Source organism: Myotis myotis, unplaced genomic scaffold (assembly GCF_014108235.1).
Source record: "Myotis myotis isolate mMyoMyo1 unplaced genomic scaffold, mMyoMyo1.p scaffold_m19_p_1, whole genome shotgun sequence".
In the NCBI taxonomy this organism is placed as follows: domain Eukaryota; kingdom Metazoa; phylum Chordata; class Mammalia; order Chiroptera; family Vespertilionidae; genus Myotis; species Myotis myotis.
This window is the reverse complement of record NW_023416313.1, coordinates 123,649,512-123,793,690: the sequence shown is the minus strand read 5'-3', so window position 1 is coordinate 123,793,690 and position 144,179 is coordinate 123,649,512. Positions and strand designations below refer to the sequence as shown.

General features: G+C 40.2%; 1 protein-coding gene across 10 annotated transcripts; it reads right to left on the bottom strand.

Moving 5' to 3' along the window:
- Positions 1-32,251: 32,251 nt before the first annotated feature.
- Positions 32,252-94,109, bottom strand: ITGB1 (integrin subunit beta 1). Of its 10 annotated transcripts, XM_036350833.1 has the most exons (17): positions 80,044-80,064; positions 62,178-62,244; positions 59,407-59,492; positions 56,318-56,540; positions 54,170-54,340; positions 52,199-52,437; positions 48,861-49,016; positions 47,366-47,461; positions 47,137-47,226; positions 45,390-45,530; positions 45,020-45,219; positions 43,096-43,334; positions 42,651-42,873; positions 41,766-41,998; positions 39,312-39,478; positions 38,283-38,363; positions 32,252-33,473 (listed from the first exon to the last, which is right to left on the bottom strand). In XM_036350833.1, exons 1-16 carry the CDS (start codon positions 80,056-80,058, stop codon positions 38,289-38,291), a joined length of 2,421 nt encoding a protein of 806 aa, XP_036206726.1. In that variant the 5' UTR covers positions 80,059-80,064; the 3' UTR covers positions 32,252-33,473; positions 38,283-38,288. The 10 variants fall into 10 exon arrangements, with proteins under 10 accessions (XP_036206726.1, XP_036206761.1, XP_036206769.1 ...); XM_036350868.1 differs by lacking the exon at positions 47,137-47,226 and having other exon boundaries at positions 80,044-80,065; XM_036350876.1 differs by lacking the exon at positions 48,861-49,016 and having other exon boundaries at positions 80,044-80,065.
- Between the last annotated feature and the right edge of the window lie 50,070 nt (positions 94,110-144,179).

Genomic DNA, 144,179 nt, shown 5'->3' with positions numbered 1-144,179 from the left:
AGGCCTCTATTCTATATAGTAAAAGGGTAATATGCCTCCCAGCACCAGGATCAGCGGAGCCGCGAGGCCTCCTGGCACCGGGATCAGCGTGACAGGGGGCAGCGCCCAAACCCCCTGATCGCCCTGTGGCTCTGTGTGTGACAGGGTGGGGCGCTCCAACCACCCCCCCCCCCACGGGCCCTGCTCTGTGTGTGATGGGGTAGAGCCATAACCTCCCCATTGGCCCTGCCCTGAGTGTGAGAGTGGCGGCACCCCAACCCCCTGATCGGCCCTGCTCTGTGGGTGATAGAGGGTGGCGCCCCGACCCCCTGATGGGCCCTGCTCTGTGCGTGACAGGGGGCTGTGCCCCAAACCCCTGATTGGCCCTGCTCTGTGCATGAAAGGGGGTGGCGCTGCAACCTCCCCATTGACCCTGCCTTGAGTGTGACAGGGGACGGTGCCCCAACCACCCAATCAGCCCTACCCTGAGCATGACTGAGGGTGGAATCACAACCTCCCGATCGCCCTGCTCTGTGTATGACAGGGGGCGGCACCCCAACTCCCCAATCAGCCCTGCTCTGAGCCCGACCAGGGGCTGCACCTTGGGGATTGGGCCTGCCCTCTGCCACCCGGGAGCAGGCCTAAGCCAGCAGGTCGTTATCTCCTGAGGGGTCCCAGACTGTGAGAGGGCACAGGCCGGGCTGAGGGACACCCCCTCCCCCCCGAGTGCACAAATTTTTGTGCACCGGGCCTCTAGTTATTTTATAACTGGAAGTTTGTACATCATAAATGCCTTTACCTAAATTACCTGCATCTACTCCCACCATCTCCCTTCTCAGTTAACCACAAGTTTCCTGTATCTATGAGTGCATTACTGTTTAATTTTGTTTGTTTGCTTGTTGTTAGAGTACTCATTCCTTAATCCTGCTCCACTCTGCCAACTGTTGGGTCCGAGCCCCTCTGCCAGGGACTGGACCCCCTTGGATGCCTGGTATTTGACAGAGAAGACATGAGAAGTCATGGGCATATAAGACAGTCTTTATTGTAGCCCAAGTAGCCATTGCTATGACAGGAGCTATTAGACAAAGCAGTTCTTCAAAGTAAAGTCCCAGTACAGTAGCCGTATACTGGCTAGGTAACGATATATCTTTGCTACAAAGTAGCGCTAACCTCCAACATAGGCTCTATACAGGAGCCATCCTTAGAGCTACAGCCTCACTAAGCAGCCACATACTGCCAGCTGGTCAGTGGCAACTTTAATACCAACTTAGACATAACAGGCTTCTTTCCAAATAGTGACCTCACTATTTGGGTTACAGAAGGGCACACTTGCGAAAGTGTGTTCAGTCAGATTACTGTGTCCTTGCTTCTTGCACCTGCATATAGCAAAGTAACCTTGAACACCCTGATTAAAATTCCCATGCTAAGTGGCCTTGAACATCAGCGTACTCTGAACAGGGTTCCTACACTCTAATTCAGCAGTCGCCAACTGGTGGTCCGTGGACCACTGGTGGTCCGGGAGGTCCGAAAGGTTGGCGACTGCTGCTCCAATTGGCCTTGAGCATCCAGTGTACTCTAGCAGGGTTCCCACACTTGTTTCGGTTTGTAGATTCCATATATAAGAAAAATCATATGGTATTTGTCTTTCTCTGTTTGACTTATTTCACTTAGCATAAAACCCTCTATGTCCAACCAGGTGGTCACAAATGACAAGATTTTATTTCACTTATGGCTGAGTAATATTCTATTGTGTAATATAACCACATTTTTATCCACGTAAAAATCTTATTGATGTACATCCAGGTTGCTTCCATATCTTGGCTATTGTATACTAGTATAATGCTGAAATGAACACAAGAATTCATAGATCTCTCTAAATTGTTTTTTTGTTTTCTTCAGATAAATACCCAAAAGTGAAATTGCTAGGTTATATGGTAGTTCTGCTGTTCATTTTTTGAGGAACTCCATACTGTTTTCCATGGTGGTTGCACCAATCTGTATTCCCACCAACAGTGTACCAAGGTTCCCTTTTCTCCACATCTTCATCAACACTTGTTATTTATTGTCTTCTTAATAATAGCCATGCTGACTGGTCTGAGGTCATATCATGTAGTTTTTTTGTGTTTTTTTTTTTTATTAAATCTTTATTGTTCAGATTATTACAGTTGTTCCTCTATTTCCCCCCATAACGCACCTCCACCAGGTTCCCACCTCACCCTATGCCCTTACGCGCCCCCACTGCCCTCACCCATAGGTGTACGATTTTTGTCCAGTCTCTTCCCGCACCCCCCACACCTCTTTCCCCCCCAAGAATAGTCAGTCCATTCCCTTTCTATGTCCCTGATTCTATTATATTCACCAGTTTATTCTGTTCATCAGATTATTTATTCACTTGATTTTTAGATTCACTTGTTGATAGATGTGTAATTGTTGTTCAGAATTTGTATCTTTACCTTTTTCTTCTTCTTCCTCTTCTTAAAGGATACCTTTCAGCATTTCATATAATACTGGTTTGTTGGTGATGAACTCCTTTAGCTTTTTCTTATCTGTGAAGCTCTTTATCTGACCTTCAATTCTGAATGATAGCTTTGCTGGGTTAAAGTAATCTTGGTTTGTAGGTTCTTGGTATTCATCACTTTGAATATTTCTTGCCACTCCCTTCTGGCCAGCATAGTTTCCATTGAGAAATCAGCTGACAGTCATATGGGTACTCCCTTGTAGGTAACTGTCTTTCTCTTGCTGCTTTTAAGATTCTCTTTTTGTCTTTTGCTCTTGACATTTTAATTATGATGTGTGTTGGTGTGGTCCTCTTTGGATTCCTTTTGTTTGGGGTTCTCCGTGCTTCTTGGACCTGTAAGTCCATTTCTTTCACCAGGTAGGGGAAGTTTTCTGTCATTATTTCTTCAAATAGGTTTTCAATATCTTGTTCTCTCTCTTCTTCTGGCACCCCCATAATTCAGATGTTGATACGTTTGAAGTTGTCCCAGAGGCTCCTTATACTATCTTCATATTTTTGGATTCTTTTTTCTTTTTGTTTTTCTGGTTGGGTGTTTGCTGCTTCTTGGTATTCCAAATCTTTGACTTGATTCTTGCGATCTTCTAGTCTGCTGTTCGAACTCTGTATAATATTCTTTATTTCAGTCCATGTATGCTTAATTTCTAGTTGGTCCTTTTTCATAACCTCAAGGGTCTCACTAGATTTCTTGAGGTTCTCACTAAGTTTATCGGTGGTTTCTAGAGAATTCTTGAAAAACCTTAAAAGTGTGGTTTTGAACTCTATATTCAGTAGTTTGCTTTCCTCCATTTCTGTCATTTTTTATGTGTTTCTTTGTCTTCACATTTTTTATACTTCCCTGTGTTGATAGAGTGGTTTTCTGTGCTAAGTGTCCTATAGGGCCCAGTGGCTCAGCCTCCCCAATTACCTGAGGTGGACACTCTTGGTGCACCCCTTTGTGGGCTTTGTGCAACGTCTTGTTGTAGTTAAGCCTTGATTGTCGTAGGTATCACTGGGAGGAATTGACCTCCAGGCCAATTGGCTGTGAGAATCATCTGTGTCTACAGTGGGAGAACTTCTGTGCTGGAGACACCCTTCTGGGGCAAGACTTGCTTCAGTGGGGCTTTGGTGCTGAGTCTGCCCCCTGAGTGTGTCCTTTATGGATCTTAGGGGTTATAATCTTGATGGTCCCACTCTGACCACTGGGTTCACTAGCTCTTGGATCTCTAAGGAGGTGTTAATTTAGCCTCTGCCTGAGGCTACCCAGCAGGAGCTATGGAGAGATCTGAATATTCCTCTTCTTTGTTTGGGGTTGGAGGTGCCCAGATGAGGCCCAGCTGTGAAACAATGCAAGCTGCTGTGGGGCTTTGGACCTTCTTTTGGAAGTTCTGGGTCTCTCTGACCCAGCTGCAGTTTGTTAGGTAATTTTCAGATTGCAAAGGGCCAGGCCATTCATATGCAAAAGCCTCTGAGCACAGCTTCGGTGGGGTGGGGTCTCAGGGGATCCATAGGGGGGAGCAAGCAGCTATGGCTGCTCCTCAGTCCTACCCTAGAGGCCCCACATCTCAGTGTCCCATGGTAATCGCTGCAAGCCCCTCTGAGAGAAAGCCGCCCTCGAGTTCCTACGAATGCCAGACAGTCCAGTTTCTCCCCGTATAAGTGTGTGTCCCCAGAGACTTGCCCAGAACTAGAGTTCAGAGCAGTCGGGAGCTTGAGACTCCCTCCCGATTGAAAAAGACAACCGTGTCCTCAGTTGCCAGCCCTTTCCAAGTGTGCGCCGTGTCCTCAGTTGTCAGCCCTTTCTGGGCGTGCCTCCATACCTCTGCACTTTATTCCGCACCTCCTGTGAGTCTCAGTGCGCTTTTCTCTTTCCTTCTAGTTGTAGAATTTCCACTCAGCCAGTCTTCCTGTGGTTCTGGATGATGTCCATTTTGTCTTTTAGTTGTAATTTTGAAGTGGTTGTGGGAGGCAGCAAATTCAGGTGTTTATCTGTGCCGCCATCTTGGTTTCCCTTCCATATCATGTAGTTTTGATTTGCATTTCCCTAATGATTACAGACACTGAACATCTTTTTTTCTGTATTGGCCATCTGTGTCTTCTAGAAAATGTCTCTTCAAGTCCTCTGCCCATTTTTTCAATTGGAATTTTTTCATATTAATTGTGTAAATTCTTTATATACTTTGATTAACACTTTATTGAATGTTTAATTTACAAGTATTCTCCCAATTGGTAGGTTGTATTTTCACTTTGTTGATGTGTAAAAGCTTTTTAATTAGATATAATCCCATTTGTTTATTTTTGCTTTTGTTGCCCTTGCCTGAGGAGACTGATACAAAAAAATATTGCTAAGATCACTGTCAAAGGGCTTACAGCCTATGTGTTCTTCTAGGAGTTTTATGGTTTCAGGTGTAACATTCAGGACTTTAATTTATTTTTATTTTATTTTTATAAATGGTGTGAGAGTGTCCCAACACTATTTATTAAAGAAATTATCTCCTCCCCATTGTATATTCTTGCCTCCTTTGTAATAGTTTAATTTACCATATATGCATTGGTATATTTCTGGGTCTTGTATTCTATTTCATTGATCTGTGTCTGTTTTTATGCCAATACCATACTATTTTAATTACTATAGCTTTGTAGTATAGTTTAAAATCAGAGAGAATGATACCTCTCTCCAGTTTTGTTCTTTCTCAAAATTGCTTTGGCTATTTGAGTACTTTTGCAGTTACATACAAATTTTAGCTCTGTGAAAACTGTCATTTTGATGGGGATTGTAATGAATCTGTAGACTGCTTTGGGTAGTATGGACATTTTAACAATATCAATTATTTCAGTCCATGAGCATGTTATATCTTTACATTTATTTACATCATCTTCAATTTTTTTGTCAATGTCATTGTTTTCAGTGTACAGGTCTTTCACCTCCAATAAATTTATTCTTTGGTATTTTCTTCTTTTGATGCAATTGCAAGTGGGATTGCTTTCTTAATTTCTGTAATAGCTTTATATTAGTGTATACAAAGGCAACTGATTTCTGTATATTAGTTTTATATCTTGCAACTTTACTAAATTAATGTATTAGTTATAATACCTTTGTGATATAGGCTTTAGGGTTTTGTATATACAGCATAATCTAATCTGCAAATACTAAGTTTTATTTCATCCTTTGCAATTTGAATGTTTTTTATTTGTCTAATTATTCTAGCTAGGATTTCCAATACTACATTGAATATTAATTGCAAGAGTGGGCTTTCTTTCTTGTTCCTTATCTGAGAGGAAAAGTCATCAGCTTTTCATCATTGAATATGTTAGCTGTGGGTTTGTCATATATGGCCTTTATTATCTACACTAATAAAAGAGAAACATGGTAATTGGCGTAGGACCGCTACCCTTCCCATTGGCTAATCAGCGAGATATGCAAATTAACTGTCAGCCAAGATGGCAGCCGGCAGCCAGGCAGCTTGAAACTAACATGAGGCTTGCTTGCCTCAGTGATGGAGGATCGTTGGAGGAAACCAACGTTCCCCGCCTGCGGCTGCAGGCCTCTCAGCAGGCAGTTTAAGAAACATTGTAACAAATACCGCAGGATTTCAGCCAGCAGATTCGCAACATTGTAAGCAAAGGCCAGAAACCTACTTTCAGCCGTGGGGGCCTAAGAGCTGGAGCCAAGCCTCAAGGTAAAGCTGGTCCAGAATAAAAAAAAAAAAAAAGAAAAAGAAAAAAAGGAGTGGTTGGGAACTTCAGTCACTCCCAGCCTGAAAACAGCCCTCAGACCCTCACCCAGACTGGCCAGGCACCCCAGTGGGGACCCCCACCCTGATCCAGGACACCCTTCAGGGCAAACCAGCCGGCCCCACCCGTGCACCAGGCCTCTACCCTATATAGTAAAAGGGTAATATGCCTCCCAGCACCAGGATCAGCGTGACAGGGGGCAGCGCCCAAACCCCCTGAGCAGCCCTGCTCTGTGACTGATAGGGGGGAGCTCCCCAACCCCCTCCCCCCCAAGGGCCCTGCTCTGTGTGTGATGAGGTAGAGCCATAACCTCCCCATCGGCCCTGCCCTGAGTGTGAGAGTGGCGGCGCCCCAACCCCTGATCGGCCCTGCTCTGTGTGTGACAGGGGCAGCGCCCCAACCCCCTGATTGGCCCTGCTCTGTGCGTGACAGGGGGTGGCGCCGCAACCTCCCCATCGACCCTGCCTTGAGTGTGACAGGGGACAGTGCCCCAACCCCCCAATTGGCCCTACCCTGAGCGTGACTGAGGGTGGCATCAAAACCTCCCAATCTGCCCTGCTCTGTGCATGACGGGGCGGTGCTCCAACTCCCCAATCAGCCCTGCTCTGAGCCTGACCAGGGGCTGCACCTAGGGATTGGGCCTGCCCTCTGCCACCCGGGAGCAGGCCTAAGCCAGCAGGTCGTTATCTCCCGAGGGGTCCCAGACTGCAAGAGGGCACAGGCCGGGCTGAGGGACACCCCCTCCCCCCCGAGTGCACAAATTTTTGTGCACCGGGCCTCTAGTGTTGACATAAGTTTCTTCTCTGCACACTCTGCTAAGAGTTTGTTTTTTTTTTTATCACAAATGGATGCTGTATTTTGTCAAATGCTTTTTCTACATCTCTGATTTTATCCTTTATTTTGTTAATGTAGTGTATCATATTGATTGAGTACTCTTAATTTCAATACATTGTTGAACTATCCTTGCACCATCCTGGAATAAGTCCCACTTTCTTAATCTAATGTATTGTTAAATTCAGTTGAAGATTTCTGCATCTATATTCATCAATATGAGCCCATAATTTACTTTTTTAGTGTGATATTCCTGGTCTTTGGTATAAGAATAATCCTGGTCTCATAAAGTAAGAATTTGAGAATAAGTATTAACTCCTCTTAAATATTTGGTAGAATTCACCTTGCAAATCTGTCTGGCCCTAGACTTCTGTTTTCTGGGAATTTTAAAATCACTGATTCAATTTCATTACTTGTAATTTGTATACTCATATTTTTATTCAGAATTCTGATTCTGTCTTGGAAGGTTGTGTGTTTCTAGAAATGTATCCATTTTTTTAGGTTTTCTAATTTGTGGGTGTGTAATTGTTCATAGTAGTTTCTAGTGATCTTTTGTATATCTGATATCTATTGTAACTTCTTTCTAATTTTTTATTTTATTTGAGCCCTCTCTTGATGAGTTAAGCTAATGGTTTATCTCATTTGTTTCTTTTCAAAGAACCAGCTTTTAGTTTCATTCATCTCTTCTACTGCTTTTTTAATCTTTATTTCATTTATTTCCTCTCTGACCTTTATTTCCTTTTTTCTACTAACTTTGAAAATGTTTGATATTCTTTTTCGTCGTGTCTTTAAGTGTAAAGTTAAATTGTTTATATGAGATTATTCTAATTTCTTGAGGTAAGCCTATATCACTATGAACTTTCCTCTTCGGACTGCTTTTACTGAATCCTATAGACTTTGGAGAGTTGTTTCCTTTTTATTTGTCTCAAGGTATCTTTACAAATTTCCTCTTTGATTTGAAAAGATAACTGCACCCCTGTATTCACTGCAGCATTATTAGTTATCCGTTGGTAGATAAATGGATTACACACACATACACACATAGTTGAATATTACTCAGCAATAAAAAATAAAAAGAACTTGCCTTATGACAACATAAAAGTGAAGTAAATCAGAGAAAGACAAATATCATATGATTTCACTTACATGTGAAATCTAAAAACACAAAACAATGAAACAAAACATAGATACAGAGAACCATCTGATGATTGCCAGAGGTAAGGGGTGTGGGAGATTGAGTGAAAAAGGTGAAGAGAAATAAGAGGTACAAACTTCCAGTTTTAAAATAAACAAGACACAGAAATGTGCAGCACAGAGAATATTGTCAATAATATTGTAATGACTCTAGTAAGCAGCAGAGGAGCCCCAAATGCTAGGTTAAAATTTGACAATAGTGATAAGGTCTTAACTGAACAACTTTATCATAAAAAAATTCATAAAGTTATACTTTCCAAAAAAGAAAAAAAAAAGAAAGAAAACTCAGTAAAGCATCAGGGAATTACTGCGAAATATGCCAGGCACTATTGACACTTGACACTGATGAAAGAAAATATGCATATTACTGGACATTTCTTTAAATTTGTTATTGCTCACTATTAGAGATGTGCTCCATTTCCACCACCACCACCCCACTTTTGCCCAACCCCTCCATTGGCCATCACCACACTGGCTATGCATATATGTTCTTTAATTCCTTCACATTCCTTTAATCAATCTCCCACCCCACCCCACCCCACCCCAGCCTCCATCCTCTCCTCTGAGACATTTGTTAGTCAGTTCCTTGTATTCATGTCTCTGGTTCTATTTTGTTCATTAGTTTATTTTGTTCATTACATTCCACATATTAATGAAATCATATACTATTTCTCTTTCTCTGACTGACTTATTTTACTTAGCATAATAATCTCCAGATCAATCCATGCTGTCTGAAAAGTTAAGAGATTCTTCTTGTTCTTTTTAAAAAATATATATTTTATTGATTTTTTTACAGAGAGGAAGGGAGAGAGAGAGAGTTAGAAACATCGATGACAGAGAAACATCGATCAGCTGCCTCCTGCACACCTCCTACTGGGATGTGCCCGCAACCAACGTACATGCCCTTGACCGGAATCAAACCTGAGACCTTTCAGTCTGCAGGTCGATGCTCTATCCACTGAGCCAAACCGGTTAGGGTGAGATTCTTCTTTTTTATAGTGACATAGTATTCCATTGTGTAAAAAGAAAGAAAAAAAAAGTGCTGCTTTATCCACTCTCCACTGATGGGCACTTGGACTATTTCCAGATCTTGGTTATTGTAAATAACACTGCTATGAACAAAAACGTGAATACAGCCTTTCTGATTGGTGTTTTGGGATTCTTATGGTATATTACCAGAATTGGAATCACTGAGTCAAATGGTAGTTCCATTTTTTTAAAGTTTTTGAGGAAACTCCATACTGTTTTCCACAGTGGCAAGCAGCATGAGTCTGCATTTACACCAGCGGTATGCTATTGTTCCCTTTTCTCTACATCCTCACCAGCACTTGTTATTGGTTTATTTATTGATAGTAACCATTCTGATAGGTGTAAGGTGATACTCATTGTAGTTTTAATTTGCATTTGATGATTAGTGACATTGAGCATTTTTTCATATTGGAAATGTCTATTCAGATTCTTTGTCCATTTTTTAATTGGATTGTTTATCTTCCTGGTTTGAGTTGTATTAGGTCTTTATATATCTTAGAGATTAGCTCCTTATCAGATTTTGTTTATGGCTTTTTTACTGTGCAGAAGCCTTTTAATTTGATGTAGTAAAATTTGTTTATTTTTTTCATGTTTTCCTTGCCCTCAGAGACATCAGCAAATGTATTGCTCCAAGAAATGTCTGAAATTTCACTGCCCATATTTTCTTATAGGATTTTTATATTTCCCTGATTTTTAAATCCTTTATGCACTTTGAGTTTATTCTTATGTGTGGTGTAAATTGCATTTTTTTTTTTTTTTTTTTTTTTTTTTGCCATGGACCTGTTCAGTTTTCCCAGCACCATTTATTGAAGATACTGTCTTTACTCCATTTTATGCTCTGCTTTTGTCAAATATTAATTGACCATAAAGGCATGGGTTATTTTCCAGGGTCTCTGATTTGTTCCATTGAAATAAGTCTGTTCTTGTGCCAGTATAAGGCTGTTTTGATTAGTGGCTTTGTAGTATAGTTTGATATCAGGGAGTGTGATACCTCCAACTTTGTTCTTCTTTCTCAAGACAGCTGAGGCTATTTATTCAGTCTTTTTTGGTTCCATATACATTTTTAGAATATTTTTATAAATCTGTGGAGTATGCTGATGGTTCCTATCCATGAATGTGGCTATTTATTCAGTCTTTTTTGGTTCCATATACATTTTTAGAATATTTTTATAAATCTGTGGAGTATGCTGATGGTTCCTATCCATGAATGTGGTACATGCTCCCATTTGTTTGCATCTTCCTCTCTTTCTTTCTCAATGTCCTAGTTTTCTGAGTACAGGTGTTTTACCTCCTTGGTTAAGTTTATTCCTAGATACCTCATTTTTTGTTGATGTTGCAATAGAAAATAGGATTGTTTTCTTAGTTTCTCTTTCTGATAGTTAATTATTGTTGGATATAATGCCACTACTTTCTGGATATTAATTTTGTAACACGCTACTCTGCCAAATTCATTTATTAGACATAGTAATTTTTTGGTGGAGTCTTTAGGGTTTCCTATGTACAATAGCATGTCATCTTCAAATAATGATAGTTTTACTGCCTTCTTTCCAATTTGGATACCTTTTATTTCTTCTTCTTGAACAATAACTGTGGTTAGGACTTCCAGCACTATGTTGAGTAAGAGTGGTAAAGGCAGATATCCCTGTCTTGTTCCTGATCTTAAGGAAAACACTTTTAGTTTTTGACCACTCAGTATGATATCGACTGTAGGTTTTTCCTATATTTAGCCTACATAAGGTTAAGGTATGATGCCACTATTCCCACCTTGCAGAGAGTTTTTACCATAAATGGGTGATTAATTTTATCCAAGGCCTTTCCTGCATCTATTGATAAGATCATGAAATTTTTATTCTTCATTATTTATTGTGAAGTGTCACCTTTATTGATTAGCAAATATGTACCAGCCTTGCAACCTCAGAAAAATTAGCAAATGGTCATGGTGTATGATAATTGGATCTGGTTTGCTAATATTTTGTGGAGCATCTATGTTCATTGGGGATATTGGCCAATAATTTTGCTACCGTCTGATCGGTAGCTATGACATGCAATGACCATCAAGGGGCAGATGCTCTGACCAGTAGCTATGATGTGCACTGACCACCAGGAGGCAGACGCTCAACACAAGAGCTGCTGAGCTGTGGTGACTTGGCAGCTGTGGTTCTCAGGTGACCACCCGGAACCAGAGAGGAGGGATCCCAATTATGGAGTGTGTCACCCAAGAACTGCTCTCTTGCAATCTGGGACCCCTTGGGGGATGTCAGAGAGCCAGTTTCGGCAAGATTCCCACAGGCCAGGCCGAGGGACCCATGCACCGGACCTCTAGTTAAAATAATAATGGCCCTGTAAAGAGTTTGGGAGTGTTCGCTCCTTTTGAATTTTTTAGAATAGTTTGAGGATAGATGCTATTTTTCTTTGAATGATTGGTAAAATTTGCATCTGAAGTCATTCAATACAGGACTTTTGTTTGCTGGGAGTTTTTTTAAATTATTATTATCTTTCAGTTTCTTTAGTTGTTATGGGTCTATTCAATTTTTGGATTCTTCCTGATTCAGTTTGGAAGTTTGTATGTCTCTAGGAACTGTTCATTTCATCCAAGTTGTTCAACTTGGAATATAGCTGTTGGCATGTAGTATTTTCTTAAAATCCTTTCTATTTCTATGATGGCAGTTGTTACTTCTTTCATTTCTGATTTCATTGACTTGGATCCTATTTCTTTCTTGATAAGTCTAATTAAAGCTGCATCAATCTTATTTATCTTTTCAAAGAACCTACTCTGTTTCATGCTTATTTGTATGGTCTTCTTAGGTTCTATGTCATTTATTTCCACTCTGATCTTTATTATTTCCTTCCTTATGCTTACTCTGGGCTTTTTTTGTTCTTTTTCTAGTTCTTTTAGATGTAGGGTTGAGATTTTCCTAGCTTTTTGAGGAAGGTATGTAAAACTATGAATGTCCGCAGATTTGGGTTGTTGTGTGTTCATTTTCCTTTATTTCTAGGTAATTTTTTGTTTCTTCCTTGATCTCCTTGGTAACCCCATACACTGTTTAATAACATGCTATTAGCCCCCCTATGTTTGAATGTTTTTTTATTGTAGTTGATTTCTAGTTTCATGCCATTGTGATCCAAGTTGCTTAACATGATTTCAATCTTTTTGAATTTGTTAAGACTTATTTTACGTCCTAACATGTAGTCTACCTTTGAGAATGTTCCATATCCACTTGATTATGAATATTCTGCTGCTTTGTGATGAAATGTTCTGTAAATATTAAATACATCTGATCCAGTGTGTCCTTGAAAGTCACTATTTCCTTGTTGTTTTGTCTGGAAGATCTATCCAAAGATGTCATTGGGGGGCAAAAGTCCCCCACCATGACTACTGCTGTTGATCTTTCCCTTTAAGTCCACCTAGAATTTTTTATTATATTTAGGTGCTCCTGTATTGGGTACATATATGTTTACAAGTGGTATGTCCTCTTGTATCAAACTGTACAGTATTATGTAGTGACCTTTGTCTCATTATGGTCTTTCTTTTGAAGCCTATTTTCCCATCCATTCAACTAACTTATATATTTTTTTATAGGAGCCTTTAACTTGTTTACATTTAAGGTTATTGATAGGTAGTTATTTATTGCCATTTCTTGCAAGGCTGGTTTGGTAGTACTTAATACCTTTAGCTTTTTTTTTTTTTGGTCTGGGAAGCTATTTATTTCAACTTCAATTTTAAATGATAGCCTTGCTGAATAGAGTAGTCTGGGTCTTAGGCCCTTGCTTTTCATTACATTGAATACGTTCATGCCAATCCCTTCTGGCCTGAAGTTTTTCTAATGAACAATCATCTGACAGCCTTATGGGAACTCCCTTCTAGGTAATTGTTTTTTTAATTGCTGCCTTTAAGATTATTTCTTTGTCTTTAAACTTTACCATTTTATTTTATTTATTTATTTATTTGCTTTTATTTTTTATTTATTTATTTTTTTTATCTTTAAATTCTTTATTAGTTAAGGAATTACAAATGTGTCCTCATCCCCCACCATTAACCCCCTTCCCCCCCCACCCCCCACACTCATGCTCTCATCCCCCTGTTGTCCATGTCCATTGGTTTGGCTTATATGCATGCATAAAAGTCCTTTGGTTGATCTCTTCCCCTTACCCCCACCCTCCCCTACTTTCCCTCTGGGGATTAATAGTCTGATTGCTGTTTCTCTGTCTTTGGATCTGTCCCTGTTCATCAGTCTATGTTGTTCTCTATATTCCACAAATGAGTGAGATCATGTGGTATTTATCTTTCTCTGTATGGCTTATTTCACTTAGCATAATGCTCTCCAGTTCCATCCAAGTGTTGCAAAAGGCAAGAGTTCCTTCTTTTTTTACCGCAGCATAGTATTCCATTGTGTAGATGTGCCACAGTTTTTTAATCCACTCATCTGCTGATGGGAACTTAGGCTGTTTCCAAATCTTAGCTATGGTGAATTTTGCTGCTATGAACATAGGGGTGCATATATCCTTTCTGACTGGTGTTTCTGTTTTCTTGGGATATATTCCTAGAAGAGGGATCACTGAGTCAAATGGGAGTTCGATTTTTTGTTTTTTGAGGAAGCTCCATACTGTTCTCCACAGTGGCTGCATCAGTCTGCATTCCCACCAGCAGTGCAGAAGAGTTCCTTTTTCTCCACATCCTCTCCAGCACTTGTTTTTTGATGATAGCCATTCTGACAGGTGTGAGGTGATACGGCATTGTCTTCTGGATTTGCATCTCTTGTATAATTAGTGACTTTGAGCATGTTTTCATATATCTTTCGGCCCTCTGTATGTCCTCTTTCGAAAACTGTCTGTCTAGGTCCATTGCCCACTTTTTGATTGGATTGTTTATCTTCCCATTATTAAGTTTCATGAGTTCCTTGTAAATGTTGGAGATTAAAACCTTATCAGTGATATCACTGGCAAATATGTTCTCCCATGTAGTGGGTCTTCTTGTTGTTTTGTTGATGTTTTCCTTTGCTGTGCAAAAGCTTTTTATTTTAATGTCGTCCCATTTGTTGATTTTCTCTTTAGTTTCCATTGCCCTAGGAGCATTATCAGAGAAGAAATTCCTTCGACATATGTTTGTGATTTCGCTGCCTATTGATTACTCTAATATTTTTATGCTTTCCCGTCTTACATTTAAGTCTTTTATCCATTTTGAGTTTATTTTTGTGTATGGTGTGAGTTGGTGGTCTAGTTTCATCTTTTTGCATGTATCTGTCTAATTTTCCCAACACTAATTATTGAAGAGACTGTCTTGACTCCATTGTATGCTCTTGCCTCCTTTGTCGAATATTAATTGGGCATAGTGGTTTGGGTCAATTTCTGGGGTCTCTATTCTATTCCATTGATCTATAGGTCTGTTCTTGTGCCAGTACCAAGCTGTTTTAAGAACAGTGGCTTTATAATACAGCTTGATATCTGGTATTGAGATCCCACCTACTTTGTTCTTCTTTCTCAGGATTGCTGCAGCTATTCGAGGGCTTCTTTTATTCCAGATGAATTTTTGGAACGTTCGTTCTATATCTGTGAAATATGCCGTTGGTAGTTTAATGGGGATTGCATTGAACCTATAGGTTGCTTTGGATGGTATGGACATTTTGATGATGTTGATTCTACCAATCCATGAACATGGTATGTTCTTCCATCTGTTTATGTCTTCCTCTATCTCTTTTTTCAGTGTCCTATAGTTTTTTGCATATAAGTCTTTTACCTCCTTAGTTAAGTTTATTCCTAGGTATCTTAATTTTTTTGGTGCGATGGTAAATGGGATTGCTTTTTTAGTCTCCCTTTCTGTAAGTTCACTATTGGTGTAAAGAAATGCTTAGATTTCTTGGCATTAATTTTGTATACTGCTACATTGCCGAATTCATTTATTAACTCTAATAATTTTTTGATGGAGTCTTTAGGGTTTTCTATGTACAGTATCATGTCATCTGTAAATAAGGACAGTTTTGCTTCTTCTTTTCCAATGTGGATGCCTTTTATTTCTTCTTCTTGTCTGATCACAATGACTAGTATTTCCAGTACTATGTAGAACAGGAGTGGTGAGAGGGGGCATCCCTGTCTTGTTCCTGTTCTCAAGGGAAATGGTTTTAGTTTTTGCCCATTGATTATGATGTTGGCTGTGGGTTTATCATATATGGCTTTTATTATGTTGAGGTATGATCCTTCTATTCCTACCTTGCTGAGAGTTTTTATCAAGAAAGGGTGTTGAATTTTGTTGAAAGCTTTTTCTGCATCAATTGATATGACTATGTGGTTTTTATCTCTCAATTTGTTTATGTGATGAGTCACGTTTATTGATTTGCAAATATTGTACCATCCTTGCATCCCTGGGATGAATCGTACTTGGTCATGGTGTATGATCTTTCTGATGTATTGCTGGATCCAATTTGCTAGAATTTGGTGAGTATTTTGGCGTCTATGTTCATAAGGGATATTGGCCTATAATTCTCTTTCATTGTGTTGTCTCTATCTGGTTTTGGTATTAGGGTAATGCTGGCTTCATAGAATGAGCTGGGAAATGTTCCTTCTTCTTGAATTTTTTGGAATAGTCTGAGGAGGATATGTTTTAGTTCTTCCTTGAATGTTTGGTAAAACTCCCCTGTGAAGCCATCTGGCCCAGGGTTTTTGTTTGCTGGGAGCATTTTGATGACTGCTTCAATTTCTTCCTTCGTTATTGGCCTGTTGAGATTTTTAGAATCCTCTGGATTGAATTTTGGAAGATTGTATTTTTCTAGGAATATGTCCATTTCCTCCAGATTGTCTAGTTTGTTAGAGTAGAGTTGTTCATAGTATTTTTTTAAAATTCTTTGAATTTCTGAGGGGTCTGTTGTTATTTCGCCTCTTTCATTTCTGATTTTGTTTATTTGAGTCCTCTCTCTTTGCTTCTTGGTGAGCCTGGCTAGAGGCTCATCAATCTTGTTTATCCTTTCAAAGAACCAGCTCTTGCTTTCATTGATCTTTTGTATTGTTTTTTTGGTCTCTATGTCATTTATTTCTGCTCTGATCTTTATTATCTCCTTTCTTCTGCTCACTCCGGGCTTTTTTGTTGTTCTCTTTCTAATTCTTTGAGTTGTAGAGTTAAATGATTTACTATCATTTTTTCTTGTTTTTTGAGGTAGGCCTGTAGTGCTATAAACTTCTCTCTCAGGACTGCTTTCATTGTGTCCCATAGATTTTGGGTTGTTGTACTGTTATTGTCATTAGTTTCCAGGGTGTTTTTAATATCTTCTTTGATCTCACTGGTAACCCAATCATTATTTAGTAACATGCTATTCAGCTTCCAAGTGTTTGAGTTTTTTGGATTGTTTTTATGGTGGTTTATTTCTAATATTATGCCCTTGTGATCTTAGAAGATGCTTGGTATGATTTCAATCTTCTTGTATTTGGGGAGACTTTGCTTGTGACCCAATATGTGGTCTATTTTTGAAAATGTCCCATGTGCACTTGAGAAGACCATATATTCTGTGGCTTTGGGGTGAAATGTTCTGAAGATGTCAATTAAGTCCATCTGATCTAGTGAGTCATTTAGGATTGCTGTTTCTTTGCTGATTTTTTGTCTAGAGCAGCCATGGGCAAACTACGGCCCGCGGGCCAGATCCAGCCCATTTGAAATGAATAAAACTATTGAAATAAAAGACCATACCCTTTTATGTAATGATGTTTACTTTGAATTTATATTAGTACACACAAACACTCCATCCATTCTTTTGTTCCGGCCCTCCGGTCCAGTTTAAGGACCCATTGTGGCCCTCGAGTCAAAAAGTTTGCCCACCCCTGCTCTAGAGGATTTATCCAGTGATGCCAGTGGTGTGTTTAAGTCCCCTACTATGATTGTGTTGTTGTTGAACTCTCCCTTGTTATTTTCCAGGAGGTTTTTTATGTATTTAGGTGCTCCTGCCTTGGGTGCATAAGGGTTATATTCTCTTGTTGTATTGATCCCTTTAATATTATAAGTGGCCTTCCTTATCTCTTGTTATGGCCTTCACTTTGAGGTCTATTTTGTCAGATATAAGTATTGCTACCCCAGCTTTTTTTTTTCATTTCCATTTGCCTGAAAGATATTTTTCCATCCCTTCACTTTCAGTCTGTGTGAGTCCCTTTTTCTGAGGTGGGTCTCTTGTAGACAATATATATATGGGTCATGTCTTTTTATCCATTCAGCCACTTGATGTCTTTTGATTGGACCATTTAGTCCATTTACGTTTAAAGTTATTATTGAAAGGTTCTTGTTTGTGGCCATTTCTATTTTTTTGTAGCTGTTTTCTTTATGGGCGTTTTAGTTATTCTTTTTACACCAGTCCCTTTAGCATTTCTTGCATTGCTGGCTTGGTGGTGATAAATTCCCTTAGCCTTTTTTTGTCTGTGAAGAAGCTTCTTATTTCCCCTTCAATTTTGAATGATAGCCTTACTGGATAGAGTATCCTTGGATTCAGTCCTTTGCTTTGCATCACTTTGTAAATTTCTGTCCATTCTTTTCTGGCCTGATTTGTTTCTGTTGAGAAATCATTTGATAATCTGATGTGGGATCCTTTGTAGGTAACTCTCTGTTTCTCTCTTGCAGCCTTTAAGATTCTCTCTTTGTCTTGTAGATTCGCCATCGTTATTATGACATGTCTTGGTGTGGGCCTTTTGGGGTTCATCTTTCCTGGGACTCTCTGTACTTGTGTAACTTTTTTCTTCCCCATATCTGGGAAGTTTTCTGTCATTATTACTTCAAATAGATTTTCTAATCCTTGCTGCTCTTCTTGTCCTTCTTGCAGCCCTATTATGCATATGTTACTTTGTTTCATGTTGTCTCAAAGCTCCCTTAGGCTCTCCTCCTAAGGCTTTTTAATTTTTTTCTCCAGTTGCTGTTCAGATTGAGCTTGTTTCTCTGCCTTATCTTCTAACTCACTAATTCGGTCCTCTGCTTCTTCTAGTCTGCTGTTGAAACTTTCCATGGTGTTTTTGATTGTAGCTATATCACTTTTCTGGGGGGGATTTGACCTCCAGGCCAAGTGGCTGTGAGAATTAGCTGTGCCTGCAGTGGGAGAACTTCTGTCCTCTAGGGAGGTGCTAATCTAGCCTTTGCCTGAGGCTATCCAGCAAATGCCTCTGTGCAGGGCTTGGGCGGGGCGGGTCCCAGGGGATCAACAGGGCGGGCGGAGCTAGCAGTTATGGCTGCTCTCAGTCCCGTCTCCAGGGGCTCTGCCTCTCAGAGTCCCAGCAACCACTGCAAACCTTGGAGAGAAAGCTGCCCTCGAGTTCCGACCGATGCCAGACAGTCCCACTTCTCCCATTTGAGTCTGGGTCCCTAGAGACTCGCCCAGATCTGGAGCTCAGAGCCTGAGACTCCCTCCCGATTGAAAACGACAACTGCGCCCTCAGACGCCAGCCCGCTCCGCGCAGACCTCCACACCTTAGTATTTTACTTCCGCACTGCACCTCCTCTGAGTTTCGGTATGCTTTTCTCTTTCCTTCTAGTTGTAGAATTTCCCCTCAGCCAGCCTTCCTGTGGTTCTGGGTGATGTCTGTTCTGTCTTTTAGTTGTATTTTTGAAGTGGTTGTGCAAGGCAGCAATCTCTGGTGTTTACCTATGCTGCCATCTTGGTTCTCCGCTATATCACTTTTCATTTCTTCCTGATTCTTGCATAGGTTGTTGATTTTCTCATCCATCTGGTGAATGAATTGTACAACCATTATTCTGAATTCTTTTTCTGTCATGTTGCATGCTTCAATTTCATTAATTTCCTTTCTAGGAGACTCCTCATTGTCTTTCCTCTGTTGTGTTGTTTCTTCATTCTGATTATCTCCCGATGGTTCAAACATCGAGTTGCATGGGCCTGGGCTGTGTGCAGTGGGAGCCTCACACCACCTTTGTGTCACTGAAGAGCTCTGACACTAAGATGTGTTGTTGTTGTGGGTTGGTGGGAACCAGGCTTGCTTAGAGTCAGTGTTGCCAGCGCTCAATGTGGCCTCGTGCACATCCTTAGAATCAGGGACCCTTCCTGCAGCATGCTGAAACAGAGATCCCCAGGGAGTGTGTTGAAAATCAGCACCCCCTAGTGTGCGCTAGGAGTCAGAGTTCCCCAAGAATCCAGTATCAGAGTCTCTGTTGCTTCGTGCGACCTCGCATTGAGAATCAGGGTCCCTGTGTGCCCATGCACCAAGAATTGGAGTCACTGGCTCTTAGTATGAATGTACAGGGAATCAGTTATCTCAGGTGCAGGTGATAAGAAACACAGTCAAGTCACTGGTGCTTGGTGCTGCCTCCTGTCCAGAGAATCGGGGTCCCTGGGCCTATGCTACGCGGGACATATTCCCGGTGTTCGTGTTTGCTCCCAGCCCAGGACTCCTGACCCGGCACTATGCAGGACCAGTTCCAAGGTGCTCATGCACTTCCAGGCTAAAGTTCCTGTAGCAGCACTGAGGCCCAGGCAAGGGGCGGGTCTATCAGTTACTATGGTGCTGCCCGCGAGCCTGTGGGGAGGGGGATGGGCTCTGTTAGTCACGGATCTGCTGTCGGGATTTCTGGACTTTTGTTGTCCACAGATCTGTAGCTGTGGTCACAGGTCTCTGTCCCCAGTGGGTGCAGGGTCCTGGTATGCGTCTGAGATCAGACTGGGTGGTGCTGAGGCCAGGATTCTAGTCTCAAGCAGCTCTATTTCCCAAGATGGCATGGTCGCTGTGTCCGTGCTGGCCCCCCAGGAGTGTCTGCGCAGGGAGGGGGCTCCGCCATCTAAGACTGCCCGGTTTAGCAGCCCCTTAGAACACCTGCAGAATCGAACTGTCCCTAGCTCATACACACACGCACCACACATGTCCACACACTCCTCTATCATTTCCTTGCGCTCTCACACTCTCTCCCTCCCTACCTTCCTGCCGGTCGCCATTTTTCCAATCCCTAAACTTTACCATTTTAATGTCTATGTATTTTGATGTGCATTTCTTTGGGTTCATCTTGGTTTGTAGTCTCTGTGTTTCCTGAACTTGTGTCACATTTTTCTTCACCAGGTTCTGGAAATCTCTCATTTCTTCAAACGCATTTTTTTATCTCTTGCTCAATTTCTTTTCAAGCAGTTACCTCTATGATGCAGATATTATTGTTTCATGTTGTCCCAAAGTTGCCTTTCAACTATCCACTTTTTAAAATTCTTTTTGTTGCTTTGATGGGGTGTTTTTTCTGTTGTGTCTACCACAATACTGATTCTATCCTGTTTCAACCAGCCTACTTTTAATTCCTGCCAGTGTATTCTTGCTGTCAAATATTCTTCATTTGTGACTGGCTCTTATACATGGTATGTCCTTTATCATACTAGTGTAATTCTCACTAAGTTTCTTCTAGTTCAGTGGTCAGCAAACTGCGGCTCATGAGCCACATGTGGCTCTTTGGCCCCTTGAGTGTGGCTCTTCCACAAAATACCACGTGCGGGCGCACACGTACAGTGCGATTGAAACTTCGTGGCCCATGCACAGAAGTTGGTATTTTGTGGAAGAGCCACACTCAAGGGGCCAAAGAGCGTATGTGGCTCGCAAGCCATGGTTTGCGGACCACGGTTCTAGTTCATATTAAGTTGCAGGGGGTTCTAAGTTCCTTGGGCAGTCTTATAACCACTACATTGAACTCTATGTCTGATAAACTGCATGCCTCCATTTCATTTAGATCTTTTTCTTTCACTTGGTGTTTCTTTGTACACTTTAGTTTTCTCTGTTTGTTTCTATATATTAAATAGAACTTGTATGGCTCCCAGTCTTTGTGTGGTGTCCTTGGATTATAAGTATCCTGTGGGACAGAGTGGTGAAATTTCCTTGATATTCTGAGCTGGATGCTCTAGGAATGTCCCTTGTGTGGGTAACTCAGGCTCCCTAATGTAACTAGGTTTTGATTGCTTTTGTCCCATTTGTGGGCAAGATCTCTCCTCAGTCTGGCTGACTGTGAGGCTTAACCCCAAACACATCATGTGAGCTATTGTACAGGTGCTGACGGCACAAAACAAAATGTAACAAGAAACAAAACAAAATCAAATAAAAGGATCAAACAATAACCACTAAAGAAAAAATATTAGGAAAGAGAACAAGAAAAATAAAAAATGATGAGTGAAAAGAGAAAGAAAAAATAATATGAAAGGAAAAAAGAGAAAAAATAAGAAGAAAAGAAAAATGGTAGAAAGAAGAAAAAATTATAAAAAGGAAAAATAAGAAAATGAAAGAGAAAGATAAAAACAGAATCAGAAAAGGAAAGAGAACAAAATATAAAAGAATAACAAAGTTATAAGAAAGAAAAAATAAAGAATACAGTGGTTAAAAAAAAAGTATAGTTCATTTTTGCAGAGTTTTGTGCTTGCTGGGATCTCCCTTTGTATCTGGTTCTTATGTTGTCTGAAACTGTTTGTGTGCTGATTCTGGACCTTCTGGGAGGTACTTTGATGCTAGCCACTTTCAGAAGCTGTCCACATTTGGCTCTCGGCAACCTCTTGAAGCTTTAAGTGATCTAGATCGTGGCTGCCTCCACTGGGCATGGCTATGCAGAGGGGCCAAGCTGTGCTCCAACGCTGGCTTTATAGCTGCCCAGAGCCCAGGGGTGAGTCAGCAAATGACCCAAGGCACCTTGGGATCTGCCTCTGCCAACCTCCACCTGCTAGCCAGCTGTCAAACTTAGTCACTGAAAAGGCTCTTCCTGAAAAGGCTTTTGGCAGAATTGGGAAGATGGGACCTCTGGATCGCCTGTGAAGGGTAGATGTTATTCAGACTTCAGGGAAGATGGTCTCTATCTCTCCCCATCCCCAAGCTACACATCCGAGTCTGTCCTGGAATATTTCCTTGACCTTGTAGGGAGGCTGATGGGGTCTGCCAGAAGTTGGGAGTTTCTATCAGCTCTCCTGTGAGGGGGAAGTGCCAGTCACATCCCCAAGAAAATGGGAGGAATGGCCTTCCCCCAAAGTTAGTCACTGATGCCCCAAATTTGCCCAGACCCTTAGGCTGGCCTGTGTTGCCACTGCCTCAGCAAGGGATTGAGATGCAGAGTAAGGTGAACAAGAATCTAGAAGGTGAGGCAAGCTGTATCCCAGAGGGTGGGCTAATTGCCTTTCCCTAGACTGCTGCTACTGGGAGTGGCTTGTGACTCTCAGGAAAAATGGTTGCTGTGTTATCAGCGGGAGGGAATGTTGACTGAGCACAGGTATCTTGGAAGTTGCATTCCTATGTCTCTCCCCAGTACCTCCTACCCGACTCTCCTCAGACAACTCGAGTCTGCACGGTCCTCCCTCTGCCAAACTACAGGGTGAGTGGGCAAACAAAAATCCTGTGCTCTGGATGTCTCGAGGTGGTTTCTGCCATTCCTTATTTAAAGGTATCTTCTTCAGCTAGTCTTCAGTTGGTAATTTAGGGTGAATGTTCCCCAATTTAGTTTTATTTCCAGTTTGATTCTGAGAAGAGTTGTGAGAAAGATCCACCCACTCCACTGGCATTGAAAACTCTCAATACCTTACAGTTTATAAATATTCATAATATAGAGTTTGAAGGAAAAACATTTATAACTATCATTTTAAAGGCTCATATTTTGGACAGCATTTCATTGGAGGTAAAAGTACACTGTTGCTAGGAAAATAAACATTTTTTAGGAAAGTTCTTATATGTCTTCAATCAAAGCTAATTATCAATTTCTTAAACTGGATTTTGAAATTGCCAGTTTAAAACCTAAAATTATTCAAATGCCAATGCTCTTACAGTCACTATGAGAAATAAATTCAGTTTCTATAGTCAGAAAAATCTATTGATAAATTATAATATAAAATCTAAGAATTCACTATATTTCAGTCATGTCAGGAAATAAAGTCACGTATAAATAGAAAACAGACTGTTTCTGTAACAGTTTTTTTTAAAATATCTCATTGTAAAAGAAACTTCTGAAGCAGAAATATGTAATTCTATTCTATTGATTATTCCTAAGGCATTAAGGCAATGAGTTGAGCTAAGTGGGATTGTGGGAAGTAGAAAATAAAATGGAGTACAAAATTAATAAGATAATATTTGTCATGGAACTTAAAAATGAATAAAAATACATAATTGTCAGATGAAAGAATTCCTGGGGGCAGGAAGAGGTCCCCATAACTTCTGGCTGTAAAACCAGTGGGGATTGTGGCTGAGTGAGATGGAGGGCTGCTGGAATTCCAGGCAGTTCCTCCTGAAGGGTGCATGCAAGGACTTACAGGGACTCACTGGGCCTGAGCTCCAATGAGTTCCAGTGCTGGGGCAGCAATTTGAAAGGAGCCAGGGACATACAGGGAGAAAGTAAATTGTGTGACTTCAAGGCAAGTGCTGGAGGGGAAGTTTTCTCCCAGACAGAAGTGCTGGCACAAACCATTGTTTTCTTGCTCAGCCCTTCCCTCAGAGCCACCAGCAGGAGCTTTATGGGAGGCTCCATTAACTCAACACTGTCTACCCTAGTGATTCCCTGAGATCCCTCCCCACCAACCTGTGGGCCTAACCAAGCCCTTTCCAGTGGCTTTTTCATACAAGTGTCCTGTCTTGGCTAATGCTACAGACTTTCCTACAATATTCCACACAAGCAGCATCAGGCCTCAGCGTACCTTGTTCTTCTTGCTAAGTGGCACTAGGCCAGGCACTAGCAGCAGCCAGCCTTCGCTCACAGGTTGGCCTATACAGGGCACCTCCAAGCCCAATTCAAGTAGCAGCCATCTGCAAATCACTTTGTGGTCCCAGGCAGAGCACATGTGATAGCTGACTTTGGCCTACAACTTGAGGGAGGCACCAGAGGCAGCACACCCGGTAGACAACTTCAGACCACAACAAATCACCACCCAATCGCTTCCACAAGAGACACACTCAATGTATTCAGCAAGAACCTGAGCTCCACTGAAGTAAGTCCTATTCTGTTGGGTTAGCCTCTGAACAACTGATCCTCCACAGTGGTCATCATGGCCAGTCGTCATGGCCAGTCGTCACAGCCGATTGGCCTGGAGGTAAATTTCTCCCTTGATGTGCCAACAGCAATCAAGGCTCAACTACACCAGGATACAGGCTGTGTGTACACAGCCTGAGGATACACACAAGGGTTGTGTGTATGTGCATGTGTGTGTGGGAGGGGGGAGGGGGGAAGCGGAGGGGAGGAATGGCACAGAGCACCTGAAGCATCCAGCTGACCTGGAAGGCTGCGCCAGTGGGCCCTACAAGACACGTACTTCACAAGGCCACTCTACCAAGACTGGGAAATATAACAGCTGTACCTAATACATAGAAACAAACAGGGAAGCAGTCAGAATGAGGATACAAAGAAACATGACCCAAATAAAAGAACAGAAAGATCCAGATAACGAACTGAAGAAAATGGAGACAAGCAATCTACTAGAGACAGAATTCCAAACACTGCTAATAAGGGTGCTCAATGAACTTACAGGAAGGGTAAAGGAACTTAGTGAAAACTTCAATAGAGATAGGAAATATAAATGAAGAAAGAAAACAAAAAAGAACCAAAAATGAAATTAAGAATATAGAAGCAGAGGATCATATCAATGAAAACAGTCAATCAGAACAACAAAAAGAAAACAGAATCTAAAAAATGAAGATGTTATAAGGAACCTCTGGGACAACTTCAAATGTAACAACATATGTATTAGGGGGGTGCTAGAAGGAAAAAAGAGCAAAAAATTGAAAACTTCTTTGAAAAAATAATGACAGAAAACATCCCTAACCTGGTGAAGGAAATAAACATACAAGTTCAAGAAGCACAGAGAGATCCAAAGAAGATGAACCCAAAGAAGTCCACACCAAGAAACTTCATAATTAAAATGGCAAAGGTTAAATAAAGACAAAAAGAGACTCTTAAAAGCCACAAGAGAAAAAAAGTTACCTACAAGGGAACTCCTATAAGACTGTCAGCTGATTCCTCAATAGAACCTTTTCTGGCCAGAAGGGATGGTATGAAATATTCAAAATGATGAAAAGTAAGGATGAATAGCCAAGATTATTCTACCCAGCAAAGCTATCATTTACAATCAAAGGAGAGATAAAGAACTTCCCAACAAGAAAAAACTAGCACAGTAAATCACTACCAAACCAGTATTACAAGCAATGTTAGCCTTTTTTAAGAGAAAAAAAAATGACAAAAAATATGAAAATGGCAATAAATATCTATTAACAATTACTTTAAATGCAAATGGATTAAATGCTCCAATCAAAAGACATACGATGATTGAATGGATAACAAGATCCTAAAATATGTGGTCAATAAGAGACTTACTTCAGATCAAAAGACACATGACAGTAAAGGAATGGAAAAGATATTTTATGAAAATGGTAATAAAAAAAAACGCTGGGGTAGTCATACTTACACCTGATAAAACAGACTTTAAAATAAAGGCTATAACCAGAAACATAGAAGGACCCAGCAATTCCACTTCTGGGCATTTATTCCCCCCAGAAAACAAAACACTGAATAGAAAAGACATATGTATCCATATGATCATTGCAGCATTATTTACAATAGCCAAGATATGGGAGAAACCTAAGTGCCCATCAATAGATGAATGGATAAAGAAGAAATTGTGAATATATACAATGGAACATGATTGAACCATAAAAGAGAATGAAATCTTATCATCTGCAACCACATGGATGAATCTAGAGGGTATTGTGCTCAGTAAAATAAAACATATGATTTCACTTTTATGTGGAACCTGAAAAAAAAATGAATAAACAGAACAGAAACAGAATCAGACTCATACAGACAGAGAACATTTTTGAAGGTTTTCAATTGGGAGGGGGGTTGGGGGGATGGTTGAAAATGAAGGGATTAAGTACAACTTGGTAGTTACAGAATAGTTATGGAGTTGTAAAGTACAGCATAGGCAGTATACTATATAATAAAAGCATAATATGCTAAGTGTCTGACAGAACAGTTGACCATTTGGTCGACCGCTTGACCAGTTGCTATGACGTGCACTGACCATCAGAGGGCAGTAGGTTAGCTTGCCACTGGGGTCCGGCTGATCAGGACTGGGCGAGAGGGTTGGACATGCCCTGGAGCCCTCCCACCGCCTGGCCAACCTCCCGCGGTTCCTCCCCAACCAGCCGGCCCCCATCGGCACTGATTGGTACTGGGAGAGACAGCCCTGATTGGTCCTGATCACCGGCCAGGCCGAGGGACCTCACCTGTGCACAAATTTGCACAATAGGCCTCTAGTAGTCAATAATCTATCTAATAATAGGGTAACATGCAAATTGGTCAGGATGCTGTCACATAATGACCCATCAGCAGGCTGCATGCACAGCAGGGGCAGGTGGACGGAGACCCGCAGCATCGGGGACAGGGGTGGCAGGGTCTGGCAGAGGGCAGCCTGTACTCCCCACATGGTGGCAGTGGCGGCGGTGTCTGTGAGCACTCCTGATGGCCACTGCCGCTTGCCCAGAAGGACCACAGGTTCCTTCTGCCAAGTGGCAGCAGAGCCATTCTGCCAGGAAACCTCCGCATTGCAGCAAAGGCAGGTGAGCAAGGGAAAGCTCAGTAGTGAAGGTAGGTGAGCAAGGGAAAGCCCAGCAGCGAAAGCAGGTGAGCTAAGAGCTCCCGGCCCGGTCACACCTCACCTTGGCCTCCCATACCGCGGGTCAGGGGTTCTGAGAAAGGCAGCTCCTTATAGCAGCTCCTCAAACTCCCAGGCCACCTCCATCACCCCACAATGCCCCTCGGGTCAGGGTCGGGAATCTGGAGGCCTCCAGGTGTCCAGGCAACCAGTGTAGGGAATTTCCTCTACCAGCCAGACCCAGTGACCCAGGGCCGGAGGGAGCCCTGCACCCTCCCCTGCAGTCAGGAGAACCCTGGAAGACGTGGTCTGTCCATCACCGATGAGTGCACCCGATTAGTTAAGCATGGGGAAGCTCGCGGCCGATGGCCGCTGCAGCTTGCTTAGGGCCGGCTTGGGGCTCAGACAAGACAATTGCCCAGGGCCGGTCCGGGGCTCAGGCAAGCCGCAGATGGCCGCTACCGCTATGAGGGCCCGATGCTCAGGCAATGAAGGCCGGGTGAGGCTCAGGCAAGCTGCATTGGCTGCGAAGGCCAACGCTTAGGCAGCCTTGTGGCTGGCAGTGGCAGCAGCAGAGGTGTGATGGGGGCATCGTCTTCCCATGATCACTGGATCGCCTCCTGCAGAGGGAGGCCAGAGGCAGCACCAGCAGCGAGGGAGTGATGGGGGTAGTGCCTTTCCCTGATCAGCCAGTCGCTTCCGGCAGAGGCAGGCCAGACTGCAGCCTAAGCCCTCAGTAGGCCATCCCCTGAGGGCTCCCAGACTGTGAGAAGGGGCAGGACAGGCTGAGGGATCCCCCCAACTCAGTGCACAAATTTCATGCACTGGGCCTCTAGTATTGTAATAACTATATATGGTATCAGATGGGTACTAGATCTATCTGGGTGATCACTTCATAGGTTATATCTAATCAAACATATCTTCTAGTACAGTGGTTGCCAACCAGTGGTCCGTGGACCACTGGTGGTTCATGAAGTCTGAAAGGTTGGTGACCACTGGTTTAAGAAAACCTTTGGAGCAGCAGTCGCCAACTGGTGGTCCGTGAGGTCTAAAAGGTTTGCAACCACTGTCCTGGTATACTGTAGGTGGGGGAAGAGAAGAGGGAGATAAAGATTTATCCAATATTATTTAGAGGGCTCAAAGATAGTCTTAAAATCTATTTTTCCATATTAATTATTGGTAGTTATAATAATCTAACTAGAGGCCCGGTGCACAAAAATTTGTGCACTAGGGGGAGAGGGAGGGGTCCCTCAGCCCGGCCTGTGCCCTCTCGCAGTCTGGGACCCCTGGGGAGATAACAACCTGCTGGCTTAGGCCTGCTCCCGGGTGGCAGAGGGAAGGCCCAATCCCTAGGTGCAGCCCCTGGTTGGGCTCAGAGCAGAGCCGATTGGGGAGTTGCGGCGCCGCCCCCTGTCATGCACAGAGCAGGGCGGAATGGGAGGTTGCAATGCCACCCTGTCATGCTCAGGGTAGGGCTGATTGGGGGGTTGGGGCACCACCCCGTCACAATCAAGGCAGGGTCGATGGGGAGGTTGTGGCGCCACCCCGTCACGCACAGAGCAGGGTAGATCAGGGGGTTGGGGAGCTCCCCCAAATCAGGCACAGAGCAGGGCCGATCAGGGGGTTGGGGCGCCTTCCCCTGTCACGAACAGAGCAGGGCCGATAGGGAGGTTGTGGCCCCGCCCCCTGTCACACACAGAGCTGCAGGGCGATCAGGGGGTTTGGGAGCTTCCCCGTCACGCTGATCCCGGTGCTGGGAGGCCTCGCGGCTCCGCTGATCCCGGTGGTGGGAGGCATATTACCCTTTTACTGTATAGGATAGAGGCCTGGTGCACGGGGTGGGGGCCGGCTGGTTTGCCCTGAAGGGTGTCCTGGATCAGGGTGGGGGTCCCCACTGGGGTGCCTGGCCAGCCTGGGTGAGGGGATGATGGCTGTTTGCAGCTGGCCACACACCCTTCATGGTGGGGGTCCCCTCTGGGGTGCCTGGCAGTCTGGGTGAGGGGCTGAGGGCTGTTTTCAGGCTGGCGGGTGGGTGACTGAAGCTCCCAACTGCTCCTTTTTTTCTTTTTATTCTGGGCCAGCTTTAGCTCTGGCTCCAGCTCTGAGGCCTCTGCTGCTGAAAGCAGGTATCTGGTTTGGGTTCTATAATCAAAACACCGTATCAACTCCAGCTCTGAGATCCCAGCTGGCTGAAAGCAGGTTTCTGGGGTTTTGTTTAGCTTCTATATTTGTAAAAATGTTTCAAACTGTAAGCTCAGAGGCCAGCAAGGCAGGCGGGGAACGTTGGTTTCCTCTGTCACTGAAGCAAGCAAGCCTCATGTTAGCTTCAAGCTGCCTGGTTGCCGGCCGCCATCTTGGCTGGCAGTTAATTTGCATATCACCCTGATTAGCCAATGGGAAGGGTAGCGGATGTACGGCTAATTACCATGTTTCTTTTTTATTAGATAGGATTATTTAACAGGAAAGGATTAAAGGGAAGACTAGATAATATAAGTATGCCATTTATACAGCTTTGCTAATTTCACACTCTCCAAGTCTGTTTCCCACTGATCACTGGAGAAGGTACTGGACAAAGGCAGCTTGGACACATGCTCAGTAAGGTCTAAGTGATGGAGAAAGGTGCTTTCCACACTTGGGAACAGGTAATTGGCCAGAATAGGCATAACCACTGCAGGTTAAATATAAAACCTGAATATTTAAACTTCTGAACAAAGGGAATTCACTTCTGGCTCTCTTGGCTCTTCCCTCTCCTGTGTGCCTGTGCTCCTTGTGACTCCTGTTGTAGGGCACACTCCCCAGCATTCTCCCATGTGGCTCGTGGCTCACAGCCATGTGTGACCCACACAATGGACAGAATCTGGACTGAATGTACTCAACCAAGCTCCAACATGAAAGTGACACTTTCAGGTTCCTTTTGGCTCTGCTGGAACCCCAGCAGCACCTTTTTCTGGACTGGCTGAAGGACCATGAGAAATCATAACCCAAGAAATGTAATTCGAGGAACCAAGATGGCGGCATAGGTTAACGCCGGAGTTTGCTGCTTTGAACAACTACTTCAAAAGTGAAACCAAAAAACGGAAGGGACATCACCCAGAACCACAGGAACGCTGGCTGAGTGGAAGTCCTACAACTAGGAGGAAAGAGAAACGCATACGGACACTCAGAGGAGGCGCAGAGCGGGCTGGCGGCAGAGGGCGCGGTTGGCGTTTTTAATTGGGAGGAAGTCGCAGACTCTGAGCTCCAGATCCGGGCGAGTCTTTAGTGACCCAGACTCAAACGGGAGAAGCGGGACTGTCTGGCTTCGGTCAGAGCGAGTGCAGCTTTCTCTCCGAGCTTTGCAGCGGGTGCTGGGACTCAGAGAGGCAGAGCCCCTGGGGACAGGACTGAGAGCCGCCATAACTGCTCTCTCCGGCCCACCCTGTTGATCCTGTGCGACCCGCCCCGCCCAAGCCCTGCACACAGGCATTTGCCGGATAGCCTCAGGCAAAGGCTAGATTAGCACCTCCCTAGAGGACAGAAGTTCTCTCACTGCTGACACAGCTGATCCTCATAGCCACTTGGCCTGGAGGTCAAACCCTCCCTGGAATTAGCTACAACAATCAAGATTTAACTATAAGACTGCGAACAAAGACCACTAGGGGGTGCACCAAGGAAGCATAACAAAATGCGGAGACAAAGAAACAGGACAAAATTGTCAATGGAAGATATAGAGTTCAGAACCACACTTTTAAGGTCTCTCAAGAACTGTTTAGAAGCCGCCGATAAACTTAATGAGATCTACAAGAAAACTAATGAGACCCTCGATCTTATATTGGGGAACCAACTAGAAACTAAGCATACACGGACTGAAATAACGAATATTATACAGACTCCCGACAGCAGACCAGAGGAGCGCAAGAATCAAGTCAATGATTTGAAATGCGAGGAAGCAAAAAACACCCAACCGGAAAAGCAAAATGAAAAAAGAATCCAAAAATGCGAGGATAGTGTAAGGAGCCTCTGGGACAGCTTCAAGCGTACCAACATCAGAATTATAGGGGTGCCAGAAGATGAGAGAGAGCAAGATATTGAAAACCTATTTGAAGAAATAATGACAGAAAACTTCCCCCACCTGGTGAAAGAAATGGACTTACAGGTCCAAGAAGCGCGGAGAACCCCAAACAAAAGGAATCCAAAGAGGACCACACCAAGACACATCATAATTAAAATGCCAAGAGCAAAAGATAAAGAGAGAATCTTAAAAACAGCTAGAGAAAGAAACTCAGTTACCTACAAGGGAATACCCATACGACTGTCAGCTGATTTCTCAACAGAAACTTTGCAGGCCAGAAGGGAGTGGCAAGAAATATTCAAAGTGATGAATACCAAGAACCTACAACCAAGATTACTTTATCCAGCAAAGCTATCATTCAGAATTGAAGGTCAGATAAAGAGCTTCACAGATAAGGAAAAGCTAAAGGAGTTCATCACCACCAAACCAGGATTATATGAAATGCTGAAAGATATCCTTTAAGAAGAGGAAGAGGAAGAAAAAGGTAAAGATACAAATTATGAACAACAAATATGCATCTATCAACAAGTGAATCTAAGAATCAAGTGAATAAATAATCTGATGAACAGAATGAACTGGTGATTATAATAGAATCAGGGACATAGAAAGGAATGGACTGACTATTCCTGGGGGGAAAAGGGGTTTGGGAGATGCGGGAAGAGACTGGACAAAAATCGTGCACCTATAGATGAGGACAGTGGGTGGGGAGTGAGGGCAGAGGGTGGGGCGGGAACTGGGAGGAGGGGAGTTATGGGGGGGGAAAAAAAAGAGGAACAAATGTAATAATCTGAACAATAAAGATTTAATTTAAAAAAAAAAATAAAATATATATACTGGCCAAAAAAAAAAAAAAAAAAAAAAATGTAATTCCATGCCAATAAAACCTATTCATTCTCCTGTGTGAATCTTAGAAAATTCTTTTTCTAAAAATATTATAAGACTCCACTTCCATGATCAAGGAGGAATTTGATTCTCTGATGAAACTTTTGTCTCTAGCACATCTTTCCTTTCTTTTTTTTTTTTTAAGAACTATGTTTTAGCTCTTTTGTCTTTTAAATCTCACCCGAAGATATGTTTTTGTTGACTTTTAGAGAGAGAGAAAGGGTGAGAGAAGGAAACATTGATGTGAGGGTATGCCTCCCATATGTGCCCCAACCAGGAATCAAACCGGCAACCTAGATATGTGCCCTGACCATGAATTGAACCCACAACATTTTGATGTATGGGATGACACTCCAACCAACTGAGCCACCTAGCCAGGGCTGTTTTAGCTTTTTAAGTAAAATACCCATCAACCAGAAATCTTTTACATCAACCTTTTTAACCTAAAAACCGTCTTAACCCATGCAAACAAACTAACAAAATATATCAATATAGAACGAAAATACCTAATTTGTTATTTTATGCATTTTTATTTAATAAATAACTTCAGTAAACAGCATTGTAAAAAGTGAACTGTTAAAATTAAAAGGCACTTAAAATAAGAATGTGACCAGTATGAAACAAAATGGGCAACTGAAACAGTGAGGAGTAAATGTACAGTGGCCTGTTATACAGCACTAACTGAAAGCATGCCTGGCACAGTGATAGCTGTTGCTTAAGCCACAGTACAACTTCACCTGTTCATTAAAAAGGCAAATTTACAGCTACTAATTAAAGTACTAATTAAAAAACGTCTCACCTCAAAATTGTAAATACGTTAAATGATTAGAAGTGGTGATAAAAAGCACCAGGCTTTAAACAAAATAACATAACCCAAAAGTTGCCAATTCAAAAAATGCTATGTAATTTAAGGCCTTTAGGTAAATAATGATAAATTAAGAACTTTTTGCAGAAAATTTTCCAATACTTTTATCCAAGGTTTAAATTTATAGAGAAGGCATGAAAAGTTTCAAGAATTAAGTAATTCTTAAAATGGCACACAGCTTTTCAAGCTGTTTTTCCCTTCCTAACTGACATTTTCCCATGGCCTTTGCATATCAAATATTTCAAAACTATTTTACACAACTAACTCCTAATATATTCATTCATCTTTCAGATATGTCATCAATCATGTCCAATAGGAAAATAGCAAAATAAATTTAAAACAATTTCTAAGCTAGCTAGTAAGACGATTACTTTGGATTTTTTTTTTATAACTGAAAACTTGACATATCTATAAAGCTAAAAATCAGTTTGAATACTTGATTAAAAGAAACTCTCAGCATACTCACTACTTTAACTACTGTCCTTTCAGTCATTCTAGAAATATCACTTAATCAAACAAGAGCTTGATTTCAATAGTCCAGGAAGAAAAGGTAAAAAAAGGCACGAAGTGACCTTAGCTGACAAGGATAACCATCCTGTCTCAAGTATTATGTCAGTCCCTGGCATTGATTATAATATTATTTTCAAAATAACAAAAAACATTTTTTAATTATACATATTATACATTTTCAAAACCTACACAAGTAAAACCCATGGATACAGTTCCCTAAAGCTATCTTCCTCTGTGACTATGAAATTCACTATTTTGCATTCAATGTTGTAAAATTGGTATAGGTAGTGCTCATTTTCCCTCATACTTCGGATTGACAACAGTTGTCACAGCACTCTTATAAATAGGATTTTCACCCTAAAAAAAAAAAAAGTGAGAAAAATGATCAGTTACTCTACTAAAATCATGTAATATTATTTTATAAAACAATATAAGCTATAAGGTCAATATACGGTCATTTTCAAAAGTCATTTCCATTTTATTGATCCAGGTATCACATGAAAATTTTTAAAAGGGTACAAATAAAAGTTTACACAAATACGAAAAGTGAAAGCTTTGATCTACAGCTCTAAAGGTGCACCTAGGAACTGGCATTATTTCATTCCTGAGTCCATTCTTTACTGGAGAGTTGATTGGAGAATGTCCTCCATAGCAGAGAATGTGCTGTTATGGTTTCTCTTTTAGTAGTTTTGAATGCCTTTTTAAAGAAAGAATTAACTCTTTTGCCATCAACAGCCTAATTCTTAACCCTTTATTGTGCACAAAAGGTGCTTGATAATTAATAGGAATCCTTGGCTTTAATTTTTGTGAGAAAGGAAATTGTTCTCCTGAGGTTATTCCAAAAGTGTTACTGATTTAGAGAGTTCTGGGGTAAGGTTGTCAGTGTCATTGAGGGTGCTGAGCCTCCAACCAAGTCACCACATTGCCAAATTTGCTTAGAATGTTAACAAACATAATTACCATTCCTCAGAAAATAATTATTCTTCTTCAATATTGTACTGGTGAAGTGTCTTAGTTTTATTGCAATAGTATATTTTAATAAGGAGTACTGAAATTAAGTCTAATAAAAAAGTTGAAGCCATAAATACAAAAGATCTTTCAAGATCCAAAAATATGTTGAGTGATGTTTTAAGTGGAAAAATAACTAAGAAAAACTGTAAAAACAAAAACAAAAAAACAAGAAAAAGTAAAAGAAAAATATTCATGACGGCCAGGGCAGCTCAGGTTAAGAAAAATAAAAAGGAAAATAATGTACAATTTCACACTACCATTTTCTTTAAAAAGTCTCATACTATCTGATACATTCAAATATCTGCTATAGAAAGCATTCTTTTTTCTCCTGTCCTTTTTTTTTTTTAATATATTTTATTGATTTTTTACAGTGAGGAAGGGAGAGAGATAGTTAGAAACATCGATGAGAGAGAAACATCGATCAGCTGCCTCTTGCACATCCCCTACCAGGGATGTGTCTGCAACCCAGGTACATGCCCTTGACCGGAATCGAACCTGGGACCTTTCAGTCCGCAGGCCGACGCTCTATCCACTGAGCCACACCGGTTCTGGCTTTTCTCCTGTTCTTATAAACTGAAATAGGCTTGAAAGCTGAGAAATACAGGCAAGTAATTCTCTATCAGAGAAAATTACAACAAACATTTTACAATAGAGACAGGAAATTGGAACCTCATAACTATATTCTTAAGTTATAAAGCACAAATAAGTTACACTTATCTTCCTATCTGCATGTAATACTACCCATTCTTTCAAATATGCTGGGAAAATAAGTGACCATTTACTTAAGTTTATCCTATATAATAAAAGCCTAATATGCTAAGTGTCCTCGTCCGTTCAACCAATCAAACCATAATATGCTAATGATATGCTAAGGCTGCTCAACCGCTTGCTATGATGTGCATTGACCACCAGGAGGCAGACACTCCGACTGGTAGGTTAGCTTGCTGCTAGGGTCCAGTAAATCAAGATTGAGCAAGACAGGCCAGACATGCCTTGGAGCCCCCCGCGGTCCCTCCCTGGCTGGCCAACCTCCCGCATCCCTCCCCAGCCCCGATCATGCACTGGTGGGTCCCTTGGCCTGGCCTGCACCCTCTCGCAAACCAGGACCCCTCGGGGGATGTCGGAGAGCCGGTTTTGGCCCAATCCCATAGCCAGGCCAAGGGACCCTACTGGTGCACCGGGCCTCTAATTTAAAATAAGTGCATTAGATAAATCTAATATTTAATACTTAAGAATTGTAAAGGAGGTACAAAAAACAAACAAACAAACAAACCTGGGAAACAAAAGAGGAAAAAACACTTGTTATTACTGATGAGCCCAAAATACAATTTATATAGCAGACCTTACCTTTGGAGAAAAGTGTGCCTTTTCATAAACACAAACATTTATACTTATTATTTCAAAGTCCATTCAAACAAAAATTCAACATGCAAGGTTAGAGGTAAACTGAAACTAATCTACATTAGGCATCATTTTAAATGGAAGTAAACTAAAATAATTCAGATTAGTTTTCACTGTTCAGAATGCAACCCCCCCCCATCCCCCCAAAAATGCAAGGCCTATTTAAATCAAAAGAATAGGGTTATATTCGGTAAAATTTCATCTTTGTGCTCACTCAGAATAGCTGATGGGGCAGCTACAGAATCACCCCTATAAAATATATTAGATTTACAATGCACAACTGTGGACCATGAGGACTGCATTTACATTAACACCAGAGGAGGACAGACTAGACAATTTTTGAATCTATTTTAACAATTATAAAGTTAATAATTTGATTTTTCTAATGTCCCTACATTAGTCTTATGTGCTAAAATAATTACAGTGGCTGCCCATTATCCAAAATACATTAATGACATAATTGATAAGCAAACTTTGGTCCCATATCAGAAACGTTCTTTATAAGCCTTGACTTATTTTAATTTCTATTTTTTATTTCTACTTTAATTTTTCTTGAGAAAACAACTCAAAATAATTTATAACCTCACACTACCATTTCTGTTAGTCTGTCTGGATTTCACTGATGAATAAAGACATTTTTACTTTTGCTTCTTGAATTATCCAAAATGTTTATTTTGGCTGAAAAAAAATAACATTTTAGCCAAAAGTTAAGTTAGCAATACAGATATTAAGTTTCACTAATATTGATAATTTTCTTCAAAGTATAATTTAACATACAGCAAAGGTGAAAATTACACCTTTCAGCAGGACATATAGAATTTTCTCTTCTGTGAGAAGTAACCATATGAAATTGTCAATATTTTACTGTTTTTTGACTTAACACGAAGGAAGGAAGGAAAGAAGGAAGGAAGGAAGGAAGGAAGGAAGGAAGGAAGGAAGGAAGGAAGGAAGGAAGGAAAGGAAGGAAGGAGGAGGAGGAAGGGAGGGAAGGGAGGGAGGAAGGAGGAGGAGGAGGAAGGAGGAGGGAAGGATGGAGGAGAAGGAAGGAAGGAAGGAAGGAAGGAAGGAAGGAAGGAAGGAAGGAAGGAAGGAAGGAAGGAAGGAAGGAAGGAAGGAAGGAAGGAAGGAAGGAAGGAAGGAAGGAAGGAAGGAAGGAAGGAATCTAAGCAACAGTTTTCTTCTAAAAATGACTTTCTGGAAGTATTAGATAAGAAAAATAACGTGACAAATATCAGACTAATAAGAAAATGGACCAACCTGTCCATATATGAATCTGACTATAATTTCCTGCCATCAAATTTAACTTTGCCATTTCAAAAGTTTTGAAATCTGCTTTGAAATAAAAGAAAAATCAGACTAGTAATGGTTTTTATTATTGATACTTCCTATATGTTTAAAAGTATTAAACATTTCTATATTAATATCTTACTTATTTTTACTTTGTAAGCAAAACTACAGTGTGGTTTCTATGTAATAAAGTGCTTACCCTAAGTTACAACAAACGTCAAAAAGCTTAATAATTCTAAAAAAATAAAATAAAGCTTAATAATTCTCTATAAAGATTGATCTAACTCTTCTTAACCAGGTAATAATCGCCTGAAGAGTATGTGATTGCTACTAGTGCAATGTAGTGGATACCATGACCTGGACCCCAAATGCCTGGGTTTGAATCTCAGCTCTTCCATTAACCAGACATGAACCTGGGTCAAGTTACCTAATCCTTCTTGTGCCTCGGTTTTCTCACATGTGAAATAAAAATAGATGGGAAAGAAAAGAAGATTTCTGTATAACCAGTCAGGAGAATCTATTCTAATCAAAATGTTTTTATCACAGAATTTTATGTTAGAAGCATTTCATGAAAATTCAGACATAAGGAAGAATCCTGTCCACTACTGATAAGAGACAACAATTAATTTGTCATCCAAGTATAACATAGACTCATCAAAATAACTGGCCCTAGCTTAGAGGATAAGCAAGCCTTATTGTAACTATAAAATTTTCTACTAAGTTGTAGTTAAAACTGTAATAGGACTTTTTCTCTTTAAAGTCTTTGTTAGTTTTTTTTAAGTTCAATGTTAGATTTAAATATTAGACTCATTCAAAAGTTAACAAGAAATATATACACATATAAGACCTATATAAATAGAAGGTCTTCTGGTTATTAATAGAATTTCAATTTACAATCAAGAATAAAGAATCTCAAAATAGTTCTAGAACCAACAATGTTATATACCAGGTTACATTCATTTTTTTCTATTTTCCAATTTAGATATCGCAGTCATTTTTCACTATTTTACCCTAAAACATGCATATGATAAATAATCCCTTCCAAAGTATTGGTCTGTAATGAGGATTATAACTGACATGCTGATACCATATCAGCCAAAAACAATCATATTACACAATAGACATTATTACTGACTCCTTGTTAAAGATAGGAAAACCAAAGCGCTAGAAAGTGAGGGACTCACAGCTATTCTACTTACTCAGTGGAAGAGCTGGGATTTCACCCTAAGTCAGTCTGACCACAAAGCACATTCTCTTTTCACAACACAGCTGCTGCTTCTAGCTCATTATTTAAAGCCCTCCTAAACACTAACTCTAAATTAATACACACACCAAAAAAAGCCGTAATATAGTCACATAAATAAAGCCAGACTTTTAAAAAATAGCAATAGTGATAAAGGACACACAGTGCAATCAAAAAGAATAAAAGTTCACATGCAAAGACAGAAAATGAAAGAAAATACGAACGGCAACTTAGAGACCAGCTTTATGTCCATAGTTTGGATTCTTGAAATTATTAATGGGACTCTTGTAAATCGGATTTTCTTGCTAAAGCAAAAGAAATAGTTTCTAATGATTTCTCAGAAAAAAATTGACATGTGTGTTTAAACACTGTAAAGGAGAATTTTTACTATTTTACTAACTTTACTATTTTTATACTTCTGAAATTATTTTTTTAAAAACCCCAGCAAATTGTACTATAATGCAAATGACTAAAATTCATTTATAATTTAAAAATACTGAAAAATGTCATAGCCTTCCTTTATCAAAAGACAAATACACAAGTGCCAACATCTGGCCACCCCACCTCCGACTCCAAATTTCAAAGCCAACACTAGCACAAACTTTCAGCCACTAACAGCTTTCAAAAATTTTTTATAAAGCAAGGTTTATTGAGTTATAATTTGCAGAGGGTAAATTTATCTCTTTTTTAAGTACAGATTTATTAATTCTCAAATGCATAAACATACCCACAATTAAGGTCATCCCAAGAAGATCCCTCATGACCCTTACCCCCCCTCTAGCCCCTGGAAAACACAGATCTGCTCTCTGTCCCTATAGTTTTGCCTTTTCCAGAATGTCATGTAAACAGAATCATACAGTATATAGCCTTTTGAGTCTGGCTGCTTTCTACTTAAGGTTCTTTGTTGAAAAATAAAAAAAGAGAGAGAGAGAGAGAAAGTCTTTCCATTGTATAGGATTCTAATTTACATGAGATAAAAAGACAGAATAGATTTAAGACCAAAATTATTAAGGAAGTAAAAATAATGACCACAGTAACCAGAAGATACATTTTTACAGTATTTTATTTTAATGGAGTATATTTAAGATGTTTTGTTTTTTCACTAAATGTAAGTTCTCTGAATAATGAACTTACAGAGGAATAAAACACTTAGTGAAGACTTTAATAATCAGTTTTAGTTTTAATAAACAAATCTCAGAAGTATTACACTTACTTTATGACTGACTTTACTTTTTAGATGTTTTGCAACTTACCGTGTCCCATTTGGCATTCATTTTTTCCTTTTCAAATTTGGCAAATTCCCTTCTGTCGTGAATTATCATTAAAAGCTTCCAAATTAGCAGCAATGCAAGACCAATCAGAACAATTCCAGCAACCACACCAGCTACAATTGGAATGATGTCTGGACCAGTGGGACACTCTATAAAGTATGAAAAAAAGACTGAGTACACCAGGAATTAATGTGTGTAGAATACAGCCAAAACTACAAAGAACTGGGCAGTCTCCTATAAAAAGATAAGTGAATGCAGATTATCCCAAAGAATCTATAAAAAGACTCTAGAACTAACAAGTGAGTTGACAAGGCCTCAGGATACATGATTAATAAACAACAAATCATTATGTGTTTCTGTATGTTATATAGAAATTTATTTTTAAATATCAGAAATTGAATTTTAGAATAGTATCCTCTACAATAGCTTTAAAAGTCATAAATCCAACACAATGTGTGCAACATTTGCATTTGCTAAAAATTACTAAACACTGATGAAAGAGATTATTCCATGTTCATGGATTGGAAGACACAACATTGTTAAACTACCAATTTTCCTCTAATTTGATCCATGCAATCCCAATCAAAATCCTGGCAGTGCTTATATAGATACTAGAGGCCTGGTGCAAGAAATTCATGCACTCAGGGGAGGTGGAGAGTCCCTCAGCCCAGCCTGCACCCTCTCGCAGTCCAGGAGCCCTCAGGGAATATCTGACGGCTTAGCGCTGCCACAGAGGCAGGAGAGGTTCCCACCACCCCCGCTGCACTTGTCAGCCATGAGCCTGACTTCTGGTTGAGCGGCGCTCTGCCTATGGGAGCACACTGACCACCAGGGGGCAGCTCCTGTGTTGAGCGTCGACCCCTGGTGGTCAGTGCGCATCATAGCGACTGGTCATTCTGCCATTTGGTCTATTTGCATATTAACCTTTTATTATATAGGACTAGAGGCCTGGTGAACAAATTCGTGCATGGGCGGGATCCAGCCAGCCCACCCTGATTGGGGCAGATTGAGCCAGGCAGGCAGGGAGGAGGGGCCACAGGTGGTTGGCTGACTAGCCCCGCCCCCAATCAGGGTGAAGGGCTGGTAGGAGGCAGGGCCAGCCAGGGGGAGGGGCTGCAGGCGGTTGGCCAGCCCCCTGATCAAACTCCCAGTGAAACTCCCATCCAGGGGACAATTTGCATATTAGCTTTTTATTATTTAGGAGGATCAGCAAGTTACCTCTAAAATTTACAAAAGAGGCAGAGAACTAGGAAAGCATTACAAAAACTCTTGTCAGCTCACTTGTTAGTTCTAGAGCCTTTTTAATAGATTCTTTGGGATAATCTACATTCACTTTTGGAAAAGAACGAAGTTGGACAACTCACTATACCAGACTTCAAGAGTAGTATAAAGCGACAGTAACTGAGACAGTGTAACATTAGCTAAAAGACAGTTGCATAGACTGGAATATAGTCAGAAATAGGCCCACACATCTAAAGTTATTTCATTTTTAACAAAGGTTAAGAAAGGTCAGTCTTTCTACAAATGGTGCTAGAACTACTGGACATTCATATGCAAAAAACTAAAACCTCACTCCATATAATAAGATTAACTCAAAAGGGGTATAGACTGAAATGAAAAGCAAAGCTACAAAACTTCTAGAAGAAAACACAAGAGAAAAGTCCTTATCAACTTGAGTTCTCAGATTAAATAACAAAAGCAAGATACATAAAACAAAAACTTGGTAAATTGTAGTTCAATTTAAATTAAAGCTTCTGGTCTTAAAAACAAACAAACAAAAAAACCCCTGTTAAACAAAATGAGAAGACAAGGAGGGAAAGACTGGGAGACACTACTACAAAAACACAAATATGAAAGGGCAAGATAGTACAGACTTTTAAAACCAGTATGGCTCCTCCTTATAAACATATACATATGTCCCCCAAGTCCATTCCTAATATTTATCCAAGAGAAATGGAAACTTACATTCCCACAAAAAACCAAATATTTTTTAAGTGTATAGAAACACCAAGAAATATTTTATCTTCTGAGAAGCTGAACAAACTCATACTTTATAATATCCCTTAACAAATTATCTTTTTCAGTGTCCCAGTCTATTTCAAGCTCAAAATTAGATATCATCAATAATGAAATAACTCTTATTGAGTACCTACTAAGTGCCCGAAGTGACAAGCATTGTGCCAATGTGGATTATTGCACTTAATCTTCAAACTCTTCACTCATAAAACTTAAAACTTGCCTTCTCTTTTCCTCATTTCTTATATAGTTAATAAAATACTGTTTTAAACTTTGAGACAAAAAAATGTCCCAACTTGAACCTAAAATAATAAAGGTGGAAGCCATTCCTAGATATTAGAGAAACTTACAATAAGCCTACATAGTAAAAACAAGACATAAAAGAAAATGAAAGGCATTTTGAAATGATCAGATTTCTACCTGGAGTTTCTACAACGTGTACAATGGCCTCATTGTTCCCATTCACTGAATATGTGAAATAGAACCAGCAATCGTCAACATCCTTCTCCTTACAGTGGGACAGGGGATCCACCTGGCCTGGCTGGGGTAATTTGTCCCGACTTTCAACCTTGGTAATGTTAAAATGGGAACATTCCTGTGCACATGTGTCTTTCTTTTCTCCTTTATTGAAGGCTCTGCACTGAACACATTCTCTGTTAAAACATAAATTGTTACATTTAACCTTTATTACCTAAAATATTTGCTTAAAGATTATTTTGTGAGCTAGATTCAAAATCTGACCAAATTAAATCAAGAGCTATGAAAGATTTGAATAAATGAAGAGGCATATAACATTTCTCAATGAGAAACTAAATATAAAGATGCCAGTTTCCCAAGTGAAACTATAATTACAGTTCAAACTAAAATGCCGAAAAAGAAATAAAATAGTAAAATAAAACTAGCCCTATCGGATATTAAATATATAACATAAAACCAAAGGAACTTAAACTCTGTGTTGTTGATACAATAACAGTTCTTCAAGGGCAAAACCTTCAATTGTGCTTAGTCAAAAGATGGTAATTAAGCAATTGGTAAAGCTAATTTATCAACAGTCACCACATGGATTTGATTTATAGCAAATTCAGATCAAAATAACAGTACCACCCTCAGATGACACACTTCAACATCATGTGACAAACATTAGCTATTGAGAAAGAATATTTATATTTAAGATTTAAAGACTGGCTTCTGTGTGGCAGATACTTTGTTTATAGTGTAAGTTACTATAGGTACTGTTCTGGATTTAGTGATAACAGGATAACAAACAGTAAATATCAACTATTTCAAGTAATTAAGAATACTTACTTATGCTCAGCACAGACGCCAAGGCAGGTCTGACACATCTCACAAGTTGGCCCTTGAAACTTGGGATCTGTGCATTTACAGGCACCACACTCACAGACGCCCCGGCCATTGCAGATCTGTCCGTTTGTGGCCATGCATGAAGTCGTGTCCAGAGAGCAGTCACATGCACTGCCTGTGTAGTTGGGATTACATTCACACACACGACACTTGCAAACACCATTTCCTGAAATTAAAAATATCATTTCTCTTAACAATGGTAAAATATAAAAATTAGAGCATCGATTTAAAAGTAAAAATAAGCAATAATGCGAAATAAAGTATATGTAAAGGATGAACTGATTCTCAATGCTGTCCTTTTTTATTTATTCACCAAGCATACTTGAACATTTTTATGTATTAGATGGGGATCCCATTTTATAACCATTTTTCTGACCCCTTTTCTCACCTCCACAAATTAAGCCATTGGATCTATCACAGTTGAAATTATCACACTCGCAGAATTTGCCAGAATAAATTTCATTTGTATTATCCCTCTTCCTACAAACACACTGTCCACAGACACACTCTCCGTTGTTACTACAGATTTCTGAACTGTTTTCTTTCCTGCAATAGGCATCCATATCTTCACTGTTAACTTCATCTGTGCTACATTCACAATGTCTGCCAACACGTCCCTCATTGCACCTAAAGAAAGAGTCCAAAATTTCAATTACATAAAAGAAATAACAAAACAAGTTAAGCTGTGAGAAACAATGGGAGAGGAAATAAGACTGTGAACAATATCTTTAAGCTACAATTATATTACATGGGAGTGTTTGTGTACCCAAAAGTGCACATATGCACACATACCAGCCGTTCAAGTTCAGATGCAGGGTCTAGGAAAAAACCTTTCTTCAGGAGAGTAACCATTTTAACTAAAATGAAAATATAATCTAGCAATTAACAGGTGAATAAAACATATAGGAACAGGATAAATTTATTTTTAAAGGGTATGTTTTCAAATGATACCCTATTACATTTGCTATTACAGGTGAAGTAACTCTAAATTTAAAGCCACAGTGCAATTGTTAATCTAAAAAAGTACTCTAAACACACTATAAAAGTGCATGGAAGTTGAAGAAAAACACTGAGCTTATCACTTGAACATACTGTTTCAAAATAAATATATCTTATGGGTCCAGACTTTTCAGACACTGTATATTTTTAAAACACAATGCTAGACACTGACTACACTAATTCTGTATCTGGTAAATATAAAGGGAAGGAAGGCAAAACATTTTCAAGATAATTTTTTTAGTTAAATATTTTACTAAAAATGGGTCTACATGTCTCATGATACGTACATGAAAAATAAAAATGTAATATTTTAATTGCTATTTAAAACTGATAATGAAATAAATTTATTTTTTCTCGTGATTAAAACCCGATGAGCCCATTTGGGGCTGACATTTAATCAAAATACTGTCCTTTCCTCCTATGACTTTTTAATTTTAATTAAAAAGTAACCTGGGTGTAAAAATAAATTTTAAAATAATATAATTAAAGTTAATTTGATTCTAAATTCTGAAATACTATTTTCTTTTTAATTTTGCAAAATGTATCCTTTCATTTACTTATTTTGTTGTTGTTGTTAATCCTCACCCAAGGATATTTTTCCACTGATTTTTAGAGAGAGTGGAAGGGAGGGGGAGAGACAGAGAGAGAGAAATATAGATGTGAGACAGACACATTGATTGGTTGCCTCCTGCATGTGCCCTGACCAGAGCTGGGGATCGAGCCTGCAACTTAGGTGTAGTACATGCCCTTGATAAGAATCAAACCCGGGACCCTTCAGTCCATAGGCTGATGCTCTATCCACTGAGCCAAACCAACTAGGGCCAAAATGTATTCATTTTTTAAAAATTATTCCAACAACGCAGATGTATATGCAGTACAATGTGAACATCCTTTATTGCTTCCTAATTCCATTTCCCAGATAAAATCACCATTATAAATTTGGTATATTTTTCCAAAGCATCTTTATAAACATATTTATATAAGCTTATTTTGCTCTAGAAAACTCAGATTGCTATTATGAGAGAAAAATCCAAATGATACCTTAAAAGTTTGTTATAAATACATCTTGGATGGCTATAAAAGCTTTTATTTTAAAGAGCAGCCTTAAGAAAAAAGACAAGGAAGAACTTTCTATAAATAGTACACACAAGATCATAAAACTAATCTTGTGGTAAGCAACAGTGATTGGAACAAAACATTTATTTGTTCCATATAGAGAGATTTTTTCTGGATGTCCCAAAACATAGCCTGCCTATATGTTTCCAACACAAACAATACTTCTCCGTGTCCTTCTCGAACCACGTCCAGCTTACCTGCAAGCTCCACACTCAAACGTTCCATTCCCTTCGTGACACTTTGGACTGCTAGGGATGCCTTCACTTTGGCAGTCACACTCACAGATGAACTGAAGAATAATCTCTACTTCTTCAGTGAAGCCCAGAGGTTTAATTTTAATGGTTTCAGAATTCTTATTTGGACATTTATTTGAAGTTATGCTAATTTCAAATTGAACCTTAAAGGGAAAAAAAAAATTAAGTTTTAAGTTAACAACTAAGCAATTTAAATATACTAAAAAATATTTTAAAAAGCTCCTCATTTCTTTTATTCTCAAATTACAAATTAGATTGCTTATATAAAACAGCAATATTTTTCTTTTCTTCAGAAAATGTTTATACAACCTACCTCATCTCCAATGGAAATATTGGAGCATTTTCTTCCATTTTCCCCTGTTCCATTCACCCCATTTTTGCAGTAAGATTTATAATTTATTGTTACTCCTTCTGGCAATTTGCTGTTTTCCAAAATTACTTCTGAGGAAAGGGACTAAAACAAAGACTAATTACACATAGGAAAGGCAAACAAAATGCTACTATAAGTTGAATGCATAAAACCAATGGGCCCATTAAGAAAACAGTATCCTATATAATAAAAGCCTAATATGCTAAGTGTCTGGTCGTCCATTCAACCAAACCATAATATGCTAATGATATGCTAAGGCCGCTCAACTGCTCGCTATGACATGCACTGACCACCAGGAGGCAGACATTCCAACCAATAGGTTAACTTGCTGCTGGGGTCTGGCTGATAGGGACTGAGCAAGATGGGCCAGATATGCCCTGGAGCCCTCCCACAGTCCCTCCTGGGCTGGTCAACCTCCTGCATCCCTCTCCATCCCTGAATGTGCACTGGTGGGGTCCCTCAGCTTGGCCTGTGCCCTCTCGCAATCCGGGACCATTCAGGGGATGTTGGAGAGCTGGTTTTGGCCCAATCCCACAGGCCAGGCTGAGGGACCCCACTGTTGCACGAATCAATGCACCGGGCCTCTAGTAATTTAAATAAAATGTTTAAAGCCAAATCCTAGGTGCTTAGAAAACACAGAACCTAGAGAAACAGGCTCTAATTAATAAGGACCAATTCTTCAAAATAATGTACATGATTGAAAAGAGTATTTATGCTTTAATTACTAAGTCAAATGTTAATGATCATATAGCATAGAAACCTGATATTAATTATGAGGACTCCTCATAATTTTCTTACCCAGTTGCCAATATGACCCTATGACTTCATCTAACACGGGACTAAGGTAAACAATCTACTACACAGTCTGAGAACAAATATCCTTAGAAATTATGGTACCCCGGCCAAAACAAAAACACACACAAAACAACAACAAACAAACATACACCAATAGCTCCAAGTAAGAAGGAGTCAAACCAGTGATTTATTAGAATATGAGACTGCTCCAGACAAATGCAAAAGGCTATAGCTTGTACACACGCCTACACGGGTGGGAATTTATGCTGTTAAGATGGAGAACTATAGGCAAGATATGAAACAACTAGAATCTTGAAAAACTTTGTAAAAACCTCTCTTTTTGAGTAGGGTCTTCCTAAAACATTTTGGGAACCCCTGACATGAACTAAAAAAATATATTTTAAAAATATCTAAAATTCAACCTGTCAAGGGAAGAAGAGGAGTAGAGATAATGTATGCAGCACACAATGGTTACCGTAATGTTACAAATGCCTTCAGATTACTTAAATGATCATTACGTACTGGTTTATATTAATCATTTTAAGTAATTTGAAGGCATTTGTAACCAATACTTAATGAATATCACTAAAGGTACTCTGATTAAGCTCTAGACAGAGCAAATAATTCCTCTTCAATTTCAATTCAACTTCCTCCCGTGTGTGTGTGTGTGTGGGGGGGGGGGGATCTTATAAATCCTTTTAAAATAGTTGTCATACATATATTTAAATTATACTTTTTTAAGAGAATGTGAGATTTTCCTCCAGATATATAGAATTTAAACTTTATGTTGTCCTCTGTGTTTTATTATATTGTGTATGAAGGGAGTTTTATTTCTTTGAGCACAGTCCTCTCAACAGGGTACTGTCCAAACAGATCTTATTTAAAATGTACTCACATTGTATGCATCAATGATCAACTGAATTACATTGCTGGAATTTGCAGATAATGTTCCTACTGCTGACTTAGGGATTAAATTTTTCAGTTCCTGCAATTAAAAGATAAGCACATAAAATGCAAATATATCCATTCAACAAGTAACTACTGAATACTTATTTTTAAATGCCAGTACCTAAATAACGTGGTCTAGAAGTTTGATGTTCTTTTTATCTCACATATATATTTACCTTGTAAACAGGCTGAAATTCTTCAGTAACTGCAAAAATCGTCTGAATGTTATTTTCACTTAATTTCTGGACAAGGTGAGCAATAGAAGGATAATCCTAAGAAATTAAGTAATAAAATTTAGTATGTAATTACATCCAATCAATACATTTTTAAGTCATTTTTGAAAATCAAATTGCATATATAATTGGATCACTCACAGAAGACTGTTTGAAATAACACAAGCAGTGTGTTGAAGTGGATGATGTTATGTGTTTCTACTCTTCTCTCTTTATGTATCAAAATTTCCATAATAAAAAAGGTTTTATAAAACAATATTTTCTATGTATATTAAATGTCAGAACAAATAAAGAATTGGCAGTAATTAAAGATTGTATTATCTGTCACTTAAGAAAAAGACCAAGATTCACCAAGGTTTAAATTTTTTCCAGACTAAATAATTGGCCAATCTTTATTTTTAATAGAAGCAAGGTGCCTATTTGTAAAACTCACATGTAAATAAGATAAGGAATGTTAAGACTACATTATTTGATTATAAATAATATCACATTTGCTAACAAACGATGCATACAAGTGAAAAGAGAAGCAGCCATTGTCCAGGCATGGAGAAAATGTGTCTAAGTAGCTCCTTTCACCCTACTGAGGCCCGGTCTAAGTGCAAGGAAGCAAGCACAAAGCCACATCTATAGAAACAGCAATACTAGCTTTCCTGAATATTAGGTCAGGACCCATACTTGCCAAAATAACAAAACCCAAACCCTTATGGACAAAAAGAGGCCACACAGTAAACCTGACAAGCTCAGGAGAGGCCTACATGGCAGCCTTACAAACTCAGAGACCTAAAGTAACCACATAGGATTGTCTGAAATTAAAGCTTTTTAACTAAAAGCGGTTTATGGAGGGTAGCCATGTCCTAGGCAGTATCTTCCCTGACAAAAGTCAATCTTTACCTTAACTGAGCCTACTGTCTTTTTGCATCTATGATATCATATCTTTGGAATGTCTAAGTAATTTTCCTTTTTCTGGACCCCTCAAAGCACAGGTATTGTTCTGTGAAGACCACAAATCCCCTGACTGTTATTGAGTTAATTGTTGACTGTTAACTATCCTATATCCACCTAAGTAAAAGAAGTGTGTGTCTATCATTTTACTTTTTATCCAATCCCAGAGGTTGCCTGCTTTGCTTTCTCCCACTTCCCTAATCTATCACCAATGGATTTCATGTAACCTACTTAAGTCTCCTTTTTTCAGTGTAATGCATAAAATAAGGTACAAAACTGCCATTCTCCAGAGCATTCTCTCAATTTGTTGAGACTTTGCTTCCTACCAAATGTTGACAGTTTGGCCCAAATAAACTCACAAAAATTCTTCACAGGTTTGAATGTTTCTTATGTTAACACCCTGAAAAACCCACAAGCCTGTCACCCACACTTCTCTTAGTGTTAAACACTAAAATCAACATGATTCCGCTCAGTGTGTAAGGAATTAAGCACTTACATAATAATGGCTCATTGTGTACATATCATTTTCCAGGTGACACTGTCCATCATTTGGTAAAACAATGCCACCAAGTTTCCCATCTCCAGCAAAGTGAAACCCAGCATCCGTAGAAAATACCAGCAGCCGTGTAACATTCCTCCAGCCAATCAATGACTTAAAAAGAAAAGGATTAAAATTCTAAAATACTACTCACAATAATTCATATATGCTACCATTGTATGCTACCTTATTCTGTATCTTCTTTACCCTCTCTTTGCACAATGGTAAAACTATTCTTGTGATAAATACATAGAACCCATTGAATAAAGCTCCTCTAACCACTGTAAAACTATATTTTGCCTGGTTGCCCATTTATCTCAGCTGTTTTAAAAACTGTATCTTTTAAAATCAATGTCTTACTCCCACTAGGAGGTAAGCAAACTAACTCTATGTGTGACAGGGACCACATCTGGTTTTGCTTATCTTCCTATCTGTAGCAGCTAGCACAGTGGTTAGCACACAGTACATGCTTCACATCATGTATTTGCTAGGTAAATAAAAATGTCTCAGCCCGTGCTTTCTTAAAAAAATATATATTTTATTGATTTCAGAGAGGAAGGGAGAGGCGGAGAGAAACAGAAACATCAATGATGAGAGAGAATCATTGATTGGCTGCCTCCTGCATCCCCCCCTGCCCCCACTGGGAATGGAGCCCACAAGCTGGGCATGTAACCTGACTGGGAATTGAACCATGACCTCCTGGTTCATAGGTCGATGCTTACTGAGCCCTGCCCAACAGGCTCAGCCCATATCTTTACCTTTCTGATGCTGTCTTGTTCCCTTCCATCCTCTATCCTTGCTCTATCTTCTACAGCATATACTTCCTTTAGGGCCCTCCATATTAGGCCTTCCGTTTTTAAGCACAGAAAAAAAAAATCTCCAAAGACTTGCCCTGCTTAATTCCATCATTCTAACACATCAGTACTGTTTACTTATTCGTTTATTTTATTTTCCACAAAGAATTTAACGTAGTCGTAAAATCTTTTTCTCTCTCAGTAATTTTGTAATTATGTTTATCTAAATTTACTGAATACATCTGTTTATGTCCTCATAAGACTGTAAATTCCTTGAAGGCAGAAATTAAGTTTATTAATGCTGGCAACTCAGTAGAACATATGTCTCTTTTGCATCTAGAGTGAGTGAACAGTTACTCTCAGTTAGCGTAACAATCAGAAAGATAGTAGTGGCCATAAATATTATGGCTTGCTTTAATCCCACAAGCTGAGGCAAAGTCAGAGGTAGCCCAGAGAATGCTCTCTCTCACCAGTGAGCTGCTAACAGGACCACAAATGAATGGCTGGAAAAAAAAGAGTTGTCAGGCTAGGCACTACCTAAATTACTCTTTCTTTCCCTTTAAAAGCAGGCTACCTTTAAATTGCAACTACCCAGAGAGATGTCAAAAGTAACAATAATATATTAGTTAATTATCTGCTGAGTGCTTAGTGGCACTTTAGATGGATTACTATATTTAAATTTCATAATATGCCTAATGAGGTATATCTATTATTATCCCTTCTTAAAGAAAAGGAAACAACCCTCCAGAATAGGTAAGTAAATTCCCTGAGATCAGTAGTGATGGAAAAATTTGAAGTCATGTTCTAATAGTCCAAAGACTGCTCTCTTAATCACTATACCATGGTGTTATATTATATTATTATCTTAGATATCATTAGCACCCTAGCAAAAATTGTTTGAAAAGTAACCATTAAGAAACATCTGGAATCAAGGAGGGACTTCTAGGGAATAGGAGTACTACAAGGAAAAAAGGGGAGGAATGATACAATAGTAGGTACTTAAGACAAACATTACCCAAGTGCCTATCAATAGACAAGTGGATAAAAAAGCTGTGGTGCACACACAATGGAATACTACTGGGACATAAAAAAGAATGAAATCTCATGAATGGATCTAGAGGATATTATACTAAATGAAATAAGTCAGATAGAGAAAGACAAATACCAATGATTTCACTAACATGTGGAATCTAAAGAACAAAATATACAAATAAACAAAATAGAAACAGACTCATAGATACAGAGGACATACTGATGGTTGACAAAAGGGAAGAAAGTTGGGGGATTGGGTGGAAAAGGTAAAGGGATTAAGAAGTACAAATTGGTAGTTAGAGAATAGTCACAGAGATATAAATTAAGCATAGGGAATATAGTCAATAATATTGTAACAACTATGTATGGATCCTTGAAATATCAGGGATCACTCTGTAAAGTACATGACTAGTCTAACTATTATGCTGTACATTATCTACCTCACAATGTTTTCTAATTTCAGCTTCAAGTACCTCACTATAAAGTCATCCCAAAATCTTCAGCTAGTAAATGGATCATAAAATTCTAATCACTAATATAACGCTACTACTGAAAATCTTGTAATTAAAATTACAGCCCTAGCCAGTTTGCCTCAGTGAATAGAGCACTGGCCTGCTGACTGAAGGGTCCTGGGTTTGACTCTGGTCAGGGGCACACGCCCAGGTTTCAGTCTCGATCCCCAATAGCGGGGATGCAGGAGGCAGCCGATCAATGATTCTCTCTCATCACTGATGTTTCTCTCTCTCTCTCCCTTTCCCTTCCCCTCAGAAATCAATAAAAAGTATGTATTTTTAAAAATTACAAATATTATGTCTTCTCAAAATATTATGTTCTCGGCTTACAAATTAGGAGAAAGGTAAGTGTGAGAAACATCAATTGGTTACCTCCCATACATGCTCCGACTGAAGATCGAACCTGCAAGCTGGGTATGTACCCTAACAGAGAATTAAACTGCGACCCTTTGGTGCATGGGACAACACTCTAACAAACTGAGCCACACCAGCCAGGGCTAGGGAAAGGTATATTTTAAAGATGATAAGCAGAAGAACGTTGATCAAAGGAAAATGACACCCGAGACAGTGATCCATTTGAGCACTTTTAATGCTACTGTGATACCTCAGATGACCTCAATTCCATTTCTGGCACAAAGCCAGAAAGTCAAGTTACCTAGGTCTCTTCTAAAAACCTAGACCACCAGCTGAAGTGCCCAACTGTTTCAAATGGTAAGCATTCTGGATTTTTAAAACCCTGTATAAATGAACTAAGTGACTAGTTCAAATAGAGACATGATTACATATGCTTTTATAAAGCACTTACGGTTGGAGGAAATTTAAGGGACTAAATTCTGTACTTCTCTGGAATAACTGAGTATGATATGGTAATAAAGATAATTTTTCCCATTAACTGACAGTAAAATCACACTAAAATTCACACAAATAATATTCCTTTGTAGAAAATGAATGCACTGACCCCACAAACTGCAACTTGCATGATTGCATCAAAACCACCTTCTGGAGAATCCAAATTTCCAGATATGCGCTGTTTACCAACAAGATCATTAAATACTCCCCCTTTATCAGTAAGACTGAGCACATTTTTGTAGCTAAATGGGCTGGTGCAGTTCTGTTCACTTGTGCAAGGGTTCTTGAGCTTAGCTGGTGTTGTACTAATGTAAGGCATCACAGTTTTCTCCACAAATGAGCCAAACCCTGTGTAGGAAAAATGCATAAAGAGAAATGGATGGATAGATGAATGGATAAATTTGCATTAAAAAAAAATCAAGAATGTTACCACATGTAAGTCAATCTTTTTCCTTACAAGAAATAACAAGATTTTTTAATAATAAGGTTTCAAAGGAGATCATTACAATAGGAAAAATCCAGGTCTGAAGTGAGAGTAGGCTATACTGGCTGGTGCAATCATATTAATTAGTAATGAAATAGAATCTGAATACTCAACATGTTCATAAAATAAATCAACAAATTAATGACTAAATTCCTGAACACAAGCATGCATTTCATTATCCATTTGGTAGAATATCAGCCCTCCACATCCGTGGGTTTTGCATGTGCAGATTCAACCAACTGCAGATCAAAAATATTTTTAAAAATCTCAGAACATTACAAAAAGCAAACATTTGAATTTGCCATGCACCAAGCACTATGACGAACTCATATGAATAAGGTGACAAGTAGGCAGATCCTGCTGTTGCCTAAATGAAAATACCATCCTATATAATAAAGAGGGAATATGCAAATTGACTGTCACAAAAGATGGTGGCGCCCACAGTGGAGGCGGGGTTTCCATAACACAAGATGGCTGCACTCACAGTGGAGGCTGAGTTCCCATAACGTGCCTTAACGAGCAATCAGCAGGGGTCTGAGGCTGCATGGTGCTGGTCTGGGGCAGGGGACCTGAGGCTGCGCCTCCCCCGCCTGGTGGGACTTGAAAGGGGACCCTCAAGGTGCACCTCCTGCCCCAGTGCTGGGTCAGGGGACCTCAGGCTGCTCCCCTTTCCCCCAGGGCCAGGGAACCTCAGGCTGTGCCCCCCACCGTGGCGCCGGGAGACCTGAGGTTGCGCCTCCCCGCCCAGTACCAGGCCAGGGGACCTAAGGCTGCGCCCCCCGCCTAACAGGGCTTAACGGGAGACTGGAGGCTGTGCCCCCGACCCGGGCGGGGCTTGACGGGGGATCTCAGACTGTGCCCCCTCTGCCCAACGGGGCTTGATGGGGGATCTCAGGCCACGTCCCCCACCCAGTGCAGCTTGACGGGAGACCTGAGGCTGCGCCCCCTGTCTGGCGGGGCTTGATGGGGGACCTGAGGCTGCACCCTCCACCCTGCGGAGCTTGACAGGGGCCCTGAGGCTGCACCCCTTACCCAGCAGGGCTTGACAAGGGTGGGGCTGGCCAGATCTGGATCTCGCCCAGTGGGGGTGGGGCTGGCTGGGTCTGGCGCGATTTTGAGGCACCACGGGTGGGCGGGGACTAGACTCTGGGTCCCATGGTGTGACCCAGACTCTGACAGAAGGAAGATTTTCATATACATTTTACTAATTTTCTTTCATCTCTGACACTTCTATTATAGAGAATGGGCAAATAGTATTAAAATATTTCCTCTAATTAATCCCCTTTTAATGTGCATAAATTTCATGCTCCAGGCCACTAGTTCTTTTTATAAGGGACTTGAGCATCCTTGGATTTTGGTATCCTGGAGCCAATACCCAGTGGATATGAGGCAAAACTATAATCTGTGTCAAATAACATGGTAGTATACATAAGAGAGGAATAAGAAAACAGAAAAATTATTAGATGTGTGACAAAATGATCAGTCCTTTCTGAAAGAAAAGGCTAAAACCTGACCTTATTTATCTCATAAGTATGTGGTGAAGAACAAAACTGCCAAGATTTATACAAATGAAAATTATTTTTTCAATATCCCCACCTATTCGGAAGTCCGAAGTAATCCTCTTCATTTCATTCATCAGATCTGTTCCAAGACTTTTTACATTCTCCAAGTCATCTTTCATAGAGTAAGAAAGGTCCATTAGGTAGTAGAGATCAATGGGATAGTCTTCAGCTCTCTTGAATTTTAATGCAAATGTTTGAGGCTCCCCTAATTAAACAGATATTAGAAAATGAAATTAGCTTGTTAACAATAAAAGCAATGAGGAAAACCAAATAGACTGTATTTGCAAGGTAAACACCATAAAATGAAATGTATTATTGCTGTATTTTTCACAAAATTCCATATGTAATACAATGGGTGTGTATTCAATTTCATTCACAAATATTTAAAATGCCAGAGCCTGGGGATACAAGATGAAAAAGACAACATCCCAAATCCATAGTAAGTAAAACAGACAAAAATGGTTGATTTATAACTAGCACAGAGGAAAACAAGTAGATGGAAAAACATAAATGAGACTGGGGTGGTTGAGAAGGGCACATTATAAGGAACACCTGACTTTTTAAAGTTTGAAGTTCTAAATCAAGACTGTTCTCGCCGAAACCGGTTTGGCTCAGTGGATAGAGCGTCAGCCTGCGGACTGAAAGGTCCCAGGTTCGATTCCGGTCAAGGGCATGTACCTGGGTTGCGGGCACATCCCCAGTAGGAGATGTGCAGGAGGCGGCTGATCAATGTTTCTCTCTCATCGATGTTTCTAACTCTCTATCTCTCTCCCTTCCTCTCTGTTAAAAATCAATAAAATATATTTAAAAAAAAAAAAAAAGAAAAAAGACTGTTCTCTGTTTAATGGGATCCTACTATATGCAAATAACATACTCTATTTTTTTACTTTAGAAAACCTGGTAAAAAGTTTAAAAAATGACTTACAGAGACAAAGAGACTTGTTAAGAAACTACAGGAAAAATCTAAGACAGTGAAAGTCTGAATGGAAACAGTGAGGAAGGAGAAGAGAGATGAGTAAGAGTGATAGGTATAATTCACTTAGAAAATACACGAGAAGGTTTGAGTGGAAAAAAAATCATAAAAATTTTAACTTGTAGTCCTAGCCAATTTGGGTGGATAGAGCATTGACCTGTGGGTCTAGGGTTCTATTCTGGTCAAGGGCACATAGCGAGGTTGCAGGCTTAATCCCTGACCCTGGTCAAGGCACATGTGGGAGGCAACCAATCAATGTGTTTCTTTCACATCAATGTTACTCTCTTTCTTTTTCTCCCCCTCTCTTTCACTCGATCTAAAAATCAATGAAAAATATCCTCGAGTATGGATTAACAACAACTACCTTGTAGATTATTTCTATGCAAATTTCTAGTACATAATTCAATAAATGGGTTTGAAGCTTAAGAGAAAACTCTGTGTGACAGTATACAAATGGTTTTAAAGCCGTAAGAGGAAAGCCTACAACTAGGAGGACTGCAAAGAGAAAGGAAGACAAAAAGACACAAAAAAAGAGATTAGAAAGCAGGATTAAGAAAAACTACGAGTGATACCAGAGAAGTCAAGAGAAAGAGCATTTCAGAAGGCTCTAAGGCATCAGTTGGTACAGAAAGGTTAAAAAGAAAAAGGCCCCCCCCGCAACAAGGGTACACTAGACTTGGTGGTTCAAGGTGATGGTAGAGCTTTGTCAGAACAGGCTTAGAAGCAAAAGCTTGACTGCACCAAGTTGAAGAGTAAATGGGAGTGGAAATCAGGGACACAAGTAATGTGCACCACTCTTTTGAAAGAAAGGGGATGGACCTTGGAAGGAGTGGGAAGAGGGCTTGTGTTTTGTTGTTGTTGAGATACGAGGTTGCTACAGATTCTGATAAAAACCTTAATAATTTAACAATACTAAACATATACAAAGGAAAAATATAGGCTAAAATGCTGTCTGCATATATGAACACTTTTATTTTTAAAACCCATTAAATCTTTCTTAATCTTTAACAATTATTATTTCAAGTATGTATTACAAATTGTTATGTCTGGAAAAACATGTCTGAAATTTAATGTATTCCACATTTCTACTTGAGAGCCAGTCCACATAAGAAAATGAACGCTCAACAGAAACTGATAAGAGACTTATATAAAGTTGTTGTCAAAAAGCTCAAGTAGAAACAAAGGTATCCACAGAATTAGATTTCTTACCTGATCGTAATTGCAAAACCAACTGCTGTGGTTGGATCTGCGTAATATCTTCCGGTTTGAGCTTCTCTGCAGTTCCTTTGCTACGATTGGTTACATTTTTATTTTTCTTTATATCTTTGGAACCTCTGGGATTTTCTATATCATCTGGATGACAACCCTTCTTTTTTAAGGCTTCTAAATCATCACATCGTGCAGAAGTAGGCATTCCTTCTTGTAAAAATGTCTAAGTGACATATAAAATATAGGTATAAATAAAAAGGTCAAATCTTTTACTTAATTGCAAATACACAATCAAATTGTGCAAATCAAGTGACATATCGAATGTACTTAACTTCTGGTTTTTGAACAAAATGTTTCCTTCATCCAATCCATAATAAGTGCTCTTGTTTATGTACTTAATTTCTGGTTTTTAAACAAAATGTTTCCTTCATCCAATCCATAATAAGTGCTCTTGTTTATAAACAAAAGTATAGGCCCGGTGCACGAATTCGTGCACCAATGGGGTACCCCAGCCTGGCCTGCGGGATCCAGCCCAGACTGGCTCTCTGACATCCACTGAGGGGTCGGAGAGAGACGCGGGAGGGAGTTTGAACAGCCAGGGAGGGACCATGGGAGGGCTCCAGTGCGTGTCCAGCCCATCTCGCTCAGTCCCGATCAGCTGGACCCCAGCAGCAAGCTAACCTACCGGTCGGAGCATCTACCCCCTGATGGCCAGTGCACGACACAGCGAGTAGTTGAGGCCTTAGCATATCATTAGCATATTATGCTTTGATTGGTTGAATAGCAGACTGGACAACCAGACACTTAGCATATTAGGCTTTTATTATATAGGGTATTTCCCTGGAAAGTAATACTGTTTTTACTAATATATTATTAGTAATTTATTATTTTAATAATACTTAGGAGTGATCTAAGTGTACATTTTAATTATGCCATCTGCAAATTCAGAGTATCTAATAAAATAATTTATTTAGTGAAATCACTAATTCAGCATGGTTAACATCCACTAATAATGTATATACAACCAAATATCAAATATTTTTCCTTAAGAAAATTCCTTAGAAGCCTCTCATATTATGTAGCATTCTCCACCATAATAACCTTAAACAATATATTGCAGAAAACATGTTATCCTAAAAGCCTCTTTATTAATGATGTCATTTTAAACCAAAAGAAGAAATTTAGCACAAATTTAGTATTCTTGGAGGTTTAAAACAATTTTAAGTATTGGCTATTACTGTAAACAATACAATAAGTGATTATATGACAAGGGTTATGAATATATTTCGACAAGGTAAACTGTAAAAATAGAAAAGATCGTAATGGTATGTAAATGGTACTTGTGGCTTGGGGCAAAATTCCCAGTAGTGATATGATTTCAGAATGTGTTATACATCAACAACTTAGATGGAAATAAAAATTGTATCAGATGACCGAAGTACCTTAGTAAAAATAAAAACACTGCTTTTATTTAAGATGTATATAAAAGATTTTGAATAACACGTTTTCATGAAATGTGAGGGGAAAAAAAAATGTGCGTGTATGTGTGTATGATTTTTAAATGTGTACATATAACTAAATCAATTATTATAATAGACATTTGACATATATCCCTAAAATTTTTATATTTAGTAAGTCAAAAATTTTTTAAATCTTAACATTGGGAAAATGAGAAAATGCCTTTCATTTGTGGTCACTTATGTTCACTTTGATATGGTATTTTATAATCTACCAATTTTATGGTGTTGTATATAGTTAGAACACTTAAATACAAAAAACAAACAGTGGTTTTGATCAGTTGTTTTTCAAGGGAAACATAAGCCTAAATGAGAACATTTAAATAATTAGAAAAACAACTGGAAAAAAAAACGTGCCATGGATCAGATGGTTCAAAGTTGTACTGTTTTTATGTATTATCAAACTTAAATTACTACCTAGTATATTATTACTTTCCAAATATTAGCCAATTTGGAAATCATAACATGTAAGTAAAATGTCATTAAACATATTCCAAAATAGCCTTTAATAATTGAAGAATTATGCTACACAGATCAAAGGCTACACTACTTAAATAGTTTGGGTAGGATAACTGTCATCTCTGGACAAACTATAACCCTAATAAAATGGATACTGTTGATGATAGTAGCTACCACTCATTTAGAACCTTCTAAGTGAAACTGTAATTAAGTTCAGCACTTTCTCTTTCCTCCATTGTCTCCAATTTAATTCCAGAATACTATTTTTAGGAGAACAGAAAGTAACCAAAATTTTGAAATAACAAAACAAAAACCTCTCATTTTGTCTTTCATATGGTCAAACCAAATTTGACCAGTTATGTCTATAAAACGGATACTTGAAATGTGGAGGTCAAATGACTGAATAAAAACAAATAATAAGTTTTGACCTTCTGATATTCACTCTGAATAAATTATATATTTTCAAAATGACTTTCCTTCAATTCCTGTTCTAATCCATCCATTCATTTATTGGTTTGTTTATTCATTCCTTCATTCAACATTCAGTAAGCTATTGTGGAAGGTTCCATGTTAAGCAATAGAGATGACAAAAGTGAATAAAATTTAAACCCTAACTTCAATAGTTCACAAATCAATTAGGATGTAAATCAATTCCATATTAGTTTAACTCAAATATAATTAGAAAGATTAATTTATACCTCTCCCATCAATAAAAGGGAAAACCCTAAAATAGTCAAATTAAATGGCTAGAGTTTTAGGGGCAGCTATCCAATGGAAATATAATACATTCCACAAAGGTGAGCTATATATAAAATAATGATTTTTAAAAGTATTAATAATGTTGAAATACTAATATATCTTCAAACTTTGGTATTTATTTGAGGCTTACAGCAATTCTCAATTTGAACCACCCATACTTCAAGTGTTCAAGTCACATGAGGTGTTGATCAGCACAACTCTAGACCAACATACAATACTGTACACAGAGTTGACCCTTATTCAACAAACATTGCTTTAAATGAAAATTCACATCGAGCTCTTCCAAGGATACAGTTGTATGTAACACTAAATGACTAGAGAATAAATGGAAAGAATTTGTGCTGTCTTACTTACCGAATTTGTACACCATCCACAATTTGGCCCTGCTTGTATACATTCTCCACATGATTTGGCATTTGCTTTTAAACATCTATTTTCATCTGTCAGGGAAAAAAAGAATAGACCACTTTACTTGATATGTCAAGAGAGAAAATAATAAAAAATCAGGATCACAATGACAAATAATTCAATATATATATGAACGTTAAATATGAATACTATGATCTAGACCTGCCCTAAAGAGTCCCCAAAGAGAAGTGATTCTGGGTTACCTTAACACAAAGCCATAAAAGGACGGTTATCTTTCTTGTCTTCTATAGCAAGGACTACGTAGAATTATTAATGCACATTTATCCTTTTTGCCAAAGGCATAATTCCAGATCTATCAGATTGAATGGTCATAATTTTCCGTTTTCTTACAAATGGGCAAAGCATACTTCATTTAAGTCATATCGCCATACCCTGAACAGTTTTCCCTTCATTTTTATTATGTTGTTAAGCTGATTAACATTTTTATTATGTTAAATATTTGAAAAGTTCATATTCATCCAAGCCAAAATCCCATGACTTATCAGGCTCTGTGTTCAAAGTATGTTTTACAATTCTTTAATCTAAATATCAGCATGCCTTTCATGTGGTAAACACTGACATGGACTGTCTCCAATGTGTCTTTTCAGATTATGCTCATTATGGAAAATTTGAAAAATACATAAAAACATAAAGAAAAGAAACCTAAAAATCAGCCATAATCTGCTCATAAGATATAACTACTATTAACAATTTGTATATATCTTTCCAGGCTTTACTCATATAAATAGATAAAAAAAATCAAGAATGCATAATATATATATAAATGAAATTGAGGACATACATTTTGTGTACTACTTCTTATACTTTAGCCTGAGTACCATTATAAATTCTTCAAAATGATGCCTTTTAATAATTGCTTATTTCATTATATTGCACCCCATTTAGTGAAAAAACTTCTGTTCACACATCCTTACTCACATGCACACACAAACCCCTGAAACACATATGTACATAGATGCACCCACTCAGATGATCCCATTCTTATAATATAAAACTCTATTTTTTATCATAGATTTTTAAAAACATACTGAGTTGAAGAATATTAATGGTTTTAAAATCCTTGATACACACTAATTTCTACCCAGAATTAATATTCTCACAAGCAATATACAAATAGCATTTCATTAACTGGTATTTAATTAATGCACTAAGTAATTAATGTAAAATTTTCAACATCACTAATATAAATTTTTTTACTCATTTAATAGGTATAAATTAGAATATCAATTCATTGTCAATTACTTAAGATCTCTCATTTTTTCATATTTTTACTGACCATATCTTTTGTAAATTTTCTATCTTTTGCAAGTTTTTCTATTATGTTCATATGTTTTTATTGGATCTCTACACATGATAAAAAAATTAAACCCTTTTTTGATTTTCTTATTGTGGATGATGTTTTGACATATAGATATTTTGGGATTTTTATGTTGTTGGTTTTATGAATTTCAAAATTATCAATATTTCCTTTATGATTTCTTTCTTCATTTTTCTGTGTTGTAAGACCTTCCTATCTTGAGATAAAATAACTGCTCTACAGTGCATTTTTTTAGAATTGGAGAACAGCATTCTATTATTTCAGATGTGGACGCACCATGGTTTCTAAGAGGATTAAATACATTTTTGTTTTTATTTTCCACTCCTCTACTAACAACGCCAACATTTTTCAAGACTTTTTGATCAAAGAGTAGGAACATCTACTAGTCAACTGTTCCTCGGGTTTCAGTTTTTTAGAGCATAATAGAGAGTTTATAATCTACCATTCTACACTTTTCTTCTAAATATATTACATGTCATTGCTTTTTCTATGCTCAAATCACTCTACTACATTCTCAAAAGTTTTTTCTGTAGTGTATTGCCGCAACTTTCGCAGCAGGGTTCAAGATCTGAAGGAGGGGCCTTCAGACGCACAAATGAAAATGCTATACAAGAAATATGAATTTAGAAGGCATTGGGGGCCAGTTGGAGTCTCTTTCTTGAAGAGACACATTGACTTCTAGCCTGGTCTGCTATTTATTTACTTGACTACACATTTAACCTTTAGCAATGCATACAGGCATATCAAAGGTAAAGTTTGGTAAACAGTAAAAGGTTTATCAGGTCAGGGAATTGCCTTGAGCCACCATTATATCAACAAATGAGGTGCTTAGCATCAGCCCTGCTAACACCCAAGGTCCAAATGCCTTCTGCGTTTCTTGGTGCACTGACAGTATTGGCAAGAGGTGGCTTCCTGCAGTGTATTATCTCTATATATAAAAGCCTAAGCGACTGAATGACTGGTCAACTGGTCGCTATAATGTGCACTGACCACCAGGGGACAGATGCTCAACGCACATGATTGTTCTCCCTCCTGTCTGGATCGGACCTGTGGTGATCAGTCTGAACCCGGCTATCAGACATCCCCCGAGAGGGTGCAGGCCAAGCCGAGGGACCTTACCGGTGCAAAAATCTGTGCACTGGGCCTCTAGTATCTTATCATTTTAGCATTTCACTTACTGACCTGCCTACCATCTTTCTGGGTGGCAAAGGTGAGGGGCCTTGCAGGCCATAGTAAGGACCTTGCCTTTTACTCTAAGTGAGATATTGCAGGGCTTTCAAATGGATCAGCAGGATCTGATTTAGGTCTTCCTGTTATATAACTGGTCAAAAAGCCATACAAGATACTGAAATGAAAACAAATATGATTTTTTATTTACCTGCTTGGCCAAACACATAGCAAACTGAACTGATCAGTCCAATCCAGAAAATCAGTTGTAAATTCATCTGAAATATAAAATGTACATTATATTTTAAAAATACATTAAACATAAAACATTTCCATCCACCTTACCTTCTGTTGATTTTATAAATGCCTCTCAATCATTTTTTCTCCAACCTTTCTCCACACCCCAGTCATTTTACCTTTCCTCTCCACGAACCTCATCTTTCACCTACATTAACTAAAATAACTTTCATAACAAATCTCCAGAATCTGTTCTTACTTTTCTTCAATTCACATATATTTTAACATATAATTAACAGTACTTCAAAAAAGAGTAGTGGTGGTAAGTATTCCCTAACACTATAAAAGCTATTAACAGTCTTTGTCCTGTGAAATATCTATCTCTATTATTGCCTATGGCTCCTGGGGGCCAAACAGGCATATCCAGAATACAACATCCTCTTACAATTTTTTAACAGTTTTTATTTTTCCTCAGGAGACGACCAATATCCTGTACAAATTACTTCTTTTTAAGAAAATCAACTTTTATGCATGGAGTTAATAAAATATTTAGTTTAATTCCCCACAATTTCTATATCTACAAACTAGACTCCAAAAAGGTGGGGGAGGGAGGGGCATAAGAAACCTAAAAGAGGCTTAAGTTTTACAGAGTCTCTAAAGAAAAATTAAATAATATTTTGTATATTAAGCAGAATAACCCAAACCATTATACACACACACACACACACACACAACACACACACACATATACATACATACACTAGTGTCCCAGTGCATGGACTCGTGCACATTGAAAGGAAATTAATTAGAAGAAATATTTTAATATCTCTATTCACGGCTTGCTAATGAAAAGAAAATAGGATTCTATCGAGTCTCGAATCTACCTACTCCAGGACTTCTGAGGATCAAATGAGAAGAGGCACAGGAAAATACTTCACAAATATTTGGTTAAACTGTAAAATGTTTGCACCTGGCTATAAAGCAAGTTGGGTTCCTGGGTTGAAGAAACTCCAAGGAGGCTAGTCGCTAGGGAGAGGAAGCCAGGTGTTGCTACGTATGATGTTATTACCCGGCACCCACAGCATTTCTGGGCTAGGGCTTCATTTTTTCCCATGGGGTCTTAGCAGCACTGGCTGCGATTTGGTGGAGTGTCACTCTGGGGTGGTGGCGGACTGTGACCCACTTGGGGGAAGCTGAGTGTTGGTTTGTTGGCGCCACGTCCGTGATGCCGTTTATTTTAAAATGGCCAGTGCACGTCATGGCAGCTCCTGCATTGAGCATCTGCCCCCTGGTCATAGCTACTGGTTTGACAGACGAACACTTAGCCTTCTATATATAGAGATAACAATTTTCTGTGAATCAAAGTTTTTACTATATTAATCTATAACTTTCCAGAGTTTGTCAAAGATGGCTACGGCCAGAGGTCACTGATCCTATCCCTTAACTACTTTCTGCTCTGAACTAGCAGCCAGTCAAATAATTATGCATAAATATCTGTCCCTACCATATAAAAAAACAAACACAGATGACAAAAAAAAAAAAAAGGAGAGCTCTACTAGTTATCAAATAAAAAGAAATGAAAGCAATATAAGGTAAACTAGCAAGCAAAAAAAAAAGGGGGGTCTTTTTTTACCTAACAAAACTTACTGCAGAAGACTGAGAGAAACCAGATATGGCTCTATATAATATGGGGGGAAATAATTTAACAACCTACATCAAAAACCATGAAAATATGTTTCTACCCTCTGAAATAGCAATCTAGCTATTGGGAATTCATCCTAAGGAAATAATTAAAAATATAAGAGGGATACACATACACAGTAAGTACAGAACTCAAGGGTGGAAATAGGTTTCCAATTGTTTGTATGGAAATAATACAATAATTACTAAATAATAATATAAGAATAAACTGTGTTTCCATATTCACAACTGTAAAGCAACTTTTACCCAACTCTATATATTTACAATAGGTGAAAGTGCAAACATCCTCTTCCCCAAAATAGGGCAATGGCTAATTGCACCAACTTAATAGACCTATCAAAGTCATAAGAATAATAAAATGAAGTAACATCAAAAGGTTTAAAGAATAATTTTGGATGGAAGGTATACATTAACATAACAGGTATGCAAAAATAACAGCATATAAAGTAACCCAAGAGATCTTCAGATGACAAAGAGCTGTACACACAATATAGATAATGGATTTACTTGTTTTTTTTTAAACTGTCATAGTCTTTTCTTTTATGGATGAGTAGCTGTGTGCAATTATTGACTTGGTAAATTTCCTTCATTTAGCAAACATGTTTTTTTAAAAAACCTCCATCTTCAAGATCTTACATTCCAGGATGCAATTTCCATAGCTCCCAGACAGTGCTTCAAAGTTGTCTCAGAGCACCCAGGATACTTGCATTTTTCCTGCTGTGAACAGTTGTCCCCTTTTCTCTGTTAGCTTTCCAGAGAAAAGCGATAATAATGTTCATAGTCATCCACTCTGCAACTGTGCTCAGACTAGCCAAGTTCTGTTATTCCAGGAACTTACAGTTGTGCTTATATATCAGTGACTGCATCCAAAAGACCAATAAAACTGTCACAGAAGTGTGAAATGCCTAACAGTTCACCTTTTAAGGCCTGCCTAAAAGATGCAACATGTAATAAATCCATGTAGGCCATAATTCTAAGCAACTCAAATGTTATCAATTCCAAAGCTGTGACTAAAAGGACCTGGAACATTAAGACTCCCAAGGAAACGCATGACTATGACAAATGGAGCATCAAGGGCAGTTTCTGCACAAAGGCCATATATGGACTGATATGTGTTTCTTAGGGATACTTCTCAGGCTATTTCAAGGACCACTAGACTACCTTGAGAAACCTCTTAAAATATTACACACTTCAGAGAATTACCACTAAGATAAAGTTATTAGGTAACAGAAAATGTTTCCTAACATTCTTAGGTTACATAGTTTTAAAATATTTCTTTAAATGCCATCATCCTCCTATAAACTTTGCCAAGCCAAAGATCAGCCTTTTGAAAACATCAGGCCTCTGGAAGAGCTCAAACCCAGAAGCAGACAAATCAAGACTTCAGTGTTGAAGCACAGCTGAGAGAACAAGGACAACATCCAAGAACAGCTCAAGGACAAATGTCAGCTCTCCAGTGACTGGTCAGCATACTGGCAAAACAGTCACTGGCTGGTGATGTAAAAGGCCAGGATTTCTGTCCAGAAAACAGAAGCCACAGGAGATAGAAGACAGAAGTTAAAAATAAAGAAGAGCGATGAGGACAATAAGGTTTAGAAGAGAGCATGGCTAGAAGTGGCCACCAGGAAAGTCAGCAGCAGAGAGCTGGATAGTGAAGAGGAAGTACAGAGAAGACTCAAAAGCCTCCCCACCCAATCGTGACAGTCTTTAAAGGTACAAGATACTTCTGCACCTGTATGGGGAAGAAGGACACACCAAGAGCTTCCTAAGGCAGCACTTCCCAAAGTGTGGTGCAGGGAACAATTGCATCAGATTTACCCGGTGCCCACTGCACACATAAAAACCACCATCTTGGGAATGGGGCTTGTGCTGTACTTCCGGGAATTCTTACACTGAGAAAAGGTGGCCTAAGGAGTTTGCCATCAAGAACATTCCACAGAGAACAGTATATATTAGGGGCCAACAGGGAGAGATGTCTTCAGATATTATCCTGACCCTATCTTTTGTAACCTCTTACATTCAAAGGTCTAGAAATAGTTGTCTACACTGGTCTCCAATTCAAAACCTCTTAATCCCTCTGCTATAATTAGTGTCCACATGCTACCATGCATGTATAATTGCTCTTGCAAAAGAAAACTTTCCAGACCTTGCCTTACCCTCTACATTCATTAATTCATTCAAAAATGTCTTGACTGCCTACAATATGCACTTGAGGAGATACAGTAGCTTACGACCCACAAAAATTACATATTTAATACATTTCACCATTATTTCTTAAAACACTCTATTTCCCTGGACCACTGGTGTCTCTGAAAGTTCTTCCTCAGACAACTATGTCAGGTTTGTGCCCTATCTGGAGATACCTCAAGGAATTTTCACTTCAAAGACAAAAATTCAAATAATTACAAAATGACGTGACGGTTTCTATAATGAAGACAAAAACAAAGTGCACTGAGGACCCAAAATATGCCTGGGTATGCTCAGAGGCTTCATGGGAATGGCGATGTTTCCGCCAGAATTAGACATATAAGAAATGGGTTGGCAAATGGAGAAAAGTCTTCTAGGTAAAAAGGTTTGCACATGCAAAGCCATGGAGTCCTGAGAAGAATTCTAATTATTTCTTTTCAACCTTAATTTCTAAACATGTTTGGGTGATTATACACCTCCACAAATGGAACTGTCTCACTCTACCTTTAGAGGAAGAAGACCAGAAAAAAAGTCTATATATATATATATAAAACCCTAATATGCAAATAGCTTGAATGGTAGAACTGAACAACCAGTCGCTATGAGATGCGCTGACCATCAGGGAGCGTGCGTGAAACACGGTGGGCGTCGGCAGCAGGTGGCAGTGCACAGAACATGGCGGGCATCGGCCACGGTGGGATGGTGGAGCAGATGAGTGGGGGCGCCAGACCAAGGTGGGGCACCGGTTGCTGTCATCAGGGCGAGCCTCTGGTGGTTACTGAAAATTCTTTGCTCCTGCACGCCGTGGTCCTGCCCAGCACTCGCACCTGATTCCGGAGCCATCCCCGCTCACACCCACTGCCGGTGCCCGACTTGGGCCCCGATTGCTTGGTGCCATCAGTGGGTGCCAGTTGTGGCTGGTGGCCCTGGTCGCCCCTCAGGGCTTCTCCACCTCCCCCTGCTCCTGAGGGGTAATAGGGGCCAACTGTCGCACCTGCTGTTGGCAATGGCCCTGTTCACACACACTGCTGGCACCGGCCCCAATGGCTCCATGCCATTGGTGGGTGCGAAAGGCCCAGCACTGTCAGCGCGTGAGAGTGGTGGCAGCGGGAGCAGGGCTACCAGCAGACAGGGGACCGGGGGCCATGGTGGGAGGGGTTGGGCAGGGGCACGAAGGATGGGCTGAGACCCGCCCCTGTGCCCACTGCAGCCTCGCAGCCCACAGTTCCTTCAAAGGTGCACAAATTCTTTCACTGAGCCACTAGCCTATCTACACTAATAAAAGAGAAACATGGTAATTGGCGTACGACCGCTACCCTTTTCATTGGCTAATCAGCGAGATATGCAAATTAACTGTCAGCCAAGATGGCGGCCGGCAGCCAGGCAGCTTGAAACTAACATGAGGCTTGCTTGCCTCAGTGACGGAGGATCGTTGGAGGAAACCAACATTCCCCGCCTGCGGCTGCAGGCCTCTCAGAGAGCAGTTTAAGAAACATTGTAACAAATACCACCAGACTTCAGCCAGCAGATTCGCAACATTGTAAGCAAAGGCCAGAAACCTACTTTCAGCCGCAGGAGGCCTAAGAGCTGGAGCCAAGCCTCAAGGTAAAGCTGGCCCAGAATAAAAAAAAGAAAAAGAAAAAAAGGAGTGGTTGGGAACTTTAGTCACTCCCAGCCTGAAAACAGCCCTCAGCCCCTCACCCAGACTGGCCAGGCACCCCAGTGGGGACCCCCACCCTGATCCAGGACACCCTTCAGGGCAAACCAGCCGGCCCCACCCATGCACCAGGCCTCTACCCTATATAGTAAAAGGGTAATATGCCTCCCAGCACCGGGATCAGCGTGGCAGGGGGCAGTGCCCAAACCCCCTGATCGCCCTGTGGCTCTGTGTGTGACAGGGGGCGGGGCCCCAACCCCCTGAGCAGCCCTGCTCTGTGCCTGATAGGGGGGAGCTCCCCAACGCCCCACCCCCCCCACGGGCCCTGCTCTGTGTGTGATGGGGTAGAGACATAACCTCCCCATCGGCCCTGCCCTGAGTGTGAGAGTGGCGGCACCCCAACCCCCTGATCGGCCCTGCTCTGTGGGTGATAGAGGGCGGTGCCCCAACCCCCTGATGGGCTCTGCTCTGTGTGTGACGAAGGCAGCGCCCCAACCCCCGGATTGGCCCTGCTCTGTGCGTGACAGGGGGTGGCGCTGCAACCTCCCCATCGACCCTGCCTTGAGTGTGACAGGGGACAGTGCCCCAACCCCCCAATTGGCCCTACCCTGAGCGTGACTGAGGGTGGCATCGCAACCTCCCAATCTGCCCTGCTCTGTGCATGACGGGGCGGCGCCCCAACTCCCCAATCGGCCCTGCTCTGAGCCCGACCAGGGGTTGCACCTAGGGATTGGGCCTGCCCTCTGCCACCTGGGAGCAGGCCTAAGCCAGCAGGTCGTTATCTCCCGAGGGGTCCCAGACTGCGAGAGGGCACAGGCCAGGCTGAGGGCCCCCCTTTTCCCCCCCGAGTGCACAAATTTTTGTGCACCGGGCCTCTAGTATATATATAAAAAGCTAAGTGACCGGCCAGCTGGCCGGTAGGTATGATGTGCACTGACCACCAGGGGGCAGACACTCAACGCAGGAGCTGCCGTGTGACAATAATTTTGGAGAGTGCCCTCTCGCACTCAGGGACCCCTCGGGGGATATCAGACTGCCGGTTTGGGCCCGATCCCCACAGCCAGGCCGAGGAACCCCCGCCTGCCGGAGGGATCCCTGCTCACTCTGCAGATGCCCTTTGAGCCCCGGCACCGCCCCAGGTGCAGCCGGCCAGGGAGGGACCACAGGAGGTTGGCTCCAGGGCATGTCCTTTCAATGTGCACCAGGCCTCTATTTGTTTATATTATTTGTAGTTAAATCTGGTCAGTGAGATGAGTGATTATTTTATCCTTGTAATTTTCTACAATAAGTATCAATTATGTTAAAATCTCAAAATATTATAGAGGCCAAAAAAAATCCTAAAGTACTTAACTATTTGTGAGGTTTAAATTATAAGTGGGAAATAACAGAAACTGAGGCCAGTGAGGCAGGAGGAATTGGGTTACAGAGAGCCTTCAAAGCCATGCTAAAAGAGTTTAGATTCTATTCAACACATAGTAAAAACTGGGGCAGAGAGGAACCAAGATGGCGGCGTAGGTAAACACGGGTATGTGTTGCCTCCCACAACCACATCAAAATTACAACTAAAATATGGAACAACCATCATTCAGAACTGCCTGAAAGCTGGCTGAATGGAAGCCTTACAACTAGAGAAGTTAAGAAGAAAGCACACTGAGACTGGCAGGAGGGGTGGAGATGCAGAACAAGCAGGTCCAGCACCCACATAAGCCATTTTTTAAACAGGAGGGAGATCATCCCATGAGGAGCAAGGGGTCCCAGCAGCACACAAGACCACCAGTCCAAGGTTCCAGAACTGGAAAGAGAAGTCCTCATAACTTCGGGCTGTAAAAACAAGCAGAGATTACAGAGGCTGCTGGAGACCGAGGTGTTCCTCTAAAGGGCTGGCACACAAACTAATTTGGACTCCATCCCTCAAAATTCCAGCACCAGGCGCTTTGGGAGACCTAGACACATTAGGGGAAGAACTGGATTATCTTGCATCGGGGCAGGAGTTTGGGGGTGGCTTTCTTCCAGACAGGGGTACTTGCAGGGGTCATTGTTCCTGTGCTAGGACCTTCTGATCGCAGAGTTGGCTGGCAACCATATCTGAGTTTCCATCAGCATGACTCACACTGTTGGCTCAGCCCTGGTGATTCTCTGAGACCCTGTCCCATCCTATTTGCAGCCCCACCCAACCTGTTTGCAGTAGCTTTTACATGTGAATGGCTTGTCCTAGCTGAGGCTTCAGACTTTACTAAAATCTATCAAACAAGCTGCAGCTGGCATCAGCATGCCCCAATAAAAGGCCCAAGACCTGGCACTAGGACCAGCTTGCCTTGCTTCACAGCTGGGCCTTGCCTGGGAACTTCCTAGCCCTGTGGTTGGCAAACTGGGGCTCACAAGCCACATGTGGCTCTTTGGCCCCTTGAGTGTGGCTCTTCCACAAATACCATGTGCAGGCGCGCACGTACGGTGCGATTGAAACTTTGTGGCCCATGCACAGAAGTTGGTTTTCGGCCTGGGCGAGTCTATTTTGAAAAAGTACTGTTGATATTTCGCTCTGACTATTGAGTTTGCTGACCACTGTCCTAGCCCATTACAAACATCAGCTATCTGTGGATCTCTCTGTAGCTCCTACTGGGTGGCCCTAGGTAGTGACTGGCTTTGCACCTCCCTGGAGGCCTTAGTTCAGTGGTCCAGGCCCTGGCACCTGGTGTACAGCTTCCAACCATAGCAGGTTACAACTTTACACAGCTATAAGTGACACACTCAAGGGGCAGACTAGGCGAGCACCAAAGCCCACTGAAGCAAGTCGTGCTCCATAGGAGTGTCTCCTGCATAGCAGCTCTTCCACTGTAGTTGCAACTGGTCCTTAAAGCCAATTGGCCTGGAGGTCAACTCCTCTCAATGACGCTAACAGCAATCAAGGATCAACTATAAGGATCAACACCTAGAGGGCCCAGCTCAGATGACTGGGGAGGCTGAGCCATTGGGTCCTGCAGGACATCTACTACACAAGACCACTCTAAGAATTTTAGAAGACATTGCAGCTCTAACTAACACATAGAAACAAACACAGAAAAGCAGCCAAAATGCGAGTTTTGATTTTTAGATTAAATTACTGATAGACTAGAGACCCGGGACATGACATTCTTGCACTTGGGGAGGGAGGGTCCTTGAGCCTGGACTGTGCCCTTTAGCAGTCTGGGAGCCCTTGGGGGATGTCCGACTGACGACTTAAGAGTGGGCCTAAGCCGCCAGACCGACATCCTTGGCACTGCTGCAGAGGTAGGAGAGGCTCCCGCCACTGCTGCTGTGCACTCCAGCCATCAGCCAGGCTTGTAGCTGAGCAGCATTCCCCTGAGCGCACTGATCACAAGGGGGAAGCTCCTGCATTGAGTGTCTGCCCCTGGTAGTCAGTGTGCATCATAGTGACTGGTCGTTCTGCCATTCGGTCAATTTGCATATTACCCTTTTATTATATAGGATTAGAGGCCTGGTGCACGAAATTTGTGCATGGGGGGTGTGTCCCTCAACCCAGCCTGCACCCTCTCCATCCTGGTACCCCTTGAGGGATGTCCGACCAGGATCGGGCCTAAACAGGCAGTCGCACAACCCTCTCACAATCCAGGACTGCTGGCTCCCAACCACTTACCGCTTGCCTGCCTGCCTGATTGCCCCTAACTGCTTTCTGCCTGCAGTCTGATCACCCCTAACTGCCCTCCCCTGCTGGCCTGATTGCCCACAACTGCCCTCCCCTGCCGGCCATTTTGTGGCGGCCATCTTTGACCACATGGGGGTGGCCATCTTTGTGTGTTGCAGTGATGGTCAATTTGCATATTACTCTTTTATTAGATAGTATATGTATTTGTTGCCAAAAAATGATAACTTTTGTTTTAGAAATGTAGACTGAAATGCTTCTGTGAATCTAGCGTTCAAAACAATAGTTATAAGGTTACTCAAAGATCTTCATGAGACTTTCAAGGGACTCAAAGAAAGCTTCAAGGGACTTAGGGAGACTTTCAAGGATCTTAGCAAGAATGTCAGAGACATTAAAAAAAAAAAAGACCAGTCAGAAATTAAGCATATACTAACTGAAATAAAGAATAATTTATAGGGATTCAATAGTAGAGGAGAGGATTCTGAAAATCAAATGAACAATTTAGAATGGGGGGAAGCAAATAACACCCAATCAGAAAAGCAAAAAGGAAAAAGAATCCAAAAATATGAAGACAGTATAAGGACCTCTGGGACAACTTCAAGCATACCAACATCTGCATTATGGGGGTGCCAGAAGGAGAAGAGGGGGAGCAAGGTATTGAAAAGTTATTTGAAGAAATAATGATAGAAAAATTCCCCTACCTGGTAAAAGAAATAGACTTACAAGTGCAGAGTCCCAAACAAGAGGACCCCAAAGAGGCCCACACAAGACACATCATAATTAAAATGTCAGGGTTAAAGACAAAGAGATGATCTTAAAAGCAGTTAGTTACCTACGAGGGTGTGCCCATGTCACTGTCAGCTGATTTCTCAAGAGAAAGTTTGCAGGCCAGAAGGGAGTGGCAAGAAATATTCAAAGTGATGAACAGCAAGAACCTACAACCAAGATTACTCTACCCAGCAAAGATCTCCTTTAGAATTCAGGGTCAGATAAAGACCTTCACAAAAAATAAAAAGCTAAAAGAGTTCATTAACACCAAACCAGTATTGTATGAAATGTTGAAGGGTATTCTTTAAGAAGAGGAAGAGGAAGCAGAGATAAAAAAAAAAAAATATGAACAATAAAATGGCAACAATACATATCTATCAATAATTGAATCTAAAAATCAAAATAAATGAGAAAGAAACCTAATGAACAAAATAAACTGGTGAATAAAATAGAATCAGAGGTGTGGAAACATGGAACAGACTGACAAATCTCAGAGGGAAGTGGGGGGGAGATTAACCATAATCTTACCTATGGACACAGACAAAAGGGTGGTGAAGACCTGGGGTGGAGCAGGATGGGAACTGGGTGGAGGGGAACAATGGGGGAAAAACAGGCACATCAGTATACTCGCAGCAATATTTTTTTTTTTAAAGAAAAAAACCTGGGCAAGGTAATGACATGACAACAAATACATTGCAGAAAATTAATGAGGTAGGGCAGCGGTTCTCAACCTGTGGGTTGAGACCCCTTTGGGTGTCGAATGACCCTTTCACAGGGGTCGCCGAAGACCATCAGAAAACACATATATAATTACATACTGTTTTTGTGATTAATCACTATGCTTTAATTATGTTCAATTTGTAACAATGAAATTGGGGGTCACCACAACATGAGGAACTGTATTAAAGGGTCACGGCATTAGGAAGGTTGAGAACCACTGAGGTAGAGGATGAATAGCAAGAGAGGAGCCACAAGACAAGTACAAAATTTACTGCCAAGGTTCAAGTAAGAGGTGATAATGTCTAAATTCAGACAGTAGCAATGGACAAGAAAATCAATCAGTGATTAGGAGGTAGCGACAGTAGGATATGATGATTGTTAGATAGGGTGAGAGAAAAAAAGGAATCATCACTTTCAAATAAAGAATACAGAAGAATGAAGTTAGGGGAGAAAATGATCACTTTTGTTTTAGAAATGTAGACTGAAATGCTTCTGTGAATCTAGGAGATACTGACTGATAAGTTAAGACACAGGACTCTGGATCTCAGGAGATAACATCAGAGCTAGAAATACTTACCCGAGAGCTGTTACTATATAGGTGGCAATTGAAATTAGGAAAATGAATGAGATTGTGAAAAATTCTTAGGAAGAGAGAAGAGCTAAGGGCAGAGTTGAAGAGGTGAAGACACAGAAAAGAGTAAAAGCAAATGATGGAGCCAGGCCTCCTTAGAGCAAAGAGGGATGACAACCAGAGCACAAGGGGTTATACTAAAGAGAGGTGCAGCACCTTTTCTCTAAGTCATGGCAGGAGGTATGAAGCTGAGAGCATTCATGCATAGCAGCCTATGTTTTTTTCTGAAATAAGAAGTAAGGACTACCTTGAGAGAAAAGGAGATGGGGCTGAGGAAGGTGCAATAGGCACAATTATAACAGTTGTTTCACTTGAACTACCTTTCATCTATCTTCCCTGATGGATTCTGGGCTCCAAGAAGACAGAGCATTGGTGTGTCTTATTCATTCATTGCACCAAAAGTGTATGGCGCAAAATCAATGCTCAAATATTGTATTACATTTTTCTCTGACATTACTCAGAGGAAAGAAAAGTTTCTCAGATTAGTCAATGTGCAGATCGTCTTTTAATGAAAAATAGTTACTGTGGATAACCTAGTAATAATGGTTTTCAACTTAAAGCTAGATATAGGTTCCTATACATTATGAACCAAAATTAATTTGCACATACAAGCAAATACAAACATAGGCACTGAAATAACAATTACTCAGTATCATCCAAATGTTTGTTGGTTATTACTGTATCAGCACAAAAGCACAAAATTGTTTTTTAAAATCTTGTAGAAATGCTGAAATCACTGAGACTACCTCCCATCGTTCTCAGATGCCATATGAAATCATTGAATTAACCCACTGGTTTACAGGGCAAGTGCAGAGGGGTGGGGTGCAACAAGAAATGGAGCTGACAAAAAGTTAATAACAAAGACAAGGACAAAGCCAAAGGACTAGAGCAGTGATGGTGAACCTATGACACGCGTGTCAGAGGTGACATGCAAACTCATTTTTTTGGTTTATTTTTTTTGTTAAATGGTATTTAAATATATAAAGTAAATATCAAAAATATAAGTCTTTGTTTTACTATGGTTGAAAATATCAAAAAATTTCTATATGTGACACGGCACCAGAGTTAAGTTGGGGTTTTTCAAAATGCTGACACGCTGAGCTCAAAAGGTTCGCCATCACTGGACTAGAGACTACACCAGGCAGGTGAGAGAAAAGGAGCTCACGTAAACAAAGGAGGGAGAAGAGCTGGGAAGTAGGCCAAGAGGGAGGGTTTAAAACAGCCGTGGGCAAACTACGGCCCGCCGAATCCGGCCCATAAGGCTGTTGTATCCGGCCCGCGGAGCCGAAAGAGCGGAGGGTTCTCTTGCTCTCCCCTCCGCTCCTTCACCAGCAGCAGTGTTAACATGAATTAGTTCACACAAACACTCCATCCATGCTTTTGTTCCGGCCCTCCGGTCCAGTTTAAGAACCCATTGTGGCCCTCGAGTCAAAAAGTTTGCCCACCCCTGGTTTAAAATGTCACAGTCTTGGGTAAGAAGGTCTAAGACAGTGGTCAGCAAACTCATTAGTCAACAGAGCCAAATATCAACAGTACAACGATTGAAATTCCTTTTGAGAGCCAAATTTTTTAAACTTAAACTGTATAGGTAGGTACATTGTTATTAATTTAATTAGGGTACTTCTAAGCTGGCCTTTGCTAAAAACGTCCTCAATCTGATTGAGGTACGTTCGCTGAGGTCGACCCCTTCCAACTCTCCCATCCACACTCGGTCTTGTATACTTGTTTTGTCTATCACTAGCACTAACCACTGCACAATGAGACTGCTGACTGACTGGCTCACTCAACTTGTGCATGATCGCGTGCGCCTCCCCAGCGCTGCGTATCCCGCAGCCCGCCTGCGCCGCGGCTCCCGTCACCCAACCGACACCCCCCACTTCTTCTAACGCCACTTCTTCAAAATAGACTCGACCAGGCCGAAAATCGACTTCTGCACATAGACCACGAAGTTTCAATCGCACTGTATGTGCGCGCCCGCACGTGGTATTTTGTGGAAGAGCCACACTCAAGGGGCCAAAGAGACGCATGTGGCTCGCGAGCCGCAGTTTGCCGACCACTGGTCTAAGAGAAAGTATAACTATGGGTACTTGTTTTAGCTGAGGTTCTTGCCCCAAAAGAAGCCTGAGACAAGAACAGGAGTCCAGGCAAGGGATGTACTCCAAAGGTGACCCCAGGAGAGAGGTACTGAAGAAAGTGAACCAGGAAAAAGAGAAAAGCCAACCTCAGGATACCTGATTTACTGTAGTGAGTGCCTGGAGGCTTGATCTTGCTGGGAAGTTTTGAGAAGTGTATAAAAAGTCTTCCCAGAGGAGGGTCAATGTGCAGACGTGAGTTTTATCAATTCCAGTCCCCACTGGTAAATTTGTCCCAAGGGAAATTAATTTCCCCACACTTCCAAGAACTACAGTGCATTTGCCCACAAAGCTACTGTAGAAGGCCACAGACAAGAGAGCTTGCTAGAGAAGCCCCAGGTGTTGAAATAATGGAGGCAGCACTCAAGGGAAGATGCAGTCAACCAACAGTGAGTCACAGAAATGTTCCCAGTAGTAGTGGCTGGAATCAGAGGGAAGGCCAGGAGGACTGGGGACAGACTAGGTTTCTAATACAGTACTCAAAGGCCACCAGAGTTGAACAGGTCAAGAAAATTGCTAGACCAGAGTGTAAGAATTATCATCCTACAAACTCTTTTTAAAAAATATATATTTTATTGACTTTTTTACAGAGAGGAAGGGAGTTAGAAACATCGATGAGAGAGAAACATCGATCAGCTGCCTCCTGCACACCTCCTACTGGGGTTGTGCCCACAACCAAGGCACCCTTGACCAGAATCGAACCTGGGACCCTTCAGTCCGCAGGCCGACGCTCTATCCACTGAGCCAAACCGGTTACGGCACATCCTATAAACTCTTGAGGCCCCCTAACGATGAGAGGAATTAGGGAGCTGATTTAAACCGGGCAATTCACATACAGACACATCATCCTATTTAATCCTATATAATAAAGAGGTAATATGCAAATTAACCCTCACACCCTCACAAGATGGCTACCTACAACCAGGCTGGCAGGAGGGTTAGTGAGGGATGACCAAACAACTAAACAAGCAGGCTGCATGGGGCAACCAGGCTGGCGGGGAGACTGTGAGGGGCGACCAGGCTGGCAAGGGGGGGGAGTTAGGGGCGACCAGGCAGGCAGGCAGGTGAGTGATTAGGAGCCAGTGGTCCAAGATTGTGGATGTCTGGCAGTCAGATATCCCCTGAGGGGTCCCAGATTAGAGAGGGTGCAGGCTGGACTGAGGGGACATCCCCCCCCCCCCCCGCACAAATTTTGTGCACCGGGCCACTAGTATATAATAAAAGGGTAATATGCAAATCTACTGAACAACGAAACGACCAGTCGCTATGATGCATTGTGCACTGACCACCAGGGGGCAGACGCTCAACACAGGAGCTGCCCCCAACCCACAGGCCCCAATCATCTGATTGGGGCCTGCCGGCCAGCCTCTCAGTCCCTTGCCAGTCCCTGGTTGGCAGACTCTGATTGCCCAATGGGGAATGGGGATCTAGGGGTGGGTGGCAGCGGAGGCGGGCGGCGCCAGGCCAAGGCCCCACCCTGCTGGTCGCCCCACACACAGAGGGTGACCAACGTCGGGGGACGGGGATGGTGAGTGGCCAACCTCTTGGTCCCTCCCCCCAGCCAGCAGGCTCCAATCGCCCGATGGCGAACAGGGAACCGGGGTAGGTGGCAACAGGGGGCAGAGCTGGGGAAGATGGCCCTGATCTCAGGCCAGGCCTAGGGACCGTACCTGTGCACTAATTTCATGCACCGGGCCTCTAGTATACATACTACTATATTTAAACAAATATAAACAATCTTTGCTTAAAAGATTTAGTATTTAAGACATAAGTAGCTCTTACCCGTCTACTATAGATATGTACAGCTGAGTTGCCTTATGAATTATCTAAACGTCATTTCTTCATGTCCCCTTACTTAGTACAGTATCTTAATATTTAATAAATGAAAAAACTATAGATAAAGGTAACTGGAGATATTATGAGTTCTCAAAAAACAAACAAACAAAAAGGAACAGAACAGAAACCCCAGAAATCTGCCCAAGCCATTAAGGGCAATTAATATTTGACAAAGGAACACACACAATGAAGTTAAGACAGTCTCTTCAATAAACGGTGTTGGGAAAATTGGACAGATACATGCAAAAAAATGAAACTAAACCACTAACTTACACCATACAAGAAAGTAAACTCAAAATGGATAAAAGACTTAGATGTAATTAGTGAAACCATAAAAATCTTAGAAGAAACTACAGGCAGCAAAATCTCAGACATCTCTCGTAGCAATATGTTTACCGATACATCTCCTAGGCAGTGGTTCTCAACCTTCGTAATGCTGTGACCCTTTAATACAGTTCCCCATGTTGTGGTGACCCCCAATTTCATTGTTACAAATTGAACATAATTAAAGCATAGTGATTAATCACAAAAACAATATGTAATAATAATAATAAAAAACAATATGTAATTATATATGTGTTTTCTGATGGTCTTAGGCGACCCCTGTGAAAGGGTCGTTTGACCCCCAAAGGGGTTGCGACCCACAGGTTGAGAAGCGCTTGTCCTAGGGCAATGGAAGCTAAGGAAAAAATAAACAAATGGGACTACCTAAAAGTAAAAAGCTTCTGCACAGCAAAAGAAGCCATCAATAAAATGAAAAGGGAGTCCACTGTATGGGAGAACATATTTGGCAATGATACATCTGATAAAGGGTTAATATCCAAAATATCTAAGGAACTCATACAACTTAACAAAAGGAAGACAAACAATCTCATTAAAAAATGGGCAAAGGAACTAAATAGGCACTTCTCCAAAGAGGACATACAGGCCAAGAGATATATTTAAAAATGCTCAAAATCACTGATCATCAGAGATGCAAATTAAAACGACAATGAGGTATCATCTCACACCTGTCAGAAAGGCTAGCATCGACAAATCAACAAATGACAAGTGCTGGCGAAGATGTGGAGAAAAAGGAACCATAGTTCACTGCTGGTGGGGATGCAATCTGGTGCAGCCATTATGAAAAACAATATGGAGTTTCCTCAAAATATTAAATATGGAACTGGCCTTTTCACCCAGTGATCCCACTTCTAGGAACATATCCTAAGAGAACCAAAACACCAATCAGAAAGAACAGATGCACCCCTCCCTATGTTCATAGCAGCACAATTTACAATAGCTAAGATCTGGAAATAGTCCACGTGCTCATCAGTAAATGAGTGGATAAAAAAGCTGAAGGACATATACACCATGGAATACTATGTAGCAGTAAAAAAGAAGCATCTCTTATCCTTTGAGACAGCATGGAGGGACCTCAAGAGTATTATGCTAAGTGAAATAAGCCAGTCAGAGAAAGAAAAGTATCACATGATCTTACTCATATGTGGAATCTAATGAGCAAAATAAACTGATGAACAAAATAGAACCAGAGACAAAGGAACATGGAACAGACTGTGGAATCTCAGAAGGAAGGCAGGGGAGGGTGGGAAGTATCAATCAAAGAACTTATATGCATATATACATAACCCATGGACACAGACAATAGGGTGGTGAAGGCCTGGGGTAGCGGGGGGGAGAATAAGGAGGGTTAGAAGAGGTCAATGGGGGACATATGTAATACTTTCAAAAATAAAGGTTTAGAAGAAATAAAATAAATAAAATAAAATATTTAAATTAAAAAAAATAAAATGCCAGTAAGCTTAACAAGGGCAAGCAAGCCCACCATTGTCATGACAGAAGTTAAGGGTATGGACCAGCAATTTCAAATTTTGAGCCACAAGAATTTTTAAAACATGCAATACCTGACTATTTAGTAAGGAGCACTGACCTCTTTTACCTTAGATAGTCAAATAAAAAAAAAAAATGATAACAGCCCACACAACAATAGCCATCCAGTGTGAATGAATCAAAATTTTATGTATTTGTTTGGTCAGATCAGCAAAAAATATATTTTTTGGTGTGCTGCAGAATTTTAGTAATTAGTTTATGTGTGTCATGAGATGAGAAAGGTTGAAAATCACTGCTGTAGGACCAGATGCCTGAATTCAAATATCTATCAATGACTAACTAGGTAGGTGATACCGGAAGTTATTTAATCTGGGCCCCATTTTCCTCTGGAGACAATGGTTGCATATAAGTATAACCAATGGACACAAGACACTGGGGGGGGGGGGGGGGGGACGACATTTACCGAGGGGTAGCGGAGGCTGGGGGAGGTCAATGGGGAAAAAAAGGAGACATATGTACTACTACTATTTGTAATACTTTAAACAATAAAATAAAATTTTAAAATCCTAAAAAAAAAAATTATAGGGGTTATGTAAAGTTTAATTAAGTTGATAAATTTAAAACAACTTCTGCCACACTGTAAGCACTACCTAGTGTTTATCATTCTTAATACACATTATAGCTGGAGCTCAACAACAACTTAATTGAATAAAGAAGTAACTATGTTTAAATGTTTACCTTTTTTTCAATCATAATTATAATCAGAAAACTTTGGATTGATCTATATTAGGAGAGACAAGATATGGAATAAAAGATAAGGTATATAAGGGTTAGAAATAGCACAACTGCAAACAATGTTGATTATTATTACCATTCACATAGTACTTATTTTGATACAATATCACAACCTTATTATACTGCATATGCTTAATCAGATGCTAATTATTAATTAAATACTAACTATATTAGATACTTATTTTAGGTTCTACACCTAAGATTAACCCCCTTTCCCTCTTTTCTAAAGGGTATCCCAAAATTCACGCAAGAAGTAATTTTGATAGAAAACACAGGTTTATAATTAAAAATTGTATATTTTTTGATTCATAAAGTACACAGTATAGGGCAGGGGTGGGCAAACTTTTTGACTCGAGGGCCACAATGGGTTCTTAAACTGGACCAGAGGGCCAGAACAAAAGCATGGATGGAGTGTTTGTGTGAACCAATATAAATTCAAAGTAAACATCATTACATAAAAGGGTACGGTCTTTTTTTTTTTTTTTAGTTTTATTCATTTCAAACGGGCCGGATTCGGCCCGCGGGCCGTAGTTTGCCCACGGCTGGTATAGGGTTATGTATGGAATAGCATATCAGGTAAATGGCCTCCAGGGCTTTGCTGGCACATACACACTCTTTTGTTGAAATTTTCCATGACTGTTTTTGCATAATGTGGCCGAATTTCATTGATACAGTGCTCAATTTCCTCCTTCAAGGTGTGGGTGGTCCTGCCTGGGCTTGTTGGCATAAACCTTAGACTTCAAAAAACCCCAAAGAAAAAAGTCCAACGGCGTTAAATCGCATGATCTGGGCAGCCAATTCTGATCACCAAAACGGGAAATTACACGACCAGGAAATGACTCATGCAGTAATTGAATTGTTTCTTGGGCTGTATGGCATGTGGCACTGTCTTGTTGAAACCATGTCATCCACATCCATATCTTGCAATTTAGGCACAAAAAACTGAATTATCATGTCGCGATAGAGAGCACCATTAACTGTTATTGCCTGAGCAGCCGCATTTTTGAAGAAGAATGGTCCAATGATGCCTCCAGCCCAAAATCCGCACCAAACAGTGACACGTTGTGGATGCATTTGTTTCTCAACAATCACTCGTGGATTTTCTGAACCCCAAATGCAACAATTTTGTCGATTAACCAAGCCATCAAGATGAAAATGAGCCTCATCACTGAAGATGATTTTGTTCGAAAAATCAGCATCCACTTGTTGTTCCATAATCCATTCAACAAACTCTATTTGCTGTGCGTGGTCAGTAGGCTTCAGTTCTTGAGTCAATTGAACTTTGCAAGCATGAAGATACAAAGCTTTCATGAGAATACGCTGTAGAGAGCATCTCGAAATGTCCAATTCTTGACCACGGTGCCAAATTGATGTCCCTGGACTCTCAGCAGCACTCTCACGAACTGCTTCGATGTTTTGTGTTGAACGACTTGTTGAAGGACGGCCAGAGTGTTTAAGATCACTAATTGATCCAGTCTCCCTAAATTTTTTAATTAATCTCTTCACAGTTGATGAAGTTAAATCACTATTCCGACCATATTTTGCATGAAAATTGCGAACTGTAGCTGCCAAACCTTCATTATTTTTAAAATATTGCTCAACAATGAAAACACGTTGTTCTTTCGTGTAGCGCTCCATTTTTAATAACCCTGAACTGTCAGCTGTCATGCTATCTTTTCTTTTTGTTGGCAACACTTTACGGCACAATGGCGTAAAATTCAAATCTTGAGTGAATTTTGGGAAACCCTTATGTCTATGGGTCTGTTTGTTTTTTCTTGCTAAATCCCTTCACCTTTTTCGCCCAGCCCCCCAACCATCTCCCTTCTCATAGCTGTCAAGTCTATTACCTATCTGTGAGTCTGTTTTCATTTTGTTAGTTTATTTTGTTCATTAGATTCCACATATCAGATGCAACTGTAAATTTCCCTTACTTTGTGGGAAATGCCTCTGTTCTAGTTATCTACTACTACATAACAAACTGCCCTCAAACTTAGCAGCTTAAAACAACAACATCTGTTATATCCTGTAGTTTGAGAGTTAGGAATCTAGGAGACTCTTAGCAGGTGGTTCTGGCCCAGGGTCTCTTCCAGGTTGCAGCCAAGCCATCAGCTGGGCTGCAGTCATCTGAAGGCCTGACTGGGGCTGGAAGGTCTGCTTTCATTCCACTTTGCCCCACGAAGAAAGCAATGAGATGGCAGAGCATAAATTGAAGGAAATTTGAAAAATCCTACTGATCTCTAAGGATACCATCAAATGTGAGGGTGAGAGTTGGGGGTGAATTCATTCAGAGTCAAGAGCACCTTTCCCCTTACAGCAGCGGTTCTCAATCTGTAGGTCGCGACCCCTTTGGCAGTCGAACGACCCTTTCACAGGGGTCACCTAAGACCATCCTGCATATCAGATATTTACATTATGATTCATAACAGTAGCAACATTACAGTTATGAAGTAGCAACGAAAATAATTTTATGGTTGGGTCACAACATGAGGAACTGTATTAAAAGGGCCAGAAGGTTGAGAACCACTGCCTTACAGAAAGACCAATTAAAACTCAAACTTTTCCCCACCTCTGTCATAGCCCAAATAATAAGTTAGAGTTAATAATTAACAAAAACTTAGCAGAAAGGATGAAGGGGGGTGGTGGAGGGACAGAGAACAGGAAAGAGAAGATAAGATGCTAAGTATTCCAAGGCAAAGATGCAACTAAGTACTTATTTGAAATACTTTCCATTCACTGTGGGTAAATAGAATAAACAGTACCCTGAACTAGAAACTTCCTAAAATTCACTACTCCCACCAAGAAGAAAAAAGGCTTCGGGACTAAAGAGCTCCAACAACAAAGGTTTGGCCGCTCCAAAGCTATAGGTTCCCAAAACAATGTGAAATCTGAGAATAGTTCATAACAACACCAGATACTTTAAGAAAATTACACAATAACAGACTGAAGACAAAATACCCATCTTCTCCAGGAAAATAAGCATATGGAAGGTCAATTATCACCACACAAGGGCAAAAGGAAGATAAAGAATGGATATACAACATATCCTATATAATAAAAGCCTAATATGCTAAGTGCCCAGTCATCTGGTGACTATTCGACTGTTCAACCAATCAAAGCATAATATGCTAATGATATCCTAACGCTGCTCAACTGTTCGCTATGATGTGTACTGACCACCAGGGGGCAGACGCTCCGACCAGTAGGTTAGCTTGCTGTTGGGATCCAGCCCGTTGGAACTGAGCAAGATGGGCCGGACGCACCCTGGAGCCCTCCCACAGTCCTTCCCCAAGTGGCCAACGTCCTGCGTCCCTCCCCAGCCAGCAGCCATGATCGCCCCGATCGGGTCTGGGTGAAACAAGGCCGGACACGCCCTGGAGCCCTCCTGTGGTCCCTCCCCAGTCCCAATCGTGCACCGGTGGGGTCCCTCGGCCTGGTCTGTGCCCTCTCACAATCCGGGACGCCTCGTAGGATGTCGGAGAGCTGGTTTAGGCCCAATTCTGCAGGCCACTCCCCTCGGGAGGGCGCCAGACACAGGGCTCATGGCTGGCGAGCACTGCTGTGCCGGCAGGAGCCTCTCCTGATCTGGACTGATTGGGCGTGAGCCCACAGTAGGCGCAGTGGGGGTAGGCGCAGTGGGGCCACAATGAGTGGGAGCGGCGGGTAGGAGCTGCAGGCAGCATTGGACTGTGGGTTTCGGCCCGATCCCCACAGGCCACCCCGAGGGACCCCACCTGGGCACAAATCCATACATCGGTCTTCTGATTGGCAAATAAAAAGCCTTGAAGATCACTGAAAGTGGGGGGATGGAAGGGCATGATACTTAACTATGAAAAACTTCGAAAGGACAAAAAGTAAAAGAAAGTGGAGAATCTCTGAACATCTAGATCAGTGGTTCTCAACCTTCTGGCCCTTTAAATACATTTCCTCATGTTGTGACCCAACCATAAAATTGTTTTCATTGCTACTTCATAACTGTAATGTTGCTATTATTATGAATCGTAATGTAAATATCTGATATGCAGGATTGTCTTAGGCAACCCCTGTGAAAGGGTCGTTCAACCACCAAAGAGGTCGCGATCCACAGGTTGAGAACCGCTGATCTAGATGCATTCATTATGCTTTTCAAGGAATTTAAAAAATCTCAAGTAGATCTTTTATGATAAAAAATGTAACTGGTGGAAAAATATACATAGGCAAGAAAGGAAATTTAAATTGAAATCCTCTACAGAACTTATAAACACTGGGAACAGAATCATGACAGGAAGAGAAGGCTTAACCATACAGAATGCAAAATAATACAAAACAATTAGATGCATTTTTATACAATCAATGGTGATCTAATAAACAGACAACTGGTATACCACCACCATTCCCAGAAAACGATAGCCTTATGTAAGAAAAAAACAAGCATTAAATTTAAAAAATTGGTGAAGGGCACAAAATAAACTCCAAAACTACAGAAAGGCAAACTTGAAATATAAGCAGAAAAATAAACTCTTTAAACAAAGCTATAAGACATTTTATTAAGCGCTGGTCCGAAATGAACATGAAAAGTTTCCTGAACTTAATTCTTCCCAGTTCCTCCTTCCACTCAAAAGTAAGACATCACCAAGCAATTGATATTCTTCAAACAAGCCTAGTGAGCTGTTCCTTCTTAATACTTTTGTATGTCTATAGAATATATAGATGTTGCCTTTCCCTTTGAGTAGAAAAGAAAAAGTTAGTAACTGTTTCAGTTGGGAAATTTTACTTGGAGGCAAATTTACAAAAATAACTATGAATTGAGCTAGCAAAAAAAAGTTATCCATCCTGATTAGTGATATCAGTAAGCACTTGAAAGCACAATTTCTTCCACATAATTTCAATTAAGGAGAACTGTAAACTAAGTTCCCAAATTGTGTAATTTTATCCACTTTTTAAGTGGGCCACTCCAAAATTCTTACTTAATCAAAACTTTAATAAATGTTGACCATGTCATTTGTCACATTTCCTCTCTGTCTTGTAGTGGAGTAAGTAGAACAAGCAGTGCTGGGTATGATTTAAATATGTAATAAATGTTTTAAAACCTAACTAAACATAGGGAAAAATAACTTTCTCATTTTACTCAGTAGTAAGCTGGGCATAATATCTACCTCAGAACTGTTTTAAGCATAAAATATGACCATGAGTGTGAAAGCTCTCAGCAACAAATATCTTTATAGTGATGTACAGATCACAGTTTACTTGATTACTGAACTTTCTTCTTAGTTTCCTACTCATTCACTGGTCATAGGCTTCTAAACATAAGAAACCAAGTGTCTACTTAATAAAAGGTTCTCAATCTTTTAAAACCCATGCTTCTTTAAGAAGCACAAATCCATCGCCTATTGTGTTTTTGATGTGCCCTAAAATAACATTAAATGCACTTTTTTAAACTACAGTCTCTTCCTGCAATAATGAAATATGACCCACCATCACCTTTTAAAGAAGCACTAAATTCATAATATGAAATGTCATAAACTATAAAATATTGGAGCGCTAAAAAATTACTATTCCTAATTTCATAGAGTATGAAAGCTAAGTTGTTTACATATTCATTCAATAAACTTATCACTGACATACGATTTGCATACTTCAAACGGTATATTCCTCAAATTTTTTTCATGTAAATACTTTCCTCATCACTCCACTGAAACTACATTATCTACAACGAATACTAAATAAATAAAAATTAAATACTAACTTTTCTTCTACCTGTCTGGCTTTATTTTGGCCTTCATTGGCTCTTCATCTCTTCTCCAACTACAATATGCAAAATTAACTACTCCATTCTTTGTAGTACTAAAACATCATCTTTGTAGTGCCTAGCACAGTGAATGACAAACCTTTAGTGATGCTCAATAATAAAGTGTTACTTTAATTCTATTATAAAACTTCTATTATCACTAATTGTATTTGTGTCTGTGAACCTCATCAGACTAGAACTGGAGGCAAGAATCCAGGTCTTCAATATTTTTTTTTTGCATCTTAATCCTAGATTTATTCAACATAATCCTTTTACTCTACCCAACAAAGTATAAACACTATATCTAAAATTTTTTAAAAAATCAATTTTACAAGTACTCTGATCTCCCATTTTAGAAGTAATCAAACAATATTTGCTAAATCATACTAGATTCTGCTTTGTACTACACTGTCCTTTGAATATGTCACCCATCTATCATCCACATATTTGCTCATACCTTTCTTTATAAGCTCCTCTACAAAACCTTCCAAAATCACTTACTCCAGAGCTGATCTTTTTCTCAGGATCTATTAAAAAATATTATTTTATATGGTACATTGTGTAAAATATTCTTTGGTACTTGCTATGTTTCCCTAGACTGAACATACTTATCCCAACTCCACAATACTGGTATACTCAACAGCAAGATCCATGACAACTTCTTGCTCCTACACTTCCTCAGCACATTTTTCAGGTAACTGGCACTCACTATACAGATAGATTAAAATGTAATGTACAACAGAGGTACAAGCTAACAAAGAGCAAACAGTAACAGATTTGGCTGTTTAGCATAAGCAGGCTTCTTTTTTTAAAATTTTTTATTGATTTTAGAGAGAGGAAGAGAGAGACATGAATGTAAGAAACATCATGCAACCTGGCTGGGGGTGGAACCAGAAACCTGGGTATGTGCCCTGATCGGGAATCAAACCCTCCACCTTCTGGTGTACAGGACAATGCTCCAACCAACTTAGCCACACTGCCCATGGCAGCAGGCTTCCTTTAAAAGGATACTTTGGCACAGCACCTCCCCCCTCTATAGTGATGACACAGAAACTGGTTGTTCATTGAAGAGAAGAGAAGAGCTATATACTCTGCAGTGCTCAGGTCAAGCAGCAGCTACCTTTCAACTCACAGAATGTGGGAAAAGTAGAGACCACTACTTTCTGGCATAAATGCAGAAACCAAAGCCTTATTCGAAGGTGAAGTATTTCCACTAATGTCATAGAGAAAGTCAATGGCAGAACTTGCACTGAAACCCGTATCTCCTCTCTCCCAATCAAGAAACCTTACTGCATCAAACTGCTTCTCTAATTATCTCAAAAGACTAGTCAGTCTGTCCTTAAACCATACATGCCCAAGGGAAAACCCACAAATACCCAAGTCACTCATTGAACTGTCACACAAAGGAATTAGAAACTGGGGAAGGGAAATCCTTTTGTAGACTCCTTTGCATCTTCCCAGACCTTGACTACCAAGTGTTTCCAAGTTCTCCTTGGCCCCTTTTTACTCTACACCAAGCATGTCAAACTTGCAGCCCACAATGACTATTTTTGTGGTCCAGCCAATATAACAGTATGTAAGAAACATTTTAATAAAAATTGTGTAACTTAATTTTTACAATACCCTGTTATACATAATCTATATACGTAAAAGCCCAAGCGACTGTTCGACCGTTCGACCGGTAGCTATGACACGCACTGACCACCAGGGGGCAGACACTCCAACCGGAAGGTTAGCTTGCTGTTGGGGTCTGGCCCATTGGGGACTGGGAGACAGGCCAGACATGCCCTGGAGCCCTCCCACAGTCCCTCCCTGGCCCTGATCCTGCACCAGTGGGGTCCCTCAGCCTGGTCTGTACCTTCTCACAATCCGTGACCCCTCAGGGGATGTCCGAGAGCCAGTTTCGGCCGGATCCCCACAGGCCAGACCAAGGGACCCCACCGGTGCACCGGGGCTCTAGTTATTAATAACAAACTACAACATTCACTAATGACTGATTACTATAATCGTGTTGCATTCATTTCCCTTCCTCACCTTATGCAGGCGCACCATTTCTCTCCACTAATGCTAACAGCAAATATTTTAGCAGCCGATTGCCACGTCATTAGTCTTGGACTGACTTGTTTGGTGTGCCAAGAGGAAATATTTCGCTTTCAGAGAACAAGAAAAATAGGTTTATTTGCATTGTGCATATTAATTTGTGTAGTTATTCAGTGCCTGGTAAGTTAATGTTCAAGAAAAAATATTAATTTTTATTAAAGTGTTCTATTATTTTATGTTAATGATTACTCACTTATTTCAGCCCTATGTACGAAGTATGTCTCTGTCAAAATAAACCTATGTTTCTATTAAAATTGAAACTTTTGTTTTTTGCGGCCCACATAATTAAACCTTGTTTATTTGGCCCCTGATAGCTTTTGAGTTTGACATGCTTGCTCTGCACCAGTGATTCTCAACCTTGGCTGCACATTAGAATCACTTGGGAACTTTTTAAAATCCTGATTTCTGGGCCTCATCCTCCAGAAATTGTTTCTTTGTTACTAATATTGTGGCCCCACCCCATAACAAAGAAATAGAATTTCCGGAGGATGACACCCAGAAATCAGGATTTTAAAAAGATTCCCAGGTGATTCTAATGTGCAGCCAAGGTTGACAACCGCTGCTCTACATTCTCCATTGGTGTTTTCACCTGCAGCCTATTGCTTCATCTAGCAGTTACAGATAAGAATTACCAACCAGACTTTTTTGTGTGTGTGCTGCCATTCTGCACTCTAAACATCTCTACATATGTATGTCCCATGCACACCTTAAAGAAAACCTTCAGCATTATAAATTCATTCACCCTCAGTCTACTAGATTACTCCCTTGTGGTCATATTGCCTACCTTGGCGAATGGCATCATCTAACCAGAAACTGTATCACTGGATTTCTCTCATCTCCCTTACATCAAACTCCAAGTTTTATCAATTCTCCCTCCTAAAGTAGTTCTTGTACCCCCAACCAAATCATTTCCTATACATTACAATGATCTCCAAAGCTTTTTGACCACTCACCTTTATTATTAAAAATATTTTGAGCATACATACAGGCACCCAAAATATATGCATATTTACATATAAGGTAAAATACATGTATATCCACAGCAATATAGTAAGATATTATAAACCTTAATAAAAACATTCCTGCAGTTCAAGAACCTACATTTTAGAAACTGTATAATGTCCCTACAGTAAGAAATACACACACACAGACACTGCTTCAAATAGCCATTTGAAACACTTTCTTTGATTCACACACACACACAAACACACACACACATATTTCACAATGAAATGATATACACATGCTTTGGCATATTGGTAAAAATAGTTAACCTTATCTTGTAAAGCCACAGACAAAAAATAAAATTTCAAGGCAGTTGACTTCTAAAAACCCACGTTTTATTATTCTATTAATAAAACTTAACTCTGGCCTTAGCCGGTTTGGCTCAGAGGATAGAGCCTCCGCCTGCGGACTGAAGGGTCCCAGGTTCGATTCTGGCTAAGGGCACATGCCTGGGTTGTGGTCTCCCTTCCTCTCTAAAATCAATAAGAACGTATTTTTAAAAAATAAAAGTAAAACTTAACTCTGTAGAACAAACTCTCCAAAAATTCATCTGGAATAAAAAAAAAAAGACCCCGAATAGCCACAGCAATCCTGAGAAAGAAGAACAAAGTTGGAGAGATCACAATACCAGATATCAAGCTATATTACCAAGCCATGGTTCTCAAAACTGCCTGGTACTGGCACGAGAACAGACATATAGACCAATGGAACCGAACAGAGAACCCAGAAATCGACCCAAGCCATTATGCTCAATTAATATTTGACAAAGGAGGCAAGAGCATACAATGGAGTCAAGACAGTCTCTTCAATAAATTGGTCAGATACAAGCAAAAAAATGAAACTAGATCACCAACTTACACCATACACAAGAACAAACTCAAAATGGCTAAAGGACTTAAATGTAAGACAGGAAACCATAAAAATCTTAGAAGAAGTCATAGGCACCAAAGCAGTAGACATTTGTTGTAGCAATATCTTTACCGACACAGTAACTAGGGCAATGGAAACTAAGGAGAAAATAAACAAATAGGACTACATCAAAATAAAAAGCTTCTGCACAGCAAAAGAAACCATCAAACAAAACAACAAGGAAGTCCACTGCATGGAAGAACATATTTGCCAATGATATTTCCGATAAGGGTTTAATCTCCAAAATTTACAGAGAACTCATACAACTTAACAAAAGGAAGATAAACAATCCAATCAAAAAATGGGCAAAGGATCTAAATAGACACTTTTCGAAAGAGGACATACAGAAGGCCCAGAGACATATGAAAAAATGCTCAAAGTCACTAATCATCCAAGAAGATGCAAATCAAAACAACAGTGAGGTACCATCTCACACCTGTCAGAATGGCTATCATCAACAAATCAACAAATGGCAAGTGCTGGTGAGGATGTGGAGAAAAAGGAACCCTCCTGCACTGCAGGTGCAGTCACTGTGGAAGACAGTGTGGAGTTTCCTTAAAAAGTTAAAAATGGAACTCCCATTTGACCCAGTAATCCCACTTCTAGGAATATATCCCAAGAAACCAGAAACACCAATCAGAAAGGATATATGCACTCCTATGTTCATAGCAGCACAATTTACAATAGCTAAAATTTGGAAACAGCCTAAGTGCCCATCAGCAGATGAGTGGATTAAAAAACTGTAGTACATCTACACAATGGAATACTATGCTGCTATAAAAAAGAAGGAACTTTTACCATTTGCAACAGCATGGATGGAGCTGGAGAGCATTATGCTAAGCGATATAAGCCAGTCAGAGAAAGATAAATATCACATGATCTCACTCATATGAGGGATATAATGATCAACATAATTTAATGAACAAGAATAGATCCAGAGACAAATTGTAGGGGAGGGAGGGGGAGTTAGAGAGCAACCAAAGGACTTGTAAGCATGCATATTAGCATAACCAATGGACACAGACACTGGGGGGGGGGGGGGGGGCGCAAGGGCTAGGGGTAGGGTCAATTGGGGAAAAAGAAGACTTAGGTAAAACTTTAGACAATACAAATGTAAATTAAAAAAACAAAAAACTTGACTCTGTAAAAGTCTTAGAATTAGTCAACTTTAAAAAGATGAGAACTTTACCAAATACAGTTTGGCTCCTTTTGCACACAGCTCCTGAAAGAAGATACCACATTTTTTTCACTTGTCTACTGAAATAATCTAAGGCTGCTAATGTTCTGGGTTTTATGAGCGCACCTCCTTTAACAGAAGTACATACTATCATTTTTCTTTTTTTAGTTTTCTACATCTACAGATACTATTTCAGGACCTTTTACTCTTCCCTACCCTTACCCCTGTCAAAGCATCCTTCCTACCCCAAGACTCCCACCTCTGCAACACACAAAACCCCCACAATATACAGCCAATGTCAAAATAAACCTAATACAAGAGATATTTACATATTTGCACAATATAATCCTCTAGCATTTTACCAACAACCTGACTAATCCTAACTTTCCAACAACAGTCCATGTGAATCCTCTCAGATAATTTCAGCTTGTTACAATAGTCAGAAATTTAAATTCTCAGAATTCAAAGTGCTGAATTTTTTAGCAGTTTGATGTTTAAACTCATCACTCTAGCACTGTAGTTAAGAGTAAACCAGTGCTCTTACAGGATATTAATGAAAAATCTTCTGATAGAATATTATACTACTCCCCCATGCTGTGAGCCACATTTATTTGACAAGAGGCCAAACAATAAAAGATATTAAGTGGCAAGCATTCCACGAAAACCAGCATCATGTTAAACTATTTGATTAACTTTCGTTTTATAGAGTGACCAGATCTCAGTCCCCAGAGTCACTTACAGAGTTAGGAATGTATTGACACCAATATAGAACTACATATTCATTCAGTGAGGGTAAATAGGGGTAGATTTTAATTAGTGACCAGAAAGTTAAGAAGAAAGCTTTTTAAAATTACTAAATCCAGTGATTTCAATGTTGTTGATTCTATATTTTTCATGTGCAGAAAGCTGAGGGAGATTAGAAAACAATCTTAATATACAACTTAACATTCTTTTTAAAAGAATCAACATTACAAGAACTTAAGATTTTAGGTCTGTGAAGTCAACATGGATGACCTTTCTAAATTAGAGTTTATTTGCTTTTTATTTATAGAAGTAAAGTATGAACCACATCCCGTCTTTTAAACTACTATTCTAATAATGTCTTCCATTTTATACTGAATTTTAGGATAAGTAAAATAACTTTCTCCTCAAATGCCTGTAACCAAAAGACCACTTTGTTTCATCCATTTCCTCTTCATCACTTCATCTTCACTTGTTTAATATTGATCAATGAACCAAAATTATTTGAAAATATGAATATAGTGGGACTCTTAGGTAAGTCCCTGTCCCCTCTGCACCTTGATGTTCACAAATGTACAAATGTACACTAGATAACTTCCAATTAAAATTCCTTAATAATTCCTAAAAGTGGTCAATTGTGTGATCTATTAGAAAGGCCATAAATAGTTTAAGAAAGATGCCTAATCAAAATTCATTTAGCATGTTATTTCTGTGCCATCAAAACAGTCAAAAACCAGGAAGCAATTCTATGCACCTAAATATCTATGTGGTATGCAGGCCCAAAGAAACCTTATCAGTGAGGGTATCAATTACATATTGAGTTTTAAAAATCTTTTGTTATACCAAGAAGAGATGAAAAGGTGTCAACTTTTGATCATACACTCCAAGTGTTTCACATTTTACATCTGATTTTTACAACTATACTGTAACCTGTGATTCAAACATGGGCTATGGAGCTAGACCCCATGGTTTCTCCATTCAAGGCTAGATGACCTTATACTCCCTGTGTCTCAGTTTCTTCATTTGTAAAATGGGATAAAACAGCAACTACTTCATTAGATCGGTTCCACGATTAAATAAGAAAATACACATAAAATGCACTGAGCTAAGCATGGCCTTCACTGTCATTATTACAGTGATTATTACTTTTATTATTAACGTAAGTATTCTTGTTCCCATTTTAGAGATGAGGAAACGGAAGCCGAAAGTATCATTTACCAGTGATCCCACCAATTAGTGGTAGGTTTTGACTCAAAAGCACAAACTTGATAAAATAAAAATTGTTTAGGCATAAAAAAAATACTTGTACTGTTTAAAACACCACTTATCATTATGAAGCATAAGAAAGGACACGCAATACATAGGATCTGGCAGCGTCTGGCACTAAATCTCCCGGAGACCCAGGGGGACGCCCTGCGAGGACAGGACGCGCGTCGTCGGGCCTCCGCGGGCGCTGGCCATGGCCGCCGAGGCCCGCGACACCGCACGCCCGCTGCGCCCCACCCCCCACCCCCCCGCGCACTCTCTGGGCCTGCCCGGCCGGGCCCAGCCCACACTCGCCCCGCCACAGGCGGAGGGCTGCACCGACTCCACTCGGAGAAGGACGAACAAGCCCCTATCCTGGAAGCTAATCACCGAACTCAACGTGGAGCAAAGGAAAAGCAGCCGACCTCAGACTGGAGGAGACGCGGCCCGGGCGGGTGGGTCTCAGTCCCAGCGGCCAGGGAGTCCCCGCTTCTTCGCCGGCTCGCGCCCCGTCGGCCGAGGGAACGCCCTCGGCCCGAGGTCCCTGGCCCACCGGATCCCGGCCACGCGTCCGGCGACGATCGCTCTGAGTGGCGGTGTCAGGGTGGCCGGTGTGGGGTCCTGGTACTCCGCAAGCAGCCCCAAGCCCCGAAGTGACAGCGCCCAGACCGGCCGCCCTCCCCTCGGAAGGCGCGGGGCGGGCTCTGAGCCTTCAGGCGCCGGCGTCTGGGCAGCGAGGGGCGGCGGGGAAGGTCCGGAGGACGCGGGCGGCCCGCACTTCCGCTCCGGTCCAGGCCACCAGCCCCGCCGTCCAGCACAAAGGTCCCTGCCGAGCCGCCCTCGTACAGGAGCCCGAAGCCGCCGCCCGCCCAGCCCAGGTCCCCACCTTCTCCGGGAGGCGTCCGGTCCCGCGCGGTGCGCTCGGGCCGTGGCTTGTCGGCTCCCGCTCGGCCTCTCCCGCGAACTGGCGCGGCCTCTAGATCTCGGGCGCGGCGGGCGGCGGCTCTTCCTCCTCCTCCCCCACCTCCTCCTCCGGGCGAGAGGCGGGGACTCGCGGGCCGGAGCCGCCTCCAGGCCAGAAAGGACCCCTACGGCCCTGCCTTCTCGAAGCGCCCCACCCGCTCCTCCCGCTGCCGCCGCCGCCGCTCCCTCCGGAAATGCATTCCTCCCGCGCCGCGTCAGCCGCTGGCCGCGCCGGGCGGGAGAAGGCGGCCGGAAGCCGGAGGCCCGGACAAAGGAGTGGGCCGGGTGGGGAGCGGCCCGCGGCGGGGGAGGGGGTCGCGCCTGGCCGGGCCTGCGCGGTGCCTCAGTTTCCTGTGCCGAGGGGAGGGGTGTGGGGTGAGGGGTGTGCACCGCGCTCTGGCTTTCCAGCTGGTCTTAGGTTCTGCGTCCCGAGGCTGCACGTCTGTCTAACAGCCCACAGTCGCGTTGCCCTGGACTCACCCGGTCCCTTTAGCTACGGGAACTTGGAGATGGTACCCTAACCTGTAGTGGTTCATGGGGTCCCAAACGTTTCCCTTTTGGAAGGGAATTAGGTGAAACCAATATTGTTTTCCCGGAATGACAGTTTTCTTGACTTGGGTCTGTGAGGAAGGTGAAGACTTAGAAAGAAGATGGGTACCGAGAATGATGGAGGTGAGGAAAGTTTTAGAGAAAAACTGCCGAGTTGGGGAGCTCCTCTTGTGAGATTAATCGGCTGGTCCATTTATGGGAAACATGGATGAGAAGGAAAAGTTTCATCCTTAAGAATACAGTTTCTACTTATCCTCACTTTTTTTTAGTAGTGGACATAGGGGCTGGAGAAGAAGCATTTAAGAGGAAAGGGTAACATTCATTATGACAATGGCTGGGCGCAAGTATTTTTAATCGTTATTGTTGAAAGTATTACATATGCCCCCACCCCGCCATTGACCTCTCCTACCTACGCCCTGCCCGCCCCAACTGGGCACATTTTGATAAGAAGAGTGAAACTTGTACCAGCCAACATCATACTGAAACCCAGTAATTTCAGAATATGCTGCTGGCAAACTGAAAATGTGCTTTGCCAGTTGTGAACTGTAATACCCAATTGGGAGCAGAGCTCAAATTATGAGGTCTATGAAACTGACAAATAGTGGTTCACTTGCCTGAGATTAGAAGCTGGGATGCCCATTTGGCTGCCAATCACAGACACAAGAAAATACAGTAATCCCACCTATGGAACATTTGCACATTGCTCACTAGTAAAATCAAATCTGTTGGTTAGTAATCTCTGGAGACCTCTAAGAAATGAGCATGATTTTTGCCACTTCCTTCATGGATGATCAAGCTTAAGAGGCTAAACCAGTGGTTCTCAACTTTGGCTGCACATTAGAATCACCTGGGAATCTTTTTAAAATCCTGATTTCTGGGCCTCATCCTCCGGAAATTCTGTTTCTTTGTTATGGGGTGGGGCCACAACATTAGTAACAAAGAAACAGAATTTCTGGAGGATGAGGCCCAGAAATCAGGATTTTAAAAAGATTCTCAGGTGATTCTAATGTGCAGCCAAGGTTGAGAACCACTGGTCTAAATGATGTCTCCATAGTAATATCCCAATAATAAAGCTTCCACCAGACATCAACATTCTTAATTTTAAAGGTCATTTCTCATAGCAATATTCTTTTCTGATATATCGCCTCCAGCAAGGGAAACAAAAGGAAAATAAAGGGACTACATCAAACTAAAAAAATGTTTGCAAAGGAAACCATCAACAAAATGAAAAGACAACCCACTGAATGGGAGAAAATATTTGCTGATACTCTGATAAGTGCCTAATATCCAAAATTTATAAAGAATTTATAAAACTCAATATGCCAAAAAAAAAACACCCCAAAAATTCAATTAAGAAATGCCAAAGGACCTAAATAGACACTTAAACAAATAGGACAGATAATCAATAGACATAATGAAAAAATGCCCAATGTCACTAATCAGAGAAATGCAAATTGAAACCACAATGAGCTATCACCTTGCACCTGTCAGAATAGCTATCATCAAAAAATCAACAAGCAAGTGTTGGTAAGGATGTGGAAAAAAGGGAACCCTGGGACACTATTGGTGGGAATGCAGATTGGGGCAGTCAATGTGGAAAACAGTATGAAGTTACCTCAAAAAAATTAAAAATAGAACTGCCCTCATGACCCAGCAATTCCACTTCTGGGAATAATATTCAAAGAAACCCAAAACACTAATTTGAAAGAATATATGCACCCCTATGTTCATTGCAGTGTTATTTACAATAGCCAAAATTTGGAAGCAGCCCAAATGTCCATCAGTAGATGAGTAGATAAAAAAGCTGTGGTACACTTACACAATGGAATACTACTAAGCTTTAAAAAAACACACACACACACAAAAACCCAGGATATCTTACCTTTTAAAACAGCATGGAAGGACTTGGAGAATATTATGCTAAGAGAAATAAGCTAGTAGAGAAAGACAAATACCATGTGATCTCACATGTGTAATCTAATGAACAAAATAAACTGACAAACAAAATGATGACAGACTCATGAATATAGAGAACAAACTGACAGCTGTCACAGGGGAAGGTTTTAGGGGCTGGATGAGAAGGGTGAAGGTTTTAAGAAAAAAAAAAGAACTAGAGACTATGGACACGGACAACAGTATGGTGATTGCCGGAGGAAGGTGGTGTGGGAGGAGATAGAAGAAGGTAAACAGGGGGATAAATGGTGATAAGGGAATCTTGACTTGGAGTGGTAAACACACAATACAATATAGTAGTACAGATGATGTATTGAAGAATTGTATATTTAAAACCTGTATATACTTTTAAAAAATCTTTATTGTTGAAAGTATTATATATGTCCCCCTTTTCCCCCATTGAGTTCTTGCAGCCCACCTCCAACCCCCTTCCCAGGTCTTCACCACCCTATTGTCTGTGTCCATGAGGTGGGCTGCGAGAACTCAATGGGGGAAAAAGGGGAAATATATAATACTTTTTGTCTATCTGTATATGCATACAAGTTCTCTTCCCACCCACCCACCCACCCACCCTCCCGCGCCTTTACTCTGAAGTTTGACAGTCTGTTCCATGCTTCTGTGTCTCTGAACTTATTTTTGTTCATCAGTTTATGTTCATTAGATTCCACATATGAGTGAGATCATGTGATACTAGTATCTTTCTCTGACTGGCTTATTTCGCTCAGCATAATGCTCTCCAGTTCCATACATGCTGTGCAAATGGTAAGAGTTCCATCTTTTTTTTTTTTTCAGCAACATACCACAGTTTTTTAATCCATTCATCTGCTAATGGGCATTTAGGCTGTTTTCAATTCTTAGCTACTGTAAATTATGCTGCTGTGAACATAGAGGTGCATATATCCTTTCTGATTGGTGTTTCTGGTTTATTGGGATATATTTCTAGAAGTGGAATTACTGGAGAAGTGGGATTACTGGGTTAAAAGGGAGTTCCATTTTTTATTATTTGAGAAAACTCCATACTGTCTTTCACAGTGGCTGCACCAGTCTGCATTCCCACCAGAAGTGCAGGAGGGTTCCTTTTTCTCCACATCCTGGCCAGCACTTGTCATTTGTTGATCTGTTGATGAGAGCCATTCTGACAGGTGTGAGGTGGCACCTCATCGTCCTTTTGATTTGCATCTCTTGGATGATTAGTGACTTTGATAATTTTTTTCCTATGCCTTTTGGCCTTCTGAATGTCCTCTTTGGAGAAGTATCTAGTTAGGTCCTTTGTACATTTTTTAAATTGAATTGTATGTCTTCCTTTTGTTAAGTTGCATGAGTTCCCTATTAATTTTGGAGATGAACCCCTTATCAGATGTATCATTGGCAAATATCTTCTCCTATGCAGTGGGATCTCTTGTTAATTTGTTGATGGTTTCTTTTGCTGTGTAGAAGCTTTTTTATTTTGATGTAGTCCCATTTGTTTATTTTCTCCTTAGTTTCCATTGTCCTAGGACAGGGGTGGGCAACCTTTTTGTGAGTGCGTGCCAAAACCAGCAAAATCTCTGACTAAAAATTCTTCTGCGTGCCAACCCTAATTTTTTGAGAACATGTTATGCCTACTTGATATTCCTTAAGGTGTACGTATGTGAAGAACCTTGAAGAAATAATAAAATTCATTCGAGCGACAAAAACACAGTTTATGATGATGAAAAATACATTTATTTTTTAATGTATACATGTACACTGATAGTCCAACAGAAAACTTTATGACTGTTTGATATTATCAGTGGGACTTTTGCTGCTGCATCACTGATGGCAGAGATTTTACATTAGGTTTATATTTCGTGAGCTATGCACGAGCTACTACTTTCATCCATCAGGCTACTCCTATTATGAGACTTAACAAAATTCATCACTGAAAACAAAGATTCACAAGTGTATGTGAATGAAAACATGGAGAGTAACGCAGTTGCAAAGTTTTTTAAACAGAAAAAAATTTCTGGAATGGCATTCCAAGTCCTCAATAGTTCATTTTCGACACTTCTCTCTGGTACTCCTGTCTCTAATCACTTTTTTTCAATGTTTTCCAAGTCAACTCTAAGGTCAATAAATTTCTGGGTCCAAATTGAGCTACTCTGAAATTCAATCAACTGCATTTCAAAGTCAGCCATTTCTATCCATGAAAACATTTGTAAGTTTAGTTCCTCTAGTTTCATGCTGTCTGGAAACCTCATGAATTTTGCTGTCTCTTCCAGTTCTCTGAATTTCGCAAATCTTGAGAAGAACTGCTCAATAGTTGACTCGATGATGTTTAAAAACAGCTTTTGAAGGCTTTGACAGTCTGTTCTGTCATCTTTTGGGAGGTCTTTGATGTGCCTCTTGAGGTTTGGGAAATATCTAAATCTCTCACCATCCACATCCCTTTTAAAGACTTCCAGTTTCTTTTCAAAAGCCTTTATGTAACCAAACATAACATCAAGTGTCTTGCCAGTTCCTTGTAATTTCACATTTAAGTCATTCAAATGTTCACAAAAATTGTAAATGGAAGATTATAAGAGAGGGTTTTGCGTGCCAGCAAAAGTTACTGGCGTGCCATGTTTGGCACACGTGCCAGGGGTTGCCCACCCCAGTCCCAGGAGATGTATTGGTAAACATATTGCTACAAGAGATGTCTGAGATTTTGCTGCCTATGGTTTTTTCTAAAATTTTTATGGTTTTACTAATTATATTTAAGTCTTTTATCCATTTTGAGTTTATTTTTGCGTAAAGTGTAAGTTGGTGGTCTAGTTCCTTCCTTCCTTCCTTCCTTCCTTCCTTCCTTCCTTCCTTCCTTCCTTCCTTTTCTTTCTTTTTTTTTTTTTGCATGTATCTGTCCAATTTTCCCAGCACCATTTATTGAAGAGACTGTCTTGACTCCATTGTATGCTCTTGCTTCCTTTGTCAAATATTAGTTGAGCATAATGGCTTGGGTCAATTTCTGGGTTCTCCGTTCTGTTCCATTGATCTATATACCTGTTCTTGTGCCAGTACCAGGAAGTTTTGAGAACAATGGCTGTGTAGTATAACTTGATATCTGGTATTGTGATCCCTCCAACTTTGTTCTTAATTTCTTGAGATTGCTGCGGCTATTCGGAGTCCTTTTTTATTCCATAAAAATTTTTTGGAGAGTTTGTTCTAGGTCTGTGAAATATGCTTTTGGTATTTTAATAGGGATTGCATTGAATGTATAGATTGCTTTGGGTAGTATGGACATTTTAATGATGTTGATTCTACCAATCCATGAACACGGTATATTCTTCTACTTTTTTATATCTTCCTCTATCTCTTTTCTCAAAGTCCTGTATTTTTCTGAGTACAGGTCTTTTACCTCCTTAGTTAAGTTTATTCCTAAGTAGCTTATATGTTTTGTTTCAGTGGTAAATGGGATTTTTGTTTAGTTTCTCTTCTGAGAGTTCATTATTGGTGTGTAAAAATGCCATAGATTTCTGGGTGTTAATTGTATATCCTGCTACATTGCCAAATTCATTTATTAAATCTAGTAGTTTTTTGATGGAATCTTTAGGATTTTCTTTGTACAATATTATGTCATCTGCGATAATGACAGTTTTACTTCCTCCTTTCCAATTTGGATGCCTTTTATTTCTTCTTCTTGTCAAAACCTGTAGACTTTTATTAACCAACTAGAGGCCCGGTGCACAAAATTTGTGCACTGGGGGGTTGGGTTCCCTCAGCCCAGCCTGCCCTACTCACAGTCTGGGAGCCCTCAGTGGATGTCCTACTGATGGCCACAGTCTGGCAGCAGAGGCTCGGAGCAGGCGTTCTATGTGTGTGTGTGTGTGTGTGTGTGTGTGTGTATGTGTCCGCTGGGGGCCTGCCCCCAGCCACACCATGGAGGCTTGGAGCAGGCGCCCCTCTGTGTTGATCTCTCAGGCTCCTATCCTCCACTGTGTGTTTTTCTCTCCCTTGAGCTGTGGCCAGGGTGGGGTGCTGCCTGCAGGCTGTGCTTTCCTACTCATGGATCACCAGATCACTGCAGAGACCGAGGGCAGGCCCTGCTGGGTGCTGCCTGTGGGGAACTTTCCTGCTCTGGGGTCGCCATGGCGATCCCAGGAGCAGGCCCACCTGGGGGCTGCCTGCCCTCTGCACTTGCCTGCTCTGGGATCGCCATGGGGTCCCAGCTGGCAGTGGGGCTTAGGCGGCACACAGGGGTACTGTCTGGGGCAGGGCTTAGGTGACGCAATCGCGCCACCTAAGCCCGGGCCCCCAGGGCCGCACACAGGGCCCGATGGCGTCTGGTGCTGGCCAGCCCTGCCTGCAGTATGCAAATTAGCCGCCATCTGCTAATTTGCATATGGTGCTGATTAGCCAATGGGAGGCATAGTGAAGGTATGGTCAATTACCATGTTTGTCTATTATTAGATAGGATGTCACCCTAATAAATTCAATTTTAAAAAGTTTAAAAAAATTTAAGACAAAATATTAGGTGACATGTTTAAATAAATTGTTAAATTCTGTCTAAATAGATAAACGTATTGGCTATACCACTGTTCAAAATCAATCAGGATTGGCCTGATCTCAGCATATGAAACCAGTTTTTTTTTAAGTATAATTGATTCAACGTTGATTTGCAGTACATATCTTTATATTTTCTTCCCTGTATGAAATTGGAGAAGGCAGTCTTTGCCACAAGAATATTATGAAACTTACATTTGCATACCCCTAAACAAAATTAGTTCAAGGAGAGTTGAATCATCTGTTTAATCCCAGTGTCAAACACTGTTCCAGGGACTCTCCTAATATTTGATAAATATATAAGTAGGTCCTTTTGCTCCCCTGGGACTGGGCCAGAACATTTGGCTAAACTGAAGTGTAAGTAGCAATTTATGTATAGAAGTCATGAGCTTTTGGAAACAGAGAAATTAAAGAACATATTCTCTAAGAAAACCAGTGATTGGTCAGGAGTATTACTACTTGAATTTTCCCCTAAATATTAATCAATGGACAATTAGCTAACTATAAAATTTATGGAAGTCTAAACAAGGGTTGGTCAGACTTACCAGACTAAAGGTGAAATCCTAGTAAGCAGGGAAAGTACAAGTCTCATTGCTAGATCATATCATAATAGAACATCTGTTAGCACCATGACTTTAAGACAAATCATACTTTACCTATACCGTCTCCAATTATTGTAAGTTTCTTCTGCCATCTTATAAGTCATTATGTCAAATATTTAAAAGTTGACCTATTAGTTTTAGCACCATATCACTATTTGCTCCTCAAAATCTATCTTTATTCACCTACTCTTTCCAAAGTAAAGTTTCAAAGTTGCGTGACTTTATTGGATGTTCAGGATCATTTCAATCAGTATTTAATCCCCATTTCTACATATTTATAATTAAGGTATAGGCTTACATAAACGAAAGGAACTACTAATATTTAGTCTAGAACAAAATGGCTAAAGGCTTCACTAAAAACTTATCTCTTTTGAACAGTGAGAGTGAGTCAGCATTTGCTTCAGGAGTGGATAGCTGTCTTTCTCTTCTAGTTTTATCATTCCTGGCACTTAGCCTTTAAAAGAGTACCTCATTCAGTTAGCCACACATCATCCCATGGTAACTTGAAAGCTTTTCAGGTTTTGAGAATGGAAATATTCTAAGAAGAATAAACTTGTATAGGCAAATATTTTAGTACACATTGATTTTCATTTATTAAGTATAATAATCACCAGAAGCAAGACCTCATGGCATTAGAACAAAGAATGAATACCTGCATTGTGAAAATAAAGTGTATACCCAAGACCAAATTCTTCTTGGTGTTGGCCATGGACTGGCACATTCTGGCACAGTTCATAACAAATCATTTAAAAATAAACAGGATAACTTGGTGACCCACTATGCTCAAGATAGCCCCAGTTTGTCTGTTGTCCAAACATAATTATTAATAACACTCCTTTTCATTTTTAAAAGTGCATCCTGATATGGTTACCCTATAAATAAGAGCCTCCAGACAATGAGGAATAAGAAGAGTAATTTTAGAAATTTAAAGGGGATGCATAGGGAAATATAGCAAATCAGTTTTCAGGTGTATAGGTAAAGATCAATTCCAACATTGATAAAGGGGAAAAAAACCTGTGTGGGGATTAGTGTGCTGAATTAGGCAGTTCCTATGTGAGGAAAATTCCCTACTAGGAGATTTAATTAGGGAAAATCTTTGAAAATTGCCTGGATGACTAACAAGACTTGATTTTAAATCATGTTGTAAATGTAAATGATGGCTTCCAGAGCAAACTGATTGACCACAGCTAGATAAGTATTCAGCTACTTACTTAAGAACTGTTTCTAAAAATGATCAGAAATATTTTTCTCAACTGACATGTCCAGCTATTTAGAACATAATGCCTTTAAATATTAAAAAAAGAAAAAGGTTGCTCTCTGACTCCCCACACCCCCCCCCCCACCATTTGTCTCTGGATCTATTCTTGTTCATCAAATTATGTTGATCATTATATCCCAAATATGATTGAGGTTATGTGATATTTATCTTTTTCTGACTGGCTTATTTCATTTAGCATAATGCTCTTCAGTTCCATGCATGCTGTTGCAAATGGTAAAAGTTCCTTCTTTTTTATAGAGAGCAACCAAAAAACTTATATGCATGCATATTAGCATAACCAATGGACACAGACACTGGGGTAGGGACTTGCCCAGGGTGGGAATGGTTGCGGGGGGGGGGGGGGTGGTCAATCGGGGAAAAAGGAGACATATGTAAAACTTTCGACAATAAATGAATTAAAAAAGAAAAAGGTGAGTAGATGGGGATGAAAACAATAATAGTCTCTGGTAATGTCTTATACTGATATGAAAGTGCTTCTAAATCATAAACAACCCATTCCTCTTTTTAAAGAAACGAAAATCCCTCTATTAAATGTGAATGTGTCCCTGGCCAGTGTGGCTCAGATGGTTGAGTGTCATCCCATGCACCAGAGGTCGCCGGTTCAATTCCCAGTCAGGGCATATGCCTGGGTTTCGGGAGTTTGATCCCCAGTAGGGGACATGCAGGAGGCAGCCAATAGATGTTTCTCTCTTCCTCTCTCTCTAAAATCAATAAAAGCATATTTAGAAAAATACACACAGCTTCTTAAAAAATAAATAAATGTGAATTTGTGTGCTTTGGTTTGAAAAAAAAAAAAAAAAAGTCAGCCCTGAGAATTATTGACGTTTTTGAAGAACAAGAAAGGGTGAGACAATCCTTCCAGTTTCTCCTTCTTCTGTCTCTAAATATGTAAATAACATGCAAATAGTCATAATGCAGGGAAACTGGAAGTTTATTTTACAACTTTTAATTTTTGGCTTGGGAACTTTGATTTAGTGGACACTTCTCAATACCCTGTTATCATTGCCAGAGGAACCATGAAATATTCAGTTTGCTACAAGGCAACCACCAACTCCTGTACGTATGGTATGTGTCAGTGAATTTGAGAAGCCTGTCGTGAGGCTTCAGTCAGAGCTTTATTACTTTGTTTTTTTAAAGTAAGGTGGAAAATGCCAGAATAGTCTGGCCTGATTTGCAATGTATTCCTTTTAGCTAAGGCATTAAGTCTTTTCCTTTTCTAGATACTTAGTCATTGCTGGATTAGGGCTTTGAATATGGGTCCCTTATGAAAGGCTGCCTCAACTGGTTCTGCTTTATGTTCTCCATATATAGCGGCCCCTTTTTCTCCTGTCCACTGGGAGTGAGCACTCCCTGCCAACATTCAGATGCTGAACATTTTTAGGAGCCCAGAGGGAACAGTGTTTTTAGGCAGCTCTTTTCAGACACTGAGTTTCTTCAGCTGGAGAAGGGAATGTGCCTTCCCAAATAAGAATGAAGAATATGCCAAATATAAGCAGTTGAATAGCACTGGAGTTATTTTTAGGAACCAGGGTCATTCAGTACAGGAAATGATGGTGCTATCAATAGTTTATGGCTAGTGACTATAAAACAACACTATTTCTATACTCCTTTAACTACTTTTGAGTATGTTGAGAAAATTTGGAAATTTGAATTAGGAGAAGCTTGATTTTAGACCAAATTCATTACAGAGTGGTTATTGTTAAAAAGTATGTCTATAAGTAGAAGCATCCTCCTCCCCAAAATTAATCCCCATAACATATGATCTAAGATAGAATTTTTGCTGTGTATCTATATAGGACACCATGAGTTCATGAACACCCTAAAATTGTAGACAAAGTTTCATTTATGCATACAAATCTGTATTTTTGCAGCTATTTCTTATTTTAATAGGATCTTAACCCCAAAACATTAAGAATCATTATTTTGTTTTCTAACTAAATTTATTGGTGTGACATTGGTTAATAAAATTATATAGGTTTAAAGTGTACAACCATCATCATCTGAATATTGCATTGTGTGCCCACCACCCAAAGTCAAGTCTCCTTCTGTCACCAATTTTTTCTTGTTGTTGCCCTAGAATTTTGAGTTGTATATTGAATAGTTTTATCCAAAACAAACCTTTAAACATCAGATAAAGTTCCAAATAGGTTGTTATAATGAGATTTTCACTGCAGTGTTATTTAACTGTAGGAGCTGGAACAGAAAAAGTAAATCTCTTGTATCAAACCACACAACTAAAGAGTGCTGTTTGTGTTTACTTTTCAAGGTAAAATAAACTTCAAAGATAAACTAGAACTTTTTATTTCAAATGTTCAACATACATACTGGGACAAAATTGCCTTCAAATTACATCTAAAAATCAACCTAGTTAAAAACTGTTGTAAAATTTTAATTAGATTGAGAGAAATTGTGAATACATTTTAATGATATTTCCTAACAATATTTTCCATGTTGCATTCAGAGAACAAGGCTTGTGACTGCTACTTTAGGATTTCTGCATTGTTGTTGACTGATGTCACAGGGTTTTTACTCTATGATCACAAGAATTTCTTATTTAGAACTGGTAAAGGTTTCCACATACCTAAAATATCAATTAAACTATTTTTCTCTTACAGTCAGAACATCGGCTATGAAATGAAGCACTTCAATTAAAACTTTGCCAGTAGGGATAAAATACTTGCAGAAGACATATCTGATATAAGATTGTTATCCAAAATATACAAAGAACTCTTAACAATAAGAAAATAACCTGTTTTAAAAAATGGGCCACAGACAATAGTACATGTAGGCTTGGGAGGGACAGGTGCAGAGTGGAAGGGATCAATAGGAAAAAAAAAAACAGACACAAAAATCAAAGGGGACATCTGTAATACTTTCAATAATAAAGATAAATTTTAAAGAAATAAACCAAGTACCTTAACAGATACCTCATCAAATGGGATATAAAGAAGGCAAATAAGCATTTGAAAAGAGGCTCAGTATTATATTTGGGGGATTTCAAATTAAAACAAAAGTGAGATACCACTACACACCTTTTATTTTGTTTTAATTTTTAAAAATACATATATATTTTGATTGTTTTTTTTCTTTTTTTCCTTTTTATTAATTAAATCTTTATTGTTCAGATTATTACATTTTTTCCTCTTTTTTCCCCCATTAACTCCCCTCCACCCAGTTTCCACCCCACCCTCACTCCCCATCCAATGTCCTCATCCATAGGTGCACGATTTTTGTCCAGTCTCTTCCCACATCCCCCTCACCCTTTTCCCCCGCAAAGAATAGCCAGTCCACTCCCTTTCTATGCCCCTGATTCTATTATAATCACCAGTTCATTCTGTTCATTAGATTATTCACTTGATTTTCAGATTCATTGTTGATAGATGTGTATTTGTTGTTCAGAATTTGTATCTTTACCTTTTTCTTCTTCCTCTTCTTAAAGGATACCTTTCAGCATTTCATATAATACTGGTTTGGTGGTGATGAACTCCTTTAGCTTTTTTCTTATCTGGGAAGCTCTTTATCTGACCTTCAATTCTGAATGACAGCTTTGCTGGGTAAAGTAATCTTGGTTGTAGGTTCTTGGCATTCATCACTTTGAATATTTTTGCCACTCCCTTCTGGCCTGCAAAGTTTCTGTTGAAAAATCAGCTGACATTCGTATGGGTACTCCCTTGTAGGTAACTGACTTTCTTTCCCTTGCTGCTTTTAAGATTCTCTCTTTGTCTTTTGCTCTTGGCATTTTAATTATGATGTGCCTTGGTGTGGTCCTCTTTGGATTCCTTTTGTTTGGGGTTCTCTGTGCTTTCTGGACTTGTAAGTCTATTTCTTTCACCAGGTAGGGGAAGTTTTCTGTCATTATTTCTTCAAATAGGTTTTCAATATCTTGCTCTCTCTCTTCTTCTGGCACCCCTATAATTCGGATGTTGGTACGCTTGAAGTTGTCCCAGAGGCTCCTTACACTATCTTTGTATTTTTGGATTCTTTTTTCATTTTGCTTTTCTGGTTGGGCGTTTTTTGCTTCTTCGTATTTCAAATCGTTGACTTGATTCTTGCGCTCCTCTGGTCTACTGTTGGGAGTCTGTATAATATTCTTTATTTCAGTCAGTGTATGCTTAATTTCTAGTTGGTCCTTTATTAAGGACCAACATCGAGGGTCTCATTAGATTTCTTGTAGATCTCATTAAGTTTATCAGCAGTTTCTAGAAAATTCTTGAAAAACCTTAAAAGTGTGGTTTTGAACTCTATATCCAGTAGTTTGCTTTCCTCCACTTCTGTCATTTGTGTCCTTTTTCTTTGTCTCCGCATTTTTTATGCTTCCCTGTGTTGATAAAGTGGTTTTCTGTGCTGAGTGTCCTCTAGGGCCCAGTGGTTCACCCTCCCCAATTATCTGAGGAGGACACTCTTGGTGCACCCCCTTGTGGTCTTTGTGCACAGTCTTGTTGTAGTTAAGCCTTGATTGTTGTAGTTATCACTGGGAGGAATTGACCTCCAGGCCAATTGGCTGTGAGAATCAGCTGTGTCTACAGTGGGAGAATTTCTGTGCTGGTGACACCCCTCTGGGGTAAGACTTGCTTCAATGGGGCTTTGGTGCTCACTGAGTCTGCCCCCTGAGTGTGTCCTTTATGGTTCCATGGAGCTGCAAACTGGATGGTCTCACTCTGACCTCTGGGTTTCCTGGCTCCTGGATCTCTAGGGAGGTGCTAATCTAGCCTTTGCCTGAGGCTATGCAGAAAATGCCTCCCTGCAGGGCTTGGGCGGGGCGGGTCCCAGGGGATCAACAGGGTGGGGCTAGCAGTTATGGCTGCTCTCAGTCTAGCCCTCAGAAGCTCTGCTTCTCAGTGTCCCGGTAATCGCTGCAAGCCCCTTGGAGAGAAAGCTGCCCTCGATTTCTGACCAATGCCAGACAGTTTGCCTCTCCCGTATGAGTCTGGGTCCCCAGAGACTTGCCCAGAACTGGAGCTCAGAGCCTGAGACTTCCTCCCGATTGAAAACAACAACCGCGCCCCTCAGCCACCAGCCTGCTCCACATGCACCTCCGCACCTTAGTATTTTACTTCCATACTGCACCTCCTCTGAGTCTCGGTATGCTTTTCTCTTTCCTTCTAGTTGTAGAATTTCCACTCAGCCAGCCTTCCTGTGGTTCTGGATGATGTCTGTTCCGTCTTTTAGTTGTATTTTTGAAGTGGTTGTTTGAGGTAAACTCCGGTGTTTACCTATGCCGCCATCTTGTTTTCTCCTATATTTTGATTGTTGACAGTATTACAGATGTCCCTCATTTGCTCCTCTTACCCCCCTCTCCCCAGTTCCTTCCCCACCCAAGGCCTCACGACACTATAGTCTCTGTCCGTGGGTTATGCATAAAAGTATATATCAGTTCTTTGTGTTATCTCTTCTCATCCTCCCCTACCCCCTCACCCACGAGATATGTCAATCTGTTCCATGGCTCCACGCCTCCGGTCTTATGTTGTTAGCCAATTCATTTTGTTCCTTAGATTCCACAAACAAGTGAGATCTTATGGCATTTGTCTTTCTCTGATTGGCTTATTTCATTTAGCATAATAGTCGCAGGTCCCTCCATGCTGTCTCAAAGGGTAAGAGACCCTTCTTTTTTATAGCTGTGTAGTATTCCATTATGTAAATGTGCTACAGCTTTTTTATCCATTCACCTACTGATGGGCACTTGGGCTGTTTCTAAATCTTAGCTATTATAAATAACATGGCTATGAACATAAGGGTGCATTTATTCTTTCTGATTGATGTTTCTGGGTTTTTACTAGTAGGATATATTAGTATTCCCAGAAGTGGGATCATTGTGTCAAATGGGAGTTCCATTTTTAATTTTTTGAGGAAGTTCCACACTGTTTTCCACAGTGGCTACACCAATCTGCACTTTTACCAGCAGTGAACTAGTGTTCCCTTTTCTCCACATCCTCACCAACACTTGTTTATTGATTTAGGTGTGATGTGATATTTTATTGTGGTTTTAATTTGCATTTCTCTAATGATTAGTGACTTTGAGCATTTTTTCATATGTCTATTGACTATCTGCGTGTCCTCTTTGGGGAAGTACTAGTTTTTATTCAGGGGTCTTCTCATTTTTCAATTGGATTGTATGTATTTTTATGTTGAGTTGTATGAGTACTTTATATATTTTGGAGATTAACCCGTTATCAGATGTATCATTGATGAATATACAGTGGGTTCCCTTTTCATTTTGATGGTGGTTTCTTCTGCTGTGCAGAAGCTTTTTATTTTGATGTAGTCTCTCATTTGTTTATTTTTTCTTTTGTTTCTCTTGCCCTGGGCAGATGTATTGGTGAAAATACTGCTACACGAGATGGCTGACATTTTGCTGCCTATGTTTCCTTCTAGTATTTTTATGGTTTTATGACTTACATTTAAGTGTGTGTTTGTTGTTTTTATTTAAATTTTTTATTGTTTAAAGTATTACATAAGTCTCCTTTTTTTCTCCATTGACCTCTCCTTGGCCGCTCCACCCCCCAGCATATGCCCCCAACACCCTACTGTCTGTGTCCACTGGTTATGCTAATATGCACGAATACAAGTCCTTTGGTTGATCTCTTACCTATGCTCCCCCACCCCTCCCCTGCCTTCCCTCTTAGGTTGGATGGTCTGTTCAATGCTTCAATGTCTTTGGCTCTATTTTTGTTCATCAGTTTATGCTGTTCATTATATTCCACAAATGAGTGAGATTATGTGATATATATCTTCCTCTGACTGGCTCATTTCACTTAGCATAATGCTCTCCAGGTCCATCCATGCTGTTGCAAATGGTAAGAGTTCCTTCTTTTTTTACAACAGTGTAGTATTCCATTGTTAAGTCTTTTATCCATTTTTAGTTTATTCTTGTGAGTGGTAAAAGTTGGTGGTCTAGTTTCATCTTTTTGTTTGTCTATCTGGTTTTCCCAACACCATTTATTGAAGAGATTGTCTTTACTCCATTGTATGCTCTTCCCTCCTTTGTCAAATATTAATTGACTATAATGGTGTGAGTCAATTTCTGCAGTTTCTGTTCTGTTCCATTGGTCTATCTGCTTGTTTTTGTGACAGACCCAGGCAGTATTAATTAAAATGGCTTTGTGGTATAGTTTGATATCCAGTATTGTGATGCCTCCAACAAAGTTCTTCTTTCTCAAGATTGCTGCAGCTATTCTGAGTCTTTTTTGTTTCTATATAAATTTTTAGAGTATTTATATTAGTTCTGTGAAATATGCTGTTGGCTTTTTAATAGGGATTTCATTGAAGCTATAGATTTCTTTGGGTAGTATGGACATTTTAATGATGCTAATTCTTCCAATCCAAAAACAGTATATGCTTCCACTTGTTTGTATCTACCTGTATTTCTTTTTTCAATGTCCTATAGTTTTTCCTATAGTTTTCTGATTATGGGTCTTTTACCTGCTTGGTTAAGTTTATTCCTACGTATCTTATTTTGTTGCTGTTGTTTCAATGGTAAATGTGATTGTTTTTTTAGTTTCTCTTTCTAAGAGTTCATTTTTGATGTATAAAAATGCCATCAATTTCTGGGTAGTGATTGTGTATCCTGCTCCTTGGCCGAATTCATTTATTAAATCTAGTAGTTTCCTGGTGGAGTCATGTACAATATCATGCCATCTGTGAACAATGATAATTTTACTTCTTCATTTCCAAGTTGGATTTCTTTTGTATTTTCTTCTTGTCTGATTGCTGTGGCTAGGACTTCAATACTATGTTGAATAAGAGTGGTGAAAGGAGACATCCCTGTCTTGTTCCTTCCTGTTCTTAGGGGAATGGTTTTATTTTTTGCCCATTGAATATGATGTTGGCTATAGGTTTGTCATATATAGCCTTTATTATATTGAGGTATGATCCCTCTATTTCCACTTTACTAAGAGTATTTATCAAAAAAGTGTGCTGGATTTTGTTGAATGCTTTTTCGTGTCTATTGATATGATCATGTGATTTTTATCTTTCATTTTGTTTATGTGATATATCACATTTATTTTTTTTTAAATTAAATCTTTATTGTTCAGATTATTACATTTGTTCCTCTTTTTTTCCCCCCATAACTCCCCTCCTCCCAGTTCCCGCCCCACCCTCCGCCCTCACTCCCCACCCACTGTCCTCATCCATAGGTGCACGATTTTTGTCCAGTCTCTTCCCGCATCTCCCACACCCCTTTCCCCCCCAGGAATAGTCAGTCCATTCCCTTTCTATGTCCCTGATTCTATTATAATCAACAGTTCATTCTGTTCATCAGATTATTTATTCACTTGATTCTTAGACTCACTTGTTGATAGATGCATATTTGTTGTTCATAATTTGTATCTTTACCTTTTTCTTCCTCTTCCTCTTCTTAAAGGATACCTTTCAGCATTTCATATAATCCTGGTTTGGTGGTGATGAACTCCTTTAGCTTTTCCTTATCTGTGAAGCTCTTTATCTGACCTTCAATTCTGAATGATAGCTTTGCTGGATAAAGTAATCTTGGTTGTAGGTTCTTGGTATTCATCACTTTGAATATTTCTTGCCACTCCCTTCTGGCCTGCAAAGTTTCTGTTGAGAAATCAGCTGACAGTCGTATGGGTATTCCCTTGTAGGTAACTGAGTTTCTTTCTCTTGCTGTTTTTAAGATTCTCTCTTTATCTTTTGCTCTTGGCATTTTAATTATGATGTGTCTTGGTGTGGTCCTCTTTGGATTCCTTTTGTTTGGGGTTCTCCGTGCTTCTTGGACCTGTAAGTCCATTTCTTTCACCAGGTGGGGGAAGTTTTCTGTCATTATTTCTTCAAATAGGTTTTCAATATCTTGCTCTCTCTCATCTTCTGGCACCCCTATAATTCTGATGTTGGTACGCTTGAAGCTGTCCCAGAGGCTCCTTACACTATCCTCGCATTTTTGGATTCTTTTTTCATTTTGCTTTTCCGGTTGGGTGTTTTTTGCTTCCTCGCATTTCAAATCATTGACTTGATTCTTGCACTCCTCTGGTCTGCTGTCGGGAGTCTGTATAATATTCGTTATTTCAGTCCGTGTATGCTTAATTTCTAGTTGGTTCCCGAATATAAGATCGAGGGTCTCATTAGTTTTCTTGTAGATCTCATTAAGTTTATCGGCGGCTTCTAAACAGTTCTTGAGAGACCTTAAAAGTGTGGTTCTGAACTCTATATCTTCCATTGACAATTTTGTCCTGTTTCTTTGTCTCCGCATTTTGTTATGCTTCCTTGGTGCACCCCCTAGTGGTCTTTGTTCGCAGTCTTATAGTTAAATCTTGATTGTTGTAGCTAATTCCAGGGAGGGTTTGACCTCCAGGCCAAGTGGCTATGAGAATCAGCTGTTTCAGCAGTGAGAGAACTTCTGTCCTCTAGGGAGGTGCTAATCTAGCCTTTGCTTGAGGCTATCCGGCAAATGCCTCTGTGCAGGGCTTGGGCGGGGCGGGTCGAACAGGATCAACAGGGTGGGCCGGAGAGAGCAGTTATGGCGGCTCTCAGTCCTGTCCCCAGGGGCTCTGCCTCTCTGAGTCCCAGCCCCCGCTGCAAAGCTCGGAGAGAAAGCTTCACTCGCTCTGACCGAAGCCAGACAGTCCCGCTACTCCCGTTTGAGTCTGGGTCCCTAAAGACTCGCCCGGATCTGGAGCTCAGAGTCTGCGACTCCCTCCCAATTGAAAACGCCAACCGCGCCCTCCGCCGCCAGCCCGCTCCGCGCGCTCCACACCTCAGAATTTGACTTCAGCACTGCGCCTCCTCTGATTGTCCGTATGCGTTTCTCTTTCCTCCTAGTTGTAGGACTTCCACTCAGCCAGCGTTCCTGTGGTTCTGGGTGATGTCCCTTCCGTTTTTTGGTTTCACTTTTGAAGTAGTTGTTCAAAGCAGCAAACTCCAGCGTTAACCTATGCCGCCATCTTGGTCCAATCTGTGGAATGTAGAGTCTATCACATTTATTGATTTGTAAATATTGTATATGCCTTGCATCCACAATAAATCTCACTTGGTCATGGTGTATGATCTTTTTAATGTATTGCTAGATCTGATTTGCTAATATTTTTTTGAGGATTTTATTACCTCCCCTGCTGGCCTGATCTCACCCCCAACTTCTCTCCCCTGCTGGCCTGATCTCAACCCAACTGCCCTCCCCTGCCAGCCTGATCGCCCCTAACTGCCTCTGCCTGCCTGATCACTCCTAACTGCCCGCCCCTGCTCGCCAAATTGATTCTGATTGGTTAGTTTCTATGGCAGTCAGTGTCAAAAGCTCTGCCTACTAGGCAGCCTTTGGCTCCTCACAGTTGACCCATATTTGGTTCTGATTGGTCAGTTCCTATGCCAGTCAGCGTCTCTGGGCCTATCAGCAGGGCCTGATCAGAAAGGCAGGGCTGATCAGCAGCTTGGTGGAGGCCTTGAGAGAAATGGAGGTGCTGCTGTTGGCCAGGTCAGGAGAGAAAGAAAGGCAAGTTCTGATCAACGGCCGGCACGGAGTGTTCGGATCAGACCCTGCCTTTCTCTTTGCAGGCCTCTCTCTGGGCCTGATCCACAGCCGCCTAGGCAGTCAATGCTGGGTGGGGCACCCACAGAGGCCCCAGTCAGTGCTGGGCCACCATGGCAACCCAGCACTGACTTCTGGTCTAGTCTAGCCTTCTGTTGGGGGCCAGATGTAAGCTGGCAAGGTCCTTGCACCTGAAGGGGCTAGCAAGGCTGGGACCCTTACCCACACAGTTTTCCCAGACTTGTTTGGATAGCGATTATCTGTAGAATGGGAGTAACATTTGTAGAATAAGAACAGCCTTTCATAGCTTGCCAAGAAGTCTGTACCTATTTACTGAGATATGCTGTACTGAGAACTTGTCCTTCTGCTATGTCTCTCCCTTAGAGATTAAGAGGAACAAAGAATACATTCCTCTTGACAGACCTCCGATTCAGTGTGTTGTGTATAAATAGGATTGTATAGCTAATAAACTCGCTTCAGTTCATCAAGAGAACTGGGGTCCTCCCGACCCCGCTTTCCTGTCTTTCTTTCTTTTCTCAATTCCCACCTCCCTGCCTCAGCCCGGCTCAACCCTGTCAGGCTGGCCCTGACAGCCTTCAGTCCTTACGACCTTGGCTCTTTATTATATATCTACAAGAGATCCACTTCAGATAAAAAAACACACATGGGCTGAAAGTAAAGGGATGGAAAAATATATTTTATGCAAATGGAAAAAAAGCTGTAGTAGCAATACTTATATCAGACAAAATAGATTAAAACAAAGGCCATAATAAGAGACAAAAAAGACATACACAGTGATAATGGGATCAAACCAACAAGCAGATATAAAACCCTTGTAAGTGTTATCCATCCAACATAGGAAGATGTAAATATACAAAGCAAGTATTGATGGACATAGAAGTAGAGATCATATAGTCATACTGTGAAACTTTAACACACAATTGACATCAATCGATTGACCTTCCAGACAGAAGATCAACAAGGAAACAATGACCTTAAATGACACATTAGATCAGATAGATTTAATTTATATTTTTAGAGCATTTTACCAAAGCTGCAGAGTAAACATGATTTTCAAGTGCATGTGGAACATTTTCCAGGATAGACCAGAAATTAGGAAACAAAAAGAAGTCTCAATAAATTTAGGAAGTTTGAAATCATACCAAACATCTTCTCTAATCACAATGGTATGAAAGAAGAAATGAATAAAAATAAATAAATAAACCTGAAAAACATACAAGAATATAGAGGCTAAATAACATGTTATTAGATAATGAAAGGATTAACAATGTGATCAAGGAAGACAATAAATACCTTGCGACAAATGAAAATGAGAACACAATGACACAAAATCTATGGGATACAACAAAAACAATCCTAAGAGGGAAATTCATAGCAGCACAAGCCCACCTCAAGAAAAGGAAACATTTTAAATAAACTAACCTTACACCTAAAGGAACTAGAAAAAAAAATAAAACCCACAAAAACCCAGTTAGCAGAAGGAAGCAAATAATAATAAAAAAAAGAACAGAAATAAATATGAAAGTTTAATAAAACCAAGAGCTGGTTCTTTGAAAAGATAAATGAGAGAGAGAGAGAGAGAGAGAGAGAGAGAGAGAGAGAGAGAGAGAGCCCTAATGAATAAAATTAGAAATGAAAGAGAAGAAATAACAATGAACACCACAGAAATACCAAGGATTATAAAAAAATACTATGAACAATTATATGCTAACAAATTGGACAAAATGGAAGAAATGGATAAATTCTTATAAAACACACAATCCTCAAAGACTGAAGAAGAAACAGAAAATCAGAACAGACTGATTACTACCAATGAAATCGAATCAGTAATTAAAAACAAAACAAAACTCCCAACACACATGTCTGGACTGAATGGCTTCACAGGTGATGTTGTAGAGGACCCTACGAATCACACAAGGACGACTCAAGATGTCGAATTAAGGAGCCACATTTATTTCAAAGCCGGCGACTATGAGGGGGCAAATGCTCTCCAAATCTTGTAGTGCCTGAGTGAGGGCAGTAGCCATCTTATAAAGGCAAAAACCACATCCTGCTAGACATTGGAATGTGGAATTATCTTGTGAAAGCAGTTTTGCAGAAGCAGAATTGAGCAAAGTTAATCGCTAAAGGTTATCTATAGTTTCAGTTCCTGGAGCCACTGAGTCACCGGAAAGTATTCCCAGAGCCACTGAGTTAAGGAAAGCAATTTTGTGGTTCTGGTCCTCAGACACAGGAGAATAGCCTTTGTGATGTGGGCTGGAAACATAATGGGGTGATTTATGTGAGTTTCCAGGTCTCAATCTGGAAACTGAGGTAACTACACTATTATTTAAGCAAGCAGGTGTACAGAAGCCAGAACAACAGGGTTAAAATTCAAATAGCAGTTTTTACCCGAGATGAATGTTACTATGCTTCATTGCTTCAATGAATTACATCAAACATTCAAAAAATTAATACCTATATGTCTCAACATACTTCAAAAAATTCAAGAGGAGGAAAAACTCCCAAGTTCATTTTATGAGGCTTCCATTATCTTGATTCTAAAGGCAAACAAAGACATTATAAAAAACATATATTATTGTCCAGTATTCCTGATGAATATAGATGCTAAAATCCTCAATTAAACATTGGCAAACTGAATTCCGCAATATATTATAAAGATAATACAACATGATAAAGTGGGATTTATTTCTGAGATGCAAGATTGTTTCAATATCCACAAATCATTTTATGTGACATCACATAAAGAAAATGAAAGATAAAAATGATATAATCTATAGATGCAGAGAAATATTTGATCAAATCCAGCACCCATGTAACATAAAGCCATGAAAGGTGGTGGGGTTTCTATCTGCCAGGAAGAAAGACAGCCTGTCAAAGATAAAGCCACTTTTAAACAAACAAACAAACAAACAAACACAGAAAACCCTAAAGCACAGGATTTTCTTTTACAGCCACTCACCCAAGGTTTCAGTGGAGGAATGGTGGCCTAGAAATCTGAGCTCAGTCATCACTTCCCATACTGTAGTAGACATTTTTCCTGAGAAGTGCAAGCCCATCCCAGCAGCAATAGCTTTGGGAAAGGCAAATACCCTGCCCTAGGGGATACAGCTTGCCTGCCCCCCCCCTCAGGAATCCTGCTCTCCCTACCCTGAGGATGATGCAGCAGAGGCCAAACCTAAGGTCTGGGAAGTCTCTGAGGGCCTCAGTGACTGGGTTTGTGGTGAGGCCATTCCCCTTATTGTACCGGAACTTGGCTGGTGCTTTTCCCTCTCAGGAGAGCTGATAGAAATTCCCGACTTCCAGCAGCAGAACCCACTGGACTGCATATGACAGGCTCCACCATGCTGAGGTCAGGAAATATTACAGGACAGTCTCAGATGAGTGGCTCTGGGAGTGGGGAACACACCCACTATCTTCCCTGAAATCTGAATGGTACCTCCCCCTTACAGGAAACTTAAACGTCCTTTCAGAGACAACCTTTTCTGTGAATACATCTGACTGCTAGCGAAAAGGCAGAGACAGGTACAGGCTAAGAATGAGGTGCCTTGGGAAGTTTTCTGATTTTCCCCTGGCCCCTAGGCTGCTAACAAACCGGACCTTAGAGTGCAGCTTGGCCCCTTCTGCCGGCAGCAAAGCCCTGTGGAGGCAGCCAAAAACTGTGAATCACTTGAAGCTTCAAACAGGTTACTGAGAGTCAAATGTAGATAGCATCTGTCCATGGCTAGCACCAAAGTACCTCCAGAAATGGCATAAAAAAGTCTCAGTCAACATAAAAGCAGTATCAAGGAGAAACCAAGATGGCGGCAGAGGTAAACACCCGAGATTGCTGCCTCGCACAACCTCTTTAAAAATACAACTAAAAGACGGAACGGACATCACCCAGAACCACAGGAAGGCTGGCTGAGTGGAAATTCTACAACTAGAAGGAAAGAGAAAAGCATACCAAGACTCAGAGGAGGTGCGGTGCAGAAGTAAAATACTAAGGTGCAGAGGTGCATGCGGAGTGGGCTGGCGGCTGAGGGCGTGGTTGTCTTTTTCAATCGGGATGGAGTCTCAGGCTCTGAGCTCCAGTTCCGGGTGAGTCTCTGGGGACCCAGACTCAAACAGGAGAAGCAGGACTGTCTGACATTGGTCGGAACTCGAGGGCAGCTTTCTCTCTGAGGTACTTGCAGCAATTGCTGGAACACTGAGAAGCAGAGCCTCTGAAGGCAGAACTGAGAGCAGCCATAACTGCTCGCTCCGCCTACCCTGTTGATCCCCTGGGACCCACCCCACCCAAGCCTTGCACAGAGGCATTTGCTGGATAGCCTCAGGCAGAGGCTAGATTAGCACCTCCCTAGAGATCAGGACAGAAGTTCTTCCACTGCAGACCCAGCTGATTCTCAGAGCCAATTGGCCTGGAGGTCAATTCCCCCCAGTGTTACCTACAACAATCAAGCCTTAACTACAACAAAACTGTGCACAAAGACCACAAGGGGGTGCATCAAGAAAGCATAAAAAATGCAGAGATAAAGAAACAGGACACAAATGACAGAAATGGAGGAAAGCAAACTGCTGGATATAGAGTTCAAAACCACACTTTTAAGGTGTTTCAAGAACTGTCTAGAACAGCTGTGGGCAAACTACGGCCTGCGGGCTGGATCCGTCCTGTTTGAAATGAATAAAACTAAAAAAAAAAAAAAAGACCGTACCCTTTTATGTAATGATGTTTACTTTGAATTTATGTTAGTTCACACAAACACTCCATCCATGCTTTTGTTCCGGCCCTTTAGTCCAGTTTAAGAACACATTGTGGCCCTTGAGTCAAAAAGTTTGCCCACCCCTGGACTAGAAGCTGCCGATAAATTTAGTAAGGTCCTCAAAAAGACTGGTGAGACTGCCGATAAATGTAGTGAGATCCTCAAGAAATCTAGTGAGACCCTCGATGTTGTGATAAAGGACCAACTAGAAATTAAGCATACACTGACTGAAATAAAGAATATTATACAGACTCCCAACAGTAGACCAGAGGAACGCAAGAATCAAGTCAACGATTTGAAATACGAAGAAGCAAAAAACGCCCAACCAGAAAAGCAAAATGAAAAAAGAATCCAAAAATACAAAGATAGTGTAAGGAGCCTCTGGGACAACTTCAAGCGTACCAACATCCGAATTATAGGGGTGCCAGAAGAAGAGAGAGAGCAAGATATTGAAAACCTATTTGAAGAAATAATGACAGAAAACTTCCCCTACCTGGTGAAAGAAATAGACTTACAAGTCCAGGAAGCGCAGAGAACCCCAAACAAAAGGAATCCAAGGAGGACCACACCAAGACACATCATAATTAAAATGCCAAGAGCAAAAGACAAAGAGAGAATCTTAAAAGCAGCAAGGGAAAGAAAGTCAGTTACCTACAAGGGAGTACCCATACGAATGACAGCTGATTTTTCAACAGAAACTTTGCAGGCCAGAAGGGAGTGGCAAAAATATTCAAAGCGATGAATGCCAAGAACCTACAACCAAGATTACTTTACCCAGCAAAGCTATCATTCAGAATTGAAGGTCAGATAAAGAGCTTCACAGATAAGAAAAAGCTAAAGGAGTTCATCACCACCAAACCAGTATTATATGAAATGCTGAAAGGTATCCTTTAAGAAGAGGAAGAAGAAGAAAAAGGTAAAGATACAAATTATGAACAACAAATACACATCTATCAACAAGTGAATCTAAAAATCAAGGGAATACATAATCTGATGAACAGAATGAACTGGTGATTATAATAGAATCAGGTCATAGAAAGGGAATGGACTGACTCTTCTTGGGGGGGAAAGGGGTTTGGGGATGTGGGAAGAGACTGGACAAAAATTGTGCACCTATGAATGAGGACAGTGGGTGGGGAGTAAGGGCGGAGGGTGGGGTGGGAACTAGGGGGACAGGAGTTGTGGGGGGAAAAAAGAGGAACAAATGTAATAATCTGAACAATAAAGATTTAATTTTAAAAAAAGCAGTATCAAAAGGAACTATGCAGGAGACACCAAATGCTGCTGAGATGAACTCCACTTTGCTTTATTTTGCATTATTCATTTTTCTTTTCTATTGTATTATTATTTTTGGCTCTCTTTTTTTTCTTTCATATCCCTTATTTTTTTTTCCTTTTTTTACTCTATTTTTTCTCTTTTTCCTTTATTCTCTTATTTTTCCCTTATTTTTTTACTTTTCTCTTCTCTTTTACTTTTCATAATTTTTCCTTCATCTTTTCTTTTACACCTTTTTCATTTTCCTATTCTTTACTCTTATTTTTTTCTCCCTTCTTTTTTTACATATTCTCTTTCCTTTCCCATGTTTTATTCTTGTATTTCTTTTTTTTTATTTTATTCTTGCTCTGTTTCTTTTTTCTTAATTCTCAATAGTTTTGTGGTTGTTTTTGTTGTTGGGGGGGGGTCCTTTATATGTTTTTGTTTTATTTGATTGTATTATGTTTTCTTTTGTTCTGTAAGCACATGAACAATAGCTCAGATGGCATGGTTAGGGTTGAGGCTCAAAGTCAGTCATCCTGAAGAAAATCCCACTCCTGAACAGAACAACAGTCAAGATCCAGTTACAGCAGGAGAGCCCCAAAAACCAACACAAAGGATATTCCAGGAGCATCCAGCTTAGTAGATCAAAGAGACTGCACCACAGGGTACCAAAGGTCACTTAATATATAAGGATACCCCCTAAAAACTGGGTGGCATTGCAGTTCTATCTAATGTATAGAAACAAACACAAAGAGAGGGCTAACATGTGGAGACAAAGAAACAACCCCCAAATGAAATAAAATGTGGAATCTCTATAAAAGAGCTAAATGAAATGGAGGCAAACAATTTATCAGATACAGAGTTCAAAGCAATGTTGAGGATACTCAAGGAACTGAGTGGAAACTACAACAGCATGAAAAAGGAAATAAAGAATTTCCATATCTGACATAAAAATACACTGGAAGGAATTAAAAGTAGATTGAATGAAACAGGATCATATCAATGATTTGGAAGACAAGGGAGAAAAAAAAAACAATCAGAGGAGGAAAAAGAAAAAAATTAAAAAGCAGGAGGAAAGTTTAAGGGAACTTTGGGACAACATAAAACATAACACTATTTGCATAATGGAGGATCCAGAAGGAGAAGGAAGAGCCAGGGAGAGAACTTGTATAAATAAAAAATGACAGAAAACTTCCCTAACCTGGTGAAGGAAAATGTCACACAAGTTCAGGAAGCACAGAGAGTCCCAATCATGATGAACCCAAAGAGACCCACATGAAGACACATAATAATTGAAATGAAAAATGTTAAAGACAAAGAAAGAATTATATAGGCAGCAAGAGAGGTATAAAAAATTACCTACAAGGGAGTTCCCATTAGACTCATCTGAAATTTCAACAGAAATAGTTCAGGCCAGAAGGTATTGGCATGAAGTATTCAAAGTAATTAAAAACAAGGACCTCAATCCAAGAATATACCATCCAGCAACACTATCATTTAAAATTGAAGGCGAAATAAAGTACTTCCCAGAAAAGAAAAAAAAAGGCTAAAGGAATATACAAAACCAACATTTCAAGTAATGTTAAAGGGACTGCTGTAAGAAGAAGAAGAAATAAGGAGAGAGAGGAATTTAGGCATAAAGAATACAAATGGCAATAAATAAGTGCCTATCAATAATAACTTTAATGTAAATAAGTTAAATGATCCAATCAAAAGACATAGGGTAGCTGAATAGATAAGAAAACATAACCCATTTACACTGAGTGGTCAGATTATTATGACCACCTGACGTTTGTAGGCAAAATAGCCATATACTGCATCGTATGGGATATGAAAGCTGAAGGCCTATTCGAACACCTTTGCTGTCTGCAGTTACCAAGATAAAACTTCTCCAATTCGCACAGGAACACAAGGATTGGACAGTTGAGCATTGGAAAAAAGTCATGTCCGATGAATCACATTTCCAGTTGCAGCATGCAGATGGCAGAGTGAGAATTTGGCGGAAACAGCATGAAGGCATGCATCCCACATGCATGAGTACAACCCTTCAAGCTGGTGGGGGCAGTGTTATGGTTGGGGGCATGTTTTCCTGGCATGATTTGGGCCCTTTAATTCATGTGGAACAACGTTTGAATAGCAAAACATACCTAAGTATCATTGCTGATCAAGTTTATCCTATCATGTTGATGGCGTATGCCAATGGAGATGGCTTCTTCCAACAGGACAATGCGCCGTGCCATGGTGCTCGTATTGTGCAGGAGTGGTTTCAAGAACACGAGGGAGACTTTACCTTGCTTAGGTGGCTCCCCACAATCATCAGATCTCAATCCAATTGAGCATTTGTGGGATGAAGTTAAAAGAGCCATCAGGAAGCTGGTTCCACAACCAAAAAATCTCATAGAACTGGACAGTGCCATTCATCAGGCATGGTGTCAGATTCCTTGCATCACCTTTCAACATCTTGTGGAGTCAATGCCTAGAAGAATTGCTGCAGTATTGAAGGCAAAGGGTGGTCCAATGAAGTACTGATGGGGTGGTCATAATAATCTGGCCATTCAGTATATATATATCCCACGTTCAAAGGCTGTTAAATCGCATTGTTTACCCATATCTTCAGAAAAAAATCACTTCTACTGTTATGATAAACAACCTGCTTCCCTATTTATAATGGTCTGGCCCTCTAGCAACTTCAGCACGAAATTATAGCTAATTTGCCTACAAATGTCAGGTGGTCATAATAATCTGGCCACTCAGTGTATATGCTCTGTACAAGAGACCCACCTCAACACAAAAGATTCACACAGACTGAAACTGAAGGGATAGAAAAAATATTCCAGGCAAATGAAAAAAAACAGCTAGGGTAGCAATACTCATATCTGTCAAAATAGACTTCAAAACAAAGGCCCTAACAAGCGACAAAGAAGGTTACTAGGTAATTCTAATAAGATCAATCCATCAAGAAAATATAACCCATAGGAATATATATGCACCTAATATATTTTAAAATACATTTAACAAAACTCTTTAGTAGACTTTAATAGAGAGATTGACAGCAACACAATCATAGCAAGGATTTTAACATCCCATTGACATCATGGGATACTTCCATACAAAAAAGTCAACAAGGAAACAGTGACCTTAAACAATACACAAGATCAGATGGATTTAATTGATATTTACAGAACATTTCATCCAAAAGCTGCAGAATATACATTCTTCTCAAATGCACATGGAACATTCTGAAAGACAGACCACATATTAGGATCCAAAATAAGTCTTAATAAATTCTAGATTGAAATCATATCAAGCATCTTGTTGGATCACAATGGCACTCTTGTTCAACATAGTACTGGAAGTCCTAGTCATAGCAATCAGACAAGAAGAAAAGTTAAAAGAAATCCAAATTGGATAGAGTGAAGTAAAATTATCATTCTTTGCAGATGACATGATATCATATATAGGAAACCCTAAAGACTACCCAAACCTGCTAGATTTAATAAATGAATTCAGCAACTTAACATGATACAAAATTAACATCCCGAAATCAATAGCATTGTTTTTCTATAAAATAAAAGCCTAATAGCTAAGTATTCAGTTGTCCAGTCAGCCAGTCAACCAATCAAAACATAATACGCTAATGAAATGCTAAGGCTGCTCAACCGCTCTCTATGATGTACACTGACCACCAGAGGGCAGACGCTCTGACCGGTAGGTTAGCTTGCTGCTGGGGTCCAGCCAATCAGGACTGAGTGAGATGAGGGCTGGACATGCCCTGGAGCCCTCCCGCAATCCCTCCCCGGTTGGTCAACCACCCGCATTTCTCCCCTGCCCTGATCATGCACCGGTCAGATCCCTCGACCTGGCCTGTGCCCTCTTGCAATCCGGGACCCCTTGGGGAATGTTGGAGAGCCGGTTTTGGCCCGACGGCAGAACGGCTGGTTGCTATGATGCACATTGACCACTAGGGGGCAGATGCTCAATGCAGGAGCTACCCCCTGGTGGTCAGTACGCTCCCACGGGGGAGCACTGCTCAGCCGGAACCCGTGCTCATGGCTGGTGAGTGCAGCAGTGGTGGCGGGAACCTCTCCTGCCTCCACAGGAGTGCAAAAGATGTCCGACTGACAGCTCCCAGACTGCGAGTGGGTGCAGGCTGGGCTGAAGGACACCTCCCCTGTGATTGCACGTATTTCATGCACCAGGCCTTTAGGACACCAATAATAAACTCTTAGAAAGAGAAAATAAGAAAACAATTCAATTTACCATTGCAACAACAGCCAAAAAAGATACCTTGGAATAAACTTAACCAAGGAAGTAAAAGACTTGTACTCAGATAACTATAGGACATTGAAATGGAATTAAAGGAATATACAAACAAGTCAAAGCATATACCATGTTCATGGATTGGAAGAATTAATTCCATTGAAATGTTCATACTACCCAAGCATTCTACGGACTCAATGCAATCCTCATTAAAATACCAAAAGCAGAGGGAGACAAAATGGCAGCAGAATACACGGACGTGTCCTGAGCCTTGTCCTGGAGCAAATAGAACAAGCAATTAAATCAAATAACATCCACCTGAATTGGCAAGAATTGGTAAAGTAGAAATAGCTCATGAGATAATTCGCAGCCAGGAAGGGCAGCGGATGCCGGGAGAATGGTAAAATCAGGGATCTGGGCTGGAGCAAACTGCGAGACCTCTGAGCCCAGAAGGTCAGAGGAAACTGCACAGCACCGAGGCCATGTGCCTTGGGACAGGCGTAGCATCTGACTATGAAAAGGAGGTCCACAGGACTGATGGCAACAGGGGATTCACAGCCAAGAGAGACTGAGCCCAAAGGGGGCAGCCTGGATGGTGCCCAGGCCGCGCCATGCTGGAGGGGCTCTCAGTGGCACAGCTTTTTCCCCTCTTTTTGGTCTTTGCTTTTGTTCACTGAACCTAGTTCATAGGACCTTTCAAATACAGACACTCACCCATGGCTGAGGTGCAGGTGGAAGTGAGGACTTGTGGAGTCTGGGTAGAGGCCAGGGAGAGGAGAGGGTCAAGAAGAGGTGGCTACGAGTCTGACGCTGAGTCAAACCTGATGTGCTGGACCTAGGAAGCCATTTTCTCCTGAAGAGATAACCCCTCCCTGCAGTGTCCAGGCAACTAATACAGCCTCACCCAGACTACACCCTGAGTGATACAAAGGATACAAAAAAAAAAGACCCTCAGGGACTGGTCTAAAGAGAGGCCTTCAGTCCCAGCAACAGGAAACTGAGAAGTGGCAGACAATACAGAAGAGAGGGATCTTAAACCAGCCCTCATGGGGAATTAAAAAATTGGGGAAAGAAGCAACACTTCACTTTTTCACTTTTATTTTATTATTATTTTGTTATCTCTTTTGTCTTTATTTTCCTTTTTTCATTTGTTTCTCTATTTTCTATTTCTTTTTGCATTATTTTTTCATCATTTTAATTTTTTTATTTTATCCTATTTTTAAATTATTTTTAATGTTATTATTATTTTTTCTTCTCTTTTTTCTTATCCACTCATCCTCTTTCTACTTCCTCTATGCTGAACTGAGGCCCTCCCCATATTCATTCAATTCCTTAACCTTACTTTCTGTATATAAGATTTTTCCCCCACCCTTTTTACTGGGTATTTGGTGTTTGTATGTTTTGGTTTATCTGTTTGTTCTCTGGTGTTTTGTCCCCATATATACATATTTTTTTTCTTTTTATTCTTTTTCTTTTCTCTCTTACCATTTTTTCTCTCTTTGATATCATTTGTACTCTCTTTTCTCTCCCCTAATTCTCTTTTCTCTGGAGGTCACTTATATTAGGGTTATTGGTGTAGTGAGTATATTCGTGTTTTGTTCCCTTTGTGTTGTTGTGTCTTGTCGAGGTGAATTTTATCCTGTTTGGCTAATGTAGTAGAGAGCGATCCACATAACCAGACATGCAGAGAGGACACTCCATACACGAACAGGTCAATAACACTCCAGACCCAACTACAGAGGCAGGAAGATGGTGGTAGTGAGGGAGAGAGGGTGAGTGAGTGAGGGAGCAAAAGAGGAGTGTGTGGATGTGTGGGGTCTGTGTGTGAGTGTGAGTGAGCCATAGTTAGATCCCTCAGTACCTTTGAGGGCAGGCTGACTGGGCTTGCCTAACCAGGCAGCCTCTGCTACCATTGCAAACAGTCCGGAGTGGCTGGCTCTTCCGTAGAGGCTGTGCCTTTTTGAAGGGGAGAGCTGCTGTGATTGGGGGCCCAGCCTCACCTTTACCCAGGGTGCCCTCAGATAACACCTGGGACATTATAGCCACCTCCGCCAGGGACCTGCTGCCTTGGCTGCAGTCCTACAGTCACCAAGACTCCAGCCACCCCTGGCATGGGATCCTGTGAGTTCTGAAGTGCACTTCCCTCTGGCTGGCCCTATGCTTTACCCAGGGCACTGTGACCACATGAGCAGCAGCCATATGAGCAGCCTGCCCTGTCTGAGGAGCAGCAGCCACACGAGCAGCCTGCCCATATCCAAGGAGCAGTGGCCCATGCAGCCTGCTCCCGTCTGAGGAGCAGCAGCCACATGCAGCGCACCCCCATCTTAGGCGTGGCAGTCGCATGAGCAGCTCACTCCCATCCAAGGAGCAGCAGCTATGCAAGTGGCCTGACCCCTGTCTGACGAGCAGCAGGCTCACATGCACCCCACCCCTGTCTGAGGAGTAGCAGCTGTGCAAGCAGCCCAACCCCATCTGAGGACCAGCAGCTGCCCAAGCAGCCCACCTCTGTCCAAGGAGCAGAAGCTGCTCACACCCCTCCACCCCCCGCCCTGATTGAGGAGCAGCAGCCTTGTGATCAGCCTACCCCCATCCAAGGAGCAGCAGCTGCACGAGCAGCCTTCCCCACACCAGTCAGAGGAGCTACCACTGTTGTGAGCAGCGCCCTCCAGAAGGCCTGCCACCAACTGAGGAGCAGGTGCTTCTGAGACCACCCGAGGAGCAGCCGCTGCCCAAGGAGCTGCTGTTGCCTGAGGACCAGCCCCTGCATGACTTGACACCTAGATCCTTCGGTGAGAGCAAAAAATGGGGAGACAAAGTAACCCCCAAAGGAAAGAAAAGGAGGAATCACCAGATAAGTGGCTAAGTGAAATGGAGGCATGAAATATGTCAGAAAAGAATTCAGAATAAGGGTCATTCAGTTCATAAACTGGATGGATTCATACAACTTACGTAAGAATCAAGAAGAAATAAGGAATGATATAGCTGCAATAAAAAACACCATGGCAAGTTTCAACAGTACACTAGGAGAAGTGGAGGACCGAATTAGTAAATTAGAAGATAGGGAAGCAAAGCACACCCAAACTGAGCTGCAATTGAAGAAAAAAATTAAAAGACAGGAAGAGGCCTAAGGGAGCTTTGGGACAACATGAAACGAACCAACATACGAATAATAGGGGTGCCAGGATGACAGGAAGAGGAACAAGGGTTAGAAAACCTATTTGAAGAAATAATGTCAGAAAACGTCCCTGATGTAGGAAAGAAAAAAGTCACACAAGCACAGAGAGTCCCAAACAAGATGAACCCAAAAAGACCCACAACAAGACATGCCATAATTACAATGGCAAACATTAATGACAAAGAGAGAATCTTAAAGGCTACAAAAGAGAGACAGAGAGTTACCTACAAAGGATCTCCCATTATATTATCAAATTATTTCTAAACAGAAACACATCAGGCCAAAAGGAAATGGAATTAAGTATACAAAGTGATGTAAAGTAAGGGACTGAATCCAAGAATACTCTATCTAGCAAGGCTATCATTCAAAACTGAAGGGGAAATAAGGAGCTTCACAGACAAATAAATAAATAAATAAATAAAAATAAGGGAGGTTATCACTACCAAGCCAGCAATGCAAGAAATGCTAAAGGGACTGGTGTAAAAAGAAGAAATAAAAAGGGAAAAAGGAACACAAGCACAAAAAGTAAAAATGGCTACAAGCAAGTACCTTTCAATAATAACTTTAAATGTAAGTGGACTAAATGCTCCAATCAAAAGACATTGAGTGGCTGAATGGATAAAAAACATGACCCATATATATGCTGTCTACAAGAAACCCACCTCAGAACAAGGGACTCACACAGATTGAAAGTGAAGGGATGGAAAAATATCTTTCAGGCAAATGGAAATGAAAAAAATGCTGGGGTAGCAATACTTATATCTGAAAAAATAGACCTCAAAGTGAAGGCCATAACAAAAGATAAGGAAGGCCACTTTATAATACTAAAGGGATCAATGCAACAAGAGGATATAACCCTGATAAACATATATGCACCCAATGCAGGAGCACTCAAAAACAACAACAACAAAAAAAACCTAAAAAACAAAAACTAACAACCCTCAAACAAAAAACTCCTGGAAGATATCAAGGGAGAGAATGACAACTGCCCCCAACTGCCCTCCCCTGCCAGCTTGATCTCCCACAACTGCCCTTCCCTGCTGGGACCTGCCTCCTCCGCCGGGTCCTGCCTCCACTGTGCATGTGGCCATCTTGTGATGTCCATCTTGTGGTGGCCATCTTGTGATGATGTTAGGGTGTGAAGCGTGAGGGCATGACAACCACCTAGGCTATTATTAGTATAGATAAGATGGAGAATGACATCACCATGATGTTGACATAGGTTGGTCCTGACTTTGTTCTCTTCACAACTAACAAATATTCATGAACAAGACACAACTGAGAGTATCTTAGAATACAGGGATGAAGCTGAAGCAACATCCCCCTTTCCTGCCATACTACAGAGACCAAGACAGACTGCATTAGAAAGGTAAGAGAAGCAGCTGCACATTGACCACATTGCTCCTCCCCCAGGCCAGTGTGGCACCACATGGAGAGATTTCCCTGTAGTCTGCAGTTTCTCCAGTGGAAAAAGAAAACCAAAGGGAGACAACCATCCCTATGTTCTCCAGCATTGTGGATCACTTTGTGGGACCCCACAGGAATAGCAGGGAAATATTTTGAACTCATCTACTGGGAATCTGACTATGACAGAAAAACGGGGTGGGGTTTGCAACAACCAGCACAAGGATCTTGGTAGACAGAGTTCATACTTACATTGCCCAAGTAGTAATCCCAACCAGCAGTTTTACTCATTTGCATAACCAGGTTGGCATACTCTGGCCCAGAGAACTCAGCATGGTACAGATCTGCCTTATTTTGATCCTCAAATAAGGGGTTTTGCTGGTTCTAGGGCCTGGGTTGTTGAGGCCAGACAAATCACAGTCTTTCTCACTGTAGAGACTATCTCCCTGCCACACCTGATCAGAGGGGCTGGAAGGAACACCTGGAAGCTATGTAGCTCGGCAATCCTTGATCCCTAGATGTGGAAGGCAGCAGAGCTGATCACCCTTGAAGCAAAGTCAGTACCAGGCAGAGAGAGTTCTGTTACACATAGGCCGAGACAATTAACTTATAGCCAAGGCTGAGAATAGTTCCAAGCCCTTTCCAAACAAAGAGCCTGTTGGGAAATTGAGAATTTCCTGGAATGACCCCTTGCCTTCATGCCTAGGCAAAGGAACTGAGACAAAGCTCCCGCATTGTGGTTCCTGGCTCCATCTGACCAGAAGGGCTGGAAAAAAAAATGCTTGAAAGCTATGCAGCAGTCGAGCTGAGTAAGGGCAGGCAGAGACAATAGTTTGCAGAGCAAAGCCAGTGAATTTGTTTGGCCAGCGAAATTGGAGCCTGGGTCAGCTTTACCAGTTTTAGAGCTGCTTTTCCAACTGTGTCCAGACAGGGAAACTAATGCATATCCCCCTTATTGCTGAATACAATATCAAGCCTGTCCAACCAGGAAACCTAAACAGAGAATACAAGAAACTGTGTAGCCCATTCAACAGCTATGCTTATAGTGGCATGTGCTTTCCAATCTACAGAGCAAAACTGGTAGCTTTACCTGACCAGGAAATTCAGAGTGCATTCTTGCCTGATTCAGGTTACCAAAGTGAGCCATACAGGCTCTAGAACTATTCTGCTGCCCTCTAATAACTGATCTTAAATAAATAGATATTTATGACTTGTCAAAGAATTCAGAATAACTCTCTTAAAGAAGTTTAATGAACTACAAAGACACACAGATAACAATGAATGAAAAAACTAAGAAATTTGATAAAGCAATAGACAAAACATAAAGGAAAACACTCAGGAATCCTAGATTTGAAAAATAGAGTCATTTAATTGATGAGTTCAATAGAGAGTTTCAAAAGCAGACTTTATCATGCAGAAGGAAAAAACGTCAGCAACCAGAAAGATAAAACATTAGACATTATTTAGTGAGAGAAGAGAACAAAAAAAGAAAACAAGGGAAGAAATCTGATGAGACTTATGGGAAACAATGAAAACAAAACAAAACCCTATAATATTTGCATATGAAAATTCCAGAAGAGAAAGAGAGAGGTACAAAAAGTATAGTAAAAGCAATTATGGCTGAAAACTTCCAAAACCTTGGGAGGGAAATGGACATCCAGATCATGAGGCCCCAAAGGTCCCAAATATGTTGAACCCAAAATGGGCTACATTAAGAAATATAATTAAATTGTCAAAAGACAGAGTTTTGGAAGAAGCAAGAGGAAAGAGAGAGAGGTTACATATAAGGGAACTCTCATAAGACTATAGACAGGTTTTTCAACAGATACATTTCAGGTGAGGAAAGAATGGCATAACATATTTAAAATACTGAAAGAAAAAACAAATCTGTCAGCCAAGAATACTATATCCAGCGAAGCTGTTCTTCAGCAAAGAAAGTGAGATGAAAACTTTCCAGAACAAACAAAAGCTGAGGGAATTAATTACCACTAGGCTTGTCTTACAAGAAATGCTAAAAGGTATTCTTTAATTAGAAGTAAAAGGATGCTAAGTAACAGAATAAAAACATTAAAAGGTAGTATAAAATTCACTGGTAGTAGTAAATATATAGTAAAAGATAGATTCTGTAATTTAGTAATGGTGGTACATAATTCACTTATAACGCTAGTTTAAAAGTTAAAAATAAATGTAGTAAAAATAACTATAATTACAATAATTTCATTAGTTACACAATATAAAAAATATGTATATTGTAACAGAAACAACCTAAAATGTGAAGGATAGAAGAAGTGAAAATCTAAAGTTTAGGAATTCTATTGAAGTTAGGTTGTTAGCTGCTTAAAATAGGACGCTATAATTTTAAGATGTTTTATGTAAACCTCATGGTAATCACAAGGGAAAAACCAGTAGCAATTACACAAAAGAACATGAAGTCAAAGAATATTGAGCACTGACCAGTTTTGCTCAGTGGATAGAGCGTGGGCCTGTGGACTCAAGGGTCCCAGGTTCGATTCTGGTCAAGGGCATGTACCTTGGTTGCGGGCACATCCCCAGTGGGGAGTGTGCAGGAGGCAGCTGATCGATGTTTCTAACTCTCTATCCCTCTCCCTTCCTCTCTGTAAAAAATCAATAAAAATATATATATATATATATATATATATATATATATATATATAAATAAAGAATATTGAGACCAAAACACATCAAAACACAAAGATAGCAGAATAAGAAACAAAGAACAATGGACCTACAAAATAGCCAGAAAACAAATAACAAATGGTAATGATATGTCCTTACTTATGAATAATTAATTACTTTAATTATAAACAGATGAACTCTCCAATAAAAAGATATAGAATGGCTAAATGGATTAAAAAACAAGATCAAGCAATATGCTGCCTGCAAGAGACTTACTTTAGTTTTAAATACACACATAGACTGAGAATGAAGGAATGTAAGATGCTATTTCAGGCAAATGGTAATCAAAATCAAGCAGAAGTAGCTATACTTATATCAGACAAAATAGACTTTAACCTAAAAATGGCACAAAGAGACAAAGAAGGTCATTGTGTAATGATAAAGGGTCAGTCCATCAAGGAAATATAACAATTGTAAATATTCATGTGCTCAACATCAGAGCACCTAAATATATAAAGCAAAACTAACAGAGCTAACATGTGAAGTAAACAGTTATACAATAATAGTTGGGTCCTTCAATACCTCACTGTCAACAATGCATAGATCGTCCAGACAATCAATAAGGAGGCAACGAATCTGAACCACACTAGAAACCCAAATTAACCTATCAACATAACAGAACATTCTATTCAATAGCAGAATACACATTCTTTTCAAGAACATTTTCCAGAATAGACCATACATTATACCACAAAATAACTCGTAGCAAATTAAAGATATAAATCATACCAAGTATCTTCTCTGACTATAATGGCATGAAACTAGAAATGAACACCAAGAAAAAAATTGGAAAGTTCACGAATACATGAAAATTAAACACTTTCCGAAACACCAATGAATCAAGGAAGAAATTAAAGGGGAAATTAAAAAAATACCTGATACAAATGAAAATTGAACTACAACATACCAAAACTTATGGGATGTAGCAAAAACAGTCGTAAGAAAGAAACTCAGTTCTAAGAAATAAACTCCTACATTAAGAAGCAAGAAAGATCCCAAATAAAAAATCTAACTCTACACCTGAAGGAACTAGAAAATGAGAATAAACTGAGTCCAAAGGCAGCAGGAGAAAGGGAATTATAAAAATTAATACTGAAATACATAAAATAGAAAACAGAAAAAAATAAGATTAACCAAACTAAGAATTTGTTCTTTGAAAAAATTATATAAAAATGACAAATCCGCCGAAACCGGTTTGGCTCAGTGGATAGAGCGTCAGCCTGCGGACTGAAAGGTCCCGGGTTCGATTCCGGTCAAGGGCATGTACCTGGGTTGCGGGCACTTCCCCAGTGGGAAATGTGCAGGAGGCAGCTGATCGATGTTTCTCTCTCATCGATGTTTCTAACTCTCTATCTCTCTCCCTTCCTCTCTGTAAAAAAAAAAAAATCAATAAAATATATTTAAAAAAAAAAATGACAAATCCTTAGCTCAGAGGTCCTCAAACTTTTTAAACAAGGGGCCAGTTCACTGTCCCTCAGACATTCCACACATGCGCACTGTGGGCCCGGGATGAGTCGGCTGCTAAGCAGGACAGGCAGTGGCGGCAAAAACACCTGGCAGGCCGGATAAATGTTTTCGGCAGGCCGCATGTGGCCCGCGGGCCGTAGTTTGAGGACCCCTGCCTTAGCTAGACTAACCAAAGAAAAAAAGAGAAAGGACCCAAATCAACAAAATTTTATATGAAAAATAAGATATTACAATTGATGTCACAGAATTTCAAAGGCTCATAAGATGCTACTATGAGCAGTCAACAAACTGGACAACTTAGAAAAAAATGGAAAATTATTAGAAACATGCAACTTACCAAGCCTGAATAATAAAGAAATAGAAAATCTGAATAGACCAATTACTAATAAGGAGATTGAATCAGTCATCAAAAATCTCCCAACAAAGAAAGGCCCAGGACCAGAATGCTTTATTGGTAAATTTTACCAAATATCTAAAGAAGAGTTAACAGTAGTACTTCACAAAGTTACAAAAAATTAATGAGGAGGGAATACTCCCAAACTTATTTTATGAGGCCAATATTATCCTGATACCAAACCAGCAAAGGAAACTACTAGAAAAGAAAACTACAGGCTAACATCCTTGATGAATGTAGACACATAAATTCTCAATAAAACATTAGCAAACCAAATTCAGCAGCATATTAAAAGGATCATTCACCGTGATCAAGTGGAATTTATCCCTGGGATGCAAGGATGGTTCAACATATACAAATCAATGTGATACATCACACCAATAGAATAAAAGAAAAAGATCATATTGTCATTCAATAGATGCAGCAAAGGCATTTGACGAAATTCAACATCCATTCATGATAAAAACTCTTAATAAATTAGGCATAGATAGGACACATCTCAAAATAATAAAGATCATGTACAAGTCCACAGTTAACATCATAATAAATGGTGAAAATTTGGAAGCTTTTCCTCTAAGATCAAGGAGACAAAGGTGCTCACTCTCACCACTCCCATTCAAAATAGTACTCCAAATCCTAGCTAGAGTAGTCAAGCAAGAAAAAGAAATAAACATTATCAAAATAAAAAAGGAACGAAGTTAAATCATCTCTACAGATGACATGATGTCATATATAAAAAATGCTAAAAATTCAACCAAAATATTGTTATATCTAATCAATTAATACAGCAATGTTTTAGGATACATAATTAACGTATAAAAATTGGTAGCATTTCTATACACTAACAACAATTTTTCTGAAAAAAATTAAAATAGCATTTGCAATACCATAAAAAACAATATAACAATTAGGAATACATTTCTCTAAGGAAATGAAAGATCTGTATGATGAAAACTACAATACATTGTAGCCCTGGTGTGTTCAGTGGTTAGAGCACTAGCCTACACACCAAAAAGTCCCAGGTTAGATTCCAGTTAAGGACACACACCTGAGTTGCAGGTTTGATCCCTTTCCCTGGTTGGGGCATGTGCAGGAGGCAACCAATCAATGTGTCTCTTTCACATTGATGTTTCTCTTTCTTCCTCTCTCTCTCTAAAAAGTCAAGGGAAAAATATCCTTGGGTGAAGATTAACAAAAAATAAAATAAAAATGAAAAACAAAACTATAGTACATTGTCGAAACAAATTGAGCAATGCAAAAATAAATGGATAGGTATCCCATGTTCATGGGTTGGAAGAATTAATATTAAAATGTCCATACCACCAGGAGCCATTTATAAATTCAATGTAATCCCTATCAAGATTCCAATTACACTCTTAGAGAAGTAGAAAAAAAAAAACTCCTAAAATTTATATGAAACCACAAAAAACCTTGAATAGCCAATTAAATTCTAAGGAAAAAGAACAAAGCAGAAGGCATCACACTTCCAATTTCAACTGTGCTATAATACTATAGTAATCAAAACAACATGGTATGGCATAAAAACAGACTCATAGACCAATGAAACAGAATCCAGAGCCCAAAAGTAAACTCAAGGATATAAAGTCAAGAAATATTTGACAAGGAAACCAAGAATACTCAATGGAGAAAAGACAATCTTGTAATAATTGGTACTGTAATAAAACTTGACCCATATGTATTTAAGACTTGAATGTAAGATCTGAAACCATGAAACTTAGAATAAAACATAAGAATAAAGTTCCTTAACATGAGTCTTAATAATGATTTTTTAAATATGACACCTAAAGCACAAGCAACAAAATAAACAATAAACAAGTGGGACTACATCAAACTAAAAAGCTGCATAGTGAAAGAAACCATCAACAAAGTGAAAGGACAGCCTATGGAATGGGAGAAATATTTGCAAACCCTATATCTGATAAGGGGTTAATACCCAAAGTATATAAGGAACTCATACAACTCAATAGGAGAAAAAAATAATCCAATTAAAAAATGGGCCGCCAAAACCGGTTTGGCTCAGTGGATAGAGCGTCACCCTGCGGACTGAAAGGTCCCAGGTTCGATTCTGGTCAAGGGCATGCACCTGGGTTGTGGGCACATCCCCAGTAGGAGATGTGCAGGAGGCAGCTGATCGATGTTTCTCTCTCATCGATGTTTCTAGCTCTCTATCTCTCTCCCTTCCTCTCTGTAAAAAATCAATAAAATATTAAAAAAAAAAATGGGCCAAGGATCTGAATAAACATTTTTCCAAAAGAGATATTAAGAAAACCAACAGGTACATGAAAAAATGTTCAATGCTAGTAAGTATCCTATATAATAAAAGCCTAATATGCTAAGTGTCCGACCGTTTGTTCGACCGTTTGACCAGTCACTATAACGGGACCCCTCAGGGATGTCAGAGAGCTGGTTTTAGCCTGATCCCACAGGCCAGGCTGAGGTACCACATCGGTGCATGAATCCATGCACCAGGCCTCTAGTGTAAATATAATTTAAAATGACAATAAGATATCACTTCAGGTCTGTTCAAATGGCCATCATCAGAGAGATAAGAGATAAATGTTGGTGTAGTAGGATTGTAAATTAGTACAGAACAGCATCTAGTATCTTAAAAACAGTTAAAAATAAAACTACCATATTATCTAGTAATTCCACTTCTGGGAATATATCCAAAAGAAACAAAAACACTAAAAGGTATCTGCACACTTTCACCCCACTTCATAGCAGCATTACTTATGATAGCCAGGCATGGAAACAACCTACATGTCCATCAGTGGATGAATGAGTGAAGAAATTGTGATATATATAGTCACAATGGCCTATTATTCAGCCACAAAAAATGAGGAAATCCTGCCATTTGCAGGAATTATGCTAAGTGAATTAAATCAGATAGAGAAAGACAAATACTATATCAACTCACTTATATGTGAAATCTAAAATAACCCCCAACTCTTAGAGAAAGAGACTTGTGTTACTAGAGGCAGAGGACAAGGTGGAATTGGAGAAGATAGTCAAAAGGTACAAACTTCCAGTTTTATGATAATTAAGTACTAGGCATGTAATGTACAAATGATGACTATAGCTAATACTGCTATATGCTATATAGAAAAATTAAGATAGTAAATCTTATGAGTTCTCATCACAAGGGGATTTTTTTCTTTTCTTATTTCTTTCCTTATATTGTATCTATATGAGAAGAATGAATGTTAACTGAACCTATTGTGGTGATCATTTCACAATATATGTAAATCAAACTACTTTGTTGTATACCTTAAATTTATACAGTGATGTATGCCAATTATCTATATGCTAGAGGCCTGATGCACGAAATTAGTGCAAGGGCCTTGGCCCCTGCTGCTGCCTCTGCCTCCATCACCGCCCGCCTCTGCCTTGGCCTCTGTCCACCTCTGCCTTGGCCCCCCACCTGCCACAGCTTTGTCCGGAAGGAAGGGTATCCAGAAGGACGTCTATTCTAATTAACATATTACACTTTTATTATAGATATAAAAGGCTAAGTGTCTGTCCATCTGGCAGCCCAGGAGCCCTCGGGGGATATCCACTTGCCAGCGGGGAGCTATGATGTGCACTGGCCACCAGGGGGCAGATGCTCAATGCAGGAGCTGCCATGATGCGCACTGGCAATTTAAAAATAAACAGCACCACAGACCTGGTGCTGACAAACCAACACTTGGCTTCCCCTAAGTGGGACACAAGCCCTGCCACCACCTCGGAGTGACACCCCACCAAATCACATCCAATGCTGCCAAGACCCCATGGTGCAAAATGAGGCCCACAGCCCAGCCCAGCCCATAAACCGTTGCTGTGGGCACCGGGTAATGATGTCACATAGCAACACCCCACTTCCTCTCCCTAGTGACTAGTCTCCTTGGAGTTTCTTCAGCCCAAAAACACGACTTGCCAGGTGCAAACATTTTACACTTTAACCAAATGTTTTTGGAGTGTTTTCTCATGCCTCATCTCATTTGACCCTCAGAGAAATGCTGGAGTAAGTAGATAGGAGACTTGGTAGAATCCTATTTTCTTTTCATTAGCCAGAAAATGGAGATTTAGAAAGTTTACAAACTTGACCTGATTGAAAAGAAGTAAGAAATGGTGGAACTTGAAAATGACTTCAAGTTTTCTCACTGCACAGAATCTAGTCAAACACTGCTGCAGTTAAATATTTTATCCTTTGTTCTCCCTGTGTTATCTACAATAATAATCTGCTTCATGTTGATATTTACTGCTGTGTTGTTGACAATTACCTGAAAGAGTAGTTGGGGTGCTTCACTGGGATGGAAAAAGTTTAACTAAATCAGAAAGCAGGTCTAATTAAGTAAGTTTATCTATATATATAAAAGACTAAGTTGACTCGTGCATGCACAACACATATAAAGCTCTCACTGGCGCCAATCACATGCGTGTGTTTCGATATGACATTGTCGATCATGAATTTGGTTGACACTTCTATTATAGAGAAAGAGCGAATAGCGATATTAAAATATTTCTTCTAATTAATTTCCTTTCAATGTGCACGAACCTGTGGACTGGGACACTAGTTTCTTAATAAAAATGGAAAAAAAATAATTGATCACTTCATATTTCTTCCCACCAAAACATAAACTTGTAATACCACACCAAAAAATTGGAGGCTATTTCTGAAAATAACTACTTCAAAATAAATCTACTTCAAAATAATTCTTGTTTTTCAAGCAAGTAAAATCATGTTTCTGGGAAAAGACTGATTTTCCCAAATACCCGGGCTTTTAGTACAAAGTAAATCTAGTGCAACCCCAATTGTACTCTTAAGGACATTAAAAAATATTTGGTGATTATTATTACACTAGAGGCCCAGTGCACAAAATGCATGCATTGCAGGGAGGAGGGATGGGTGGGGGGTCCCTCAGCCCAACCTGCACCCTCTCCAATCCAGGAGCCCTCAGGGGATGTCCTACCAATGGCTTAGGCCCACTCCCTGTGGTTCTCTGCTCTCTGCGGGGCCTGCCTGCTCCACACCATGGCAACGGGCAAGCAGACCCTTCTGGGCATTGCCTGCGTGCCGGCTTGCTTGCTCGCAGGTCCCTGTGGCGAACCACCAGCAGGCCCTGCTGGGCGCTGCCTGTGGGCCTTGCTTGCCTGCTCGCAGATTGCTGTGGCGACCCACCACGCCTGGTGACCCGCCAGCAGGCCCTGCTGGGTGCTTGCCTGCTCCAGGTCACCACAGCAATGCCTGCTGGGCTCACATTGCCGGGGTGACGCTGCCAGCATCCTGCCCTGGCTGCTATGGGCACCACCGTCTTTGTAGCGGAGTGATGGCTAATTTGCATATCACTCTTTTATTAGATAGGATCCTTATAAAATATACTTTTATGGAAAAAAAGAGCCTACGTGGTATATGGGCTATGAGGTGTGCTCACCAATTAACTAGAAAATTGTCTTATAAAAATGTTCCATTTTCTTTAAAGATTTGTTTTGAGTGGAGAGATATAGATATTTTTTTATGAGTCAGTCCTAGGTAGTACTGAGGAAACTTGGTAATTTATAGGTAATCAATGTGGGTAGCTAACATTGTGGAAAACAGAATTAGTTTAGTACCAAAATCATATTGATGTGTTGAAAAGTGAATCAGGGAAAAAAATAATGAAAAGGTTGGAAAGAATAATTTAAAATAAGATAATTTACATAAAGTTAAGATGGAGACCATTTGTCTATAGATTTGACAGAAATGGGTGAACAATGACAATGTAGAGCCATTGACAAATGTCAATCTGAAAATGGCATGCCTAGAGACTACATTTATATAGAAATTGTTTTAAAACTGCATAGGCAAGTTATCATTAATTTGAGTCTAGCCTCATAGAAATTCCATTCATGAATACAAAAATTTATTTTCAAAAATATATCTTTGGCCCTGGCCAGGTAGCTCAGTTGGTTGGAACATCATCCCATGCACCAAAAGGTTGCAGGTTTGATTCCTGGTCAGGACACATACCTTGGTTTCAGGTTCAATTCTCCAGTCGGGATGCGTAGAGAGGCAACTAATTGTTTCTTTCTCAAATTTATGTTTTGGTCTCTCTCTCTAAAAATCAGTAAAAACATATTCTTGGGTGAGAATTTAAATATATCTATCTATATCTATATCTATATCTATATCTATATCTATATCTATATCTATATCTATGTCTATCTACATCTATATCATCTATATCTATCTATCTATATCTATTTGGTACATAGCCGTTTTCTTCTGTTTCTATCTCCCAGTGATAATAAACTGGGAAAGAAGAGGTAATATAAAAGCTGCTGGTTTCTATAGAGTTATGAGGATTAATATGCAATTTTGATAAATTCAGTAGGACCTCCAAAGCACCCTGGTGAGCTGTTTCTGGGGCTGAAAAAGTCTTTCCTTGCTCACAATATTGTGCAAAACAGCATGATTTAGTACAATAGCTTTCATTCTGAAGTCAGACAAACCTGGAATCTCATTCTGACTTTTAACACTTCCTCTCTGAGCCTTAGCTTTCTACCTGTAAAATAGAGATAGTAATGACCTCCTTCTCAGGGTTCTTATGGACAATAAAGTAAATGTAACAATATATGTAATGTAAAAAGTAAATGAAACACTCTATATTATGAAAACATTAGTGCTGGTAGATATTTTAACTACTTTCCTTTAAAACATCTTGGAATACCACAAATGTGAGTACCTTTGTTCCAGTCTCACTGGCTTGGGCATTTACCTCCTAAAACTCAAGAGGTCTTAGCCTGGCCAGTGTAGCTCAGTGGTTGAACGTTGATCTATGATTCAGGAGGTCACAGTTTAATTCCCGGTCAGGGCATATGCCTGGGCTACGGGCTAGATCCCCAGTGTGGGGCATGCAAGAGGCAGCCGATCAATGATTCTCTCTCATCATTGATGTTTCCATCTTTCTCTCCATCTTTCTCTCCCTCTCTCTTCCTCTCTGAAATCAATTAAAATATATTAAAACACACACACACACACACACACACACACACACACACACACACACAACCCTTAAGACGTCTTTATTTTCTTTATCATGTAATTACATGAATGGCCTTGTTGGAGCCTTCTAAGAATTCTATGGGTAACACTGATTTCTTCCAAGTAAAGGGAACTGTTTAACTTGGTGAAAGTTCAGAGAGGAGCCACAGAGAAGATTAAAGGACAGGAGCCTAAAAAATAAGAGAAAAAAATAGAGTAAGTGGGATTATTAAATGGGGAGGAGTGAAAGCTTTTTACTGATAATAGCCTTCAAGGGCCAATGGGCTGGTATGTAGAGCAGGGCCCCTCAACTATTTTCAATGGTGCACCTGAAACCCACATTCTACTGACCATTTTGGCATGAAAGGAGCAGGTCTTTAAAGAGATTACACGTGAATATAATCAAGAAGCAAAATATAGGAGAAAGAAGAAAAGAAGAGGGAAATACATTAAATTGGGCTCTAATACTTTTTCTTCTATTTAGAGCCATCCTAAATTGTGAGGGGAATTTGAATCCAGATACGTGAGAAGTCACTGATTGGTGTTCGTAGTTTAACATGTACAGTTTTCCTTAGTTTTAAACAACTAGAGTAGAAACTGAAGTAATTGCCACCTTTGTTGAGGTGTGAAGAAGATCCTTGCAGGCCAGTGCTCAGGACTGAGTCACCAGCCACAGCTCTCCACAGCCTGAATGTTATGTTTTTGTCATTGAAAGCAGTAACTTGAATAAAAGTTACATTATTTTTATGTGAAAAATCTTCCATTTTTAAGAGGAAAAATGTCAACTTTTGGAGCCTATGATGAGAATGAAGAGGTCTCAAAATAAGAGAACTGAAAGTTACAGTAAATTAAGTATCTAGATGTAAAATTGTTGGTGTGGTGTTGCGGGGGAACAGGGTGGTGGTGTTGCGGGGGGACAGGAGGAGCATTCTGTATAGAAGTAAATAAAAGTGAGAGCTCAAGCCAGTGTAAAATTACTCAGCTGAGAGGTGAAGCTTCAGGGATGGCTGAACTGCTGGTGATTTTATGTGTCCCTTTAGTGCTGCTGTAATATCCAGACCATCATACACATATGCCTTATGAATATCATCTGCTACAGTAATGTTGAGGGTGATGTCAATTCTGCTTCATAGTGGAGCAAACTTAGTACTATACGTTTAGCCCTTGGGTTCTGGTTTAAAAAAAAAGAAGTGCTGGGTAGAAATTAGTCACCAAAGTTGTGGAATAATCAGGAAATTTTTACAAAGATCTATGCTTCAATTTGTCACTTACAAGTTTAGTTAATTCATACTTTAAGCATAAGAAACATGCTACATGATTTCTCATTCCTCCCTAGATTTAGATTTTTAGGGTATTGTTTTTATGGTCTAGTAAAGAGAAATATTTGGCTAGCACTAGGATGACAAAGCAGAAAGCATTTTCTTTTCAGAAACACTTAATGGTATTATTATCAGAAACATTTACATATATTCAGGGCCACAGCTTTTCAACAAGATGACAGTCCTGCTATAGAAAGGAGAACCTCCATGTCAAGCATGTTAAAAGTCTGGCAGCTGGCCCTAACTGATTTGGCTCAGTGGATAGAGCGTCAGCCTGTGGACAAAAGGTCCCAGGTTCGATTCCGGTGAAGGGCATGTACCTTGGTTGTGGGCACATTCCCAGTAGTAGGTGTGCAGGAGACAGCCGATCGATGTTTCTCTCTCATCAATGTTTCTAACTCTCTATCCCTCTCCCTTCCTCTCTGAAAAAAACAATAAAATATATATTAAAAAAAAAGTCTGGCTGCTGGTCAGTCAGGATGTTATGCAGAAATAGTTGGGAAGGAAATAGCTTTTGTTGACATTCCATTTTGATTAGACTTTGATGTTTCCAGTGTCAAGTTGAATATCTGTAGTTATATTTTGAAATTTTTCAACTTTCTGTAACTCTCTGAAAATAAATTTTTTAAAATAATCACAATGTTATTTGTAAAATAAGACAATATTGCCTCTATGTACAAGTAGATTTGCAGTTTGCTTTTGAGCTTGCTAAATTGCCAGTGCAGAATTAAAAGAATATTCAACTCCAAATCTATATATATAAAAGCCTAAGCAACCAGAATGACCGGAATGACCGGTTGCTATGACTCACACTGACCACCAGCAGGCAGATGCTCAATGCAGGACCTGCCCCCTGGTGGTCAGTGTGCTCCTACAGTGGGAGCTCTGCTCAGCCAGAATCCGGGCTTTCCGCTGGAGAGCATAGCTGCGGTGGTGGGAGCTTCTCCTGCCTCCATGATAGCGCTACGCAGCGGTGGAGGCAGGTGGTGGCAGGTGGTGGCGGCAGGCAGCAGCAGGTGGCAGTGGCTGGAGTTGGTGGCAGGCGCAGTGGGGAGCAGCAGTGGCGGGGTGCCGATCCCTGGCTTGGGCTCCTCCCTGCCACCTGCTGCTTCAGCACGGCTAAAACCGGCAGTCTGACATCCCCTGAGGGGTCCTGGATTGCAAGAGGGTGCAGGCCAGGCTGAGGGACCCCACTAGTGCATGAATCCATGCACCATTCCTCTAATTTCATTAATAAAATTTCAAGTTGTGTTTTCCCAGTAAATATTTTTATACAATTACAAACTTTTTCAGCTTGCCACTCCACAGTGATTCTATTTTATTTATACAATTATTAAATTTTTTTCTAGATATTATAATCTCTTTATTTGGAAAGCACAACCTTCGGTATATCCTAGTTTTCTTCTCTTTAGAGAACCTCTGATTATGTTTCCTTTCATGACTAGAAATATGCACTGATAATGTTTCTCTTTCCCAGTTTATGACACTTGGAAGATTTGAAAGCCAAATATGAGGAGCAGAGAAACTGTCCTTAAAGTGAGGCTGGAGAGGGGGGAAATGAGAATGTGAGCCATCCAAAGAGAGGAAATGAAAGTGACAAGCAAAACAGAAGGCAGAAAAGACATACAGGTTGGCTCAAAAGAAAAACAACTGGAAGGTGAAAGGCAATATTTCTACATGAAAGGACCAAGGAAAAGGCAGAGCTTTAAGAGAGTCGCTTAGACTTGAGGTCTATGGATCTGAGGCCTCTTCATGATGGAGGGGATGAAAGGGAGAGATGGGCCAGATTCAGATTAGAAGAAACACACACACACACACCTGCACAAACAGACAGGCAGAATCTAGCACATTTAAAAAATGTCCTTGATGATTTATTTCTATGAGGGGACACTGGAATTAAGTTAAGAGTATTGAGGAGTTTGTTCCCAGGCTCAGGAAAGGACTGTCTCTGAATTCTAAAATCAGAAAGGACTTTTAGGATCCTGGCTTTTAATTTCTTCTTTGCATCTTTTTATACATGGATGCATAAAATACATTCAATCTAAAGGAATTGAACAGACAGTCTAATTTCTTTTACTTTAAACAAAAAGTCATCTATGTCATCATGAAGTAAATACCTTTAAACTTTTATAATTTATCAGAGTACATAAACTTCCTTAGTAATTAGCCACATTTCCCAATAATAGAGCTTCTGTAAAGTAGATTTTAAAAGGTAGAGGTTCTGACATTGTAAGTACTGTAAATTCCAAATCATTAGATCATATTCCTTGTGACATAATGAAGAGAAATAGTGCAATTTATCTGCTAGAGAAAAAATAGATGTGAACATTAATATACTGAATTTTCATTTCCAAGCATCCCCTTTTAATACAGTGAGAACATTAACTACCTGATGATGAAGTGCTTTTGATTTAACTTATCATTTAAATTTTCAAGCATATTTGAAGTAGAGAAAAGGAATACAGTAAAATTTCATATTCTCACCACCAGAGTTACCAGTTACCAGGCTTTTGCTGCTTTTCTTTATCCATCCAGGTTTTTCTTTTTTGGAAATATTTGGAAGCAAAACCCAGCCATCTACAACCTATTTCACACTTAACTTTCTTCAGTAAAAAAATTTAAAACTATGGGCACTTTTTGTGCAGTTGCATTGCCATTATCACACTCAGTAATAGTAACAATTTTTTTCTTAATATTATTTCATATTCATCCATAGTCAAATTTCTTTGGTAATTTAAAAAAATGTATATTCTTACAGTTAGTTTATTAAAATCAGAACCTTCAAGTCCCCCATACAACCTGTGATTACCATATCCTGTTAGTGTTTTATAATCTACCAGAGGCCCGGTGCATAAAAATTTGTGCATTTGGGGGGGGGGGGGGGCTCACAGCCCAGCCTGTGCTCTCTTGCAGTCTGGGACCCCTTGGGGGATGACCACTTGCTGGCTTAGGCCCGCTCCCTGGGGGATTGGGCCTAAGCTGGCAGTCAGACATCTCTCTGGCAGCCTGGGAGCCTTCGGGGGATGTCCACTTGCCAGCGGGGAGGAGGCCTAAGCTGCAG

Excerpts from the sequence above, each read along its gene's own strand:
- ITGB1 (XM_036350833.1), bottom strand. Across the intron at positions 47,227-47,365 it reads AATTTCAGCCTGTTTACAAG|GAACTGAAAAATTTAATCCC; the intron begins GTAAATATATAT and ends TTTTAATTGCAG. Across the intron at positions 42,874-43,095 it reads CAATGGCTTAATTTGTGGAG|GAAATGGTGTTTGCAAGTGT; the intron begins GTGAGAAAAGGG and ends TTTTAATTTCAG.